Raw genomic sequence first — 132,788 nt, 5'->3', positions numbered from 1 at the left:
GCATCTCAGAGTCACAGAGTCTCTGCGTCTCAGCGTCTGTGCGTCTCTGCGTCTCAGTGTCTCTGCGTCACTGCGTCTCAGAGTCTCTGCGTCTCAGAGTCTCTGCGTCACTGCGTCTCAGAGTCTCTGCGTCACTGCGTCTCAGAGTCTCTGCGTCTCAGCGTCTGTGCGTCTCTGCGTCTCAGTGTCTCTGCGTCACTGCGTCTCAGAGTCTCTGTGTCTCAGAGTCTCTGCGTCACTGCGTCTCAGAGTCTCTGCGTCACTGCGTCTCAGAGTCTCTGCGTCACTGCGTCTCAGAGTCTCTGCGTCACTGCGTCTCAGAGTCTCTGCGTCACTGCGTCTCAGAGTCTCTGCGTCGCTGCGTCTCAGAGTCTCAGAGTCTCTGCGTCTCTGCGTCACTGCGTCTCAGATTCTCTGCGTCACTGCGTCTCAGAGTCTCTGCGTCACTGCGTCTCAGAGTTTCTGTGTCACTGCGTCTCAGAGTTTCTGTGTCACTGCGTCTCAGAGTCTCTGCGTCACTGCGTCTCAGAGTCTCTGCGTCACTGCGTCTCAGAGTCTCTGCGTCACTGCGTCTCAGAGTCTCAGAGTCTCTGCGTCGCTGCGTCTCAGAGTCTCTGCGTCACTGCGTCTCAGAGTCTCTGCTCACTGCGTCACTGCGTCTCAGAGTCTCTGCGTCTCTGCGTCTCAGAGTCTCTGCGTCACTGCGTCTCATAGTCTCAGAGTCTCTGCGTCTCAGAGTCTCTGCGTCGCTGCGTCTCAGAGTCTCTGCTCACTGCGTCACTGCGTCTCAGAGTGTCTGTGTCTCTGCGTCAATGCGTCTCATAGTCTCTGCGTCTCAAAGTCTCAGAATCTCAGTGTCTCAGCGCCTCAGAGTCACAGAGTCACAGAGTCTCAGCGTCTCTGCGTCTCTGCTTCTCTGCGTCTCAGAGTCTCTGCGTCACTGCGTCTCAGAGTCTCTGCGTCTCAGAGTCTCAGAATCTCAGTGTCTCAGCGCCTCAGAGTCACAGAGTCACAGATTCTCAGCGTCTCTGCGTCTCTGCGTCTCAGAGTCTCTGCGTCACTGCGTCTCAGAGTCTCTGCGTCTCTGCGTCTCATAGTCTCTGCGTCTCTGCGTCTCAGAGTCTCTGCGTCACTGCGTCTCAGAGTCTCTGCGTCACTGCGTCTCATAGTCTCTGCGTCTCAGAGTCTCTGCGTCACTGCGTCTCAGAGTCTCTGCGTCACTGCGTCTCAGAGTCTCTGCGTCACTGCGTCTCAGAGTCTCTGCGTCACTGGGTCTCTGCGTCACTGTGTCTCAGAGTCTCTGCGTCACTGCGTCTCAGAGTCACTGCGTCACTGCGTCTCAGAGTCTCTGCATCTCTGCGTCTCAGAGTCTCTACGTCACTGCATCTCAGAGTCTCTGTGTCTCTGCGTCTCAGAGTCTCTGCGTCTCAGAGTCTCTGCGTCACTGCGTCTCAGAGTCTCTGCGTCTCAGAGTCTCTGCGTCACTGCCTCTCAGAGTCTCTGTGTCACTGCGTCTCAGAGTCTCTGCGTCTCTGCGTCTCAGAGTTTCTGCGTCTCAGAGTCTCTGCGTCTCAGAGTCTCTGCGTCACTGCGTCTCAGAGTCTCTGTGTCACTGCGTCTCAGAGTCTCTGCGTCTCTGCGTCTCAGAGTCTCTGCGTCTCAGAGTCTCTGCGTCTCAGAGTCTCTGCGTCTCTGCGTCTCAGAGTCTCTGCGTCTCTGCGTCTCAGAGTCTCTGCGTCTCTGCGTCTCAGAGTCTCTGCGTCACTGCGTCTCAGAGTCTCTGCTTCTCTGCGTCTCAGAGTCTCTGCTTCTCTGCGTCTCAGAGTCTCTGCCTCTCTGCGTCTCAGAGTCTCTGCGTCACTGCGTCTCAGAGTCTCTGCGTCACTGCGTCTCAGAGTCTCTGCGTCAATGCATCTCAGAGTCTCTGCTTCTCTGCGTCTCAGAGTCTCTGCGTCACTGCGTCTCAGAGTCTCTGCGTCTCAGAGTCTCAGAGTCTCTGCGTCTCAGAGTCTCTGTGTCTCTGCATCTCAGAGTCACAGAGTCTCTGCGTCTCTGCCTCTCTGCGTCACTGCGTCTCAGAGTCTCTGCGTCTCAGACTCTCAGCGTCTCTGCATCTCAGAGTCTCAGATTCTCAGTGTCTCAGCGCCTCAGAGTCACAGAGTCACAGAGTCACAGAGTCTCAGCGTCTCTGCTTCTCTGCGTCTCAGAGTCTCTGCTTCTCTGCGTCTCAGAGTCTCTGCGTCACTGCGTCTCAGAGTCTCTGCGTCACTGCGTCTCAGAGTCTCTGCGTCTCACAGTCTCTGCGTCTCAGTGTCTCTGCGTCTCAGAGTCTCTGCGTCTCAGCGTCTGTGCGTCTCTGCGACTCAGAGTCTCTGCGTCACTGCGTCACTGCGTCTCTGCGTCACTGCGTCTCAGAGTCACTGTGTCACTGCGTCTCAGAGTCTCTGCGTCTCAAAGTTTCTGCGTCTCAGAGTCTCTGCGTCACTGCGTCTCAGAGTCTCTGCGTCTCTGCGTCTCAGAGTCTCTGCGTCTCTGCGTGTCAGAGTCTCTGCGTCACTGCGTCTCAGAGTCTCTGCTTCTCTGCGTCTCAGAGTCTCTGCTTCACTGCGTCTCAGAGTCTCTGGCTCTCTGCGTCACTGCGTCTCAGAGTCTCTGCGTCTCTGCGTCTCAGAGTCTCTGCGTCACTGCGTCTCAGAGTCTCTGCGTCGCTGCGTCTCAGAGTCTCTGCGTCGCTGCGTCTCAGAGTCTCTGCTTCGCGGCGTCTCAGAGTCTCTGCGTCTCTGCGTCTCAGAGTCTCTGCGTCGCTGCGTCTCAGAGTCTCTGCTCACTGCGTCGCTGCGTCTCAGAGTCTCAGAGTCTCAGAGTCTCTGCGTCTCAGTGTCTCTGCATCTCAGAGTCTCTGAGTCTCTGCGTCTCAGAGTCTCTGCGTCTCAGCGTCTGTGCGTCTCTGCGTCTCAGAGTTTCTGCGTCACTGCATCTCAGAGTCGCTGCGTCTCTGCGTCTCAGAGTCTCTGCGTCACTGCGTCTCAGAGTCTCTGCGTCTCTGCATCACTGCGTCTCATAGTCTCTGCGTCTCAGTGTCTCTGCATCTCAGAGTCTCTGCGTCTCTGCGTCTCTGCGTCTCTGCTTCTGTGCGTCACTGCGTCTCAGAGTCTCTGCGTCACTGCGTCTCAGAGTCTCTGCGTCGCTGCGTCTCAGAGTCTCTGCGTCACTGCGTCTCAGAGTCTCTGCGTCACTGCGTCTCAGAGTTTCTGTGTCACTGCGTCTCAGAGTTTCTGTGTCACTGCGTCTCAGAGTCTCTGCGTCACTGCGTCTCAGAGTCTCTGCGTCACTGCGTCTCAGAGTCTCTGCGTCACTGCGTCTCAGAGTCTCAGAGTCTCTGCGTCGCTGCGTCTCAGAGTCTCTGCGTCTCAGAGTCTCTGCTCACTGCGTCACTGCGTCTCAGAGTCTCTGCGTCTCTGCGTCTCAGAGTCTCTGCGTCACTGCGTCTCATAGTCTCAGAGTCTCTGCGTCTCAGAGTCTCTGCGTCGCTGCGTCTCAGAGTCTCTGCTCACTGCGTCACTGCGTCTCAGAGTGTCTGTGTCTCTGCGTCAATGCGTCTCATAGTCTCTGCGTCTCAGAGTCTCAGAATCTCAGTGTCTCAGCGCCTCAGAGTCACAGAGTCACAGAGTCTCAGCGTCTCTGCGTCTCTGCTTCTCTGCGTCTCAGAGTCTCTGCGTCACTGCGTCTCAGAGTCTCTGCGTCTCAGAGTCTCAGAATCTCAGTGTCTCAGCGCCTCAGAGTCACAGAGTCACAGATTCTCAGCGTCTCTGCGTCTCTGCGTCTCAGAGTCTCTGCGTCACTGCGTCTCAGAGTCTCTGCGTCTCATAGTCTCTGCGTCTCTGCGTCTCAGAGTCTCTGCGTCACTGCGTCTCAGAGTCTCTGCGTCTCAGAGTCTCTGCGTCACTGTGTCTCAGAGTCTCTGCGTCACTGCGTCTCAGAGTCTCTGCGTCACTGCGTCTCAGAGTCTCTGCGTCACTGGGTCTCTGCGTCACTGTGTCTCAGAGTCTCTGCGTCACTGCGTCTCAGAGTCACTGCGTCACTGCGTCTCAGAGTCTCTGCGTCTCTGCGTCTCAGAGTCTCTACGTCACTGCATCTCAGAGTCACTGTGTCTCTGCGTCTCAGAGTCTCTGCGTCTCAGAGTCTCTGCGTCACTGCGTCTCAGAGTCTCTGCGTCTCAGAGTCTCTGCGTCACTGCGTCTCAGAGTCTCTGTGTCACTGCGTCTCAGAGTCTCTGCGTCTCTGCGTCTCAGAGTTTCTGCGTCTCAGAGTCTCTGCGTCTTAGAGTCTCTGCGTCACTGCGTCTCAGAGTCTCTGTGTCACTGCGTCTCAGAGTCTCTGCGTCTCTGCGTCTCAGAGTCTCTGCGTCTCAGAGTCTCTGCGTCTCAGAGTCTCTGCGTCACTGCGTCTCAGAGTCTCTGCGTCTCAGAGTCTCTGCGTCACTGCGTCTCAGAGTCTCTGCTTCTCTGCGTCTCAGAGTCTCTGCTTCTCTGCGTCTCAGAGTCTCTGCCTCTCTGCGTCTCAAAGTCTCTGCGTCACTGCGTCTCAGAGTCTCTGCGTCACTGCGTCTCAGAGTCTCTGCGTCAATGCATCTCAGAGTCTCTGCTTCTCTGCGTCTCAGATTCTCTGCGTCACTGCGTCTCAGAGTCTCTGCGTCTCAGAGTCTCAGAGTCTCTGCGTCTCAGAGTCTCTGTGTCTCTGCATCTCAGAGTCACAGAGTCTCTGCGTCTCTGCCTCTCTGCGTCACTGCGTCTCAGAGTCTCTGCGTCTCAGACTCTCAGCGTCTCTGCATCTCAGAGTCTCAGATTCTCAGTGTCTCAGCGCCTCAGAGTCACAGAGTCACAGAGTCACAGAGTCTCAGCGTCTCTGCTTCTCTGCGTCTCAGAGTCTCTGCTTCTCTGCGTCTCAGAGTCTCTGCGTCACTGCGTCTCAGAGTCTCTGCGTCTCACAGTCTCCGCGTCTCAGTGTCTCTGCGTCTCAGAGTCTCTGCGTCTCAGCGTCTGTGCGTCTCTGCGACACAGAGTCTCTGCGTCACTGCGTCTCTGCGTCACTGCGTCTCAGAGTCTCTGCGTCACTGCGTCTCAGAGTCTCTGCGTCTCACAGTCTCCGCGTCTCAGTGTCTCTGCGTCTCAGAGTCTCTGCGTCTCAGCGTCTGTGCGTCTCTGCGACACAGAGTCTCTGCGTCACTGCGTCTCTGCGTCACTGCGTCTCAGAGTCTCTGTGTCACTGCGTCTCAGAGTCTCTGCGTCTCAGAGTTTCTGCGTCTCAGAGTCTCTGCGTCACTGCGTCTCAGAGTCTCTGCGTCTCTGCGTCTCAGAGTCTCTGCGTCTCTGCGTGTCAGAGTCTCTGCGTCACTGCGTCTCAGAGTCTCTGCTTCTCTGCGTCTCAGAGTCTCTGGCTCTCTGCGTCACTGCGTCTCAGAGTCTCTGCGTCTCTGCGTCTCAGAGTCTCTGCGTCACTGCGTCTCAGAGTCTCTGCGTCGCTGCGTCTCAGAGTCTCTGCGTCGCTGCGTCTCAGAGTCTCTGCTTCGCGGCGTCTCAGAGTCTCTGCGTCTCTGCGTCTCAGAGTCTCTGCGTCGCTGCGTCTCAGAGTCTCTGCTCACTGCGTCGCTGCGTCTCAGAGTCTCAGAGTCTCAGAGTCTCTGCGTCTCAGTGTCTCTGCATCTCAGAGTCTCTGCGTCTCTGCGTCTCAGAGTCTCTGCGTCTCTGCGTGTCAGAGTCTCTGCGTCACTGCGTCTCAGAGTCTCTGCTTCTCTGCGTCTCAGAGTCTCTGCTTCACTGCGTCTCAGAGTCTCTGGCTCTCTGCGTCACTGCGTCTCAGAGTCTCTGCGTCTCTGCGTCTCAGAGTCTCTGCGTCACTGCGTCTCAGAGTCTCTGCGTCGCTGCGTCTCAGAGTCTCTGCGTCTCTGCGTCTCTGCGTCTCTGCCTCTGTGCGTCTCTGCGTCTCAGAGTCTCTGCGTCTCAGTGTCTCTGCATCTCAGAGTCACAGAATCTCTGCGTCTCAGCGTCTGTGCGTCTCTGCGTCTCAGTGTCTCTGCGTCACTGCGTCTCAGAGTCTCTGCGTCTCAGAGTCTCTGCGTCACTGCGTCTCAGAGTCTCTGTGTCACTGCGTCTCAGAGTCTCTGCGTCTCTGCGTCTCAGAGTTTCTGCGTCTCAGAGTCTCTGCGTCTTAGAGTCTCTGCGTCACTGCGTCTCAGAGTCTCTGTGTCACTGCGTCTCAGAGTCTCTGCGTCTCTGCGTCTCAGAGTCTCTGCGTCTCAGAGTCTCTGCGTCTCAGAGTCTCTGCGTCACTGCGTCTCAGAGTCTCTGCGTCTCAGAGTCTCTGCGTCACTGCGTCTCAGAGTCTCTGCTTCTCTGCGTCTCAGAGTCTCTGCTTCTCTGCGTCTCAGAGTCTCTGCCTCTCTGCGTCTCAAAGTCTCTGCGTCACTGCGTCTCAGAGTCTCTGCGTCACTGCGTCTCAGAGTCTCTGCGTCAATGCATCTCAGAGTCTCTGCTTCTCTGCGTCTCAGATTCTCTGCGTCACTGCGTCTCAGAGTCTCTGCGTCTCAGAGTCTCAGAGTCTCTGCGTCTCAGAGTCTCTGTGTCTCTGCATCTCAGAGTCACAGAGTCTCTGCGTCTCTGCCTCTCTGCGTCACTGCGTCTCAGAGTCTCTGCGTCTCAGACTCTCAGCGTCTCTGCATCTCAGAGTCTCAGATTCTCAGTGTCTCAGCGCCTCAGAGTCACAGAGTCACAGAGTCACAGAGTCTCAGCGTCTCTGCTTCTCTGCGTCTCAGAGTCTCTGCTTCTCTGCGTCTCAGAGTCTCTGCGTCACTGCGTCTCAGAGTCTCTGCGTCTCACAGTCTCCGCGTCTCAGTGTCTCTGCGTCTCAGAGTCTCTGCGTCTCAGCGTCTGTGCGTCTCTGCGACACAGAGTCTCTGCGTCACTGCGTCTCTGCGTCACTGCGTCTCAGAGTCTCTGCGTCACTGCGTCTCAGAGTCTCTGCGTCTCACAGTCTCCGCGTCTCAGTGTCTCTGCGTCTCAGAGTCTCTGCGTCTCAGCGTCTGTGCGTCTCTGCGACACAGAGTCTCTGCGTCACTGCGTCTCTGTGTCACTGCGTCTCAGAGTCTCTGTGTCACTGCGTCTCAGAGTCTCTGCGTCTCAGAGTTTCTGCGTCTCAGAGTCTCTGCGTCACTGCGTCTCAGAGTCTCTGCGTCTCTGCGTCTCAGAGTCTCTGCGTCTCTGCGTGTCAGAGTCTCTGCGTCACTGCGTCTCAGAGTCTCTGCTTCTCTGCGTCTCAGAGTCTCTGGCTCTCTGCGTCACTGCGTCTCAGAGTCTCTGCGTCTCTGCGTCTCAGAGTCTCTGCGTCACTGCGTCTCAGAGTCTCTGCGTCGCTGCGTCTCAGAGTCTCTGCGTCGCTGCGTCTCAGAGTCTCTGCTTCGCGGCGTCTCAGAGTCTCTGCGTCTCTGCGTCTCAGAGTCTCTGCGTCGCTGCGTCTCAGAGTCTCTGCTCACTGCGTCGCTGCGTCTCAGAGTCTCAGAGTCTCAGAGTCTCTGCGTCTCAGTGTCTCTGCATCTCAGAGTCTCTGCGTCTCTGCGTCTCAGAGTCTCTGCGTCTCTGCGTGTCAGAGTCTCTGCGTCACTGCGTCTCAGAGTCTCTGCTTCTCTGCGTCTCAGAGTCTCTGCTTCACTGCGTCTCAGAGTCTCTGGCTCTCTGCGTCACTGCGTCTCAGAGTCTCTGCGTCTCTGCGTCTCAGAGTCTCTGCGTCACTGCGTCTCAGAGTCTCTGCGTCGCTGCGTCTCAGAGTCTCTGCGTCTCTGCGTCTCTGCGTCTCTGCCTCTGTGCGTCTCTGCGTCTCAGAGTCTCTGCGTCTCAGTGTCTCTGCATCTCAGAGTCACAGAATCTCTGCGTCTCAGCGTCTGTGCGTCTCTGCGTCTCAGTGTCTCTGCGTCACTGCGTCTCAGAGTCTCTGCGTCTCAGAGTCTCTGCGTCACTGCGTCTCAGAGTCTCTGCGTCACTGCGTCTCAGAGTCTCTGCGTCTCAGCGTCTGTGCGTCTCTGCGTCTCAGAGTCTCTGCGTCTCAGAGTCTCTGCGTCACTGCGTCTCAGAGTCTCTGCGTCACTGCGTCTCAGAGTCTCTGCGTCACTGCGTCTCAGAGTCTCTGCGTCACTGCGTCTCAGAGTCTCTGCGTCACTGCGTCTCAGAGTCTGTGCGTCTCAGAGTCTGTGCATCTCAGAGTCTGTGCGTCTCTGCGTCAATGCGTCTCATAGTCTCTGCGTCTCTGCGTCTCTGCGTCTCAGAGTCTCTGCGTCACTGCGACTCTGCGTCTCAGAGTCTCTGCGTCTCAGAGTCTCAGAGTCTCTGCGTCACTGCGTCTCTGAGTCTCAGAGTCTCTGCGTCGCTGCGTCTCAGAGTCTCTGCGTCACTGCGTCTCAGAGTCTCTGCTCACTGCGTCACTGCGTCTCAGAGTCTCAGAGTCTCTGCGTCTCTGCGTCTCAGAGTCTCTGCGTCACTGCGTCTCATAGTCTCAGAGTCTCTGCGTCTCAGAGTCTCTGCGTCGCTGCGTCTCAGAGTCTCTGCTCACTGCGTCACTGCGTCTCAGAGTGTCTGTGTCTCTGCGTCAATGCGTCTCATAGTCTCTGCGTCTCAGAGTCTCAGAATCTCAGTGTCTCAGCGCCTCAGAGTCACAGAGTCACAGAGTCTCAGCGTCTCTGCGTCTCTGCTTCTCTGCGTCTCAGAGTCTCTGCGTCACTGCGTCTCAGAGTCTCTGCGTCTCAGAGTCTCAGAATCTCAGTGTCTCAGCGCCTCAGAGTCACAGAGTCACAGATTCTCAGCGTCTCTGCGTCTCTGCGTCTCAGAGTCTCTGCGTCACTGCGTCTCAGAATCTCTGCGTCTCTGCGTCTCATAGTCTCTGCGTCTCTGCGTCTCAGAGTCTCTGCGTCACTGCGTCTCAGAGTCTCTGCGTCACTGCGTCTCATAGTCTCTGCGTCTCTGCGTCTCAGAGTCTCTGCGTCACTGCGTCTCAGAGTCTCTGCGTCACTGTGTCTCAGAGTCTCTGCGTCACTGCGTCTCAGAGTCTCTGCGTCACTGCGTCTCAGAGTCTCTGCGTGACTGGGTCTCTGCGTCACTGTGTCTCAGAGTCTCTGCGTCACTGCGTCTCAGAGTCTCTACGTCACTGCGTCTCAGAGTCTCTGCGTCACTGGGTCACTGCGTCACTGCGTCTCAGAGTCTCTGCGTCTCTGCGTCTCAGAGTCTCTACGTCACTGCATCTCAGAGTCTCTGTGTCTCTGCGTCTCAGAGTCTCTGCGTCTCAGAGTCTCTGCGTCACTGCGTCTCAGAGTCTCTGCGTCACTGCGTCTCAGAGTCTCTGTGTCACTGTGTCTCAGAGTCTCTGCGTCTCTGCGTCTCAGAGTTTCTGCGTCTCAGAGTCTCTGCGTCTCAGAGTCTCTGCGTCACTGCGTCTCAGAGTCTCTGTGTCACTGCGTCTCAGAGTCTCTGCGTCTCTGCGTCTCAGAGTCTCTGCGTCTCAGAGTCTCTGCGTCTCAGAGTCTCTGCGTCACTGCGTCTCAGAGTCTCTGCGTCTCTGCGTCTCAGGGTCTCTGCGTCTCTGCGTCTCAGAGTCTCTGCGTCACTGCGTCTCAGAGTCTCTGCTTCTCTGCGTCTCAGAGTCTCTGCTTCTCTGCGTCTCAGAGTCTCTGCCTCTCTGCGTCTCAGAGTCTCTGCGTCACTGCGTCTCAGAGTCTCTGCGTCACTGCGTCTCAGAGTCGCTGCGTCTCTGCGTCTCAGAGTCTCTACGTCACTGCATCTCAGAGTCTCTGTGTCTCTGCGTCTCAGAGTCTCTGCGTCTCAGAGTCTCTGCGTCACTGCGTCTCAGAGTCTCTGCGTCTCACAGTCTCTGCGTCTCAGTGTCTCTGCGTCTCAGAGTCTCTGCGTCTCAGCGTCTGTGCGTCTCTGCGACTCAGAGTCTCTGCGTCACTGCGTCTCTGCGTCACTGCGTCTCAGAGTCACTGTGTCACTGCGTCTCAGAGTCTCTGCGTCTCAGAGTTTCTGCGTCTCAGAGTCTCTGCGTCACTGCGTCTCAGAGTCTCTGCGTCTCTGCGTCTCAGAGTCTCTGCGTCTCTGCGTGTCAGAGTCTCTGCGTCACTGCGTCTCAGAGTCTCTGCTTCTCTGCGTCTCAGAGTCTCTGCTTCACTGCGTCTCAGAGTCTCTGGCTCTCTGCGTCACTGCGTCTCAGAGTCTCTGCGTCTCTGCGTCTCAGAGTCTCTGCGTCACTGCGTCTCAGAGTCTCTGCGTCGCTGCGTCTCAGAGTCTCTGCGTCGCTGCGTCTCAGAGTCTCTGCTTCGCGGCGTCTCAGAGTCTCTGCGTCTCTGCGTCTCAGAGTCTCTGCGTCGCTGCGTCTCAGAGTCTCTGCTCACTGCGTCGCTGCGTCTCAGAGTCTCAGAGTCTCAGAGTCTCTGCGTCTCAGTGTCTCTGCATCTCAGAGTCTCTGAGTCTCTGCGTCTCAGAGTCTCTGCGTCTCAGCGTCTGTGCGTCTCTGCGTCTCAGAGTTTCTGCGTCACTGCATCTCAGAGTCGCTGCGTCTCTGCGTCTCAGAGTCTCTGCGTCACTGCGTCTCAGAGTCTCTGCGTCTCTGCGTCACTGCGTCTCATAGTCTCTGCGTCTCAGTGTCTCTGCATCTCAGAGTCTCTGCGTCTCTGCGTCTCTGCGTCTCTGCTTCTGTGCGTCACTGCGTCTCAGAGTCTCTGCGTCACTGCGTCTCAGAGTCTCTGCGTCGCTGCGTCTCAGAGTCTCTGCGTCACTGCGTCTCAGAGTCTCTGCGTCACTGCGTCTCAGAGTTTCTGCGTCACTGCGTCTCAGAGTTTCTGTGTCACTGCGTCTCAGAGTCTCTGCGTCACTGCGTCTCAGAGTCTCTGCGTCACTGCGTCTCAGAGTCTCTGCGTCACTGCGTCTCAGAGTCTCAGAGTCTCTGCGTCGCTGCGTCTCAGAGTCTCTGCGTCACTGCGTCTCAGAGTCTCTGCTCACTGCGTCACTGCGTCTCAGAGTCTCTGCGTCTCTGCGTCTCAGAGTCTCTGCGTCACTGCGTCTCATAGTCTCAGAGTCTCTGCGTCTCAGAGTCTCTGCGTCGCTGCGTCTCAGAGTCTCTGCTCACTGCGTCACTGCGTCTCAGAGTGTCTGTGTCTCTGCGTCAATGCGTCTCATAGTCTCTGCGTCTCAGAGTCTCAGAATCTCAGTGTCTCAGCGCCTCAGAGTCACAGAGTCACAGAGTCTCAGCGTCTCTGCGTCTCTGCTTCTCTGCGTCTCAGAGTCTCTGCGTCACTGCGTCTCAGAGTCTCTGCGTCTCAGAGTCTCAGAATCTCAGTGTCTCAGCGCCTCAGAGTCACAGAGTCACAGATTCTCAGCGTCTCTGCGTCTCTGCGTCTCAGAGTCTCTGCGTCACTGCGTCTCAGAGTCTCTGCGTCTCATAGTCTCTGCGTCTCTGCGTCTCAGAGTCTCTGCGTCACTGCGTCTCAGAGTCTCTGCGTCTCAGAGTCTCTGCGTCACTGTGTCTCAGAGTCTCTGCGTCACTGCGTCTCAGAGTCTCTGCGTCACTGCGTCTCAGAGTCTCTGCGTCACTGGGTCTCTGCGTCACTGTGTCTCAGAGTCTCTGCGTCACTGCGTCTCAGAGTCACTGCGTCACTGCGTCTCAGAGTCTCTGCGTCTCTGCGTCTCAGAGTCTCTACGTCACTGCATCTCAGAGTCACTGTGTCTCTGCGTCTCAGAGTCTCTGCGTCTCAGAGTCTCTGCGTCACTGCGTCTCAGAGTCTCTGCGTCTCAGAGTCTCTGCGTCACTGCGTCTCAGAGTCTCTGCGTCTCTGCGTCTCAGAGTTTCTGCGTCTCAGAGTCTCTGCGTCTTAGAGTCTCTGCGTCACTGCGTCTCAGAGTCTCTGTGTCACTGCGTCTCAGAGTCTCTGCGTCTCTGCGTCTCAGAGTCTCTGCGTCTCAGAGTCTCTGCGTCACTGCGTCTCAGAGTCTCTGCGTCTCAGAGTCTCTGCGTCACTGCGTCTCAGAGTCTCTGCTTCTCTGCGTCTCAGAGTCTCTGCTTCTCTGCGTCTCAGAGTCTCTGCCTCTCTGCGTCTCAAAGTCTCTGCGTCACTGCGTCTCAGAGTCTCTGCGTCACTGCGTCTCAGAGTCTCTGCGTCAATGCATCTCAGAGTCTCTGCTTCTCTGCGTCTCAGATTCTCTGCGTCACTGCGTCTCAGAGTCTCTGCGTCTCAGAGTCTCTGCGTCACTGCGTCTCAGAGTCTCTGCGTCTCAGAGTCTCTGCGTCACTGCGTCTCAGAGTCTCTGCGTCTCTGCGTCTCAGAGTTTCTGCGTCTCAGAGTCTCTGCGTCTTAGAGTCTCTGCGTCACTGCGTCTCAGAGTCTCTGTGTCACTGCGTCTCAGAGTCTCTGCGTCTCTGCGTCTCAGAGTCTCTGCGTCTCAGAGTCTCTGCGTCTCAGAGTCTCTGCGTCACTGCGTCTCAGAGTCTCTGCGTCTCAGAGTCTCTGCGTCACTGCGTCTCAGAGTCTCTGCTTCTCTGCGTCTCAGAGTCTCTGCTTCTCTGCGTCTCAGAGTCTCTGCCTCTCTGCGTCTCAAAGTCTCTGCGTCACTGCGTCTCAGAGTCTCTGCGTCACTGCGTCTCAGAGTCTCTGCGTCAATGCATCTCAGAGTCTCTGCTTCTCTGCGTCTCAGATTCTCTGCGTCACTGCGTCTCAGAGTCTCTGCGTCTCAGAGTCTCAGAGTCTCTGCGTCTCAGAGTCTCTGTGTCTCTGCATCTCAGAGTCACAGAGTCTCTGCGTCTCTGCCTCTCTGCGTCACTGCGTCTCAGAGTCTCTGCGTCTCAGACTCTCAGCGTCTCTGCATCTCAGAGTCTCAGATTCTCAGTGTCTCAGCGCCTCAGAGTCACAGAGTCACAGAGTCACAGAGTCTCAGCGTCTCTGCTTCTCTGCGTCTCAGAGTCTCTGCTTCTCTGCGTCTCAGAGTCTCTGCGTCACTGCGTCTCAGAGTCTCTGCGTCTCACAGTCTCCGCGTCTCAGTGTCTCTGCGTCTCAGAGTCTCTGCGTCTCAGCGTCTGTGCGTCTCTGCGACACAGAGTCTCTGCGTCACTGCGTCTCTGCGTCACTGCGTCTCAGAGTCTCTGCGTCACTGCGTCTCAGAGTCTCTGCGTCTCACAGTCTCCGCGTCTCAGTGTCTCTGCGTCTCAGAGTCTCTGCGTCTCAGCGTCTGTGCGTCTCTGCGACACAGAGTCTCTGCGTCACTGCGTCTCTGCGTCACTGCGTCTCAGAGTCTCTGTGTCACTGCGTCTCAGAGTCTCTGCGTCTCAGAGTTTCTGCGTCTCAGAGTCTCTGCGTCACTGCGTCTCAGAGTCTCTGCGTCTCTGCGTCTCAGAGTCTCTGCGTCTCTGCGTGTCAGAGTCTCTGCGTCACTGCGTCTCAGAGTCTCTGCTTCTCTGCGTCTCAGAGTCTCTGGCTCTCTGCGTCACTGCGTCTCAGAGTCTCTGCGTCTCTGCGTCTCAGAGTCTCTGCGTCACTGCGTCTCAGAGTCTCTGCGTCGCTGCGTCTCAGAGTCTCTGCGTCGCTGCGTCTCAGAGTCTCTGCTTCGCGGCGTCTCAGAGTCTCTGCGTCTCTGCGTCTCAGAGTCTCTGCGTCGCTGCGTCTCAGAGTCTCTGCTCACTGCGTCGCTGCGTCTCAGAGTCTCAGAGTCTCAGAGTCTCTGCGTCTCAGTGTCTCTGCATCTCAGAGTCTCTGCGTCTCTGCGTCTCAGAGTCTCTGCGTCTCTGCGTGTCAGAGTCTCTGCGTCACTGCGTCTCAGAGTCTCTGCTTCTCTGCGTCTCAGAGTCTCTGCTTCACTGCGTCTCAGAGTCTCTGGCTCTCTGCGTCACTGCGTCTCAGAGTCTCTGCGTCTCTGCGTCTCAGAGTCTCTGCGTCACTGCGTCTCAGAGTCTCTGCGTCGCTGCGTCTCAGAGTCTCTGCGTCTCTGCGTCTCTGCGTCTCTGCCTCTGTGCGTCTCTGCGTCTCAGAGTCTCTGCGTCTCAGTGTCTCTGCATCTCAGAGTCACAGAGTCTCTGCGTCTCAGCGTCTGTGCGTCTCTGCGTCTCAGTGTCTCTGCGTCACTGCGCCTCAGAGTCTCTGCGTCTCAGAGTCTCTGCGTCACTGCGTCTCAGAGTCTCTGCGTCACTGCGTCTCAGAGTCTCTGCGTCTCTGCGTCTCAGAGTCTCTGCGTCTCAGAGTCTCTGCGTCACTGCGTCTCAGAGTCTCTGCGTCACTGCGTCTCAGAGTCTCTGCGTCACTGCGTCTCAGAGTCTCTGCGTCACTGCGTCTCAGAGTCTCTGCGTCACTGCTTCTCAGAGTCTCTGCGTCGCTGCGTCTCAGAGTCTCTGCGTCGCTGCGTCTCAGAGTCTCTGCGTCACTGCGTCTCAGAGTCTCTGCGTCTCTGCGTCTCAGAGTTTCTGTGTCACTGCGTCTCAGAGTTTCTGTGTCACTGCGTCTCAGAGTCTCTGCGTCACTGCGTCTCAGAGTCTCTGCGTCACTGCGTCTCAGAGTCTCTGCGTCACTGCGTCTCTGAGTCTCAGAGTCTCTGCGTCGCTGCGTCTCAGAGTCTCTGCGTCACTGCGTCTCAGAGTCTCTGCTCACTGCGTCACTGCGTCTCAGAGTCTCAGAGTCTCTGCGTCTCTGCGTCTCAGAGTCTCTGCGTCACTGCGTCTCATAGTCTCAGAGTCTCTGCGTCTCAGAGTCTCTGCGTCGCTGCGTCTCAGAGTCTCTGCTCACTGCGTCACTGCGTCTCAGAGTGTCTGTGTCTCTGCGTCAATGCGTCTCATAGTCTCTGCGTCTCAGAGTCTCAGAATCTCAGTGTCTCAGCGCCTCAGAGTCACAGAGTCACAGAGTCTCAGCGTCTCTGCGTCTCTGCTTCTCTGCGTCTCAGAGTCTCTGCGTCACTGCGTCTCAGAGTCTCTGCGTCTCAGAGTCTCAGAATCTCAGTGTCTCAGCGCCTCAGAGTCACAGAGTCACAGATTCTCAGCGTCTCTGCGTCTCTGCGTCTCAGAGTCTCTGCGTCACTGCGTCTCAGAATCTCTGCGTCTCTGCGTCTCATAGTCTCTGCGTCTCTGCGTCTCAGAGTCTCTGCGTCACTGCGTCTCAGAGTCTCTGCGTCACTGCGTCTCATAGTCTCTGCGTCTCTGCGTCTCAGAGTCTCTGCGTCACTGCGTCTCAGAGTCTCTGCGTCACTGTGTCTCAGAGTCTCTGCGTCACTGCGTCTCAGAGTCTCTGCGTCACTGCGTCTCAGAGTCTCTGCGTCACTGGGTCTCTGCGTCACTGTGTCTCAGAGTCTCTGCGTCACTGCGTCTCAGAGTCTCTACGTCACTGCGTCTCAGAGTCTCTGCGTCACTGGGTCACTGCGTCACTGCGTCTCAGAGTCTCTGCGTCTCTGCGTCTCAGAGTCTCTACGTCACTGCATCTCAGAGTCTCTGTGTCTCTGCGTCTCAGAGTCTCTGCGTCTCAGAGTCTCTGCGTCACTGCGTCTCAGAGTCTCTGCGTCACTGCGTCTCAGAGTCTCTGTGTCACTGTGTCTCAGAGTCTCTGCGTCTCTGCGTCTCAGAGTTTCTGCGTCTCAGAGTCTCTGCGTCTCAGAGTCTCTGCGTCACTGCGTCTCAGAGTCTCTGTGTCACTGCGTCTCAGAGTCTCTGCGTCTCTGCGTCTCAGAGTCTCTGCGTCTCAGAGTCTCTGCGTCACTGCGTCTCAGAGTCTCTGCGTCTCTGCGTCTCAGAGTCTCTGCGTCTCTGCGTCTCAGAGTCTCTGCGTCACTGCGTCTCAGAGTCTCTGCTTCTCTGCGTCTCAGAGTCTCTGCTTCTCTGCGTCTCAGAGTCTCTGCCTCTCTGCGTCTCAGAGTCTCTGCGTCACTGCGTCTCAGAGTCTCTGCGTCACTGCGTCTCAGAGTCGCTGCGTCTCTGCGTCTCAGAGTCTCTACGTCACTGCATCTCAGAGTCTCTGTGTCTCTGCGTCTCAGAGTCTCTGCGTCTCAGAGTCTCTGCGTCACTGCGTCTCAGAGTCTCTGCGTCTCAGAGTCTCTGCGTCACTGCGTCTCAGAGTCTCTGTGTCACTGCGTCTCAGAGTCTCTGCGTCTCTGCGTCTCAGAGTTTCTGCGTCTCAGAGTCTCTGCGTCTCAGAGTCTCTGCGTCACTGCGTCTCAGAGTCTCTGTGTCACTGCGTCTCAGAGTCTCTGCGTCTCTGCGTCTCAGAGTCTCTGCGTCTCAGAGTCTCTGCGTCTCAGAGTCTCTGCGTCACTGCGTCTCAGAGTCTCTGCGTCTCTGCGTCTCTGCGTCTCAGAGTCTCTGCCTCTCTGCGTCTCAGAGTCTCTGCGTCACTGCGTCTCAGAGTCTCTGCGTCACTGCGTCTCAGAGTCTCTGCGTCAATGCATCTCAGAGTCTCTGCTTCTCTGCGTCTCAGAGTCTCTGCGTCACTGCGTCTCAGAGTCTCTGCGTCTCAGAGTCTCAGAGTCTCTGCGTCTCAGAGTCTCTGTGTCTCTGCATCTCAGAGTCACAGTGTCTCTGCGTCTCTGCCTCTCTGCGTCACTGCGTCTCAGAGTCTCTGCGTCTCAGACTCTCAGCGTCTCTGCATCTCAGAGTCTCAGATTCTCAGTGTCTCAGCGCCTCAGAGTCACAGAGTCACAGAGTCACAGAGTCACAGAGTCTCAGCGTCTCTGCTTCTCTGCGTCTCAGAGTCTCTGCTTCTCTGCGTCTCAGAGTCTCTGCGTCACTGCGTCTCAGAGTCTCTGCGTCTCACAGTCTCTGCGTCTCAGTGTCCCTGCGTCTCAGAGTCTCTGCGTCTCAGCGTCTGTGCGTCTCTGCGACTCAGAGTCTCTGCGTCACTGCGTCTCTGCGTCACTGCGTCTCAGAGTCTCTGTGTCACTGCGTCGCAGAGTCTCTGCGTCTCAGAGTTTCTGCGTCTCAGAGTCTCTGCGTCACTGCGTCTCAGAGACTCTGCGTCTCTGCGTCTCAGAGTCTCTGCGTCTCTGCGTCTCAGAGTCTCTGCGTCACTGCGTCTCAGAGTCTCTGCTTCTCTGCGTGTCAGAGTCTCTGCTTCTCTGCGTCTCAGAGTCTCTGGCTCTCTGCGTCACTGCGTCTCAGAGTCTCTGCGTCACTGCGTCTCAGAGTCTCTGCGTCTCTGCGTCTCAGTGTCTCTGTGTCTCTGCATCTCAGAGTCACAGAGTCTCTGCGTCTCTGCCTCTCTGCGTCACTGCGTCTCAGAGTCTCTGCGTCTCAGACTCTCAGCGTCTCTGCGTCTCTGCATCTCAGAGTCTCAGATTCTCAGAGTCTCTGCTTCTCTGCGTCTCAGAGTCTCTGCGTCACTGCGTCTCAGAGTCTCTGCGTCTCAGAGTCTCTGCGTCTCAGAGTCTCTGCGTCTCAGAGTCTCTGTGTCACTGCGTCTCAGAGTCTCTGCGTCTCTGCGTCTCAGAGTCTCTGCGTCTCTGCGTCTCAGAGTCTCTGCGTCACTGCGTCTCAGAGTCTCTGCTTCTCTGCGTCTCAGAGTCTCTGCTTCTCTGCGTCTCAGAGTCTCTGCCTCTCTGCGTCACTGCGTCTCAGAGTCTCTGCGTCTCAGACTCTCAGCGTCTCTGCGTCTCTGCATCTCAGAGTCTCAGCGTCTCAGAGTCTCTGTGTCTCAGCGCCTCAGAGTCACAGAGTCACAGAGTCTCAGCGTCTCTGCATCTCTGCTTCTCTGCGTCTCAGAGTCTCTGCTTCTCTGCGTCTCAGAGTCTCTGCTTCTCTGCGTCTCAGAGTCTCTGCGTCACTGCGTCTCAGAGTCTCTGCGTCACTGCGTCTCAGAGTCTCTGCGTCACTGCGTCTCAGAGTCTCTGCGTCTCACAGTCTCTGCGTCTCACAGTCTCTGCGTCTCAGTGTCTCTGCGTCTCAGAGTCTCTGCGTCTCAGCGTCTGTGCGTCTCTGCGACTCAGAGTCTCTGCGTCACTGCGTCTCAGAGTCTCTGCGTCTCAGCGTCTGTGCGTCTCTGCGACTCAGAGTCTCTGCGTCACTGCGTCTCAGAGTCTCTGCGTCACAGAGTCTCTGCGACTCAGAGTCTCTGCGTCTCAGAGTCAAAGAGTCTCTGCGTCACTGCGTCTCAGAGTCTCTGCGTCACTGCGTCTCAGAGTCTCTGCGTCACTGCGTCTCAGAGTTTCTGCGTCACTGCGTCTCAGAGTCTCTGCGTCACTGCGTCTCAGAGTCTCTGCGTCACTGCGTCTCAGAGTCTCTGCGTCACTGCGTCTCAGAGTCTCTGCGTCACTGTGTCTCAGAGTCTCTGCGTCTCAGAGTCTCTGCGTCACTGCGTCTCAGAGTCTCTGCGTCACTGCGTCTCAGAGTCTCTGCGTCTCAGAGTCTCTGTGTCTCAGTGTCTCTGCATCTCAGAGTCTCAGCGTCTCTGCGTCTCAGAGTCTCTGCGTCTCAGCGTCTGTGCGTCTCTGCGACTCAGAGTCTCTGCGTCACTGTGTCTCAGAGTCTCTGCGTCACTGCGTCTCAGAGTCTCTGCGTCACTGCGTCTCAGAGTCTCTGCGTCTCAGAGTCTCTGTGTCTCAGTGTCTCTGCGTCTCAGAGTCTCAGCGTCTCTGCGTCTCAGAGTCTCTGCATCTCAGCGTCTGTGCGTCTCTGCGACTCAGAGTCTCTGCGTCACTGTGTCTCAGAGTCTCTGCGTCTTTGCGTCTCAGAGTGTCTGCGTCGCTGCGTCTCAGAGTCTCTGCGTCGCTGCGTCTCAGAGTCTCTGCGTCACTGCGTCTCAGAGTCTCTGCGTCACCGCGTCTCAGAGTCTCTGCGTCACTGCGTCTCAGAGTCTCAGAGTCTCTGCGTTGCTGCGTCACTGCGTCTCAGAGTCTCTGTGTCTCTGCGTCATTGCGTCTCATAGTCTCTGCGTCACTGCGTCTCAGAGTCTCTGTGTCTCTGCGTCAATGCGTCTCATAGTCTCTGCGTCACTGCGTCTCTGCGTCTCAGAGTCTCTGCGTCTCAGTGTCTCTGCATCTCAGAGTCACAGAGTCTCTGCGTCTCAGAGTCTCTGTGTCTCTGCGTCAATGCGTCTCATAGTCTCTGCTTCACTGCGTCTCTGCGTCTCAGAGTCTCTGCGACTCAGAGTCTCTGCGTCTCAGAGTCACAGAGTCTCTGCGTCACTGCGTCTCATAGTCTCTGCGTCTCTGCGTCTCAGAGTCTCTGCGTCACTGCGTCTCAGAGTCTCTGCGTCACTGCGTCTCAGAGTCTCTGCGTCACTGCGTCTCAGAGTCTCTGCGTCACTGCGTCTCTGCGTCTCAGAGTCTCTGCGTCTCATAGTCACAGAGTCTCTGCGTCTCATAGTCTCAGAGTCTCTGCGTCTCTGCGTCTCTGCGTCACTGCGTCTCTGCGTCTCAGAGTCTCTGCGTCTCTGCGTCTCTGCGTCTCAGAGTCTCTGCGTCACTGCGTCTCAGAGTCTCTGCGTCACTGCGTCTCAGAGTCTCTGCGTCACTGCGTCTCAGAGTCTCAGAGTCTCTGCGTCTCTGCGTCTCATAGTCTCTGCGTCTCTGCGTCTCAGAGTCTCTGCGTCACTGCGTCTCTGCGTCTCAGAGTCTCTGCGTCTCATAGTCACAGCGTCTCTGCGTCTCTGCGTCTCAGAGTCTCTGCGTCACTGCGTCTCAGAGTCTCTGCGTCACTGCGTCTCAGAGTCTCTGCGTCACTGCGTCTCAGAGTCTCATAGTCTCTGCGTCTCTGCGTCTCAGAGTCTCTGTGTCTCTGCGTCTCAGAGTCTCTGCGTCACTGCGTCTCAGAGTCTCTGCGTCACTGCGTCTCAGAGTCTCTGCGTCTCTGCGTCTCATAGTCTCTGCGTCTCAGAGTCTCTGCGTCTCTGCGTCTCAGAGTCTCTGCGTCACTGCATCTCAGAGTCTCTGCGTCGCTGCGTCTCAGAGTCTCTGCGTCTCAGATTCTCTGCGTCACTGCGTCTCAGAGTCTCAGAGTCTCAGAGTCTCTGCGTCTCTGCGTCTCAGAGTCTCTGCGTCTCTGCGTCTCAGAGTCTCTGCGTCTCTGCGTCTCAGAGTCTCTGCGTCTCTGCGTCTCAGAGTCTCTGCCTCTCTGCGTCACTGCGTCTCAGAGTCTCTGCGTCACTGCATCTCAGAGTCTCTGCGTCTCAGCGTCTCAGAGTCTCTGCGTCACTGGGTCTCAGAGTCTCTGCGTCACTGCATCTCAGAGTCTCTGCGTCACTGCATCTCAGAGTCTCTGCATCACTGCGTCTCAGAGTCTCTGCGTCACTGCGTCTCAGATTGTCTGCGTCACTGCATCTCAGAGTCTCAGCGTCACTGCGTCTCAGATTCTCTGCGTCACTGCATCTCAGAGTCTCTGCGTCACTGCATCTCAGAGTCTCTGCGTCTCAGAGTCTTTGCGTCACTGCATCTCAGAGTCTCTGCGTCACTGCGTCTCAGATTCTCTGCGTCTCAGAGTCTCTGCTTCTCTGCGTCTCAGAGTCTCTGCTTCTCTGCGTCTCAGATTCTCTGCGTCTCAGAGTCTCTGCTTCTCTGCGTCTCAGAGTCTCTGCGTCTCAGAGTCTCAGAGTCTCTGCTTCTCTGCTTCTCTGCGTCTCAGAGTCTCAGAGTCTCAGAGTCTCTGCTTCTCTGCGTCTCAGAGTCTCTGCGTCTCGAGTCTCTGCGTCACTGCGTCTCAGAGTCTCTGCGTCACTGCGTCTCAGAGTCTCTGCGTCACTGCGTCTCAGAGTCTCTGCGTCACTGCACTCTGCATCTCAGAGTCTCTGCGTCACTGCCACTCAGAGTCTCTGCGTCAGTGTCTCTGCGTCTCAGAGTCTCTGCGTCTCAGAGTCTCTGCTTCTCTGCGTCTCAGAGTCTCTGCGTCTCAGAGTCTCTGCGTCACTGTGTCTCAGAGTCTCAGTGTCTCTGCTTCTCTGCGTCTCAGATTCTCTGCGTCTCAGAGTCTCTGCTTCTCTGCGTCTCAGAGTCTCTGCGTCTCAGAGTCTCAGAGTCTCTGCGTCACTGCGTCTCAGAGTCTCTGTGTCTCAGAGTCTCAGAGTCTCAGAGTCTCTGCTTCTCTGCGTCTCAGAGTCTCTGCGTCTCAGAGTCTCTGCGTCACTGCGTCTCAGAGTCTCTGTGTCTCTGCATCTCAGAGTCACAGAGTCTCTGCGTCTCAGAGTTTCTGCTTCTCTGCGTCTCAGAGTCTCTGCGTCTCAGAGTCTCAGAGTCTCTGCGTCACTGCATCTCAGAGTCTCTGTGTCTCAGAGTCTCAGAGTCTCAGCTTCTCTGCGTCTCAGAGTCTCTGTGTCTCTGCATCCTAGAGTCACAGAGTCTCTGCGTCTCTGCCTCTCTGCGTCACTGCGTCTCAGAGTCTCTGCGTCACTGCACTCTGCGTCTCAGAGTCTCTGCGTCACTGCGTCTCAGAGTCTCTGCGTCACTGCGTCTCAGAGTCTCAGAGTCTCTGCGTCACTGCGTCTCTGCGTCTCAGAGTCTCAGAGTCTCTGCATCTCAGAGTCACAGAGTCTCTGCGTCTCAGAGTCTCTGCTTCTCTGCGTCTCAGAGTCTCTGCCTCTCTGCGTCACTGCGTCTCAGAGTCTCTGCGTCACTGCGTCTCAGAGTCTCTGCGTCACTGCGTCTCAGAGTCTCTGTGTCTCTGCATCTCAGAGTCTCTGCCTCTCTGCTTCTCTGCGTCTCAGAGTCTCTGCCTCTCTGCGTCTCAGAGTCTCTGCGTCACTGCGTCTCAGAGTCTCTGCTTCTCTGCGTCTCAGAGTCTCTGCCTCTCTGCGTCACTGCGTCTCAGAGTCTCTGCGTCACTGCGTCTCAGAGTCTCTGCGTCACTGCGTCTCAGAGTCTCTGTGTCTCTGCATCTCAGAGTCACAGAGTCTCTGCGTCACTGCGTCTCAGAGTCTCTGCGTCACTGCGTCTCAGAGTCTCTGCGTCACTGCGTCTCAGAGTCTCTGCGTCTCAGTGTCTCTGCATCTCAGAGTCTCTGCGTCTCTGCCTCTCTGCGTCACTGCGTCTCAGAGTCTCTGCGTCTCTGCTCTCAGAGTCTCTGCGTCTCGGCATCTCAGAGTCTCAGAATCTGTGTCTCAGCGCCTCAGAGTCACAGAGTCACAGAGTCTCTGCTTCTCTGCATCTCAGAGTCTCTGCGTCACTGCGTCTCAGAGTCTCTGCGTCTCTGCGTCTCAGAGTCTCTGCGTCACTGCGTCTCAGAGTCTCTGCGTCTCAGAGTCTGTGCGTCTCTGCGTCAATGCGTCTCATAGTCTCTGCGTCTCTGCGTCTCAGAGTCTCTGCGTCACTGCGTCTCTGCGTCACTGCGTCTCTGCGTCTCAGAGTCTCTGCGTCTCAGAGTCTCAGATTCTCAGTGTCTCAGCGCCTCAGAGTCACAGAGTCACAGAGTCTCAGCGTCTCTGCGTCTCAGAGTCACAGAGTCTCTGCGTCACTGCGTCTCAGAGTCTCTGCCTCACTTCGTCTCTGAGTCTCTGCGTCACTGTGTCTCAGAGTCTCTGCGTCACAGCGTCTCAGAGTCTCTGCGTCACTGCGTCTCAGAGTCTCTGCTTCTCTGCGTCTCAGAGTCTCTGCCTCTCTGCGTCACTGCGTCTCAGAGTCTCTGCGTCACTGCATCTCAGAGTCTCTGCGTCTCAGCGTCTCAGAGTCTCTGCGTCACTGGGTCTCAGAGTCTCTGCGTCACTGCATCTCAGAGTCTCTGCGTCACTGCGTCTCAGATTCTCTGCGTCACTGCATCTCAGAGTCTCTGCGTCTCAGAGTCTCTGCGTCACTGCATCTCAGAGTCTCTGCGTCACTGCGTCTCAGGTTCTCTGCGTCACTGCGTCCCAGAGTCTCTGCTTCTCTGCGTCTCAGAGTCTCTGCGTCTCAGAGTCTCTGCTTCTCTGCGTCTCAGATTCTCTGCGTCTCAGAGTCTCTGCTTCTCTGCGTCTCAGAGTCTCTGCGTCTCAGAGTCTCAGAGTCTCTGCTTCTCTGCGTCTCAGAGTCTCTGCGTCTCGAGTCTCTGCGTCACTGCGTCTCAGAGTCTCTGCGTCACTGCGTCTCAGAGTCTCTGCGTCACTGCGTCTCAGAGTCTCTGCGTCACTGCACTCTGCATCTCAGAGTCTCTGCGTCACTGCATCTCAGAGTCTCTGCGTCAGTGTCTCTGCGTCTCAGAGTCTCTGCGTCTCAGAGTCTCTGCTTCTCTGCGTCTCAGAGTCTCTGCGTCTCAGAGTCTCTGCGTCACTGTGTCTCAGAGTCTCAGAGTCTCTGCTTCTCTGCGTCTCAGAGTCTCTGCGTCTCAGAGTCTCTGCGTCACTGCGTCTCAGATTCTCTGCGTCTCAGAGTCTCTGCTTCTCTGCGTCTCAGAGTCTCTGCGTCTCAGAGTCTCAGAGTCTCTGCGTCACTGCGTCTCAGAGTCTCTGTGTCTCAGAGTCTCAGAGTCTCTGCTTCTCTGCGTCTCAGAGTCTCTGCGTCTCAGAGTCTCTGCGTCACTGCGTCTCAGAGTCTCTGTGTCTCTGCATCTCAGAGTCACAGAGTCTCTGCGTCTCAGAGTTTCTGCTTCTCTGCGTCTCAGAGTCTCTGCGTCTCAGAGTCTCAGAGTCTCTGCGTCACTGCATCTCAGAGTCTCTGTGTCTCAGAGTCTCAGAGTCTCAGCTTCTCTGCGTCTCAGAGTCTCTGTGTCTCTGCATCCTAGAGTCACAGAGTCTCTGCGTCTCTGCCTCTCTGCGTCACTGCGTCTCAGAGTCTCTGCGTCACTGCACTCTGCGTCTCAGAGTCTCTGCGTCACTGCGTCTCAGAGTCTCTGCGTCACTGCGTCTCAGAGTCTCTGCGTCACTGCGTCTCAGAGTCTCTGCGTCACTGCGTCTCTGCGTCTCAGAGTCTCAGAGTCTCTGCATCTCAGAGTCACAGAGTCTCTGCGTCTCAGAGTCTCTGCTTCTCTGCGTCTCAGAGTCTCTGCCTCTCTGCGTCACTGCGTCTCAGAGTCTCTGAGTCACTGCGTCTCAGAGTCTCTGCGTCACTGCGTCTCAGAGTCTCTGTGTCTCTGCATCTCAGAGTCACAGAGTCTCTGCGTCACTGCGTCTCAGAGTCTCTGCGTCACTGCGTCTCAGAGTCTCTGCGTCTCAGTGTCTCTGCATCTCAGAGTCTCTGCGTCTCTGCCTCTCTGCGTCACTGCGTCTCAGAGTCTCTGCGTCTCTGCTCTCAGAGTCTCTGCGTCTCGGCATCTCAGAGTCTCAGAATCTGTGTCTCAGCGCCTCAGAGTCACAGAGTCACAGAGTCTCTGCTTCTCTGCATCTCAGAGTCTCTGCGTCACTGCGTCTCAGAGTCTCTGCGTCTCTGCGTCTCAGAGTCTCTGCGTCACTGCGTCTCAGAGTCTCTGCGTCTCAGAGTCTGTGCGTCTCTGCGTCACTGCGTCTCATAGTCTCTGCGTCTCTGCGTCTCAGAGTCTCTGCGTCACTGCGTCTCTGCGTCACTGCGTCTCTGCGTCTCAGAGTCTCTGCGTCTCAGAGTCTCAGATTCTCAGTGTCTCAGCGCCTCAGAGTCACAGAGTCACAGAGTCTCAGCGTCTCTGCGTCTCTGCGTCTCAGAGTCACAGAGTCTCTGCGTCACTGCGTCTCAGAGTCTCTGCCTCACTTCGTCTCTGAGTCTCTGCGTCACTGTGTCTCAGAGTCTCTGCGTCACTGCGTCTCAGAGTCTCTGTGTCACTGCGTCTCAGAGTCTCTGCGTCACTGCGTCTCAGAGTCTCAGCCTCACTGCGTCTATGCGTCTCAGAGTCTCTGCGTCACTGCGTCTCAGAGTCTCTGTGTCACTGCGTCTCAGAGTCTCTGCGTCACTGCGTCTCAGTGTCTCTGCCTCACTGCGTCTCAGAGTCTCTGCGTCACTGCGTCTCAGTGTCTCTTCCTCACTGCGTCTCAGAGTCTCTGCGTCACTGTGTCTCAGAGTTTCTGCGTCACTGCGTCTCAGAGTCTCTGCGTCTCAGAGTCACTGCGTCTCTGCGTCTCAGAGTCTCTGCGTCTCAGCGTCTGTGCGTCTCTGCGTCTCAGAGTTTCTGTGTCACTGCGTCTCAGAGTCATTGCGTCTCAGTGTCTCTGCACCTCAGAGTCTCTGCGTCTCTGCGTCTCAGAGTCTCTGCGTCTCAGCGTCTGTGCGTCTCTGCGTCTCAGAGTTTCTGAGTCACTGCGTCTCAGAGTCTATGCGTCTCAGTGTCTCTGCATCTCAGAGTCTCTGCGTCTCTGCGTCTCAGAGTCTCTGCGTCTCAGCGTCTGTGCGTCTCTGCGTCTCAGAGTCTCTGTGTCTCTGCGTCTCAGAGTCTCTGTGTCTCTGCGTCTCAGAGTCTCTGCGTCACTGCGTCTCAGAGTCTCTGCGTCACTGCGTCTCAGAGTCTCTGCGTCACTGCGTCTCAGAGTCTCTGCGTCACTGCGTCACTGCGTCTCTGCGTCTCATAGTCTCTGCGTCTCAGAGTCTCTGCGTCACTGCGTCTCAGAGTCTCTGTGTCACTGCGTCTCTGCGTCACTGCGTCTCTGCGTCTCTGCGTCTCAGAGTCTCTGCGTCTCAGAGTCTCTGCGTCACTGCGTCTCAGAGCCTCTGCGTCACTGCGTCTCAGAGTCTCTGCGTCTCTGCGTCTCAGAGTCTCTGCGTCACTGCATCTCAGAGTCTCTGCGTCGCTGCGTCTCAGAGTCGCTGCGTCACTGCGTCTCAGAGTCTCAGAGTCTCTGCGTCTCTGCGTCTCAGAGTCTCTGCGTCTCTGCGTCTCAGAGTCACTGCGTCTCAGAGTCTCTGCTTCTCTGCGTCTCAGAGTCTCTGCCTCTCTGCGTCACTGCGTCTCAGAGTCTCTGCGTCACTGCATCTCAGAGTCTCTGCGTCACTGCATCTCAGAGTCTCTGCGTCTCAGCGTCTCAGAGTCTCTGCGTCACTGGGTCTCAGAGTCTCTGCGTCACTGCATCTCAGAGTCACTGCGTCACTGCATCTCAGAGTCTCTGCGTCACTGCATCTCAGAGTCTCTGCGTCTCAGCGTCTCAGAGTCTCTGCGTCACTGGGTCTCAGAGTCTCTGCGTCACTGCATCTCAGAGTCTCTGCGTCACTGCATCTCAGAGTCTCTGCGTCACTGCGTCTCAGATTCTCTGCGTCACTGCATCTCAGAGTCTCTGCGTCTCAGCGTCTCAGAGTCTCTGCGTCACTGGGTCTCAGAGTCTCTGCGTCTCAGCGTCTCAGAGTCTCTGCGTCACTGGGTCTCAGAGTCTCTGCGTCACTGCATCTCAGAGTCTCTGCGTCACTGCGTCTCAGAGTCTCTGCGTCTCAGAGTCTCTGCTTCTCTGCGTCTCAGAGTCTCTGCGTAACAGAGTCTCTGCTTCTCTGCGTCTCAGATTCTCTGCGTCTCAGAGTCTCTGCTTCTCCGCGTCTCAGAGTCTCTGCGTCTCAGAGTCTCTGCGTCTCAGAGTCTCAGAGTCTCTGCTTCTCTGCGTCTCAGAGTCTCTGCGTCTCGAGTCTCTGCGTCACTGCGTCTCAGAGTCTCTGCGTCACTGCGTCTCAGAGTCTCTGCGTCACTGCGTCTCAGAGTCTCTGCGTCACTGCGTCTCAGAGTCTCTGCGTCACTGCACTCTGCATCTCAGAGTCTCTGCGTCACTGCATCTCAGAGTCTCTGCGTCAGTGTCTCTGCGTCTCAGAGTCTCTGCGTCTCAGAGTCTCTGCTTCTCTGTGTCTCAGAGTCTCTGCGTCTCAGAGTCTCTGCGTCACTGTGTCTCAGAGTCTCAGAGTCTCTGCTTCTCTGCGTCTCAGAGTCTCTGCGTCTCAGAGTCTCAGAGTCTCTGCGTCACTGCGTCTCAGAGTCTCTGTGTCTCAGAGTCTCAGAGTCTCTGCTTCTCTGCGTCTCAGAGTCTCTGCGTCTCAGAGTCTCTGCGTCACTGCGTCTCAGAGTCTCTGTGTCTCTGCATCTCAGAGTCACAGAGTCTCTGCGTCTCAGAGTTTCTGCTTCTCTGCGTCTCAGAGTCTCTGCGTCTCAGAGTCTCAGAGTCCCTCCGTCACTGCGTCTCAGATTCTCTGTGTCACTGCGTCTCTGCGTCACTGCGTCTCTGCGTCTCTGCGTCTCAGAGTCTCTGCGTCTCAGAGTCTCTGCGTCTCAGAGTCTCTGCGTCACTGCGTCTCAGAGCCTCTGCGTCACTGCGTCTCAGAGTCTCTGCGTCTCTGCGTCTCAGAGTCTCTGCGTCTCAGAGTCTCTGCGTCGCTGCGTCTCAGAGTCTCTGCGTCTCAGAGTCTCTGCGTCACTGCGTCTCAGAGTCTCAGAGTCTCTGCTTCTCTGCGTCTCAGAGTCTCTGCGTCTCAGAGTCTCTGCGTCACTGCGTCTCAGATTCTCTGCGTCACTGCGTCTCAGAGTCTCTGCTTCTCTGCGTCTCATAGTCTCTGCGTCTCAGGGTCTCTGCGTCAGTGCGTCTCAGAGTCTCTGTGTCTCAGAGTCTCAGAGTCTCAGAGTCTCTGCTTCTCTGCGTCTCAGAGTCTCTGTGTCTCAGAGTCTCAGAGTCTCAGAGTCTCTGCTTCTCTGCGTCTCAGAGTCACTGCGTCTCAGAGTCTCTGTGTCTCTGCATCTCAGAGTCACAGAGTCTCTGCGTCTCAGAGTTTCTGCTTCTCTGCGTCTCAGAGTCTCTGCGTCACTGCATCTCAGAGTCTCTGTGTCTAAGAGTCTCAGAGTCTCTGCTTCTCTGCGTCTCAGAGTCTCAGAGTCTCTGCATCTCAGAGTCACAGAGTCTCTGCGTCTCAGAGTCTCTGCTTCTCTGCGTCTCAGAGTCTCTGCCTCTCTGCGTCACTGCGTCTCAGAGTCTCTGCGTCACTGCGTCTCAGAGTCTCTGCGTCACTGCGTCTCAGAGTCTCTGTGTCTCTGCATCTCAGAGTCACAGAGTCTCTGCGTCACTGCGTCTCAGAGTCTCTGCGTCACTGCGTCTCAGAGTCTCTGCGTCTCAGTGTCTCTGCATCTCAGAGTCTCTGCGTCTCTGCCTCTCTGCGTCACTGCGTCTCAGAGTCTCTGCGTCTCTGCTCTCAGAGTCTCTGCGTCTCGGCATCTCAGAGTCTCAGAATCTGTGTCTCAGCGCCTCAGAGTCACAGAGTCACAGAGTCTCTGCTTCTCTGCATCTCAGAGTCTCTGCGTCACTGCGTCTCAGAGTCTCTGCGTCTCTGCGTCTCAGAGTCTCTGCGTCACTGCGTCTCAGAGTCTCTGCGTCTCAGAGTCTGTGCGTCTCTGCGTCAATGCGTCTCATAGTCTCTGCGTCTCTGCGTCTCAGAGTCTCTGCGTCACTGCGTCTCTGCGTCACTGCGTCTCTGCGTCTCAGAGTCTCTGCGTCTCAGAGTCTCAGATTCTCAGTGTCTCAGCGCCTCAGAGTCACAGAGTCACAGAGTCTCAGCGTCTCTGCGTCTCAGAGTCACAGAGTCTCTGCGTCACTGCGTCTCAGAGTCTCTGCCTCACTTCGTCTCTGAGTCTCTGCGTCACTGTGTCTCAGAGTCTCTGCGTCACTGCGTCTCAGAGTCTCTGCGTCACTGCGTCTCAGAGTCTCTGCTTCTCTGCGTCTCAGAGTCTCTGCCTCTCTGCGTCACTGCGTCTCAGAGTCTCTGCGTCACTGCATCTCAGAGTCTCTGCGTCTCAGCGTCTCAGAGTCTCTGCGTCACTGGGTCTCAGAGTCTCTGCGTCACTGCATCTCAGAGTCTCTGCGTCACTGCGTCTCAGATTCTCTGCGTCACTGCATCTCAGAGTCTCTGCGTCTCAGAGTCTCTGCGTCACTGCATCTCAGAGTCTCTGCGTCACTGCGTCTCAGGTTCTCTGCGTCACTGCGTCCCAGAGTCTCTGCTTCTCTGCGTCTCAGAGTCTCTGCGTCTCAGAGTCTCTGCTTCTCTGCGTCTCAGATTCTCTGCGTCTCAGAGTCTCTGCTTCTCTGCGTCTCAGAGTCTCTGCGTCTCAGAGTCTCAGAGTCTCAGAGTCTCTGCTTCTCTGCGTCTCAGAGTCTCTGCGTCTCGAGTCTCTGCGTCACTGCGTCTCAGAGTCTCTGCGTCACTGCGTCTCAGAGTCTCTGCGTCACTGCGTCTCAGAGTCTCTGCGTCACTGCACTCTGCATCTCAGAGTCTCTGCGTCACTGCATCTCAGAGTCTCTGCGTCAGTGTCTCTGCGTCTCAGAGTCTCTGCGTCTCAGAGTCTCTGCTTCTCTGCGTCTCAGAGTCTCTGCGTCTCAGAGTCTCTGCGTCACTGTGTCTCAGAGTCTCAGAGTCTCTGCTTCTCTGCGTCTCAGAGTCTCTGCGTCTCAGAGTCTCTGCATCACTGCGTCTCAGATTCTCTGCGTCTCAGAGTCTCTGCTTCTCTGCGTCTCAGAGTCTCAGAGTCTCTGCGTCACTGCGTCTCAGAGTCTCTGTGTCTCAGAGTCTCAGAGTCTCAGAGTCTCTGCTTCTCTGCGTCTCAGAGTCTCTGCATCTCAGAGTCTCTGCGTCACTGCGTCTCAGAGTCTCTGTGTCTCTGCATCTCAGAGTCACAGAGTCTCTGCGTCTCAGAGTTTCTGCTTCTCTGCGTCTCAGAGTCTCTGCGTCTCAGAGTCTCAGAGTCTCTGCGTCACTGCATCTCAGAGTCTCTGTGTCTCAGAGTGTCAGAGTCTCAGCTTCTCTGCGTCTCAGAGTCTCTGTGTCTCTGCATCCTAGAGTCACAGAGTCTCTGCGTCTCTGCCTCTCTGCGTCACTGCGTCTCAGAGTCTCTGCGTCACTGCACTCTGCGTCTCAGAGTCTCTGCGTCACTGCGTCTCAGAGTCTCTGCGTCACTGCGTCTCAGAGTCTCAGAGTCTCTGCGTCACTGCGTCTCTGCGTCTCAGAGTCTCAGAGTCTCTGCATCTCAGAGTCACAGAGTCTCTGCGTCTCAGAGTCTCTGCTTCTCTGCGTCTCAGAGTCTCTGCTTCTCTGCGTCTCAGAGTCTCTGCCTCTCTGCGTCACTGCGTCTCAGAGTCTCTGCGTCACTGCGTCTCAGAGTCTCTGCGTCACTGCGTCTCAGAGTCTCTGTGTCTCTGCATCTCAGAGTCACAGAGTCTCTGCGTCACTGCGTCTCAGAGTCTCTGCGTCACTGCGTCTCAGAGTCTCTGCGTCTCAGTGTCTCTGCATCTCAGAGTCTCTGCGTCTCTGCCTCTCTGCGTCACTGCGTCTCAGAGTCTCTGCGTCTCTGCTCTCAGAGTCTCTGCGTCTCGGCATCTCAGAGTCTCAGAATCTGTGTCTCAGCGCCTCAGAGTCACAGAGTCACAGAGTCTCTGCTTCTCTGCATCTCAGAGTCTCTGCGTCACTGCGTCTCAGAGTCTCTGCGTCTCTGCGTCTCAGAGTCTCTGCGTCACTGCGTCTCAGAGTCTCTGCGTCTCAGAGTCTGTGCGTCTCTGCGTCAATGCGTCTCACAGTCTCTGCGTCTCTGCGTCTCAGAGTCTCTGCGTCACTGCGTCTCTGCGTCTCAGAGTCTCTGCGTCTCAGAGTCTCAGATTCTCAGTGTCTCAGCGCCTCAGAGTCACAGAGTCTCAGCGTCTCTGCGTCTCTGCGTCTCAGAGTCACAGAGTCTCTGCGTCACTGCGTCTCAGAGTCTCTGCCTCACTTCGTCTCTGAGTCTCTGCGTCACTGTGTCTCAGAGTCTCTGCGTCACTGCGTCTCAGAGTCTCTGTGTCACTGCGTCTCAGAGTCTCTGCGTCACTGCGTCTCAGAGTCTCAGCCTCACTGCGTCTATGCGTCTCAGAGTCTCTGCGTCACTGCGTCTCAGAGTCTCTGTGTCACTGCGTCTCAGAGTCTCTGCGTCACTGCGTCTCAGTGTCTCTGCCTCACTGCGTCTCAGAGTCTCTGCGTCACTGCGTCTCAGTGTCTCTGCCTCACTGCGTCTCAGAGTCTCTGCGTCACTGTGTCTCAGAGTTTCTGCGTCACTGCGTCTCAGAGTCTCTGCGTCTCAGAGTCACTGCGTCTCTGCGTCTCAGAGTCTCTGCGTCTCAGCGTCTGTGCGTCTCTGCGTCTCAGAGTTTCTGTGTCACTGCGTCTCAGAGTCATTGCGTCTCAGTGTCTCTGCACCTCAGAGTCTCTGCGTCTCTGCGTCTCAGAGTCTCTGCGTCTCAGCGTCTGTGCGTCTCTGCGTCTCAGAGTTTCTGAGTCACTGCGTCTCAGAGTCTATGCGTCTCAGTGTCTCTGCATCTCAGAGTCTCTGCGTCTCTGCGTCTCAGAGTCTCTGCGTCTCAGCGTCTGTGCGTCTCTGCGTCTCAGAGTCTCTGTGTCTCTGCGTCTCAGAGTCTCTGTGTCTCTGCGTCTCAGAGTCTCTGCGTCACTGCGTCTCAGAGTCTCTGCGTCACTGCGTCTCAGAGTCTCTGCGTCACTGCGTCACTGCGTCTCTGCGTCTCATAGTCTCTGCGTCTCAGAGTCTCTGCGTCACTGCGTCTCAGAGTCTCTGTGTCACTGCGTCTCTGCGTCACTGCGTCTCAGAGTCTCTGCGTCACTGCGTCTCAGAGTCTCTGCGTCACTGCGTCTCAGAGTCTCTGCGTCTCTGCGTCACTGCGTCTCTGCGTCTCATAGTCTCTGCGTCTCAGAGTCTCTGCGTCACTGCGTCTCAGAGTCTCTGTGTCACTGCGTCTCTGCGTCACTGCGTCTCAGAGTCTCTGCGTCACTGCGTCACTGCGTCTCTGCGTCTCTGCGTCTCATAGTCTCTGCGTCTCAGAGTCTCTGCGTCACTGCGTCTCAGAGCCTCTGCGTCACTGCGTCTCAGAGTCTCTGCGTCTCTGCGTCTCAGAGTCTCTGCGTCACTGCATCTCAGAGTCTCTGCGTCGCTGCGTCTCAGAGTCGCTGCGTCACTGCGTCTCAGAGTCTCAGAGTCTCTGCGTCTCTGCGTCTCAGAGTCTCTGCGTCTCTGCGTCTCAGAGTCACTGCGTCTCAGAGTCTCTGCTTCTCTGCGTCTCAGAGTCTCTGCCTCTCTGCGTCACTGCGTCTCAGAGTCGCTGCGTCACTGCATCTCAGAGTCTCTGCGTCACTGCATCTCAGAGTCTCTGCGTCTCAGCGTCTCAGAGTCTCTGCGTCACTGGGTCTCAGAGTCTCTGCGTCACTGCATCTCAGAGTCTCTGCGTCACTGCATCTCAGAGTCTCTGCGTCACTGCATCTCAGAGTCTCTGCGTCTCAGCGTCTCAGAGTCTCTGCGTCACTGGGTCTCAGAGTCTCTGCGTCACTGCATCTCAGAGTCTCTGCGTCACTGCATCTCAGAGTCTCTGCGTCACTGCGTCTCAGATTCTCTGCGTCACTGCATCTCAGAGTCTCTGCGTCTCAGCGTCTCAGAGTCTCTGCGTCACTGGGTCTCAGAGTCTCTGCGTCTCAGCGTCTCAGAGTCTCTGCGTCACTGGGTCTCAGAGTCTCTGCGTCACTGCATCTCAGAGTCTCTGCGTCACTGCGTCTCAGAGTCTCTGCGTCTCAGAGTCTCTGCTTCTCTGCGTCTCAGAGTCTCTGCGTAACAGAGTCTCTGCTTCTCTGCGTCTCAGATTCTCTGCGTCTCAGAGTCTCTGCTTCTCTGCGTCTCAGAGTCTCTGCGTCTCAGAGTCTCAGAGTCTCTGCTTCTCTGCGTCTCAGAGTCTCTGCGTCTCGAGTCTCTGCATCACTGCGTCTCAGAGTCTCTGCGTCACTGCGTCTCAGAGTCTCTGCGTCACTGCGTCTCAGAGTCTCTGCGTCACTGCGTCTCAGAGTCTCTGCGTCACTGCACTCTGCATCTCAGAGTCTCTGCGTCACTGCATCTCAGAGTCTCTGCGTCAGTGTCTCTGCGTCTCAGAGTCTCTGCGTCTCAGAGTCTCTGCTTCTCTGTGCCTCAGAGTCTCTGCGTCTCAGAGTCTCTGCGTCACGGTGTCTCAGAGTCTCAGAGTCTCTGCTTCTCTGCGTCTCAGAGTCTCTGCGTCTCAGAGTCTCAGAGTCTCTGCGTCACTGCGTCTCAGAGTCTCTGCGTCTCAGAGTCTCTGCGTCTCAGAGTCTCTGCGTCACTGCGTCTCAGAGTCTCTGCGTCTCAGAGTCTCTGCGTCTCAGAGTCTCTGCGTCACTGCGTCTCAGAGTCTCTGTGTCTCTGCATCTCAGAGTCACAGAGTCTCTGCGTCTCAGAGTTTCTGCTTCTCTGCGTCTCAGAGTCTCTGCGTCTCAGAGTCTCAGAGTCCCTGCGTCACTGCGTCTCAGAGTCTCTGTGTCACTGCGTCTCTGCGTCACTGCGTCTCTGCGTCTCTGCGTCTCAGAGTCTCTGCGTCTCAGAGTCTCTGCGTCTCAGAGTCTCTGCGTCACTGCGTCTCAGAGTCTCTGTGTCACTGCGTCTCTGCGTCACTGCGTCTCTGCGTCTCTGCGTCTCAGAGTCTCTGCGTCTCAGAGTCTCTGCGTCACTGCGTCTCAGAGCCTCTGCGTCACTGCGTCTCAGAGTCTCTGCGTCTCTGCGTCTCAGAGTCTCTGCGTCACTGCATCTCAGAGTCTCTGCGTCGCTGCGTCTCAGAGTCTCTGCGTCTCAGAGTCTCTGCTTCTCTGCGTCTCAGAGTCTCTGCGTCTCAGAGTCTCTGCGTCACTGCGTCTCAGATTCTCTGCGTCACTGCGTCTCAGAGTCTCTGCTTCTCTGCGTCTCAGAGTCTCTGCGTCTCAGAGTCTCTGCGTCACTGCGTCTCAGAGTCTCAGAGTCTCAGAGTCTCTGCTTCTCTGCGTCTCAGAGTCTCTGTGTCTCAGAGTCTCAGAGTCTCTGCTTCTCTGCGTCTCAGAGTCACTGCATCTCAGAGTCTCTGTGTCTCTGCATCTCAGAGTCACAGAGTCTCTGCGTCTCAGAGTTTCTGCTTCTCTGCATCTCAGAGTCTCTGCGTCACTGCATCTCAGAGTCTCTGCGTCGCTGCGTCTCAGAGTCGCTGCGTCACTGCGTCTCAGAGTCTCTGCGTCTCTGCGTCTCAGAGTCTCTGCGTCTCTGCGTCTCAGAGTCACTGCGTCTCAGAGTCTCTGCTTCTCTGCGTCTCAGAGTCTCTGCCTCTCTGCGTCACTGCGTCTCAGAGTCTCTGCGTCACTGCATCTCAGAGTCTCTGCGTCACTGCATCTCAGAGTCTCTGCGTCTCAGCGTCTCAGAGTCTCTGCGTCACTGGGTCTCAGAGTCTCTGCGTCACTGCATCTCAGAGTCACTGCGTCACTGCATCTCAGAGTCTCTGCGTCACTGCATCTCAGAGTCTCTGCGTCTCAGCGTCTCAGAGTCTCTGCGTCACTGGGTCTCAGAGTCTCTGCGTCACTGCATCTCAGAGTCTCTGCGTCACTGCATCTCAGAGTCTCTGCGTCACTGCGTCTCAGATTCTCTGCGTCACTGCATCTCAGAGTCTCTGCGTCTCAGCGTCTCAGAGTCTCTGCGTCACTGGGTCTCAGAGTCTCTGCGTCTCAGCGTCTCAGAGTCTCTGCGTCACTGGGTCTCAGAGTCTCTGCGTCACTGCATCTCAGAGTCTCTGCGTCACTGCGTCTCAGAGTCTCTGCGTCTCAGAGTCTCTGCTTCTCTGCGTCTCAGAGTCTCTGCGTAACAGAGTCTCTGCTTCTCTGCGTCTCAGATTCTCTGCGTCTCAGAGTCTCTGCTTCTCCGCGTCTCAGAGTCTCTGCGTCTCAGAGTCTCTGCGTCTCAGAGTCTCAGAGTCTCTGCTTCTCTGCGTCTCAGAGTCTCTGCGTCTCGAGTCTCTGCGTCACTGCGTCTCAGAGTCTCTGCGTCACTGCGTCTCAGAGTCTCTGCGTCACTGCGTCTCAGAGTCTCTGCGTCACTGCGTCTCAGAGTCTCTGCGTCACTGCACTCTGCATCTCAGAGTCTCTGCGTCACTGCATCTCAGAGTCTCTGCGTCAGTGTCTCTGCGTCTCAGAGTCTCTGCGTCTCAGAGTCTCAGAGTCTCTGCGTCTCAGAGTCTCTGCGTCTCAGAGTCTCTGCGTCACTGTGTCTCAGAGTCTCAGAGTCTCTGCTTCTCTGCGTCTCAGAGTCTCTGCGTCTCAGAGTCTCAGAGTCTCTGCGTCACTGCGTCTCAGAGTCTCTGTGTCTCAGAGTCTCAGAGTCTCTGCTTCTCTGCGTCTCAGAGTCTCTGCGTCTCAGAGTCTCTGCGTCACTGCGTCTCAGAGTCTCTGTGTCTCTGCATCTCAGAGTCACAGAGTCTCTGCGTCTCAGAGTTTCTGCTTCTCTGCGTCTCAGAGTCTCTGCGTCTCAGAGTCTCAGAGTCCCTCCGTCACTGCGTCTCAGATTCTCTGTGTCACTGCGTCTCTGCGTCACTGCGTCTCTGCGTCTCTGCGTCTCAGAGTCTCTGCGTCTCAGAGTCTCTGCGTCTCAGAGTCTCTGCGTCACTGCGTCTCAGAGCCTCTGCGTCACTGCGTCTCAGAGCCTCTGCGTCACTGCGTCTCAGAGTCTCTGCGTCTCTGCGTCTCAGAGTCTCTGCGTCACTGCATCTCAGAGTCTCTGCGTCGCTGCGTCTCAGAGTCTCTGCGTCTCAGAGTCTCTGCGTCACTGCGTCTCAGAGTCTCAGAGTCTCTGCTTCTCTGCGTCTCAGAGTCTCTGCGTCTCAGAGTCTCTGCGTCACTGCGTCTCAGATTCTCTGCGTCACTGCGTCTCAGAGTCTCTGCTTCTCTGCGTCTCATAGTCTCTGCGTCTCAGGGTCTCTGCGTCAGTGCGTCTCAGAGTCTCTGTGTCTCAGAGTCTCAGAGTCTCAGAGTCTCTGCTTCTCTGCGTCTCAGAGTCTCTGTGTCTCAGAGTCTCAGAGTCTCAGAGTCTCTGCTTCTCTGCGTCTCAGAGTCACTGCGTCTCAGAGTCTCTGTGTCTCTGCATCTCAGAGTCTCTGTGTCTAAGAGTCTCAGAGTCTCTGCTTCTCTGCGTCTCAGAGTCTCAGAGTCTCTGCATCTCAGAGTCACAGAGTCTCTGCGTCTCAGAGTCTCTGCTTCTCTGCGTCTCAGAGTCTCTGCCTCTCTGCGTCACTGCGTCTCAGAGTCTCTGTGTCTCTGCATCTCAGAGTCACAGAGTCTCTGCGTCTCAGAGTTTCTGCTTCTCTGCGTCTCAGAGTCTCTGCGTCACTGCATCTCAGAGTCTCTGTGTCTAAGAGTCTCAGAGTCTCTGCTTCTCTGCGTCTCAGAGTCTCAGAGTCTCTGCATCTCAGAGTCACAGAGTCTCTGCGTCTCAGAGTCTCTGCTTCTCTGCGTCTCAGAGTCTCTGCCTCTCTGCGTCACTGCGTCTCAGAGTCTCTGCGTCACTGCGTCTCAGAGTCTCTGCGTCACTGCGTCTCAGAGTCTCTGTGTCTCTGCATCTCAGAGTCACAGAGTCTCTGCGTCACTGCGTCTCAGAGTCTCTGCGTCACTGCGTCTCAGAGTCTCTGCGTCTCAGTGTCTCTGCATCTCAGAGTCTCTGCGTCTCTGCCTCTCTGCGTCACTGCGTCTCAGAGTCTCTGCGTCTCTGCTCTCAGAGTCTCTGCGTCTCGGCATCTCAGAGTCTCAGAATCTGTGTCTCAGCGCCTCAGAGTCACAGAGTCACAGAGTCTCTGCTTCTCTGCATCTCAGAGTCTCTGCGTCACTGCGTCTCAGAGTCTCTGCGTCTCTGCGTCTCAGAGTCTCTGCGTCACTGCGTCTCAGAGTCTCTGCGTCTCAGAGTCTGTGCGTCTCTGCGTCAATGCGTCTCATAGTCTCTGCGTCTCTGCGTCTCAGAGTCTCTGCGTCACTGCGTCTCTGCGTCACTGCGTCTCTGCGTCTCAGAGTCTCTGCGTCTCAGAGTCTCAGATTCTCAGTGTCTCAGCGCCTCAGAGTCACAGAGTCACAGAGTCTCAGCGTCTCTGCGTCTCAGAGTCACAGAGTCTCTGCGTCACTGCGTCTCAGAGTCTCTGCCTCACTTCGTCTCTGAGTCTCTGCGTCACTGTGTCTCAGAGTCTCTGCGTCACTGCGTCTCAGAGTCTCTGCGTCACTGCGTCTCAGAGTCTCTGCTTCTCTGCGTCTCAGAGTCTCTGCCTCTCTGCGTCACTGCGTCTCAGAGTCTCTGCGTCACTGCATCTCAGAGTCTCTGCGTCTCAGCGTCTCAGAGTCTCTGCGTCACTGGGTCTCAGAGTCTCTGCGTCACTGCATCTCAGAGTCTCTGCGTCACTGCGTCTCAGATTCTCTGCGTCACTGCATCTCAGAGTCTCTGCGTCTCAGAGTCTCTGCGTCACTGCATCTCAGAGTCTCTGCGTCACTGCGTCTCAGGTTCTCTGCGTCACTGCGTCCCAGAGTCTCTGCTTCTCTGCGTCTCAGAGTCTCTGCGTCTCAGAGTCTCTGCTTCTCTGCGTCTCAGATTCTCTGCGTCTCAGAGTCTCTGCTTCTCTGCGTCTCAGAGTCTCTGCGTCTCAGAGTCTCAGAGTCTCAGAGTCTCTGCTTCTCTGCGTCTCAGAGTCTCTGCGTCTCGAGTCTCTGCGTCACTGCGTCTCAGAGTCTCTGCGTCACTGCGTCTCAGAGTCTCTGCGTCACTGCGTCTCAGAGTCTCTGCGTCACTGCACTCTGCATCTCAGAGTCTCTGCGTCACTGCATCTCAGAGTCTCTGCGTCAGTGTCTCTGCGTCTCAGAGTCTCTGCGTCTCAGAGTCTCTGCTTCTCTGCGTCTCAGAGTCTCTGCGTCTCAGAGTCTCTGCGTCACTGTGTCTCAGAGTCTCAGAGTCTCTGCTTCTCTGCGTCTCAGAGTCTCTGCGTCTCAGAGTCTCTGCATCACTGCGTCTCAGATTCTCTGCGTCTCAGAGTCTCTGCTTCTCTGCGTCTCAGAGTCTCAGAGTCTCTGCGTCACTGCGTCTCAGAGTCTCTGTGTCTCAGAGTCTCAGAGTCTCAGAGTCTCTGCTTCTCTGCGTCTCAGAGTCTCTGCATCTCAGAGTCTCTGCGTCACTGCGTCTCAGAGTCTCTGTGTCTCTGCATCTCAGAGTCACAGAGTCTCTGCGTCTCAGAGTTTCTGCTTCTCTGCGTCTCAGAGTCTCTGCGTCTCAGAGTCTCAGAGTCTCTGCGTCACTGCATCTCAGAGTCTCTGTGTCTCAGAGTGTCAGAGTCTCAGCTTCTCTGCGTCTCAGAGTCTCTGTGTCTCTGCATCCTAGAGTCACAGAGTCTCTGCGTCTCTGCCTCTCTGCGTCACTGCGTCTCAGAGTCTCTGCGTCACTGCACTCTGCGTCTCAGAGTCTCTGCGTCACTGCGTCTCAGAGTCTCTGCGTCACTGCGTCTCAGAGTCTCTGCGTCACTGCGTCTCAGTGTCTCTGCGTCACTGCGTCTCTGCGTCTCAGAGTCTCAGAGTCTCTGCATCTCAGAGTCACAGAGTCTCTGCGTCTCAGAGTCTCTGCTTCTCTGCGTCTCAGAGTCTCTGCCTCTCTGCGTCACTGCGTCTCAGAGTCTCTGCGTCACTGCGTCTCAGAGTCTCTGCGTCACTGCGTCTCAGAGTCTCTGTGTCTCTGCATCTCAGAGTCACAGAGTCTCTGCGTCACTGCGTCTCAGAGTCTCTGCGTCACTGCGTCTCAGAGTCTCTGCGTCTCAGTGTCTCTGCATCTCAGAGTCTCTGCGTCTCTGCCTCTCTGCGTCACTGCGTCTCAGAGTCTCTGCGTCTCTGCTCTCAGAGTCTCTGCGTCTCGGCATCTCAGAGTCTCAGAATCTGTGTCTCAGCGCCTCAGAGTCACAGAGTCACAGAGTCTCTGCTTCTCTGCATCTCAGAGTCTCTGCGTCACTGCGTCTCAGAGTCTCTGCGTCTCTGCGTCTCAGAGTCTCTGCGTCACTGCGTCTCAGAGTCTCTGCGTCTCAGAGTCTGTGCGTCTCTGCGTCAATGCGTCTCACAGTCTCTGCGTCTCTGCGTCTCAGAGTCTCTGCGTCACTGCGTCTCTGCGTCTCAGAGTCTCTGCGTCTCAGAGTCTCAGATTCTCAGTGTCTCAGCGCCTCAGAGTCACAGAGTCTCAGCGTCTCTGCGTCTCTGCGTCTCAGAGTCACAGAGTCTCTGCGTCACTGCGTCTCAGAGTCTCTGCCTCACTTCGTCTCTGAGTCTCTGCGTCACTGTGTCTCAGAGTCTCTGCGTCACTGCGTCTCAGAGTCTCTGTGTCACTGCGTCTCAGAGTCTCTGCGTCACTGCGTCTCAGAGTCTCAGCCTCACTGCGTCTATGCGTCTCAGAGTCTCTGCGTCACTGCGTCTCAGAGTCTCTGTGTCACTGCGTCTCAGAGTCTCTGCGTCACTGCGTCTCAGTGTCTCTGCCTCACTGCGTCTCAGAGTCTCTGCGTCACTGCGTCTCAGTGTCTCTGCCTCACTGCGTCTCAGAGTCTCTGCGTCACTGTGTCTCAGAGTTTCTGCGTCACTGCGTCTCAGAGTCTCTGCGTCTCAGAGTCACTGCGTCTCTGCGTCTCAGAGTCTCTGCGTCTCAGCGTCTGTGCGTCTCTGCGTCTCAGAGTTTCTGTGTCACTGCGTCTCAGAGTCATTGCGTCTCAGTGTCTCTGCACCTCAGAGTCTCTGCGTCTCTGCGTCTCAGAGTCTCTGCGTCTCAGCGTCTGTGCGTCTCTGCGTCTCAGAGTTTCTGAGTCACTGCGTCTCAGAGTCTATGCGTCTCAGTGTCTCTGCATCTCAGAGTCTCTGCGTCTCTGCGTCTCAGAGTCTCTGCGTCTCAGCGTCTGTGCGTCTCTGCGTCTCAGAGTCTCTGTGTCTCTGCGTCTCAGAGTCTCTGTGTCTCTGCGTCTCAGAGTCTCTGCGTCACTGCGTCTCAGAGTCTCTGCGTCACTGCGTCTCAGAGTCTCTGCGTCACTGCGTCTCAGAGTCTCTGCGTCACTGCGTCACTGCGTCTCTGCGTCTCATAGTCTCTGCGTCTCAGAGTCTCTGCGTCACTGCGTCTCAGAGTCTCTGTGTCACTGCGTCTCTGCGTCACTGCGTCTCAGAGTCTCTGCGTCACTGCGTCTCAGAGTCTCTGCGTCACTGCGTCTCAGAGTCTCTGCGTCTCTGCGTCACTGCGTCTCTGCGTCTCATAGTCTCTGCGTCTCAGAGTCTCTGCGTCACTGCGTCTCAGAGTCTCTGTGTCACTGCGTCTCTGCGTCACTGCGTCTCAGAGTCTCTGCGTCACTGCGTCACTGCGTCTCTGCGTCTCATAGTCTCTGCGTCTCAGAGTCTCTGCGTCACTGCGTCTCAGAGCCTCTGCGTCACTGCGTCTCAGAGTCTCTGCGTCTCTGCGTCTCAGAGTCTCTGCGTCACTGCATCTCAGAGTCTCTGCGTCGCTGCGTCTCAGAGTCGCTGCGTCACTGCGTCTCAGAGTCTCAGAGTCTCTGCGTCTCTGCGTCTCAGAGTCTCTGCGTCTCTGCGTCTCAGAGTCACTGCGTCTCAGAGTCTCTGCTTCTCTGCGTCTCAGAGTCTCTGCCTCTCTGCGTCACTGCGTCTCAGAGTCGCTGCGTCACTGCATCTCAGAGTCTCTGCGTCACTGCATCTCAGAGTCTCTGCGTCTCAGCGTCTCAGAGTCTCTGCGTCACTGGGTCTCAGAGTCTCTGCGTCACTGCATCTCAGAGTCTCTGCGTCACTGCATCTCAGAGTCTCTGCGTCACTGCATCTCAGAGTCTCTGCGTCTCAGCGTCTCAGAGTCTCTGCGTCACTGGGTCTCAGAGTCTCTGCGTCACTGCATCTCAGAGTCTCTGCGTCACTGCATCTCAGAGTCTCTGCGTCACTGCGTCTCAGATTCTCTGCGTCACTGCATCTCAGAGTCTCTGCGTCTCAGCGTCTCAGAGTCTCTGCGTCACTGGGTCTCAGAGTCTCTGCGTCTCAGCGTCTCAGAGTCTCTGCGTCACTGGGTCTCAGAGTCTCTGCGTCACTGCATCTCAGAGTCTCTGCGTCACTGCGTCTCAGAGTCTCTGCGTCTCAGAGTCTCTGCTTCTCTGCGTCTCAGAGTCTCTGCGTAACAGAGTCTCTGCTTCTCTGCGTCTCAGATTCTCTGCGTCTCAGAGTCTCTGCTTCTCTGCGTCTCAGAGTCTCTGCGTCTCAGAGTCTCAGAGTCTCTGCTTCTCTGCGTCTCAGAGTCTCTGCGTCTCGAGTCTCTGCATCACTGCGTCTCAGAGTCTCTGCGTCACTGCGTCTCAGAGTCTCTGCGTCACTGCGTCTCAGAGTCTCTGCGTCACTGCGTCTCAGAGTCTCTGCGTCACTGCACTCTGCATCTCAGAGTCTCTGCGTCACTGCATCTCAGAGTCTCTGCGTCAGTGTCTCTGCGTCTCAGAGTCTCTGCGTCTCAGAGTCTCTGCTTCTCTGTGCCTCAGAGTCTCTGCGTCTCAGAGTCTCTGCGTCACGGTGTCTCAGAGTCTCAGAGTCTCTGCTTCTCTGCGTCTCAGAGTCTCTGCGTCTCAGAGTCTCAGAGTCTCTGCGTCACTGCGTCTCAGAGTCTCTGCGTCTCAGAGTCTCTGCGTCTCAGAGTCTCTGCGTCACTGCGTCTCAGAGTCTCTGCGTCTCAGAGTCTCTGCGTCTCAGAGTCTCTGCGTCACTGCGTCTCAGAGTCTCTGTGTCTCTGCATCTCAGAGTCACAGAGTCTCTGCGTCTCAGAGTTTCTGCTTCTCTGCGTCTCAGAGTCTCTGCGTCTCAGAGTCTCAGAGTCCCTGCGTCACTGCGTCTCAGAGTCTCTGTGTCACTGCGTCTCTGCGTCACTGCGTCTCTGCGTCTCTGCGTCTCAGAGTCTCTGCGTCTCAGAGTCTCTGCGTCTCAGAGTCTCTGCGTCACTGCGTCTCAGAGTCTCTGTGTCACTGCGTCTCTGCGTCACTGCGTCTCTGCGTCTCTGCGTCTCAGAGTCTCTGCGTCTCAGAGTCTCTGCGTCACTGCGTCTCAGAGCCTCTGCGTCACTGCGTCTCAGAGTCTCTGCGTCTCTGCGTCTCAGAGTCTCTGCGTCACTGCATCTCAGAGTCTCTGCGTCGCTGCGTCTCAGAGTCTCTGCGTCTCAGAGTCTCTGCTTCTCTGCGTCTCAGAGTCTCTGCGTCTCAGAGTCTCTGCGTCACTGCGTCTCAGATTCTCTGCGTCACTGCGTCTCAGAGTCTCTGCTTCTCTGCGTCTCAGAGTCTCTGCGTCTCAGAGTCTCTGCGTCACTGCGTCTCAGAGTCTCAGAGTCTCAGAGTCTCTGCTTCTCTGCGTCTCAGAGTCTCTGTGTCTCAGAGTCTCAGAGTCTCTGCTTCTCTGCGTCTCAGAGTCACTGCATCTCAGAGTCTCTGTGTCTCTGCATCTCAGAGTCACAGAGTCTCTGCGTCTCAGAGTTTCTGCTTCTCTGCATCTCAGAGTCTCTGCGTCACTGCATCTCAGAGTCTCTGTGTCTAAGAGTCTCAGAGTCTCTGCTTCTCTGCGTCTCAGAGTCTCTGTGTCTCTGCATCCCAGAGTCACAGAGTCTCTGCGTCTCTGCCTCTCTGCATCACTGCGTCTCAGAGTCTCTGCGTCACTGCACTCTGCGTCTCAGGTTCTCTGCGTCACTGCGTCCCAGAGTCTCTGCTTCTCTGCGTCTCAGAGTCTCTGCGTCTCAGAGTCTCTGCTTCTCTGCGTCTCAGATTCTCTGCGTCTCAGAGTCTCTGCTTCTCTGCGTCTCAGAGTCTCTGCGTCTCAGAGTCTCAGAGTCTCAGAGTCTCTGCTTCTCTGCGTCTCAGAGTCTCTGCGTCTCGAGTCTCTGCGTCACTGCGTCTCAGAGTCTCTGCGTCACTGCATCTCAGAGTCTCTGCGTCACTGCGTCTCAGAGTCTCTGCGTCACTGCACTCTGCATCTCAGAGTCTCTGCGTCACTGCATCTCAGAGTCTCTGCGTCAGTGTCTCTGCGTCTCAGAGTCTCTGCGTCTCAGAGTCTCTGCTTCTCTGCGTCTCAGAGTCTCTGCGTCTCAGAGTCTCTGCGTCACTGTGTCTCAGAGTCTCAGAGTCTCTGCTTCTCTGCGTCTCAGAGTCTCTGCGTCTCAGAGTCTCTGCATCACTGCGTCTCAGATTCTCTGCGTCTCAGAGTCTCTGCTTCTCTGCGTCTCAGAGTCTCTGCGTCTCAGAGTCTCAGAGTCTCTGCGTCACTGCGTCTCAGAGTCTCTGTGTCTCAGAGTCTCAGAGTCTCAGAGTCTCTGCTTCTCTGCGTCTCAGAGTCTCTGCGTCTCAGAGTCTCTGCGTCACTGCGTCTCAGAGTCTCTGTGTCTCTGCATCTCAGAGTCACAGAGTCTCTGCGTCTCAGAGTTTCTGCTTCTCTGCGTCTCAGAGTCTCTGCGTCTCAGAGTCTCAGAGTCTCTGCGTCACTGCATCTCAGAGTCTCTGTGTCTCAGAGTGTCAGAGTCTCAGCTTCTCTGCGTCTCAGAGTCTCTGTGTCTCTGCATCCTAGAGTCACAGAGTCTCTGCGTCTCTGCCTCTCTGCGTCACTGCGTCTCAGAGTCTCTGCGTCACTGCACTCTGCGTCTCAGAGTCTCTGCGTCACTGCGTCTCAGAGTCTCTGCGTCACTGCGTCTCAGAGTCTCTGCGTCACTGCGTCTCAGAGTCTCTGCGTCACTGCGTCTCTGCGTCTCAGAGTCTCAGAGTCTCTGCATCTCAGAGTCACAGAGTCTCTGCGTCTCAGAGTCTCTGCTTCTCTGCGTCTCAGAGTCTCTGCCTCTCTGCATCACTGCGTCTCAGAGTCTCTGCGTCACTGCGTCTCAGAGTCTCTGCGTCACTGCGTCTCAGAGTCTCTGTGTCTCTGCATCTCAGAGTCACAGAGTCTCTGCGTCACTGCGTCTCAGAGTCTCTGCGTCACTGCGTCTCAGAGTCTCTGCGTCTCAGTGTCTCTGCATCTCAGAGTCTCTGCGTCTCTGCCTCTCTGCGTCACTGCGTCTCAGAGTCTCTGCGTCTCTGCTCTCAGAGTCTCTGCGTCTCGGCATCTCAGAGTCTCAGAATCTGTGTCTCAGCGCCTCAGAGTCACAGAGTCACAGAGTCTCTGCTTCTCTGCATCTCAGAGTCTCTGCGTCACTGCGTCTCAGAGTCTCTGCGTCTCTGCGTCTCAGAGTCTCTGCGTCACTGCGTCTCAGAGTCTCTGCGTCTCAGAGTCTGTGCGTCTCTGCGTCAATGCGTCTCATAGTCTCTGCGTCTCTGCGTCTCAGAGTCTCTGCGTCACTGCGTCTCTGCGTCACTGCGTCTCTGCGTCTCAGAGTCTCTGCGTCTCAGAGTCTCAGATTCTCAGTGTCTCAGCGCCTCAGAGTCACAGAGTCTCAGCGTCTCTGCGTCTCTGCGTCTCAGAGTCACAGAGTCTCTGCGTCACTGCGTCTCAGAGTCTCTGCCTCACTTCGTCTCTGAGTCTCTGCGTCACTGTGTCTCAGAGTCTCTGCGTCACTGCGTCTCAGAGTCTCTGTGTCACTGCGTCTCAGAGTCTCTGCGTCACTGCGTCTCAGAGTCTCAGCCTCACTGCGTCTATGCGTCTCAGAGTCTCTGCGTCACTGCGTCTCAGAGTCTCTGTGTCACTGCGTCTCAGAGTCTCTGCGTCACTGCGTCTCAGTGTCTCTGCCTCACTGCGTCTCAGAGTCTCTGCGTCACTGCGTCTCAGTGTCTCTGCCTCACTGCGTCTCAGAGTCTCTGCGTCACTGTGTCTCAGAGTTTCTGCGTCACTGCGTCTCAGAGTCTCTGCGTCTCAGAGTCACTGCGTCTCTGCGTCTCAGAGTCTCTGCGTCTCAGCGTCTGTGCGTCTCTGCGTCTCAGAGTTTCTGTGTCACTGCGTCTCAGAGTCATTGCGTCTCAGTGTCTCTGCACCTCAGAGTCTCTGCGTCTCAGAGTCTCTGCGTCTCAGCGTCTGTGCGTCTCTGCGTCTCAGAGTTTCTGAGTCACTGCGTCTCAGAGTCTATGCGTCTCAGTGTTTCTGCATCTCAGAGTCTCTGCGTCTCTGCGTCTCAGAGTCTCTGCGTCTCAGCGTCTGTGCGTCTCTGCGTCTCAGAGTCTCTGTGTCTCTGCGTCTCAGAGTCTCTGTGTCTCTGCGTCTCAGAGTCTCTGCGTCACTGCGTCTCAGAGTCTCTGCGTCACTGCGTCGCAGAGTCTCTGCGTCACTGCGTCTCAGAGTCTCTGCGTCACTGCGTCACTGCGTCTCTGCGTCTCATAGTCTCTGCGTCTCAGAGTCTCTGCGTCACTGCGTCTCAGAGTCTCTGTGTCACTGCGTCTCTGCGTCACTGCGTCTCTGCGTCATTGCGTCTCAGAGTCTCTGCGTCTCAGAGTCTCTGCGTCACTGCGTCTCAGAGCCTCTGCGTCACTGCGTCTCAGAGTCTCTGCGTCTCTGCGTCTCAGAGTCTCTGCGTCACTGCATCTCAGAGTCTCTGCGTCGCTGCGTCTCAGAGTCGCTGCGTCACTGCGTCTCAGAGTCTCAGAGTCTCTGCGTCTCTGCGTCTCAGAGTCTCTGCGTCTCTGCGTCTCAGAGTCACTGCGTCTCAGAGTCTCTGCTTCTCTGCGTCTCAGAGTCTCTGCCTCTCTGCGTCACTGCGTCTCAGAGTCGCTGCGTCACTGCATCTCAGAGTCTCTGCGTCACTGCATCTCAGAGTCTCTGCGTCTCAGCGTCTCAGAGTCTCTGCGTCACTGGGTCTCAGAGTCTCTGCGTCACTGCATCTCAGAGTCTCTGCGTCACTGCATCTCAGAGTCTCTGCGTCACTGCATCTCAGAGTCTCTGCGTCTCAGCGTCTCAGAGTCTCTGCGTCACTGGGTCTCAGAGTCTCTGCGTCACTGCATCTCAGAGTCTCTGCGTCACTGCATCTCAGAGTCTCTGCGTCACTGCGTCTCAGATTCTCTGCGTCACTGCATCTCAGAGTCTCTGCGTCTCAGCGTCTCAGAGTCTCTGCGTCACTGGGTCTCAGAGTCTCTGCGTCTCAGCGTCTCAGAGTTTCTGTGTCACTGCGTCTCAGAGTCATTGCGTCTCAGTGTCTCTGCACCTCAGAGTCTCTGCGTCTCTGCGTCTCAGAGTCTCTGCGTCTCAGCGTCTGTGCGTCTCTGCGTCTCAGAGTTTCTGAGTCACTGCGTCTCAGAGTCTATGCGTCTCAGTGTCTCTGTATCTCAGAGTCTCTGCGTCTCTGCGTCTCAGAGTCTCTGCGTCTCAGCGTCTGTGCGTCTCTGCGTCTCAGAGTCTCTGTGTCTCTGCGTCTCAGAGTCTCTGTGTCTCAGAGTCTCTGCGTCACTGCGTCTCAGAGTCTCTGCGTCACTGCATCTCAGAGTCTCTGCGTCACTGCGTCTCAGAGTCTCTGCGTCACTGCGTCTCTGCGTCTCATAGTCTCTGCGTCTCAGAGTCTCTGCGTCACTGCGTCTCAGAGTCTCTGTGTCACTGCGTCTCTGCGTCACTGCGTCTCTGCGTCTCTGCGTCTCAGAGTCTCTGCGTCTCAGAGTCTCTGCGTCACTGCGTCTCAGAGCCTCTGCGTCACTGCGTCTCAGAGTCTCTGCGTCTCTGCGTCTCAGAGTCTCTGCGTCACTGCATCTCAGAGTCTCTGCGTCGCTGCGTCTCAGAGTCGCTGCGTCACTGCGTCTCAGAGTCTCAGAGTCTCTGCGTCTCTGCGTCTCAGAGTCTCTGCGTCTCTGCGTCTCAGAGTCACTGCGTCTCAGAGTCTCTGCTTCTCTGCTTCTCTGCGTCTCAGAGTCTCTGCCTCTCTGCGTCACTGCGTCTCAGAGTCTCTGCGTCACTGCATCTCAGAGTCTCTGCGTCACTGCATCTCAGAGTCTCTGCGTCTCAGCGTCTCAGAGTCTCTGCGTCACTGGGTCTCAGAGTCTCTGCGTCACTGCATCTCAGAGTCTCTGCGTCACTGCATCTCAGAGTCTCTGCGTCACTGCATCTCAGAGTCTCTGCGTCTCAGCGTCTCAGAGTCTCTGCGTCACTGGGTCACAGAGTCTCTGCGTCACTGCATCTCAGAGTCTCTGCGTCACTGCGTCTCAGATTCTCTGCGTCACTGCATCTCAGAGTCTCTGCGTCTCAGCGTCTCAGAGTCTCTGCGTCACTGGGTCTCAGAGTCTCTGCGTCTCAGCGTCTCAGAGTCTCTGCGTCACTGCATCTCAGAGTCTCTGCGTCAGTGTCTCTGCGTCTCAGAGTCTCTGCGTCTCAGAGTCTCTGCTTCTCTGTGCCTCAGAGTCTCTGCGTCTCAGAGTCTCTGCGTCACGGTGTCTCAGAGTCTCAGAGTCTCTGCTTCTCTGCGTCTCAGAGTCTCTGCGTCTCAGAGTCTCAGAGTCTCTGCGTCACTGCGTCTCAGAGTCTCTGCGTCTCAGAGTCTCTGCGTCTCAGAGTCTCTGCGTCACTGCGTCTCAGAGTCTCTGCGTCTCAGAGTCTCTGCGTCTCAGAGTCTCTGCGTCACTGCGTCTCAGAGTCTCTGTGTCTCTGCATCTCAGAGTCACAGAGTCTCTGCGTCTCAGAGTTTCTGCTTCTCTGCGTCTCAGAGTCTCTGCGTCTCAGAGTCTCAGAGTCCCTGCGTCACTGCGTCTCAGAGTCTCTGCGTCACTGCGTCTCAGAGTCTCTGTGTCACTGCGTCTCTGCGTCACTGCGTCTCTGCGTCTCTGCGTCTCAGAGTCTCTGCGTCTCAGAGTCTCTGCGTCACTGCGTCTCAGAGCCTCTGCGTCACTGCGTCTCAGAGTCTCTGCGTCTCTGCGTCTCAGAGTCTCTGCGTCACTGCATCTCAGAGTCTCTGCGTCGCTGCGTCTCAGAGTCTCTGCGTCTCAGAGTCTCTGCTTCTCTGCGTCTCAGAGTCTCTGCGTCTCAGAGTCTCTGCGTCACTGCGTCTCAGATTCTCTGCGTCACTGCGTCTCAGAGTCTCTGCTTCTCTGCGTCTCAGAGTCTCTGCGTCTCAGAGTCTCAGAGTCTCAGAGTCTCAGAGTCTCTGCTTCTCTGCGTCTCAGAGTCTCTGTGTCTCAGAGTCTCAGAGTCTCTGCTTCTCTGCGTCTCAGAGTCACTGCATCTCAGAGTCTCTGTGTCTCTGCATCTCAGAGTCACAGAGTCTCTGCGTCTCAGAGTTTCTGCTTCTCTGCATCTCAGAGTCTCTGCGTCACTGCATCTCAGAGTCTCTGTGTCTAAGAGTCTCAGAGTCTCTGCTTCTCTGCGTCTCAGAGTCTCTGTGTCTCTGCATCCCAGAGTCACAGAGTCTCTGCGTCTCTGCCTCTCTGCATCACTGCGTCTCAGAGTCTCTGCGTCACTGCACTCTGCGTCTCAGGTTCTCTGCGTCACTGCGTCCCAGAGTCTCTGCTTCTCTGCGTCTCAGAGTCTCTGCGTCTCAGAGTCTCTGCTTCTCTGCGTCTCAGATTCTCTGCGTCTCAGAGTCTCTGCTTCTCTGCGTCTCAGAGTCTCTGCGTCTCAGAGTCTCAGAGTCTCAGAGTCTCTGCTTCTCTGCGTCTCAGAGTCTCTGCGTCTCGAGTCTCTGCGTCACTGCGTCTCAGAGTCTCTGCGTCACTGCATCTCAGAGTCTCTGCGTCACTGCGTCTCAGAGTCTCTGCGTCACTGCATCTCAGAGTCTCTGCGTCACTGCGTCTCAGAGTCTCTGCGTCACTGCACTCTGCATCTCAGAGTCTCTGCGTCACTGCATCTCAGAGTCTCTGCGTCAGTGTCTCTGCGTCTCAGAGTCTCTGCGTCTCAGAGTCTCTGCTTCTCTGCGTCTCAGAGTCTCTGCGTCTCAGAGTCTCTGCGTCACTGTGTCTCAGAGTCTCAGAGTCTCTGCTTCTCTGCGTCTCAGAGTCTCTGCGTCTCAGAGTCTCTGCATCACTGCGTCTCAGATTCTCTGCGTCTCAGAGTCTCTGCTTCTCTGCGTCTCAGAGTCTCTGCGTCTCAGAGTCTCAGAGTCTCTGCGTCACTGCGTCTCAGAGTCTCTGTGTCTCAGAGTCTCAGAGTCTCTGCTTCTCTGCGTCTCAGAGTCTCTGCGTCTCAGAGTCTCTGCGTCACTGCGTCTCAGAGTCTCTGTGTCTCTGCATCTCAGAGTCACAGAGTCTCTGCGTCTCAGAGTTTCTGCTTCTCTGCGTCTCAGAGTCTCTGCGTCTCAGAGTCTCAGAGTCTCTGCGTCACTGCATCTCAGAGTCTCTGTGTCTCAGAGTGTCAGAGTCTCAGCTTCTCTGCGTCTCAGAGTCTCTGTGTCTCTGCATCCTAGAGTCACAGAGTCTCTGCGTCTCTGCCTCTCTGCGTCACTGCGTCTCAGAGTCTCTGCGTCACTGCACTCTGCGTCTCAGAGTCTCTGCGTCACTGCGTCTCAGAGTCTCTGCGTCACTGCGTCTCAGAGTCTCTGCGTCACTGCGTCTCAGAGTCTCTGCGTCACTGCGTCTCTGCGTCTCAGAGTCTCAGAGTCTCTGCATCTCAGAGTCACAGAGTCTCTGCGTCTCAGAGTCTCTGCTTCTCTGCGTCTCAGAGTCTCTGCCTCTCTGCATCACTGCGTCTCAGAGTCTCTGCGTCACTGCGTCTCAGAGTCTCTGCGTCACTGCGTCTCAGAGTCTCTGTGTCTCTGCATCTCAGAGTCACAGAGTCTCTGCGTCACTGCGTCTCAGAGTCTCTGCGTCACTGCGTCTCAGAGTCTCTGCGTCTCAGTGTCTCTGCATCTCAGAGTCTCTGCGTCTCTGCCTCTCTGCGTCACTGCGTCTCAGAGTCTCTGCGTCTCTGCTCTCAGAGTCTCTGCGTCTCGGCATCTCAGAGTCTCAGAATCTGTGTCTCAGCGCCTCAGAGTCACAGAGTCACAGAGTCTCTGCTTCTCTGCATCTCAGAGTCTCTGCGTCACTGCGTCTCAGAGTCTCTGCGTCTCTGCGTCTCTGCGTCTCAGAGTCTCTGCGTCACTGCGTCTCAGAGTCTCTGCGTCTCAGAGTCTGTGCGTCTCTGCGTCAATGCGTCTCATAGTCTCTGCGTCTCTGCGTCTCAGAGTCTCTGCGTCACTGCGTCTCTGCGTCACTGCGTCTCTGCGTCTCAGAGTCTCTGCGTCTCAGAGTCTCAGATTCTCAGTGTCTCAGCGCCTCAGAGTCACAGAGTCTCAGCGTCTCTGCGTCTCTGCGTCTCAGAGTCACAGAGTCTCTGCGTCACTGCGTCTCAGAGTCTCTGCCTCACTTCGTCTCTGAGTCTCTGCGTCACTGTGTCTCAGAGTCTCTGCGTCACTGCGTCTCAGAGTCTCTGTGTCACTGCGTCACAGAGTCTCTGCGTCACTGCGTCTCAGAGTCTCAGCCTCACTGCGTCTATGCGTCTCAGAGTCTCTGCGTCACTGCGTCTCAGAGTCTCTGTGTCACTGCGTCTCAGAGTCTCTGCGTCACTGCGTCTCAGTGTCTCTGCCTCACTGCGTCTCAGAGTCTCTGCGTCACTGCGTCTCAGTGTCTCTGCCTCACTGCGTCTCAGAGTCTCTGCGTCACTGTGTCTCAGAGTTTCTGCGTCACTGCGTCTCAGAGTCTCTGCGTCTCAGAGTCACTGCGTCTCTGCGTCTCAGAGTCTCTGCGTCTCAGCGTCTGTGCGTCTCTGCGTCTCAGAGTTTCTGTGTCACTGCGTCTCAGAGTCATTGCGTCTCAGTGTCTCTGCACCTCAGAGTCTCTGCGTCTCAGAGTCTCTGCGTCTCAGCGTCTGTGCGTCTCTGCGTCTCAGAGTTTCTGAGTCACTGCGTCTCAGAGTCTATGCGTCTCAGTGTCTCTGCATCTCAGAGTCTCTGCGTCTCTGCGTCTCAGAGTCTCTGCGTCTCAGCGTCTGTGCGTCTCTGCGTCTCAGAGTCTCTGTGTCTCTGCGTCTCAGAGTCTCTGTGTCTCTGCGTCTCAGAGTCTCTGCGTCACTGCGTCTCAGAGTCTCTGCGTCACTGCGTCTCAGAGTCTCTGCGTCACTGCGTCTCAGAGTCTCTGCGTCACTGCGTCACTGCGTCTCTGCGTCTCATAGTCTCTGCGTCTCAGAGTCTCTGCGTCACTGCGTCTCAGAGTCTCTGTGTCACTGCGTCTCTGCGTCACTGCGTCTCTGCGTCATTGCGTCTCAGAGTCTCTGCGTCTCAGAGTCTCTGCGTCACTGCGTCTCAGAGCCTCTGCGTCACTGCGTCTCAGAGTCTCTGCGTCTCTGCGTCTCAGAGTCTCTGCGTCACTGCATCTCAGAGTCTCTGCGTCGCTGCGTCTCAGAGTCGCTGCGTCACTGCGTCTCAGAGTCTCAGAGTCTCTGCGTCTCTGCGTCTCAGAGTCTCTGCGTCTCTGCGTCTCAGAGTCACTGCGTCTCAGAGTCTCTGCTTCTCTGCGTCTCAGAGTCTCTGCCTCTCTGCGTCACTGCGTCTCAGAGTCGCTGCGTCACTGCATCTCAGAGTCTCTGCGTCACTGCATCTCAGAGTCTCTGCGTCTCAGCGTCTCAGAGTCTCTGCGTCACTGGGTCTCAGAGTCTCTGCGTCACTGCATCTCAGAGTCTCTGCGTCACTGCATCTCAGAGTCTCTGCGTCACTGCATCTCAGAGTCTCTGCGTCTCAGCGTCTCAGAGTCTCTGCGTCACTGGGTCTCAGAGTCTCTGCGTCACTGCATCTCAGAGTCTCTGCGTCACTGCATCTCAGAGTCTCTGCGTCACTGCGTCTCAGATTCTCTGCGTCACTGCATCTCAGAGTCTCTGCGTCTCAGCGTCTCAGAGTCTCTGCGTCACTGGGTCTCAGAGTCTCTGCGTCTCAGCGTCTCAGAGTTTCTGTGTCACTGCGTCTCAGAGTCATTGCGTCTCAGTGTCTCTGCACCTCAGAGTCTCTGCGTCTCTGCGTCTCAGAGTCTCTGCGTCTCAGCGTCTGTGCGTCTCAGAGTTTCTGAGTCACTGCGTCTCAGAGTCTTTGCGTCTCAGTGTCTCTGCATCTCAGAGTCTCTGCGTCTCTGCGTCTCAGAGTCTCTGCGTCTCAGCGTCTGTGCGTCTCTGCGTCTCAGAGTCTCTGTGTCTCTGCGTCTCAGAGTCTCTGTGTCTCAGAGTCTCTGCGTCACTGCGTCTCAGAGTCTCTGCGCCACTGCGTCTCAGAGTCTCTGCGTCACTGCGTCTCAGAGTCTCTGCGTCACTGCGTCTCTGCGTCTCATAGTCTCTGCGTCTCAGAGTCTCTGCGTCACTGCGTCTCAGAGTCTCTGTGTCACTGCGTCTCTGCGTCACTGCGTCTCTGCGTCTCTGCGTCTCAGAGTCTCTGCGTCTCAGAGTCTCTGCGTCACTGCGTCTCAGAGCCTCTGCGTCACTGCGTCTCAGAGTCTCTGCGTCTCTGCGTCTCAGAGTCTCTGCGTCACTGCATCTCAGAGTCTCTGCGTCGCTGCGTCTCAGAGTCGCTGCGTCACTGCGTCTCAGAGTCTCAGAGTCTCTGCGTCTCTGCTTCTCAGAGTCTCTGCGTCTCTGCGTCTCAGAGTCACTGCGTCTCAGAGTCTCTGCTTCTCTGCTTCTCTGCGTCTCAGAGTCTCTGCCTCTCTGCGTCACTGCGTCTCAGAGTCTCTGCGTCACTGCATCTCAGAGTCTCTGCGTCACTGCATCTCAGAGTCTCTGTGTCTCAGCGTCTCAGAGTCTCTGCGTCACTGGGTCTCAGAGTCTCTGCGTCACTGCATCTCAGAGTCTCTGCGTCACTGCATCTCAGAGTCTCTGCGTCACTGCATCTCAGAGTCTCTGCGTCTCAGCGTCTCAGAGTCTCTGCGTCACTGGGTCACAGAGTCTCTGCGTCACTGCATCTCAGAGTCTCTGCGTCACTGCGTCTCAGATTCTCTGCGTCACTGCATCTCAGAGTCTCTGCGTCTCAGCGTCTCAGAGTCTCTGCGTCACTGGGTCTCAGAGTCTCTGCGTCTCAGCGTCTCAGAGTCTCTGCGTCACTGGGTCTCAGAGTCTCTGCGTCACTGCATCTCAGAGTCTCTGCGTCACTGCGTCTCAGAGTCTCTGCGTCTCAGAGTCTCTGCTTCTCTGCGTCTCAGAGTCTCTGCGTAACAGAGTCTCTGCTTCTCTGCGTCTCAGATTCTCTGCGTCTCAGAGTCTCTGCTTCTCTGCGTCTCAGAGTCTCTGCGTCTCGAGTCTCTGCGTCACTGCGTCTCAGAGTCTCTGCGTCACTGCGTCTCAGAGTCTCTGCGTCACTGCGTCTCAGAGTCTCTGCGTCACTGCGTCTCAGAGTCTCTGCGTCACTGCACTCTGCATCTCAGAGTCTCTGCGTCACTGCATCTCAGAGTCTCTGCGTCAGTGTCTCTGCGTCTCAGAGTCTCTGCGTCTCAGAGTCTCTGCTTCTCTGTGTCTCAGAGTCTCTGCGTCTCAGAGTCTCTGCGTCTCAGAGTCTCTGCGTCACTGTGTCTCAGAGTCTCAGAGTCTCTGCTTCTCTGCGTCTCAGAGTCTCTGCGTCTCAGAGTCTCAGAGTCTCTGCGTCACTGCGTCTCAGAGTCTCTGCGTCACTGCGTCTCAGAGTCTCTGCGTCACTGCGTCTCAGAGTCTCTGCGTCACTGCACTCTGCATCTCAGAGTCTCTTCATCACTGCATCTCAGAGTCTCTGCGTCAGTGTCTCTGCGTCTCAGAGTCTCTGCGTCTCAGAGTCTCTGCTTCTCTGTGTCTCAGAGTCTCTGCGTCTCAGAGTCTCTGCGTCTCAGAGTCTCTGCGTCACTGTGTCTCAGAGTCTCAGAGTCTCTGCTTCTCTGCGTCTCAGAGTCTCTGCGTCTCAGAGTCTCAGAGTCTCTGCGTCACTGTGTCTCAGAGTCTCTGTGTCTCAGAGTCTCAGAGTCTCAGAGTCTCTGCTTCTCTGCGTCTCAGAGTCTCTGCGTCTCAGAGTCTCTGCGTCTCAGAGTCTCAGAGTCCCTGCGTCACTGCGTCTCAGAGTCTCTGTGTCACTGCGTCACTGCGTCTCTGCGTCTCTGCGTCTCAGAGTCTCTGCGTCTCAGAGTCTCTGCGTCTCAGAGTCTCTGCGTCACTGCGTCTCAGAGCCTCTGCGTCACTGCGTCTCAGAGTCTCTACGTCTCTGCGTCTCAGAGTCTCTGCGTCACTGCATCTCAGAGTCTCTGCGTCGCTGCGTCTCAGAGTCTCTGCGTCTCAGAGTCTCTGCGTCACTGCGTCTCAGAGTCTCAGAGTCTCTGCTTCTCTGCGTCTCAGAGTCTCTGCGTCTCAGAGTCTCTGCGTCACTGCGTCTCAGATTCTCTGCGTCACTGCGTCTCAGAGTCTCTGCTTCTCTGCGTCTCAGAGTCTCTGCGTCTCAGAGTCTCTGCGTCACTGCGTCTCAGAGTCTCTGTGTCTCAGAGTCTCAGAGTCTCAGAGTCTCTGCTTCTCTGCGTCTCAGAGTCTCTGCGTCACTGCGTCTCAGAGTCTCTGTGTCTCAGAGTCTCAGAGTCTCAGAGTCTCTGCTTCTCTGCGTCTCAGAGTCTCTGTGTCTCAGAGTCTCAGAGTCTCTGCTTCTCTGCGTCTCAGAGTCACTGCGTCTCAGAGTCTCTGTGTCTCTGCATCTCAGAGTCACAGAGTCTCTGCGTCTCAGAGTTTCTGCTTCTCTGCATCTCAGAGTCTCTGCGTCACTGCATCTCAGAGTCTCTGTGTCTAAGAGTCTCAGAGTCTCTGCTTCTCTGCGTCTCAGAGTCTCTGTGTCTCTGCATCCCAGAGTCACAGAGTCTCTGCGTCTCTGCCTCTCTGCATCACTGCGTCTCAGAGTCTCTGCGTCACTGCACTCTGCGTCTCAGAGTCTCTGCGTCACTGCGTCTCAGAGTCTCTGCGTCACTGCGTCTCAGAGTCTCTGCGTCACTGCGTCTCAGAGTCTCTGCGTCACTACGTCACTGCGTCTCTGCGTCTCAGAGTCTCAGAGTCTCTGCATCTCAGAGTCACAGAGTCTCTGCGTCTCAGAGTCTCTGCTTCTCTGCGTCTCAGAGTCTCTGCCTCTCTGCGTCACTGCGTCTCAGAGTCTCTGCGTCACTGCGTCTCAGAGTCTCTGCGTCACTGCGTCTCAGAGTCTCTGTGTCTCTGCATCTCAGAGTCTCTGCCTCTCTGCTTCTCTGCGTCTCAGAGTCTCTGCCTCTCTGCGTCTCTGCGTCTCTACGTCTCTGCGACTCAGAGTCTCTGCGTCTCTGCGTCTCAGAGTCACAGAGTCTCTGCGTCACTGCGTCTCAGAGTCTCTGCGTCTCAGTGTCTCTGCATCTCAGAGTCTCTGCGTCTCTGCCTCTCTGCGTCACTGCGTCTCAGAGTCTCTGCGTCTCTGCTCTCAGAGTCTCTGCGTCTCGGCATCTCAGAGTCTCAGAATCTGTGTCTCAGCGCCTCAGAGTCACAGAGTCACAGAGTCTCTGCTTCTCTGCATCTCAGAGTCTCTGCGTCACTGCGTCTCAGAGTCTCTGCGTCACTGCGTCTCAGAGTCTCTGCGTCACTGCGTCTCAGAGTCTCTGCGTCACTGCGTCTCAGAGTCTCTGCGTCACTGCGTCTCAGAGTCTGTCCGTCTCAGAGTCTGTGCGTCTCTGCGTCAATGCGTCTCATAGTCTCTGCGTCACTGCGTCTCAGAGTCTCTGCGTCACTGCGTCTCAGAGTCTGTGCGTCTCAGAGTCTGTGCGTCTCTGCGTCAATGCGTCTCATAGTCTCTGCGTCACTGCGTCTCAGAGTCTCTGCGTCTCAGAGTCTCTGCATCTCAGAGTCTCAGATTCTCAGTGTCTCAGCGCCTCAGAGTCACAGAGTCACAGAGTCTCAGCGTCTCTGCGTCTCTGCGTCTCAGAGTCTCTGCGTCACTGCGTCTCAGAGTCTCTGTGTCACTGCGTCTCAGAGTCTCTGCGTCACTGTGTCTCAGAGTTTCTGCGTCACTGCGTCTCAGAGTCTCTGCGTCTCAGAGTCTCTGCGTCGCTGCGTCTCAGAGTCTCAGAGTCTCAGAGTCTCTGCGTCACTGCGTCTCAGAGTCTCTGCGTCTCAGTGTCTCTGCATCTCAGAGTCACTGCGTCTCTGCGTCTCAGAGTCTCTGCGTCTCAGCGTCTGTGCGTCTCTGCGTCTCAGAGTTTCTGAGTCACTGCGTCTCAGAGTCTTTGCGTCTCAGTGTCTCTGCATCTCAGAGTCTCTGCGTCTCTGCGTCTCAGAGTCTCTGCGTCTCAGCGTCTGTGCGTCTCTGCGTCTCAGTGTCTCTGCGTCACTGCGTCTCAGAGTCTCTGCGTCTCAGAGTATCTGCGTCACTGCGTCTCAGAGTCTCTGCGTCACTGCGTCTCAGAGTCTCAGAGTCTCTGCGTCGCTGCGTCTCAGAGTCTCTGCGTCTCTGCGTCTCAGTGTCTCTGTGTCTCTGCGTCTCAGAGTCTCTGCGTCACTGCGTCTCAGAGTCTCTGCGTCTCAGAGTATCTGCGTCACTGCGTCTCAGAGTCTCTGCGTCTCAGAGTCTCTGCGTCACTGCGTCTCAGAGTCTCAGAGTCTCTGCGTCTCTGCGTCTCAGAGTCTCTGCGTCTCTGCGTCTCAGAGTCTCTGCGTCACTGCGTCTCAGAGTCTCTGCTTCTCTGCGTCTCAGAGTCTCTGCCTCTCTGCGTCACTGCGTCTCAGAGTCTCTGCGTCACTGCATCTCAGAGTCTCTGCGTCTCAGCGTCTCAGAGTCTCTGCGTCACTGGGTCTCAGAGTCTCTGCGTCACTGCATCTCAGAGTCTCTGCGTCACTGCATCTCAGAGTCTCTGCGTCTCTGCGTCTCAGAGTCTCTGCGTCACTGGGTCTCAGAGTCTCTGCGTCACTGCATCTCAGAGTCTCTGCGTCACTGCATCTCAGAGTCTCTGCGTCACTGCGTCTCAGAGTCTCTGCGTCTCAGAGTCTCTGCTTCTCTGCGTCTCAGAGTCTCTGCGTCTCAGAGTCTCTGCTTCTCTGCGTCTCAGATTCTCTGCGTCTCAGAGTCTCTGCTTCTCTGCGTCTCAGAGTCTCTGCGTCACTGCGTCTCAGAGTCTCTGCGTCACTGCACTCTGCATCTCAGAGTCTCTGCGTCACTGCATCTCAGAGTCTCTGCGTCAGTGTCTCTGCGTCTCAGAGTCTCTGCGTCTCAGAGTCTCTGCTTCTCTGCGTCTCAGAGTCTCTGCGTCTCAGAGTCTATGCGTCACTGTGTCTCAGAGTCTCAGAGTCTCAGAGTCTCTGCTTCTCTGCGTCTCAGAGTCTCTGCGTCACTGCGTCTCAGATTCTCTGCGTCTCAGAGTCTCTGCGTCTCAGAGTCTCAGAGTCTCTGCGTCACTGCGTCTCAGAGTCTCTGTGTCTCAGAGTCTCAGAGTCTCAGAGTCTCTGCTTCTCTGCGTCTCAGAGTCTCTGCGTCTCAGAGTCTCTGCGTCACTGCGTCTCAGAGTCTCTGTGTCACTGCGTCTCAGAGTCTCTGCGTCTCAGTGTCTCTGCATCTCAGAGTCACAGAGTCTCTGCGTCTCAGAGTCTCTGTGTCTCTGCATCTCAGAGTCACAGAGTCTCTGCGTCACTGCGTCTCAGAGTCTCTGCGTCACTGCGTCTCAGAGTCTCTGCGTCTCAGTGTCTCTGCATCTCAGAGTCTCTGCGTCTCTGCCTCTCTGCGTCACTGTGTCTCAGAGTCTCTGCGTCTCTGCTCTCAGAGTCTCTGCGTCTCGGCATCTCAGAGTCTCAGAATCTGTGTCTCAGCGCCTCAGAGTCACAGAGTCACAGAGTCTCTGCTTCTCTGCATCTCAGAGTCTCTGCGTCACTGCGTCTCAGAGTCTCTGCGTCTCTGCGTCTCAGAGTCTCTGCGTCACTGCGTCTCAGAGTCTCTGCGTCTCAGAGTCTGTGCGTCTCTGCGTCAATGCGTCTCATAGTCTCTGCGTCTCTGCGTCTCAGAGTCTCTGCGTCACTGCGTCTCTGCGTCTCTGCGTTTCAGAGTCTCTGCGTCACTGCGTCACTGCGTCTCTGCGTCTCAGAGTCTCTGCGTCTCAGAGTCTCTGCGTCTCTGCGTCTCAGAGTCTCTGCGTCACTGCGTCTCAGAGTCTCTGCGTCACTGCGTCTCAGAGTCTCTGCGTCACTGCGTCTCAGAGTCTCTGCGTCACTGCGTCTCAGAGTCTCTGCGTCACTGCGTCTCAGAGTCTCTGCGTCACTGCGTCTCAGAGTCTCTGCGTCACTGCGTCTCAGAGTCTCTGCGTCACTGCGTCTCAGAGTCTCTGCGTCACTGCGTCTCAGAGTCTCTGCGTCACTGCGTCTCAGAGTCTCTGCGTCTCTGCGTCTCAGAGTCTCTGCGTCACTGCGTCTCAGAGTCTCTGCGTCACTGCATCTCAGAGTCTCTGCGTCACTGCATCTCAGAGTCTCTGCGTCACTGCATCTCAGAGTCTCTGCATCACTGCATCTCAGAGTCTCTGCGTCACTGCGTCTCAGAGTCTCTGCGTCTCAGAGTCTCTGCGTCACTGCGTCTCAGATTCTCTGCGTCACTGCATCTCAGAGTCTCTGCGTCACTGCGTCTCAGGTTCTCTGCGTCACTGCGTCTCAGAGTCTCTGCGTCTCAGAGTCTCTGCTTCTCTGCGTCTCAGAGTCTCTGCGTCTCAGAGTCTCTGCTTCTCTGCGTCTCAGAGTCTCTGCTTCTCTGCGTCTCAGAGTCTCTGCGTCTCAGAGTCTCTGCTTCTCTGCGTCTCAGAGTCTCTGCGTCTCAGAGTCTCTGCTTCTCTGCGTCTCAGAGTCTCTGCGTCTCAGAGTCTCTGCGTCACTGCGTCTCAGAGTCTCTGTGTCTCAGAGTCTCAGAGTCTCAGAGTCTCTGCTTCTCTGCGTCTCAGAGTCTCTGCGTCTCAGAGTCTCTGCGTCACTGCGTCTCAGAGTCTCTGTGTCTCTGCATCTCAGAATCACAGAGTCTCTGCGTCTCAGAGTTTCTGCTTCTCTGCGTCTCAGAGTCTCTGCGTCTCAGAGTCTCAGAGTCTCTGCGTCACTGCATCTCAGAGTCTCTGTGTCTCAGAGTCTCTGTGTCTCTGCATCCTAGAGTCACAGAGTCTCTGCGTCTCTGCCTCTCTGCGTCACTGCGTCTCAGAGTCTCTGCGTCACTGCACTCTGCGTCTCAGAGTCTCTGCGTCACTGCGTCTCAGAGTCTCTGCGTCACTGCGTCTCAGAGTCTCTGCGTCACTGCGTCTCAGAGTCTCTGCGTCACTGCGTCTCAGAGTCTCTGCGTCACTGCGTCTCTGCGTCTCAGAGTCTCTGCGTCACTGCGTCTCAGAGTCTCTGCGTCACTGCGTCTCAGAGTCTCTGCGTCACTGCGTCTCAGAGTCTCTGCGTCACTGCGTCTCTGCGTCTCAGAGTCTCTGCGTCACTGCGTCTCAGAGTCTCTGCGTCACTGCGTCTCTGCGTCTCAGAGTCTCTGCGTCTCTGCGTCTCAGAGTCTCTGCGTCACTGCGTCACTGCGTCTCATAGTCTCAGAGTCTCTGCGTCACTGCGTCTCAGAGTCTCTGCGTCACTGCGTCTCAGAGTCTCTGCGTCACTGCGTCTCAGAGTCTCTGCGTCTCTGCGTCTCAGAGTCTCTGCGTCTCTGCGTCTCAGAGTCTCTGCGTCACTGCGTCACTGCGTCTCTGAGTCTCAGAGTCTCTGCGTCTCTGCGTCTCAGAGTGTCTGCGTCACTGCGTCTCAGAGTCTCTGCGTCACTGCGTCTCAGAGTCTCTGCGTCACTGCGTCTCAGAGTCTCTGCGTCACTGCGTCTCAGAGTCTCTGCGTCTCATAGTCTCATAGTCTCTGCGTCTCTGCGTCTCAGAGTCTCTGTGTCTCTGCGTCTCAGAGTCTCTGCGTCTCAGAGTCTCAGAGTCTCTGTGTCTCTGCGTCTCAGAGTCTCTGCGTCTCAGAGTCTCTGCGTCACTGCGTCTCAGAGTCTCTGCGTCTCTGCGTCTCATAGTCTCTGCGTCTCAGAGTCTCTGCGTCTCTGCGTGTCAGAGTCTCTGCGTCACTGCATCTCAGAGTCTCTGCGTCGCTGCGTCTCAGAGTCTCTGCGTCTCAGAGTCTCTGCGTCACTGCGTCTCAGAGTCTCAGAGTCTCTGCGTCTCTGCGTCTCGGAGTCTCTGCGTCTCTGCGTCTCAGAGTCTCTGCGTCTCTGCGTCTCTGCGTCTCAGAGTCTCTGCTTCTCTGCGTCTCAGAGTCTCTGCCTCTCTGCGTCACTGCGTCTCAGAGTCTCTGCGTCACTGCATCTCAGAGTCTCTGCGTCTCAGCGTCTCAGAGTCTCTGCGTCACTGCGTCTCAGAGTCTCTGCGTCACTGCATCTCAGAGTCTCTGCGTCTCAGCGTCTCAGAGTCTCTGCTTCTCTGCGTCTCAGAGTCTCTGCGTCTCAGAGTCTCAGAGTCTCTGCGTCACTGCGTCTCAGAGTCTCTGTGTCTCAGAGTCTCAGAGTCTCAGAGTCTCTGCTTCTCTGCGTCTCAGAGTCTCTGCGTCTCAGAGTCTCTGCGTCACTGCGTCTCAGAGTCTCTGTGTCTCTGCATCTCAGAGTCACAGAGTCTCTGCGTCTCAGAGTTTCTGCTTCTCTGCATCTCAGAGTCTCTGCGTCTCAGAGTCTCAGAGTCTCTGCGTCACTGCATCTCAGAGTCTCTGTGTCTCAGAGTCTCAGAGTCTCAGCTTCTCTGCGTCTCAGAGTCTCTGTGTCTCTGCATCCTAGAGTCACAGAGTCTCTGCGTCTCTGCCTCTCTGCGTCACTGCGTCTCAGAGTCTCTGCGTCACTGCACTCTGCGTCTCAGAGTCTCTGCGTCACTGCGTCTCAGAGTCTCTGCGTCACTGCGTCTCAGAGTCTCTGCGTCACTGCGTCTCAGAGTCTCTGCGTCACTGCGTCTCAGAGTCTCTGCGTCACTGCGTCTCAGAGTCTCTGCGTCACTGCGTCTCAGAGTCTCTGCGTCACTGCGTCTCAGAGTCTCTGCGTCACTGCGTCTCAGAGTCTCTGCGTCACTGCGTCTCAGAGTCTCTGCGTCACTGCGTCTCAGAGTCTCTGCGTCACTGCGTCTCAGAGTCTCTGCGTCACTGCGTCTCAGAGTCTCTGCGTCACTGCGTCTCAGAGTCTCTGCGTCACTGCGTCTCAGAGTCTCTGCGTCACTGCGTCTCAGAGTCTCTGCGTCTCTGCGTCTCTGCGTCTCAGAGTCTCAGAGTCTCAGAGTCTCTGCATCTCAGAGTCACAGAGTCTCTGCCTCTCAGAGTCTCTGCTTCTCTGCATCTCAGAGTCTCTGCCTCTCTGCGTCACTGCGTCTCAGAGTCTCTGCGTCACTGCGTCTCAGAGTCTCTGCGTCACTGCGTCTCAGAGTCTCTGTGTCTCTGCATCTCAGAGTCACAGAGTCTCTGCGTCACTGCGTCTCGGAGTCTCTGCGTCACTGCGTCTCAGAGTCTCTGCGTCTCAGTGTCTCTGCATCTCAGAGTCTCTGCGTCTCTGCCTCTCTGCGTCACTGCGTCTCAGAGTCTCTGCGTCTCTGCTCTCAGAGTCTCTGCGTCTCGGCATCTCAGAGTCTCAGAATCTGTGTCTCAGCGCCTCAGAGTCACAGAGTCACAGAGTCTCTGCTTCTCTGCATCTCAGAGTCTCTGCTTCTCTGCATCTCAGAGTCTCTGCGTCACTGCGTCTCAGAGTCTCTGCGTCTCTGCGTCTCAGAGTCTCTGCGTCACTGCGTCTCAGAGTCTCGGCGTCACTGCGTCACTGCGTCTCTGCGTCTCATAGTCTCTGCGTCTCAGAGTCTCTGCGTCACTGCATCTCAGAGTCTCTGCGTCACTGCGTCTCAGAGTCTCTGCGTCACTGCGTCTCAGAGTCTCTGCGTCACTGCGTCTCTGCGTCTCATAGTCTCAGAGTCTCTGCGTCTCTGCGTTTCAGAGTCTCAGCGTCACTGCGTCACTGCGTCTCTGCGTCTCAGCGTCTCAGAGTCTCTGCGTCTCAGAGTCTCTGCGTCTCTGCGTCTCAGAGTCTCTGCGTCACTGCGTCTCAGAGTCTATGCGTCACTGCGTCTCAGAGTCTCTGCGTCACTGCGTCTCAGAGTCTCTGCGTCACTGCGTCTCAGAGTCTCTGCGACACTGCGTCTCAGAGTCTCTGCGTCACTGCGTCTCAGAGTCTCTGCGTCACTGCGTCTCAGAGTCTCTGCGTCACTGCGTCTCAGAGTCTCTGCGTCACTGCGTCTCAGAGTCTCTGCGTCACTGCGTCTCAGAGTCTCTGCGTCACTGCGTCTCAGAGTCTCTGCGTCACTGGGTCTCAGAGTCTCTGCGTCACTGCATCTCAGAGTCTCTGCATCACTGCATCTCAGAGTCTCTGCGTCACTGCGTCTCAGAGTCTCTGCGTCTCAGAGTCTCTGCGTCACTGCGTCTCAGAGTCTCTGCGTCACTGCATCTCAGAGTCTCTGCGTCACTGCGTCTCAGATTCTCTGCGTCACTGCATCTCAGAGTCTCTGCGTCTCAGAGTCTCTGCGTCACTGCATCTCAGAGTCTCTGCGTCACTGCGTCTCAGGTTCTCTGCGTCACTGCGTCTCAGAGTCTCTGCATCTCAGAGTCTCTGCTTCTCTGCGTCTCAGAGTCTCTGCGTCTCAGAGTCTCTGCTTCTCTGCGTCTCAGAGTCTCTGCGTCTCAGAGTCTCTGCTTCTCTGCGTCTCAGAGTCTCTGCTTCTCTGCGTCTCAGAGTCTCTGCGTCTCAGAGTCTCTGCGTCTCAGAGTCTCTGCTTCTCTGTGTCTCAGAGTCTCTGCGTCTCAGAGTCTCTGCTTCTCTGCGTCTCAGAGTCTCTCCGTCTCAGAGTCTCTGCGTCACTGCGTCTCAGAGTCTCTGTGTCTCAGAGTCTCAGAGTCTCAGAGTCTCTGCTTCTCTGCGTCTCAGAGTCTCTGCGTCTCAGAGTCTCTGCGTCACTGCGTCTCAGAGTCTCTGTGTCTCTGCATCCTAGAGTCACAGAGTCTCTGCGTCTCTGCCTCTCTGCGTCACTGCGTCTCAGAGTCTCTGCGTCACTGCACTCTGCGTCTCAGAGTCTCTGCGTCACTGCGTCTCAGAGTCTCTGCGTCACTGCGTCTCAGAGTCTCTGCGTCACTGCGTCTCAGAGTCTCTGCGTCACTGCGTCTCAGAGTCTCAGAGTCTCTGCGTCACTGCGTCTCTGCGTCTCAGAGTCTCTGCGTCACTGCGTCTCAGAGTCTCTGCGTCACTGCGTCTCAGAGTCTCTGCGTCACTGCGTCTCAGAGTCTCAGAGTCTCTGCGTCACTGCGTCTCAGAGTCTCTGCGTCACTGCGTCTCAGAGTCTCTGCGTCACTGCGTCTCAGAGTCTCTGCGTCACTGCGTCTCTGCTTCTCAGAGTCTCTGCGTCACTGCGTCTCAGAGTCTCTGCGTCACTGCGTCTCAGAGTTTCTGCGTCACTGCGTCTCTGCGTCTCAGAGTCTCTGCGTCTCTGCGTCTCAGAGTCTCTGCGTCACTGCGTCACTGCGTCTCATAGTCTCAGAGTCTCTGCGTCACTGCGTCTCAGAGTCTCTGCGTCACTGCGTCTCAGAGTCTCTGCGTCACTGCGTCTCAGAGTCTCTGCGTCTCTGCGTCTCAGAGACTCTGCGTCTCTGCGTCTCAGAGTCTCTGTGTCACTGCGTCACTGCGTCTCTGCGTCTCAGAGTCTCTGTGTCTCTGCGTCTCAGAGTCTCTGCGTCACTGCGTCTCAGAGTCTCTGCGTCACTGCGTCTCAGAGTCTCTGCGTCACTGCATCTCAGAGTCTCTGCGTCACTGCGTCTCAGAGTCTCTGCGTCACTGCGTCTCAGAGTCTCTGCGTCTCTGCGTCTCATAGTCTCTGCGTCTCTGCGTCTCAGAGTCTCTGTGTCTCTGCGTCTCAGAGTCTCTGCGTCTCAGAGTCTCTGCGTCTCTGCGTCTCATAGTCTCTGCGTCTCAGAGTCTCTGCGTCTCTGCGTCTCAGAGTCTCTGCGTCACTGCATCTCAGAGTCTCTGCGTCGCTGCGTGTCAGAGTCTCTGCGTCTCAGAGTCTCTGCGTCACTGCGTCTCAGAGTCTCAGAATCTCTGCGTCTCTGCGTCTCAGAGTCTCTGCGTCTCTGCGTCTGTGCGTCTCAGAGTCTCTGCGTCTCTGCGTCTCAGAGTCTCTGCTTCTCTGCGTCTCAGAGTCTCTGCCTCTCTGCGTCACTGCGTCTCAGAGTCTCTGCGTCACTGCATCTCAGAGTCTCTGCGTCTCAGCGTCTCAGAGTCTCTGCGTCACTGGGTCTCAGAGTCTCTGCGTCACTGCATCTCAGAGTCTCTGCGTCACTGCATCTCAGAGTCTCTGCGTCACTGCGTCTCAGAGTCTCTGCGTCACTGCATCTCAGAGTCTCTGCGTCACTGCGTCTCAGATTCTCTGCGTCACTGCATCTCAGAGTCTCTGCGTCACTGCGTCTCAGATTCTCTGCGTCACTGCGTCTCAGAGTCTCTGCGTCTCAGAGTCTCTGCTTCTCTGCGTCTCAGAGTCTCTGCTTCTCTGCGTCTCAGATTCTCTGCGTCTCAGAGTCTCTGCTTCTCTGCGTCTCAGAGTCTCTGCGTCTCAGAGTCTCAGAGTCTCAGAGTCTCTGCTTCTCTGCGTCTCAGAGTCTCTGCGTCTCGAGTCTCTGCGTCACTGCGTCTCAGAGTCTCTGCGTCACTGCGTCTCAGAGTCTCTGCGTTACTGCGTCTCAGAGTCTCTGCGTCACTGCACTCTGCATCTCAGAGTCTCTGCGTCACTGCATCTCAGAGTCTCTGCGTCAGTGTCTCTGCGTCTCAGAGTCTCTGCGTCTCAGAGTCTCTGCTTCTCTGCGTCTCAGAGTCTCTGCGTCTCAGAGTCTCTGCGTCTCAGAGTCTCTGCGTCACTGTGTCTCAGAGTCTCAGAGTCTCTGCTTCTCTGCGTCTCAGATTCTCTGCGTCTCAGAGTCTCTGCTTCCCTGCGTCTCAGAGTCTCTGCGTCTCAGAGTCTCAGAGTCTCTGCGTCACTGCGTCTCAGAGTCTCAGAGTCTCTGCGTCACTGCGTCTCAGAGTCTCTGTGTCTCAGAGTCTCAGAGTCTCAGAGTCTCTACTTCTCTGCGTCTCAGAGTCTCTGCGTCTCTGCGTCTCAGAGTCTCTGCGTCACTGCGTCTCAGAGTCTCTGCGTCACTGCGTCTCTGCGTCTCATAGTCTCAGAGTCTCTGCGTCTCTGCGTTTCAGAGTCTCTGCGTCACTGCGTCACTGCGTCTCTGCGTCTCAGAGTCTCTGCGTCTCTGCGTCTCAGAGTCTCTGCGTCACTGCGTCTCAGAGTCTCTGCGTCACTGCGTCTCAGAGTCTCTGTGTCACTGGTTCTCAGAGTCTCTGCGTCACTGCGTCTCAGAGTCTCTGCGTCACTGCGTCTCAGAGTCTCTGCGTCACTGTGTCTCAGAGTCTCTGCGTCACTGCGTCTCAGAGCCTCTGCGTCTCTGCGTCTCATAGTCTCTGCGTCTCTGCGTCTCAGAGTCTCTGTGTCTCTGCGTCTCAGAGTCTCTGCGTCACTGCGTCTCAGAGTCTCTGCGTCACTGCGTCTCAGAGTCTCTGCGTCTCTGCGTCTCATAGTCTCTGCGTCTCAGAGTCTCTGCGTCTCTGCGTCTCAGAGTCTCTGCGTCACTGCATCTCAGAGTATCTGCGTCGCTGCGTCTCAGAGTCTCTGCGTCTCAGAGTCTCTGCGTCACTGCGTCTCAGAGTCTCAGAGTCTCTGCGTCTCTGCGTCTCAGAGTCTCTGCGTCTCTGCGTCTCTGCGTCTCAGAGTCTCTGCGTCTCTGCGTCTCAGAGTCTCTGCGTCACTGCGTCTCAGAGTCTCTGCTTCTCTGCGTCTCAGAGTCTCTGCCTCTCTGCGTCACTGCGTCTCAGAGTCTCTGCGTCACTGCATCTCAGAGTCTCTGCGTCTCAGCGTCTCAGAGTCTCTGCGTCACTGGGTCTCAGAGTCTCTGCGTCACTGCGTCTCAGAGTCTCTGCTTCTCTGCGTCTCAGAGTCTCTGCCTCTCTGCGTCACTGCGTCTCAGAGTCTCTGCGTCACTGCATCTCAGAGTCTCTGCGTCTCAGCGTCTCAGAGTCTCTGCGTCACTGGGTCTCAGAGTCTCTGCGTCACTGCATCTCAGATTCTCTGCGTCACTGCATCTCAGAGTCTCTGCGTCTCAGAGTCTCTGCGTCACTGCATCTCAGAGTCTCTGCGTCACTGCGTCTCAGGTTCTCTGCGTCACTGCGTCTCAGAGTCTCTGCGTCTCAGAGTCTCTGCTTCTCTGCGTCTCAGAGTCTCTGCGTCTCAGAGTCTCTGCTTCTCTGCGTCTCAGATTCTCTGCGTCTCAGAGTCTCTGCTTCTCTGCGTCTCAGAGTCTCAGAGTCTCAGAGTCTCTGCTTCTCTGCGTCTCAGAGTCTCTGCGTCTCGAGTCTCAGCGTCACTGCGTCTCAGATTCTCTGCGTCACTGCGTCTCAGAGTCTCTGCGTCACTGCGTCTCAGAGTCTCTGCGTCACTGCACTCTGCATCTCAGAGTCTCTGCGTCACTGCATCTCAGAGTCTCTGCGTCAGTGTCTCTGCGTCTCAGAGTCTCTGCGTCTCAGAGTCTCTGCTTCTCTGCGTCTCAGAGTCTCTGCGTCTCAGAGTCTCTGCGTCACTGTGTCTCAGAGTCTCAGAGTCTCTGCTTCTCTGCGTCTCAGAGTCTCAGAGTCTCAGAGTCTCTGCTTCTCTGCGTCTCAGAGTCTCTGCGTCTCGAGTCTCTGCGTCACTGCGTCTCAGAGTCTCGGCGTCACTGCGTCTCAGAGTCTCTGCGTTACTGCGTCTCAGAGTCTCTGCGTCACTGCACTCTGCATCTCAGAGTCTCTGCGTCACTGCATCTCAGAGTCTCTGCGTCAGTGTCTCTGCGTCTCAGAGTCTCTGCGTCACTGTGTCTCAGAGTCTCAGAGTCTCTGCTTCTCTGCGTCTCAGAGTCTCAGAGTCTCAGAGTCTCTGCTTCTCTGCGTCTCAGAGTCTCTGCGTCTCGAGTCTCTGCGTCACTGCGTCTCAGAGTCTCGGCGTCACTGCGTCTCAGAGTCTCTGCGTTACTGCGTCTCAGAGTCTCTGCGTCACTGCACTCTGCATCTCAGAGTCTCTGCGTCACTGCATCTCAGAGTCTCTGCGTCAGTGTCTCTGCGTCTCAGAGTCTCTGCGTCTCAGAGTCTCTGCTTCTCTGCGTCTCAGAGTCTCTGCGTCTCAGAGTCTCTGCGTCACTGTGTCTCAGAGTCTCAGAGTCTCTGCTTCTCTGCGTCTCAGATTCTCTGCGTCTCAGAGTCTCTGCTTCTCTGCGTCTCAGAGTCTCTGCGTCTCAGAGTCTCAGAGTCTCTGCGTCACTGCGTCTCAGAGTCTCTGTGTCTCAGAGTCTCAGAGTCTCTGCTTCTCTGCGTCTCAGAGTCTCTGCGTCTCTGCGTCTCAGAGTCTCTGCGTCACTGCGTCTCAGAGTCTCTGCGTCACTGCGTCTCTGCGTCTCATAGTCTCAGAGTCTCTGCGTCTCTGCGTTTCAGAGTCTCTGCGTCACTGCGTCACTGCGTCTCTGCGTCTCAGAGTCTCTGCGTCTCTGCGTCTCAGAGTCTCTGCGTCACTGCGTCTCAGAGTCTCTGCGTCACTGCGTCTCAGAGTCTCTGCGTCACTGCGTCTCAGAGTCTCTGCGTCACTGCGTCTCAGAGTCTCTGCGTCACTGCGTCTCAGAGTCTCTGCGTCACTGCGTCTCAGAGTCTCTGCGTCACTGTGTCTCAGAGTCTCTGCGTCACTGCGTCTCAGAGCCTCTGCGTCTCTGCGTCTCATAGTCTCTGCGTCTCTGCGTCTCAGAGTCTCTGTGTCTCTGCGTCTCAGAGTCTCTGCGTCACTGCGTCTCAGAGTCTCTGCGTCACTGCGTCTCATAGTCTCTGCGTCTCAGAGTCTCTGCGTCTCTGCGTCTCAGAGTCTCTGCGTCACTGCATCTCAGAGTATCTGCGTCGCTGCGTCTCAGAGTCTCTGCGTCTCAGAGTCTCTGCGTCACTGCGTCTCAGAGTCTCAGAGTCTCAGAGTCTCTGCGTCTCTGCGTCTCAGAGTCTCTGCGTCTCTGCGTCTCAGAGTCTCTGCGTCTCTGCGTCTCAGAGTCTCTGCGTCACTGCGTCTCAGAGTCTCTGCTTCTCTGCGTCTCAGAGTCTCTGCCTCTCTGCGTCACTGCGTCTCAGAGTCTCTGCGTCACTGCATCTCAGAGTCTCTGCGTCTCAGCGTCTCAGAGTCTCTGCGTCACTGGGTCTCAGAGTCTCTGCGTCACTGCGTCTCAGAGTCTCTGCTTCTCTGCGTCTCAGAGTCTCTGCCTCTCTGCGTCACTGCGTCTCAGAGTCTCTGCGTCACTGCATCTCAGAGTCTCTGCGTCTCAGCGTCTCAGAGTCTCTGCGTCACTGGGTCTCAGAGTCTCTGCGTCACTGCATCTCAGAGTCTCTGCATCACTGCGTCTCAGAGTCTCTGCGTCACTGCATCTCAGAGTCTCTGCGTCACTGCATCTCAGATTCTCTGCGTCACTGCATCTCAGAGTCTCTGCGTCTCAGAGTCTCTGCGTCACTGCATCTCAGAGTCTCTGCGTCACTGCGTCTCAGGTTCTCTGCGTCACTGCGTCTCAGAGTCTCTGCGTCTCAGAGTCTCTGCTTCTCTGCGTCTCAGAGTCTCTGCGTCTCAGAGTCTCTGCTTCTCTGCGTCTCAGATTCTCTGCGTCTCAGAGTCTCTGCTTCTCTGCGTCTCAGAGTCTCAGAGTCTCAGAGTCTCTGCTTCTCTGCGTCTCAGAGTCTCTGCGTCTCGAGTCTCAGCGTCACTGCGTCTCAGATTCTCTGCGTCACTGCGTCTCAGAGTCTCTGCGTCACTGCGTCTCAGAGTCTCTGCGTCACTGCACTCTGCATCTCAGAGTCTCTGCGTCACTGCATCTCAGAGTCTCTGCGTCAGTGTCTCTGCGTCTCAGAGTCTCTGCGTCTCAGAGTCTCTGCTTCTCTGCGTCTCAGAGTCTCTGCGTCTCAGAGTCTCTGCGTCACTGTGTCTCAGAGTCTCAGAGTCTCTGCTTCTCTGCGTCTCAGAGTCTCAGAGTCTCAGAGTCTCTGCTTCTCTGCGTCTCAGAGTCTCTGCGTCTCGAGTCTCTGCGTCACTGCGTCTCAGAGTCTCGGCGTCACTGCATCTCAGAGTCTCTGCGTTACTGCGTCTCAGAGTCTCTGCGTCACTGCACTCTGCATCTCAGAGTCTCTGCGTCACTGCATCTCAGAGTCTCTGCGTCAGTGTCTCTGCGTCTCAGAGTCTCTGCGTCTCAGAGTCTCTGCTTCTCTGCGTCTCAGAGTCTCTGCGTCTCAGAGTCTCTGCGTCACTGTGTCTCAGAGTCTCAGAGTCTCTGCTTCTCTGCGTCTCAGATTCTCTGCGTCTCAGAGTCTCTGCTTCTCTGCGTCTCAGAGTCTCTGCGTCTCAGAGTCTCAGAGTCTCTGCGTCACTGCGTCTCAGAGTCTCTGTGTCTCAGAGTCTCAGAGTCTCTGCTTCTCTGCGTCTCAGAGTCTCTGCGTCTCTGCGTCTCAGAGTCTCTGCGTCACTGCGTCTCAGAGTCTCTGCGTCACTGCGTCACTGCGTCTCTGCGTCTCATAGTCTCAGAGTCTCTGCGTCTCTGCGTTTCAGAGTCTCTGCGTCACTGCGTCACTGCGTCTCTGCGTCTCAGAGTCTCTGCGTCTCTGCGTCTCAGAGTCTCTGCGTCACTGCGTCTCAGAGTCTCTGCGTCACTGCGTCTCAGAGTCTCTGCGTCACTGCGTCTCAGAGTCTCTGCGTCACTGCGTCTCAGAGTCTCTGCGTCACTGCGTCTCAGAGTCTCTGCGTCACTGCGTCTCAGAGTCTCTGCGTCACTGTGTCTCAGAGTCTCTGCGTCACTGCGTCTCAGAGCCTCTGCGTCTCTGCGTCTCATAGTCTCTGCGTCTCTGCGTCTCAGAGTCTCTGTGTCTCTGCGTCTCAGAGTCTCTGCGTCACTGCGTCTCAGAGTCTCTGCGTCACTGCGTCTCAGAGTCTCTGCGTCTCTGCGTCTCATAGTCTCTGCGTCTCAGAGTCTCTGCGTCTCTGCGTCTCAGAGTCTCTGCGTCACTGCATCTCAGAGTATCTGCGTCGCTGCGTCTCAGAGTCTCTGCGTCTCAGAGTCTCTGCGTCACTGCGTCTCAGAGTCTCAGAGTCTCTGCGTCTCTGCGTCTCAGAGTCTCTGCGTCTCTGCGTCTCAGAGTCTCTGCGTCACTGCGTCTCAGAGTCTCTGCTTCTCTGCGTCTCAGAGTCTCTGCCTCTCTGCGTCACTGCGTCTCAGAGTCTCTGCGTCACTGCATCTCAGAGTCTCTGCGTCTCAGCGTCTCAGAGTCTCTGCGTCACTGGGTCTCAGAGTCTCTGCGTCACTGCGTCTCAGAGTCTCTGCTTCTCTGCGTCTCAGAGTCTCTGCCTCTCTGCGTCACTGCGTCTCAGAGTCTCTGCGTCACTGCATCTCAGAGTCTCTGCGTCTCAGCGTCTCAGAGTCTCTGCGTCACTGGGTCTCAGAGTCTCTGCGTCACTGCATCTCAGAGTCTCTGCATCACTGCGTCTCAGAGTCTCTGCGTCACTGCATCTCAGAGTCTCTGCGTCACTGCATCTCAGATTCTCTGCGTCACTGCATCTCAGAGTCTCTACGTCTCAGAGTCTCTGCGTCACTGCATCTCAGAGTCTCTGCGTCACTGCGTCTCAGGTTCTCTGCGTCACTGCGTCTCAGAGTCTCTGCGTCTCAGAGTCTCTGCTTCTCTGCGTCTCAGAGTCTCTGCGTCTCAGAGTCTCTGCTTCTCTGCGTCTCAGATTCTCTGCGTCTCAGAGTCTCTGCTTCTCTGCGTCTCAAAGTCTCAGAGTCTCAGAGTCTCTGCTTCTCTGCGTCTCAGACTCTCTGCGTCTCGAGTCTCAGCGTCACTGCGTCTCAGATTCTCTGCGTCACTGCGTCTCAGAGTCTCTGCGTCACTGCGTCTCAGAGTCTCTGCGTCACTGCACTCTGCATCTCAGAGTCTCTGCGTCACTGCATCTCAGAGTCTCTGCGTCAGTGTCTCTGCGTCTCAGAGTCTCTGCGTCTCAGAGTCTCTGCTTCTCTGCGTCTCAGAGTCTCTGCGTCTCAGAGTCTCTGCGTCTCAGAGTCTCTGCGTCACTGTGTCTCAGAGTCTCAGAGTCTCTGCTTCTCTGCGTCTCAGAGTCTCTGCGTCTCAGAGTCTCAGAGTCTCTGCGTCACTGCGTATCAGAGTCTCTGTGTCTCAGAGTCTCAGAGTCTCAGAGTCTCTGCTTCTCTGCGTCTCAGAGTCTCTGCGTCTCAGAGTCTCTGCGTCACTGCGTCTCAGAGTCTCTGTGTCTCTGCATCTCAGAGTCACAGAGTCTCTGCGTCTCAGAGTTTCTGCTTCTCTGCGTCTCAGAGTCTCTGCGTCTCAGAGTCTCAGAGTCTCTGCGTCACTGCATCTCAGAGTCTCTGTGTCTCAGAGTCTCAGTGTCTCAGCTTCTCTGCGTCTCAGAGTCTCTGTGTCTCTGCATCCTAGAGGCACAGAGTCTCTGCGTCTCTGCCTCTCTGCGTCACTGCGTCTCAGAGTCTCTGCGTCACTGCACTCTGCGTCTCAGAGTCTCTGCGTCACTGCGTCTCAGAGTCTCTGCGTCACTGCGTCTCAGAGTCTCTGCGTCACTGCGTCTCAGAGTCTCTGCGTCACTGCGTCTCAGAGTCTCAGAGTCTCTGCGTCACTGCGTCTCTGCGTCTCAGAGTCTCAGAGTCTCTGCATCTCAGAGTCACAGAGTCTCTGCGTCTCAGAGTCTCTGCTTCTCTGCGTCTCAGAGTCTCTGCCTCTCTGCGTCACTGCGTCTCAGAGTCTCTGCGTCACTGCGTCTCAGAGTCTCTGCGTCACTGCGTCTCAGAGTCTCTGTGTCTCTGCATCTCAGAGTCACAGAGTCTCTGCGTCACTGCGTCTCAGAGTCTCTGCGTCACTGCGTCTCAGAGTCTCTGCGTCTCAGTGTCTCTGCATCTCAGAGTCTCTGCGTCTCTGCCTCTCTGCGTCACTGCGTCTCAGAGTCTCTGCGTCTCTGCTCTCAGAGTCTCTGCGTCTCGGCATCTCAGAGTCTCAGAATCTGTGTCTCAGCGCCTCAGAGTCACAGAGTCACAGAGTCTCTGCTTCTCTGCATCTCAGAGTCTCTGCGTCACTGCGTCTCAGAGTCTCTGCGTCTCTGCGTCTCAGAGTCTCTGCGTCACTGCATCTCAGAGTCTCTGCGTCACTGCGTCTCAGAGTCTCTGCGTCACTGCGTCTCAGAGTCTCTGCGTCTCAGAGTCTGTGCGTCTCTGCGTCAAAGCGTCTCATAGTCTCTGCGTCTCTGCGTCTCAGAGTCTCTGCGTATCACAGTCTCTGCGTCTCAGTGTCTCTGCGTATCAGAGTCTCTGCGTCTCAGCGTCTGTGCGTCTCTGCGACTCAGAGTCTCTGCGTCCCTGCGTCTCTGCGTCACTGCGTCTCAGAGTCTCTGCGTCTCAGAGTCTCTGCGTCTCAGCGTCTGTGCGTCTCTGCGACTCAGAGTTTCTGAGTCACTGCGTCTCAGAGTCTTTGCGTCTCAGTGTCTCTTCGTCTCAGCGTCTGTGCGTCTCTGCGTCTCAGTGTCTCTGCGTCACTGCGTCTCAGAGTCTCTGCGTCTCAGAGTCTCTGCGTCACTGCGTCTCAGAGTCTCAGAGTCTCTGCGTCGCTGCGTCTCAGAGTCTCTGCGTCACTGCGTCTCAGAGTCTCAGAGTCTCTGCGTCTCACAGTCTCTGCATCTCAGAGTCTCAGATTCTCAGTGTCTCAGCGCCTCAGAGTCACAGAGTCTCAGCGTCTCTGCGTCTCTGCTTCTCTGCGTCTCAGAGTCTCTGCGTCTCAGAGTCTCTGCGTCTCTGCATCTCTGCATCTCAGAGTCTCAGATTCTCAGTGTCTCAGCGCCTCAGGGTCACAGAGTCTCAGAGTCTCTGCGTCTCTGCGGCACTGCGTCTCAGAGTCTCAGATTCTCAGTGTCTCAGCGCCTCAGAGTCACAGAGTCACAGAGTCTCAGCGTCACTGCATCTCTGCTTCTCTGCGTCTCAGAGTCTCTGAGCCACTGCGTCTCAGAATCTCTGCGTCACTGCGTCTCTGCGCCTCTGCGTCACTGCGTCTCTGCGTCTCAGAGTCTCTGCGTCACTGCATCTCAGAGTCTCTGTGTCTCAGAGTCTCAGAGTCTCTGCTTCTCTGCGTCTCAGAGTCTCTGCGTCTCTGCATCCCAGAGTCACAGAGTCTCTGCGTCACTGCCTCTCTGCGTCACTGCGTCTCAGATTCTCTGCGTCACTGCACTCTGCGTCTCAGAGTCTCTGCGTCACTGCGTCTCAGAGTCTCTGCGTCACTGCGTCTCAGAGTCTCTGCGCCACTGCGTCTCAGAGTCTCTGCGTCACTGCGTCTCAGAGTCTCAGAGTCTCTGCGTCTCAGAGTCTCAGAGTCTCTGCATCTCAGAGTCACAGAGTCTCTGCTTCTCTGCGTCTCAGAGTCTCTGCCTCTCTGCGTCTCAGAGTCACAGAGTCTCTGCCTCTCTGCGTCTCAGAGTCACTGCGTCTCTGCTCTCAGAGTCTCTGCGTCTCGGCATCTCAGAGTCTCAGAATCTGTGTCTCAGCGCCTCAGAGTCACAGAGTCACAGAGTCTCTGCTTCTCTGCATCTCAGAGTCTCTGCGTCACTGCGTCTCAGAGTCTCTGCGTCACTGCGTCTCAGAGTCTCTGCGTCACTGCGTCTCAGAGTCTCTGCGTCACTGCGTCTCAGAGTCTGTGCGTCTCAGAGTCTGTGCATCTCAGAGTCTGTGCGTCTCTGCGTCAATGCGTCTCATAGTCTCTGCGTCTCTGCGTCTCAGAGTCTCTGCGTCACTGCGACTCTGCGTCTCAGAGTCTCTGCGTCTCAGAGTCTCAGATTCACAGTGTCTCAGCGCCTCAGAGTCACAGAGTCACAGAGTCTCAGCGTCTCTGCGTCTCTGCGTCTCAGAGTCACAGAGTCTCTGCGTCACTGCGTCTCAGAGTCTCTGCCTCACTTCGTCTCTGAGTCTCTGCGTCACTGCGTCTCAGAGTCTCTGCATCTCAGAGTCTCAGATTCTCAGTGTCTCAGCGCCTCAGAGTCACAGAGTCACAGAGTCTCAGCGTCTCTGCGTCTCTGCGTCTCAGAGTCACAGAGTCTCTGCGTCACTGCGTCTCAGAGTCTCTGCGTCACTGCGTCTCAGAGTCTCTGCGTCACTGCGTCTCAGCGTCTGTGCGTTTCTGCGTCTCAGTGTCTCTGCGTCACTGCGTCTCAGAGTCTCTGCGTCACTGCGTCTCAGCGTCTGTGCGTCTCTGCGTCTCAGTGTCTCTGCGTCTCTGCGTCTCAGAGTCTCTGCGTCACTGCGTCTCAGAGTCTCTGCGTCGCTGCGTCTCAGAGTCTCTGCGTCACTGCGTCTCAGAGTCTCAGAGTCTCTGCGTCTCTGCGTCTCAGAGTCTCTGCATCACTGCGTCTCAGAGTCTCTGCGTCACTGCGTCTCAGAGTCTCTGCGTCACTGCGTCTCAGAGGCTCTGCGTCACTGCGTCTCAGAGTCTCAGATTCTCTGCGTCTCAGAGTCTCAGAGTCTCTGCGTCACTGCGTCTCAGAGTCTCTGCGTCTCTGCGTCTCAGAGTCTCTGCGTCACTGCGTCTCAGAGTCTCTGCGTCACTGCGTCTCAGAGTCTCTGCGTCACTGCGTCTCAGAGTCTCTGCGTCACTGCGTCTCAGAGTCTCTGCGTCACTGCGTCTCAGAGGCTCTGCGTCTCAGAGTCTCAGAGTCTGTGCGTCACTGCGTCTCAGAGTCTCTGCGTCTCTGCGTCTCAGAGTCTCTGCGTCACTGCGTCTCAGAGTCTCTGCGTCACTGCGTCTCAGAGTCTCTGCGTCACTGCGTCTCAGAGGCTCTGCGTCACTGCGTCTCAGAGTCTCAGATTCTCTGCGTCACTGCGTCTCAGAGTCTCAGAGTCTCTGCGTCTCTGCGTCTCAGAGTCTCTGCGTCTCTGCGTCTCTGAGTCTCTGCGTCACTGCGTCTCAGACTCTCTGCGTCACTGCGTCTCAGAGTCTCAGATTCTCTGCGTCACTGCGTCTCAGAGTCTCAGAGTCTCTGCGTCACTGCGTCTCAGAGTCTCTGCGTCTCAGAGTCTCAGAGTGTCTGCGTCACTGCGTCTCAGAGTCTCTGCGTCACTGCGTCTCAGAGTCTCTGCGTCTCAGAGTCTCTGCGTCTCTGCGTCAATGCGTCTCATAGTCTCTGCGTCTCTGCCTCTCTGCGTCTCAGAGTCTCTGCGTCTCAGAGTCTCTGCATCTCAGAGTCACAGAGTCTCTGCGTCACTGCGTCTCTGCTCTCAGAGTCTCTGCGTCTCAGAGTCTCTGCGTCTCTGCGTCTGAGTCTCAGAATCTCAGTGTCTCAGCGCCTCAGAGTCACAGAGTCACAGAGTCTCAGCGTCTCTGCATCTCTGCTTCTCTGCATCTCAAAGTCTCTGCGTCACTGCGTCTCTGCGTCTCAGAGTCTCTGCGTCACTGCGTCTCAGAGTCTCTGCGTCTCTGCGTCTCAGACTCTCTGCGTCACTGCGTCTCAGAGTCTCAGATTCTCTGCGTCACTGCGTCTCAGAGTCTCAGAGTCTCTGCGTCACTGCGTCTCAGAGTCTCTGCGTCTCAGAGTCTCAGAGTCTCTGCGTCACTGCGTCTCAGAGTCTCTGCGTCACTGCGTCTCAGAGTCTCTGTGTCTCAGTTTCTCTGCGTCTCTGCGTCAATGCGTCTCATAGTCTCTGCGTCTCTGCCTCTCTGCGTCTCAAAGTCTCTGCGTCTCAGAGTCTCTGCATCTCAGAGTCACAGAGTCTCTGCGTCACTGCGTCTCTGCTCTCAGAGTCTCTGCGTCTCAGAGTCTCTGCGTCTCTGCGTCTCTGCGTCTGAGTCTCAGAATCTCAGTGTCTCAGCGCCTCAGAGTCACAGAGTCACAGAGTCTCAGCGTCTCTGCATCTCTGCTTCTCTGCATCTCAAAGTCTCTGCGTCACTGCGTCTCTGCGTCTCTGCGTCTCAGAGTCTCTGCGTCACTGCGTCTCAGAGTCTCTGTGTCACTGCGTCTCTGCGTCACTGCGTCTCAGAGTCTCTGCGTCACTGCATCTCAGAGTCTCTGTGCCTCTGCGTCTCAGAGTCTCTGCGTCTCAGAGTCTCTGCGTCACTGCGTCTCAGAGTCTCTGCGTCTCTGCGTCTCAGAGTCTCTGTGTCACTGCGTCTCTGCGTCTCAGAGTCTCTGCGTCACTGCATCTCAGAGTCTCTGTGTCTCTGCGTCTCTGTGTCTCTGCGTCTCAGAGTCTCTGCGTCTCAGAGTCTCTGCGTCTCAGAGTCTCTGCGTCTCAGAGTCTCTGTGTCACTGCGTCTCTGCGTCTCTGCGTCTCAGAGTCTCTGTGTCACTGCGTCTCTGCGTCTCTGCGTCTCAGAGTCTCTGCGTCACTGCGTCTCAGAGTCTCTGCGTCACTGCATCTCAGAGTCTCTGTGTCTCTGCGTCTCAGAGTCTCTGCGTCTCAGAGTCTCTGCGTCTCAGAGTCTCTGCGTCTCAGAGTCTCTGTGTCACTGCGTCTCAGAGTCTCTGCGTCTCAGAGTCTCTGTGTCACTGCGTCTCTGCGTCTCTGCGTCTCAGAGTCTCTGCGTCACTGCGTCTCAGAGTCTCTGCGTCGCTGCGTCTCATAGTCTCTGCGTCTCTGCGTCTCAGAGTCTCTGCGTCTCTGCGTCTCAGACTCTCAGCGTCTCTGCGTCTCTGCATCTCAGAGTCTCTGATTCTCTGTGTCTCAGCGCCTCAGAGTCACAGAGTCTCTGCGTCTCTGCATCTCTGCGTCTCTGCGTCTCAGAGTCTCTGCGTCACTGCGTCTCAGAGTCTCTGCGTCTCAGAGTCTCTGCGTCTCTGCGTCAATGCGTCTCATAGTCTCTGCGTCACTGCGTCTCAGAGTCTCTGCGTCACTGCGTCTCAGAGTCTCTGCGTCACTGCGTCTCAGAGTCTCTGCGTCACTGCGTCTCAGAGTCTCTGAGTCACTGCGTCTCAGAGTCTCTGCGTCTCAGTGTCTCTGCATCTCAGAGTCACTGCGTCTCTGCGTCTCAGAGTCTCTGCGTCTCAGCATCTGTGCGTCTCTGCGTCTCAGAGTTTCTGAGTCACTGCGTCTCAGAGTCTTTGCGTCTCAGTGTCTCTGCGTCACTGCGTCTCAGAGTCTCTGCGTCACTGCGTCTCAGAGTCTCTGCGTCACTGCGTCTCAGAGTCTCAGAGTCTCAGAGTCTCTGCGTCTCAGAGTCTCTGCGTCACTGCGTCTCAGAGTCTCTGCGTCACTGCGTCTCAGAGTCTCAGAGTCTCTGCGTCGCTGCGTCTCAGAGTCTCTGCGTCACTGCGTCTCAGAGTCTCAGAGTCTCTGCGTCGCTGCGTCTCAGAGTCTCTGCGTCACTGCGTCACTGCGTCTCAGAGTCTCAGAGTCTCTGCGTCTCTGCGTCTCAGTGTCTCTGTGTCTCTGCGTCTCAGAGTCTCTGCGTCACTGCGTCTCAGAGTCTCTGCGTCACTGCGTCTCAGAGTCTCTGCGTCACTGCGTCTCAGAGTCTCTGCGTCACTGCGTCTCAGAGGCTCTGCGTCACTGCGTCTCAGAGTCTCAGAGTCTCTGCGTCACTGCGTCTCAGAGTCTCAGAGTCTCTGCGTCGCTGCGTCTCAGAATCTCTGCGTCGCTGCGTCTCAGAGTCTCTGCGTCACTGCGTCTCAGAGTCTCAGAGTCTCTGCGTCACTGCGTCTCAGAGTCTCAGAGTCTCTGCGTCACTGCGTCTCAGAGTCTCAGAGTCTCTGCGTCACTGCGTCTCAGAGTCTCAGAGTCTCTGCGTCGCTGCGTCTCAGAGACTCTGCTCACTGCGTCACTGCGTCTCAGAGTCTCTGTGTCTCTGCGTCAATGCGTCTCATAGTCTCTGCGTCTCTGCCTCTCTGCGTCTCAGAGTCTCTGTGTCTCTGCGTCAATGCGTCTCATAGTCTCTGCGTCTCTGCCTCTCTGCGTCTCAGAGTCTCTGCGTCTCAGTGTCTCTGCATCTCAGAGTCACAGAGTCTCTGCGTCTCAGAGTCTCAGAGTCTCAGAGTCTCTGCGTCACTGCGTCTCAGAGTCTCAGAGTCTCTGCGTCGCTGCGTCTCAGAGACTCTGCTCACTGCGTCACTGCGTCTCAGAGTCTCTGTGTCTCTGCGTCAATGCGTCTCATAGTCTCTGCGTCTCTGCCTCTCTGCGTCTCAGAGTCTCTGTGTCTCTGCGTCAATGCGTCTCATAGTCTCTGCGTCTCTGCCTCTCTGCGTCTCAGAGTCTCTGCGTCTCAGTGTCTCTGCATCTCAGAGTCACAGAGTCTCTGCGTCTCAGAGTCTCTGTGTCTCTGCGTCACTGCGTCTCAGAGTCTCTGCGTCACTGCATCTCAGAGTCTCTGCGTCTCAGCGTCTCAGAGTCTCTGCGTCACTGGGTCTCAGAGTCTCTGCGTCACTGCGTCTCAGAGTCTCTGCTTCTCTGCGTCTCAGAGTCTCTGCCTCTCTGCGTCACTGCGTCTCAGAGTCTCTGCGTCACTGCATCTCAGAGTCTCTGCGTCTCAGCGTCTCAGAGTCTCTGCGTCACTGGGTCTCAGAGTCTCTGCGTCACTGCATCTCAGAGTCTCTGCATCACTGCGTCTCAGAGTCTCTGCGTCACTGCATCTCAGAGTCTCTGCGTCACTGCATCTCAGATTCTCTGCGTCACTGCATCTCAGAGTCTCTGCGTCTCAGAGTCTCTGCGTCACTGCATCTCAGAGTCTCTGCGTCACTGCGTCTCAGGTTCTCTGCGTCACTGCGTCTCAGAGTCTCTGCGTCTCAGAGTCTCTGCTTCTCTGCGTCTCAGAGTCTCTGCGTCTCAGAGTCTCTGCTTCTCTGCGTCTCAGATTCTCTGCGTCTCAGAGTCTCTGCTTCTCTGCGTCTCAGAGTCTCAGAGTCTCAGAGTCTCTGCTTCTCTGCGTCTCAGAGTCTCTGCGTCTCGAGTCTCAGCGTCACTGCGTCTCAGATTCTCTGCGTCACTGCGTCTCAGAGTCTCTGCGTCACTGCGTCTCAGAGTCTCTGCGTCACTGCACTCTGCATCTCAGAGTCTCTGCGTCACTGCATCTCAGAGTCTCTGCGTCAGTGTCTCTGCGTCTCAGAGTCTCTGCGTCTCAGAGTCTCTGCTTCTCTGCGTCTCAGAGTCTCTGCGTCTCAGAGTCTCTGCGTCACTGTGTCTCAGAGTCTCAGAGTCTCTGCTTCTCTGCGTCTCAGAGTCTCAGAGTCTCAGAGTCTCTGCTTCTCTGCGTCTCAGAGTCTCTGCGTCTCGAGTCTCTGCGTCACTGCGTCTCAGAGTCTCGGCGTCACTGCGTCTCAGAGTCTCTGCGTTACTGCGTCTCAGAGTCTCTGCGTCACTGCACTCTGCATCTCAGAGTCTCTGCGTCACTGCATCTCAGAGTCTCTGCGTCAGTGTCTCTGCGTCTCAGAGTCTCTGCGTCTCAGAGTCTCAGAGTCTCTGCGTCTCAGAGTCTCTGCGTCACTGTGTCTCAGAGTCTCAGAGTCTCTGCTTCTCTGCGTCTCAGATTCTCTGCGTCTCAGAGTCTCTGCTTCTCTGCGTCTCAGAGTCTCTGCGTCTCAGAGTCTCAGAGTCTCTGCGTCACTGCGTCTCAGAGTCTCTGTGTCTCAGAGTCTCAGAGTCTCTGCTTCTCTGCGTCTCAGAGTCTCTGCGTCTCTGCGTCTCAGAGTCTCTGCGTCACTGCGTCTCAGAGTCTCTGCGTCACTGCGTCACTGCGTCTCTGCGTCTCATAGTCTCAGAGTCTCTGCGTCTCTGCGTTTCAGAGTCTCTGCGTCACTGCGTCTCTGCGTCTCAGAGTCTCTGCGTCTCTGCGTCTCAGAGTCTCTGCGTCACTGCCTCTCAGAGTCTCTGCGTCACTGCGTCTCAGAGTCTCTGCGTCACTGCGTCTCAGAGTCTCTGCGTCACTGCGTCTCAGAGTCTCTGCGTCACTGCGTCTCAGAGTCTCTGCGTCACTGCGTCTCAGAGTCTCTGCGTCACTGTGTCTCAGAGTCTCTGCGTCACTGCGTCTCAGAGCCTCTGCGTCTCTGCGTCTCATAGTCTCTGCGTCTCTGCGTCTCAGAGTCTCTGCGTCTCTGCGTCAATGCGTCTCATAGTCTCTGCGTCACTGCGTCTCAGAGTCTCTGCGTCACTGCGTCTCAGAGTCTCTGCGTCACTGCGTCTCAGAGTCTCTGCGTCACTGCGTCTCAGAGTCTCTGAGTCACTGCGTCTCAGAGTCTCTGCGTCTCAGTGTCTCTGCATCTCAGAGTCACTGCGTCTCTGCGTCTCAGAGTCTCTGCGTCTCAGCATCTGTGCGTCTCTGCGTCTCAGAGTTTCTGAGTCACTGCGTCTCAGAGTCTTTGCGTCTCAGTGTCTCTGCGTCTCTGCGTCTCAGAGTCTCTGCGTCTCAGCGTCTCTGCGTCTCAGTGTCTCTGCGTCACTGCGTCTCAGAGTCTCTGCGTCACTGCGTCTCAGAGTCTCTGCGTCACTGCGTCTCAGAGTCTCAGAGTCTCAGAGTCTCTGCGTCTCAGAGTCTCTGCGTCACTGCGTCTCAGAGTCTCTGCGTCACTGCGTCTCAGAGTCTCAGAGTCTCTGCGTCGCTGCGTCTCAGAGTCTCTGCGTCACTGCGTCTCAGAGTCTCAGAGTCTCTGCGTCGCTGCGTCTCAGAGTCTCTGCGTCACTGCGTCACTGCGTCTCAGAGTCTCAGAGTCTCTGCGTCTCTGCGTCTCAGTGTCTCTGTGTCTCTGCGTCTCAGAGTCTCTGCGTCACTGCGTCTCAGAGTCTCTGCGTCACTGCGTCTCAGAGTCTCTGCGTCACTGCGTCTCAGAGTCTCTGCGTCACTGCGTCTCAGAGGCTCTGCGTCACTGCGTCTCAGAGTCTCAGAGTCTCTGCGTCACTGCGTCTCAGAGTCTCAGAGTCTCTGCGTCGCTGCGTCTCAGAATCTCTGCGTCGCTGCGTCTCAGAGTCTCTGCGTCACTGCGTCTCAGAGTCTCAGAGTCTCTGCGTCACTGCGTCTCAGAGTCTCAGAGTCTCTGCGTCACTGCGTCTCAGAGTCTCAGAGTCTCTGCGTCACTGCGTCTCAGAGTCTCAGAGTCTCTGCGTCGCTGCGTCTCAGAGACTCTGCTCACTGCGTCACTGCGTCTCAGAGTCTCTGTGTCTCTGCGTCAATGCGTCTCATAGTCTCTGCGTCTCTGCCTCTCTGCGTCTCAGAGTCTCTGTGTCTCTGCGTCAATGCGTCTCATAGTCTCTGCGTCTCTGCCTCTCTGCGTCTCAGAGTCTCTGCGTCTCAGTGTCTCTGCATCTCAGAGTCACAGAGTCTCTGCGTCTCAGAGTCTCTGTGTCTCTGCGTCACTGCGTCTCAGAGTCTCTGCGTCACTGCATCTCAGAGTCTCTGCGTCTCAGCGTCTCAGAGTCTCTGCGTCACTGGGTCTCAGAGTCTCTGCGTCACTGCGTCTCAGAGTCTCTGCTTCTCTGCGTCTCAGAGTCTCTGCCTCTCTGCGTCACTGCGTCTCAGAGTCTCTGCGTCACTGCATCTCAGAGTCTCTGCGTCTCAGCGTCTCAGAGTCTCTGCGTCACTGGGTCTCAGAGTCTCTGCGTCACTGCATCTCAGAGTCTCTGCATCACTGCGTCTCAGAGTCTCTGCGTCACTGCATCTCAGAGTCTCTGCGTCACTGCATCTCAGATTCTCTGCGTCACTGCATCTCAGAGTCTCTGCGTCTCAGAGTCTCTGCGTCACTGCATCTCAGAGTCTCTGCGTCACTGCGTCTCAGGTTCTCTGCGTCACTGCGTCTCAGAGTCTCTGCGTCTCAGAGTCTCTGCTTCTCTGCGTCTCAGAGTCTCTGCGTCTCAGAGTCTCTGCTTCTCTGCGTCTCAGATTCTCTGCGTCTCAGAGTCTCTGCTTCTCTGCGTCTCAGAGTCTCAGAGTCTCAGAGTCTCTGCTTCTCTGCGTCTCAGAGTCTCTGCGTCTCGAGTCTCAGCGTCACTGCGTCTCAGATTCTCTGCGTCACTGCGTCTCAGAGTCTCTGCGTCACTGCGTCTCAGAGTCTCTGCGTCACTGCACTCTGCATCTCAGAGTCTCTGCGTCACTGCATCTCAGAGTCTCTGCGTCAGTGTCTCTGCGTCTCAGAGTCTCTGCGTCTCAGAGTCTCTGCTTCTCTGCGTCTCAGAGTCTCTGCGTCTCAGAGTCTCTGCGTCACTGTGTCTCAGAGTCTCAGAGTCTCTGCTTCTCTGCGTCTCAGAGTCTCAGAGTCTCAGAGTCTCTGCTTCTCTGCGTCTCAGAGTCTCTGCGTCTCGAGTCTCTGCGTCACTGCGTCTCAGAGTCTCGGCGTCACTGCGTCTCAGAGTCTCTGCGTTACTGCGTCTCAGAGTCTCTGCGTCACTGCACTCTGCATCTCAGAGTCTCTGCGTCACTGCATCTCAGAGTCTCTGCGTCAGTGTCTCTGCGTCTCAGAGTCTCTGCGTCTCAGAGTCTCTGCTTCTCTGCGTCTCAGAGTCTCTGCGTCTCAGAGTCTCTGCGTCACTGTGTCTCAGAGTCTCAGAGTCTCTGCTTCTCTGCGTCTCAGATTCTCTGCGTCTCAGAGTCTCTGCTTCTCTGCGTCTCAGAGTCTCTGCGTCTCAGAGTCTCAGAGTCTCTGCGTCACTGCGTCTCAGAGTCTCTGTGTCTCAGAGTCTCAGAGTCTCTGCTTCTCTGCGTCTCAGAGTCTCTGCGTCTCTGCGTCTCAGAGTCTCTGCGTCACTGCGTCTCAGAGTCTCTGCGTCACTGCGTCACTGCGTCTCTGCGTCTCATAGTCTCAGAGTCTCTGCGTCTCTGCGTTTCAGAGTCTCTGCGTCACTGCGTCTCTGCGTCTCAGAGTCTCTGCGTCTCTGCGTCTCAGAGTCTCTGCGTCACTGCGTCTCAGAGTCTCTGCGTCACTGCGTCTCAGAGTCTCTGCGTCACTGCGTCTCAGAGTCTCTGCGTCACTGCGTCTCAGAGTCTCTGCGTCACTGCGTCTCAGAGTCTCTGCGTCACTGCGTCTCAGAGTCTCTGCGTCACTGTGTCTCAGAGTCTCTGCGTCACTGCGTCTCAGAGCCTCTGCGTCTCTGCGTCTCATAGTCTCTGCGTCTCTGCGTCTCAGAGTCTCTGCGTCACTGCGTCTCAGAGTCTCTGCGTCACTGCGTCTCAGAGTCTCTGCGTCTCTGCGTCTCATAGTCTCTGCGTCTCTGCGTCTCAGAGTCTCTGCGTCTCTGCGTCTCTGCGTCTCAGAGTCTCTGCGTCTCTGCGTCTCAGAGTCTCAGAGTCTCTGCGTCTCTGCGTCTCAGAGTCACTGCGTCTCTGCGTCTCAGAGTCTCTGCGTCTCAGAGTCTCTGCGTCACTGCGTCTCAGAGTCTCTGCTTCTCTGCGTCTCAGAGTCTCTGCCTCTCTGCGTCACTGCGTCTCAGAGTCTCTGCGTCACTGCATCTCAGAGTCTCTGCGTCTCAGCGTCTCAGAGTCTCTGCGTCACTGGGTCTCAGAGTCTCTGCGTCACTGCGTCTCAGAGTCTCTGCTTCTCTGCGTCTCAGAGTCTCTGCCTCTCTGCGTCACTGCGTCTCAGAGTCTCTGCGTCACTGCATCTCAGAGTCTCTGCGTCTCAGCGTCTCAGAGTCTCTGCGTCACTGGGTCTCAGAGTCTCTGCGTCACTGCATCTCAGAGTCTCTGCATCACTGCGTCTCAGAGTCTCTGCGTCACTGCATCTCAGAGTCTCTGCGTCACTGCATCTCAGATTCTCTGCGTCACTGCATCTCAGAGTCTCTGCGTCTCAGAGTCTCTGCGTCACTGCATCTCAGAGTCTCTGCGTCACTGCGTCTCAGGTTCTCTGCGTCACTGCGTCTCAGAGTCTCTGCGTCTCAGAGTCTCTGCTTCTCTGCGTCTCAGAGTCTCTGCGTCTCAGAGTCTCTGCTTCTCTGCGTCTCAGATTCTCTGCGTCTCAGAGTCTCTGCTTCTCTGCGTCTCAGAGTCTCAGAGTCTCAGAGTCTCTGCTTCTCTGCGTCTCAGAGTCTCTGCGTCTCGAGTCTCAGCGTCACTGCGTCTCAGATTCTCTGCGTCACTGCGTCTCAGAGTCTCTGCGTCACTGCGTCTCAGAGTCTCTGCGTCACTGCACTCTGCATCTCAGAGTCTCTGCGTCACTGCATCTCAGAGTCTCTGCGTCAGTGTCTCTGCGTCTCAGAGTCTCTGCGTCTCAGAGTCTCTGCTTCTCTGCGTCTCAGAGTCTCTGCTTCTCTGCGTCTCAGAGTCTCTGCGTCTCAGAGTCTCTGCGTCACTGTGTCTCAGAGTCTCAGAGTCTCTGCTTCTCTGCGTCTCAGAGTCTCAGAGTCTCAGAGTCTCTGCTTCTCTGCGTCTCAGAGTCTCTGCGTCTCGAGTCTCTGCGTCACTGCGTCTCAGAGTCTCGGCGTCACTGCGTCTCAGAGTCTCTGCGTTACTGCGTCTCAGAGTCTCTGCGTCACTGCACTCTGCATCTCAGAGTCTCTGCGTCACTGCATCTCAGAGTCTCTGCGTCAGTGTCTCTGCGTCTCAGAGTCTCTGCATCTCAGAGTCTCTGCTTCTCTGCGTCTCAGAGTCTCTGCGTCTCAGAGTCTCTGCGTCACTGTGTCTCAGAGTCTCAGAGTCTCTGCTTCTCTGCGTCTCAGATTCTCTGCGTCTCAGAGTCTCTGCTTCTCTGCGTCTCAGAGTCTCTGCGTCTCAGAGTCTCAGAGTCTCTGCGTCACTGCGTCTCAGAGTCTCTGTGTCTCAGAGTCTCAGAGTCTCTGCTTCTCTGCGTCTCAGAGTCTCTGCGTCTCTGCGTCTCAGAGTCTCTGCGTCACTGCGTCTCAGAGTCTCTGCGTCACTGCGTCACTGCGTCTCTGCGTCTCATAGTCTCAGAGTCTCTGCGTCTCTGCGTTTCAGAGTCTCTGCGTCACTGCGTCACTGCGTCTCTGCGTCTCAGAGTCTCTGCGTCTCAGAGTCTCTGCGTCACTGCGTCTCAGAGTCTCTGCGTCACTGCGTCTCAGAGTCTCTGCGTCACTGCGTCTCAGAGTCTCTGCGTCACTGCGTCTCAGAGTCTCTGCGTCACTGCGTCTCAGAGTCTCTGCGTCACTGCGTCTCAGAGTCTCTGCGTCACTGTGTCTCAGAGTCTCTGCGTCACTGCGTCTCAGAGCCTCTGCGTCTCTGCGTCTCATAGTCTCTGCGTCTCTGCGTCTCAGAGTCTCTGTGTCTCTGCGTCTCAGAGTCTCTGCGTCACTGCGTCTCAGAGTCTCTGCGTCACTGCGTCTCAGAGTCTCTGCGTCTCTGCGTCTCATAGTCTCTGCGTCTCAGAGTCTCTGCGTCTCTGCGTCTCAGAGTCTCTGCGTCACTGCATCTCAGAGTCTCTGCATCTCAGAGTCACAGAGTCTCTGCGTCTCAGAGACTCTGCTTCTCTGCGTCTCAGAGTCTCTGCCTCTCTGCGTCACTGCGTCTCAGAGTCTCTGCGTCACTGCGTCTCAGAGTCTCTGCGTCACTGCGTCTCAGAGTCTCTGCGTCTCTGCGTCTCATAGTCTCTGCGTCTCAGAGTCTCTGCGTCTCTGCGTCTCAGAGTCTCTGCGTCACTGCGTCTCAGAGTCTCAGAGTCTCTGCGTCTCTGCGTCTCAGAGTCTCTGCGTCTCTGCGTCTCAGAGTCTCTGCGTCTCTGCGTCTCAGAGTCTCTGCGTCACTGCGTCTCAGAGTCTCTGCTTCTCTGCGTCTCAGAGTCTCTGCCTCTCTGCGTCACTGCGTCTCAGAGTCTCTGCGTCACTGCATCTCAGAGTCTCTGCGTCTCAGCGTCTCAGAGTCTCTGCGTCACTGGGTCTCAGAGTCTCTGCGTCACTGCGTCTCAGAGTCTCTGCTTCTCTGCGTCTCAGAGTCTCTGCCTCTCTGCGTCACTGCGTCTCAGAGTCTCTGCGTCACTGCATCTCAGAGTCTCTGCGTCTCAGCGTCTCAGAGTCTCTGCGTCACTGGGTCTCAGAGTCTCTGCGTCACTGCATCTCAGAGTCTCTGCGTCACTGCATCTCAGATTCTCTGCGTCACTGCATCTCAGAGTCTCTACGTCTCAGAGTCTCTGCGTCACTGCATCTCAGAGTCTCTGCGTCACTGCGTCTCAGGTTCTCTGCGTCACTGCGTCTCAGAGTCTCTGCGTCTCAGAGTCTCTGCTTCTCTGCGTCTCAGAGTCTCTGCGTCTCAGAGTCTCTGCTTCTCTGCGTCTCAGATTCTCTGCGTCTCAGAGTCTCTGCTTCTCTGCGTCTCAAAGCCTCAGAGTCTCAGAGTCTCTGCTTCTCTGCGTCTCAGACTCTCTGCGTCTCGAGTCTCAGCGTCACTGCGTCTCAGATTCTCTGCGTCACTGCGTCTCAGAGTCTCTGCGTCACTGCGTCTCAGAGTCTCTGCGTCACTGCACTCTGCATCTCAGAGTCTCTGCGTCACTGCATCTCAGAGTCTCTGCGTCAGTGTCTCTGCGTCTCAGAGTCTCTGCGTCTCAGAGTCTCTGCTTCTCTGCGTCTCAGAGTCTCTGCGTCTCAGAGTCTCTGCTTCTCTGCGTCTCAGAGTCTCTGCGTCTCAGAGTCTCTGCGTCTCAGAGTCTCTGCGTCACTGTGTCTCAGAGTCTCAGAGTCTCTGCTTCTCTGCGTCTCAGAGTCTCTGCGTCTCAGAGTCTCAGAGTCTCTGCGTCACTGCGTATCAGAGTCTCTGTGTCTCAGAGTCTCAGAGTCTCAGAGTCTCTGCTTCTCTGCGTCTCAGAGTCTCTGCGTCTCAGAGTCTCTGCGTCACTGCGTCTCAGAGTCTCTGTGTCTCTGCATCTCAGAGTCACAGAGTCTCTGCGTCTCAGAGTTTCTGCTTCTCTGCGTCTCAGAGTCTCTGCGTCTCAGAGTCTCAGAGTCTCTGCGTCACTGCATCTCAGAGTCTCTGTGTCTCAGAGTCTCAGAGTCTCAGCTTCTCTGCGTCTCAGAGTCTCTGTGTCTCTGCATCCTAGAGGCACAGAGTCTCTGCGTCTCTGCCTCTCTGCGTCACTGCGTCTCAGAGTCTCTGCGTCACTGCACTCTGCGTCTCAGAGTCTCTGCGTCACTGCGTCTCAGAGTCTCTGCGTCACTGCGTCTCAGAGTCTCTGCGTCACTGCGTCTCAGAGTCTCTGCGTCACTGCGTCTCAGAGTCTCTGCGTCACTGCGTCTCAGAGTCTCAGAGTCTCTGCGTCACTGCGTCTCTGCGTCTCAGAGTCTCAGAGTCTCTGCATCTCAGAGTCACAGAGTCTCTGCGTCTCAGAGTCTCTGCTTCTCTGCGTCTCAGAGTCTCTGCCTCTCTGCGTCACTGCGTCTCAGAGTCTCTGCGTCACTGCGTCTCAGAGTCTCTGCGTCACTGCGTCTCAGAGTCTCTGTGTCTCTGCATCTCAGAGTCACAGAGTCTCTGCGTCACTGCGTCTCAGAGTCTCTGCGTCACTGCGTCTCAGAGTCTCTGCGTCTCAGTGTCTCTGCATCTCAGAGTCTCTGCGTCTCTGCCTCCCTGCGTCACTGCGTCTCAGAGTCTCTGCGTCTCTGCTCTCAGAGTCTCTGCGTCTCGGCATCTCAGAGTCTCAGAATCTGTGTCTCAGCGCCTCAGAGTCACAGAGTCACAGAGTCTCTGCTTCTCTGCATCTCAGAGTCTCTGCGTCACTGCGTCTCAGAGTCTCTGCGTCTCTGCGTCTCAGAGTCTCTGCGTCACTGCATCTCAGAGTCTCTGCGTCACTGCGTCTCAGAGTCTCTGCGTCACTGCGTCTCAGAGTCTCTGCGTCTCAGAGTCTGTGCGTCTCTGCGTCAAAGCGTCTCATAGTCTCTGCGTCTCTGCGTCTCAGAGTCTCTGCGTATCACAGTCTCTGCGTCTCAGTGTCTCTGCGTATCAGAGTCTCTGCGTCTCAGCGTCTGTGCGTCTCTGCGACTCAGAGTCTCTGCGTCCCTGCGTCTCTGCGTCACTGCGTCTCAGAGTCTCTGCGTCTCAGAGTCTCTGCGTCTCAGCGTCTGTGCGTCTCTGCGACTCAGAGTTTCTGAGTCACTGCGTCTCAGAGTCTTTGCGTCTCAGTGTCTCTTCGTCTCAGCGTCTGTGCGTCTCTGCGTCTCAGTGTCTCTGCGTCACTGCGTCTCAGAGTCTCTGCGTCTCAGAGTCTCTGCGTCACTGCGTCTCAGAGTCTCAGAGTCTCTGCGTCGCTGCGTCTCAGAGTCTCTGCGTCACTGCGTCTCAGAGTCTCAGAGTCTCTGCGTCTCACAGTCTCTGCATCTCAGAGTCTCAGATTCTCAGTGTCTCAGCGCCTCAGAGTCACAGAGTCTCAGCGTCTCTGCGTCTCTGCTTCTCTGCGTCTCAGAGTCTCTGCGTCTCTGCGTCTCTGCATCTCTGCATCTCAGAGTCTCAGATTCTCAGTGTCTCAGCGCCTCAGGGTCACAGAGTCTCAGAGTCTCTGCGTCTCTGCGGCACTGCGTCTCAGAGTCTCAGATTCTCAGTGTCTCAGCGCCTCAGAGTCACAGAGTCACAGAGTCTCAGCGTCACTGCATCTCTGCTTCTCTGCGTCTCAGAGTCTCTGAGCCACTGCGTCTCAGAATCTCTGCGTCACTGCGTCTCTGCGCCTCTGCGTCACTGCGTCTCTGCGTCTCAGAGTCTCTGCGTCACTGCATCTCAGAGTCGCTGTGTCTCAGAGTCTCAGAGTCTCTGCTTCTCTGCGTCTCAGAGTCTCTGCGTCTCTGCATCCCAGAGTCACAGAGTCTCTGCGTCTCTGCCTCTCTGCGTCACTGCGTCTCAGAGTCTCTGCGTCACTGCACTCTGCGTCTCAGAGTCTCTGCGTCACTGCGTCTCAGAGTCTCTGCGTCACTGCGTCTCAGAGTCTCTGCGTCACTGCGTCTCAGAGTCTCTGCGTCACTGCGTCTCTGCGCCTCTGCGTCACTGCGTCTCTGCGTCTCAGAGTCTCTGCGTCACTGCATCTCAGAGTCGCTGTGTCTCAGAGTCTCAGAGTCTCTGCTTCTCTGCGTCTCAGAGTCTCTGCGTCTCTGCATCCCAGAGTCACAGAGTCTCTGCTTCTCTGCGTCTCAGAGTCTCTGCCTCTCTGCGTCACTGCGTCTCAGAGTCTCTGCGTCACTGCGCCTCAGAGTCTCTGCGTCACTGCGTCTCAGAGTCTCTGTGTCTCTGCATCTCAGAGTCTCTGCGTCTCTGCGTCACTGCGTCTCTACGTCTCTGCGACTCAGAGTCTCTGCGTCTCAGAGTCACAGAGTCTCTGCGTCACTGCGTCTCAGAGTCTCTGCGTCACTGCGTCTCAGAGTCTCTGCGTCTCAGTGTCTCTGCATCTCAGAGTCTCTGCGTCTCTGCGTCACTGCGTCTCAGAGTCTCTGCGTCTCTGCTCTCAGAGTCTCTGCGTCTCGGCATCTCAGAGTCTCAGAATCTGTGTCTCAGCGCCTCAGAGTCACAGAGTCACAGAGTCTCTGCTTCTCTGCATCTCAGAGTCTCTGCGTCACTGCGTCTCAGAGTCTCTGCGTCACTGCGTCTCAGAGTCTCTGCGTCACTGCGTCTCAGAGTCTCTGCGTCACTGCGTCTCAGAGTCTGTGCGTCTCAGAGTCTGTGCATCTCAGAGTCTGTGCGTCTCTGCGTCAATGCGTCTCATAGTCTCTGCGTCTCAGAGTCTCTGCGTCACTGCGACTCTGCGTCTCAGAGTCTCTGCTTCTCAGAGTCTCAGATTCTCAGTGTCTCAGCGCCTCAGAGTCACAGAGTCACAGAGTCTCAGCGTCTCTGCGTCTCTGCGTTTCAGAGTCTCTGCGTCACTGCGTCACTGCGTCTCTGCGTCTCAGAGTCTCTGCGTCTCTGCGTCTCAGAGTCTCTGCGTCACTGCGTCTCAGAGTCTCTGCGTCACTGCGTCTCAGAGTCTCTGCGTCACTGCGTCTCAGAGTCTCTGCGTCACTGCGTCTCAGAGTCTCTGCGTCACTGCGTCTCAGAGTCTCTGCGTCACTGCGTCTCAGAGTCTCTGCGTCACTGCGTCTCAGAGTCTCTGCGTCACTGCGTCTCAGAGTCTGTGCGTCTCAGAGTCTGTGCATCTCAGAGTCTGTGCGTCTCTGCGTCAATGCGTCTCATAGTCTCTGCGTCTCAGAGTCTCTGCGTCACTGCGACTCTGCGTCTCAGAGTCTCTGCTTCTCAGAGTCTCAGATTCTCAGTGTCTCAGCGCCTCAGAGTCACAGAGTCACAGAGTCTCAGCGTCTCTGCGTCTCTGCGTCTCAGAGTCACAGAGTCTCTGCGTCACTGCGTCTCAGAGTCTCTGCCTCACTTCGTCTCTGAGTCTCTGCGTCACTGCGTCTCAGAGTCTCTGCATCTCAGAGTCTCAGATTCTCAGTGTCTCAGCGCCTCAGAGTCACAGAGTCACAGAGTCTCAGCGTCTCTGCGTCTCTGCGTCTCAGAGTCACAGAGTCTCTGCGTCACTGCGTCTCAGAGTCTCTGCGTCACTGCGTCTCAGAGTCTCTGCGTCACTGCGTCTCAGCGTCTGTGCGTTTCTGCGTCTCAGTGTCTCTGCGTCACTGCGTCTCAGCATCTGTGCGTCTCTGCGTCTCAGTGTCTCTGCGTCACTGCGTCTCAGAGTCTCTGCGTCACTGCGTCTCAGCGTCTCTGCGTCTCTGCGTCTCAGTGTCTCTGCGTCACTGCGTCTCAGAGTCTTTGCGTCACTGCGTCTCAGCGTCTGTGCGTCTCTGCGTCTCAGTGTCTCTGCGTCTCTGCGTCTCAGAGTCTCTGCGTCACTGCGTCTCAGAGTCTCTGCGTCGCTGCGTCTCAGAGTCTCTGCGTCACTGCGTCTCAGAGTCTCAGAGTCTCTGCGTCTCTGCGTCTCAGAGTCTCTGCGTCACTGCGTCTCAGAGTCTCTGCGTCACTGCGTCTCAGAGTCTCTGCGTCACTGCGTCTCAGAGTCTCTGCGTCACTGCGTCTCAGAGGCTCTGCGTCACTGCGTCTCAGAGTCTCAGATTCTCTGCGTCTCAGAGTCTCAGAGTCTCTGCGTCACTGCGTCTCAGAGTCTCTGCGTCTCTGCGTCTCAGCGTCTCTGCGTCACTGCGTCTCAGAGTCTCTGCGTCACTGCGTCTCAGAGTCTCTGCGTCACTGCGTCTCAGAGTCTCTGCGTCACTGCGTCTCAGAGTCTCTGCGTCACTGCGTCTCAGAGGCTCTGCGTCTCAGAGTCTCAGAGTCTGTGCATCACTGCGTCTCAGAGTCTCTGCGTCTCTGCGTCTCAGAGTCTCTGCGTCACTGCGTCTCAGAGTCTCTGCGTCACTGCGTCTCAGAGTCTCTGCGTCGCTGCGTCTCAGAGGCTCTGCGTCACTGCGTCTCAGAGTCTCAGATTCTCTGCGTCACTGCGTCTCAGAGTCTCAGAGTCTCTGCGTCTCTGCGTCTCAGAGTCTCTGCGTCTCTGCGTCTCTGAGTCTCTGCGTCACTGCGTCTCAGACTCTCTGCGTCACTGCGTCTCAGAGTCTCAGATTCTCTGCGTCACTGCGTCTCAGAGTCTCAGAGTCTCTGCGTCACTGCGTCTCAGAGTCTCTGCGTCTCAGAGTCTCAGAGTCTCTGCGTCACTGCGTCTCAGAGTCTCTGCGTCACTGCGTCTCAGAGTCTCTGCGTCTCAGAGTCTCTGCGTCTCTGCGTCAATGCGTCTCATAGTCTCTGCGTCTCTGCCTCTCTGCGTCTCAGAGTCTCTGCGTCTCAGAGTCTCTGCATCTCAGAGTCACAGAGTCTCTGCGTCACTGCGTCTCTGCTCTCAGAGTCTCTGCGTCTCAGAGTCTCTGCGTCTCTGCGTCTCTGCGTCTCTGCGTCTGAGTCTCAGAATCTCAGTGTCTCAGCGCCTCAGAGTCACAGAGTCACAGAGTCTCAGCGTCTCTGCATCTCTGCTTCGCTGCATCTCAAAGTCTCTGCGTCACTGCGTCTCTGCGTCTCAGAGTCTCTGCGTCACTGCGTCTCAGAGTCTCTGCGTCTCTGCGTCTCAGACTCTCTGCGTCACTGCGTCTCAGAGTCTCAGATTCTCTGCGTCACTGCGTCTCAGAGTCTCAGAGTCTCTGCGTCACTGCGTCTCAGAGTCTCTGCGTCTCAGAGTCTCAGAGTCTCTGCGTCACTGCGTCTCAGAGTCTCTGCGTCACTGCGTCTCAGAGTCTCTGTGTCTCAGTTTCTCTGCGTCTCTGCGTCAATGCGTCTCATAGTCTCTGCGTCTCTGCCTCTCTGCGTCTCAAAGTCTCTGCGTCTCAGAGTCTCTGCATCTCAGAGTCACAGAGTCTCTGCGTCACTGCGTCTCTGCTCTCAGAGTCTCTGCGTCTCAGAGTCTCTGCGTCTCTGCGTCTCTGCGTCTGAGTCTCAGAATCTCAGTGTCTCAGCGCCTCAGAGTCACAGAGTCACAGAGTCTCAGCGTCTCTGCATCTCTGCTTCTCTGCATCTCAAAGTCTCTGCGTCACTGCGTCTCTGCGTCTCAGAGTCTCTGCGTCACTGCGTCTCAGAGTCTCTGCGTCTCTGCGTCTCAGAGTCTCTGCGTCACTGCGTCTCAGAGTCTCTGTGTCACTGCGTCTCTGCGTCACTGCGTCTCAGAGTCTCTGCGTCACTGCATCTCAGAGTCTCTGTGCCTCTGCGTCTCAGAGTCTCTGTGTCTCTGCGTCTCAGAGTCTCTGTGTCACTGCGTCTCTGCGTCTCAGAGTCTCTGCGTCACTGCGTCTCAGAGTCTCTGCGTCTCTGCGTCTCAGAGTCTCTGCGTCACTGCGTCTCAGAGTCTCTGTGTCACTGCGTCTCTGCGTCACTGCGTCTCAGAGTCTCTGCGTCACTGCGTCTCAGAGTCTCTGCATCACTGCGTCTCAGAGTCTCTGCGTCTCTGCGTCTCAGAGTCTCTGTGTCACTGCGTCTCTGCGTCTCAGAGTCTCTGCGTCACTGCATCTCAGAGTCTCTGTGTCTCTGCGTCTCAGAGTCTCTGCGTCTCAGAGTCTCTGTGTCACTGCGTCTCTGCGTCTCTGCGTCTCAGAGTCTCTGCGTCACTGCGTCTCAGAGTCTCTGCGTCGCTGCGTCTCAGAGTCTCTGCGTCGCTGCGTCTCATAGTCTCTGCGTCTCTGCGTCTCAGAGTCTCTGCGTCTCTGCGTCTCAGACTCTCAGCGTCTCTGCGTCTCTGCATCTCAGAGTCTCTGATTCTCTGTGTCTCAGCGCCTCAGAGTCACAGAGTCTCTGCGTCTCTGCATCTCTGCGTCTCTGCGTCTCAGAGTCTCTGCGTCACTGCGTCTCAGAGTCTCTGCGTCTCAGAGTCTCTGCGTCTCTGCGTCAATGCGTCTCATAGTCTCTGCGTCACTGCGTCTCAGAGTCTCTGCGTCACTGCGTCTCAGAGTCTCTGCGTCACTGCGTCTCAGAGTCTCTGCGTCACTGCGTCTCAGAGTCTCTGCGTCACTGCGTCTCAGAGTCTCTGAGTCACTGCGTCTCAGAGTCTCTGCGTCTCAGTGTCTCTGCATCTCAGAGTCACTGCGTCTCTGCGTCTCAGAGTCTCTGCGTCTCAGCATCTGTGCGTCTCTGCGTCTCAGAGTTTCTGAGTCACTGCGTCTCAGAGTCTTTGCGTCTCAGTGTCTCTGCGTCTCTGCGTCTCAGAGTCTCTGCGTCTCAGCGTCTCTGCGTCTCAGTGTCTCTGCGTCACTGCGTCTCAGAGTCTCTGCGTCACTGCGTCTCAGAGTCTCTGCGTCACTGCGTCTCAGAGTCTCAGAGTCTCAGAGTCTCTGCGTCTCAGAGTCTCTGCGTCACTGCGTCTCAGAGTCTCTGCGTCACTGCGTCTCAGAGTCTCAGAGTCTCTGCGTCGCTGCGTCTCAGAGTCTCTGCGTCACTGCGTCTCAGAGTCTCAGAGTCTCTGCGTCGCTGCGTCTCAGAGTCTCTGCGTCACTGCGTCACTGCGTCTCAGAGTCTCAGAGTCTCTGCGTCACTGCGTCTCAGAGTCTCAGAGTCTCTGCGTCACTGCGTCTCAGAGTCTCAGAGTCTCTGCGTCACTGCGTCTCAGAGTCTCTGCGTCGCTGCGTCTCAGAGTCTCTGCGTCACTGCGTCTCAGAGTCTCAGAGTCTCTGCGTCACTGCGTCTCAGAGTCTCAGAGTCTCTGCGTCACTGCGTCTCAGAGTCTCAGAGTCTCTGCGTCACTGTGTCTCAGAGTCTCAGAGTCTCTGCGTCGCTGCGTCTCAGAGACTCTGCTCACTGCGTCACTGCGTCTCAGAGTCTCTGTGTCTCTGCGTCAATGCGTCTCATAGTCTCTGCGTCTCTGCCTCTCTGCGTCTCAGAGTCTCTGTGTCTCTGCGTCAATGCGTCTCATAGTCTCTGCGTCTCTGCCTCTCTGCGTCTCAGAGTCTCTGCGTCTCAGTGTCTCTGCATCTCAGAGTCACAGAGTCTCTGCGTCTCAGAGTCTCTGTGTCTCTGCGTCAATGCGTCTCATAGTCTCTGCGTCTCTGCCTCTCTGCGTCTCAGAGTCTCTGCGTCTCAGTGTCTCTGCATCTCAGAGTCACAGAGTCTCTGCGTCACTGCATCTCTGCTCTCAGAGTCTCTGCGTCTCAGCGTCTCTGCGTCTGAGTCTCAGAATCTCAGTGTCTCAGCGCCTCAGAGTCACAGAGTCACAGAGTCTCAGCGTCTCTGCATCTCTGCATCTCAAAGTCTCTGCGTCACTGCGTCTCTGCGTCTCAGAGTCTCTGCGTCACTGCGTCTCAGAGTCTCTGCGTCTCAGCGTCTCTGCGTCTGAGTCTCAGAATCTCAGTGTCTCAGCTCCTCAGAGTCACAGAGTCACAGAGTCTCAGCGTCTCTGCATCTCTGCATCTCAAAGTCTCTGCGTCTCTGCGTCTCAGCGTCTCTGCATCTCTGCATCTCAAAGTCTCTGCGTCACTGCGTCTCTGCGTCTCAGAGTCTCTGCGTCACTGCGTCTCATAGTCTCTGCGTCTCTGCGTCTCTGCGTCTCAGAGTCTCTGCGTCACTGCGTCTCAGAGTCTCTGTGTCACTGCGTCTCTGCGTCACTGCGTCTCAGAGTCTCTGCGTCACTGCATCTCAGAGTCTCTGTGTCTCTGCGTCTCAGAGTCTCTGCGTCTCAGAGTCTCTGCGTCACTGCGTCTTAGAGTCTCTGCGTCACTGCGTCTCAGAGTCTCTGCGTCGCTGCGTCTCAGAGTCTCTGCGTCTCTGCGTCTCAGAGTCTCTGTGTCACTGCGTCTCTGCGTCTCTGCGTCTCAGAGTCTCTGCGTCACTGCATCTCAGAGTCTCTGTGTCTCTGCGTCTCAGAGTCTCTGCGTCTCAGAGTCTCTGCGTCACTGCGTCTCAGAGTCTCTGCGTCGCTGCGTCTCATAGTCTCTGCGTCTCAGAGTCTCTGCGTCGCTGCGTCTCAGAGTCTCTGCGTCTCTGCGTCTCAGAGTCTCTGCGTCACTGCGTCTCAGAGTCTCTGCGTCACTGCGTCTCAGAGTCTCTGCGTCACTGCGTCTCAGAGGCTCTGCGTCACTGCGTCTCAGAGTCTCAGATTCTCTGCGTCACCGCGTCTCAGAGTCTCAGAGTCTGTGCGTCACTGCGTCTCAGAGTCTCTGCGTCACTGCGTCTCAGAGTCTCTGCGTCTCTGCCTCTCTGCGTCTCAGAGTCTCTGCGTCTCTGCGTCTCAGAGTCTCTGCGTCACTGCGTCTCAGAGTCTCTGCGTCACTGCGTCTCAGAGTCTCTGCGTCACTGCGTCTCAGAGTCTCTGCGTCACTGCGTCTCAGACTCTCTGCGTCACTGCGTCTCAGAGTCTCAGATTCTTTGCGTCACTGCGTCTCAGAGTCTCAGAGTCTCTGCGTCACTGCGTCTCAGAGTCTCTGCGTCACTGCGTCTCAGAGTCTCTGCGTCACTGCGTCTCAGAGTCTCTGCGTCACTGCGTCTCAGAGTCTCTGCGTCACTGCGTCTCAGAGTCTCTGCGTCACTGCGTCTCAGAGTCTCTGCGTCACTGCGTCTCAGAGTCTCTGCGTCACTGCGTCTCAGAGTCTCTGCGTCACTGCGTCTCAGACTCTCTGCGTCACTGCGTCTCAGAGTCTCAGATTCTTTGCGTCACTGCGTCTCAGAGTCTCAGAGTCTCTGCGTCACTGCGTCTCATAGTCTCTGCGTCACTGCGTCTCAGAGTCTCTGCGTCACTGCGTCTCAGAGTCTCTGCCTCGCTGCGTCTCAGAGTCTCTGCGTCTCAGTGTCTCTGCATCTCAGAGTCACTGCGTCTCTGCGTCTCAGAGTCTCTGCGTCTCAGTGTCTGTGCGTCTCTGCGTCTCAGAGTTTCTGAGTCACTGCGTCTCAGAGTCTTTGCGTCTCAGTGTCTCTGCATCTCAGAGTCTCTGCGTCTCTGCCTCTCTGCGTCTCAGAGTCTCTGCGTCTCAGCGTCTCTGCGTCTCTGCGTCTCAGTGTCTGTGCGTCTCTGCGTCTCAGAGTTTCTGAGTCAATGCGTCTCAGAGTCTTTGCGTCTCAGTGTCTCTGCATCTCAGAGTCTCTGCGTCTCTGCGTCTCAGAGTCTCTGCGTCTCAGCGTCTCTGCGTCTCAGAGTCTCTGCGTCTCAGAGTCTCTGCGTCACTGCGTCTCAGAGTCTCTGCGTCACTGCGCCTCAGAGTCTCAGAGTCTCTGCGTCGCTGCGTCTCAGAGTCTCTGCGTCTCTGCGTCTCAGAGTCTCTGCGTCACTGCGTCTCAGAGTCTCTGCGTCACTGCGTCTCAGAGTCTCTGCGTCACTGCGTCTCAGAGTCTCTGCGTCACTGCGTCTCAGAGGCTCTGCGTCACTGCGTCTCAGAGTCTCAGAGTCTCTGCGTCACTGCGTCTCAGAGTCTCAGAGTCTCTGCGTCGCTGCGTCTCAGAGTCTCTGCGTCGCTGCGTCTCAGAGTCTCTGCGTCACTGCGTCTCAGAGTCTCAGAGTCTCTGCGTCACTGCGTCTCAGAGTCTGAGTCTCTGCGTCACTGCGTCTCAGAGTCTCTGCGTCGCTGCGTCTCAGAGACTCTGCTCACTGCGTCACTGCGTCTCAGAGTCTCTGTGTCTCTGCGTCAATGCGTCTCATAGTCTCTGCGTCTCTGCCTCTCTGCGTCTCAGAGTCTGTGCGTCTCAGTGTCTCTGCATCTCAGAGTCACAGAGTCTCTGCGTCTCAGAGTCTCTGCGTCTCAGAGTCTCAGAGTCTCTGCGTCACTGCGTCTCAGAGTCTCTGCGTCACTGCGTCTCAGAGTCTCTGTGTCTCTGCGTCTCTGCATCTCAGAGTCACAGAGTCTCTGCGTCTCAGAGTCTCTGCGTCTCAGAGTCTCTGCGTCTCTGCGTCAATGCGTCTCATAGTCTCTGCGTCTCTGCCTCTCTGCGTCTCAGAGTCTCTGCGTCTCAGAGTCTCTGCATCTCAGAGTCACAGAGTCTCTGCGTCACTGCGTCTCTGCTCTCAGAGTCTCTGCGTCTCAGAGTCTCTGCGTCTCTGCGTCTCTGCGTCTGAGGCTCAGAATCTCAGTGTCTCAGCGCCTCAGAGTCACAGAGTCACAGAGTCTCAGCGTCTCTGCATCTCTGCATCTCAAAGTCTCTGCGTCACTGCGTCTCTGCGTCTCAGAGTCTCTGCGTCACTGCGTCTCAGAGTCTCTGCGTCTCAGCGTCTCTGCGTCTGAGTCTCAGAATCTCAGTGTCTCAGCGCCTCAGAGTCACAGAGTCACAGAGTCTCAGCGTCTCTGCATCTCTGCATCTCAAAGTCTCTGCGTCACTGCGTCTCTGCGTCTCAGCGTCTCTGCATCTCTGCATCTCAAAGTCTCTGCGTCACTGCGTCTCTGCGTCTCAGAGTCTCTGCGTCGCTGCGTCTCAGAGTCTCTGCGTCTCTGCGTCTCAGAGTCTCTGCGTCACTGCGTCTCAGAGTCTCTGCGTCACTGCGTCTCAGAGTCTCTGCGTCACTGCGTCTCAGAGTCTCTGCGTCACTGCGTCTCAGAGGCTCTGCGTCACTGCGTCTCAGAGGCTCTGCGTCACTGCGTCTCAGAGTCTCAGATTCTCTGCGTCACCGCGTCTCAGAGTCTCAGAGTCTCTGCGTCACTGCGTCTCAGAGTCTCTGCGTCTCTGCCTCTCTGCGTCTCAGAGTCTCTGCGTCTCTGCGTCTCAGAGTCTCTGCGTCACTGCGTCTCAGAGTCTCTGCGTCACTGCGTCTCAGAGTCTCTGCGTCACTGCGTCTCAGAGTCTCTGCGTCACTGCGTCTCAGAGTCTCTGCGTCACTGCGTCTCAGACTCTCTGCGTCACTGCGTCTCAGAGTCTCAGATTCTTTGCGTCACTGCGTCTCAGAGTCTCAGAGTCTCTGCGTCGCTGCGTCTCAGAGTCTCTGCGTCTCAGAGTCTCAGAGTCTCTGCGTCACTGCGTCTCAGAGTCTCTGCGTCACTGCGTCTCAGAGTCTCTGTGTCTCTGCGTCTCTGCATCTCAGAGTCACAGAGTCTCTGCGTCTCAGAGTCTCTGCGTCTCTGCGTCAATGCGTCTCATAGTCTCTGCGTCTCTGCCTCTCTGCGTCTCAGAGTCTCTGCGTCTCAGAGTCTCTGCATCTCAGAGTCACAGAGTCTCTGCGTCACTGCGTCTCTGCTCTCAGAGTCTCTGCGTCTCAGAGTCTCTGCGTCTCTGCGTCTCTGCGTCTCTGCGTCTGAGTCTCAGAATCTCAGTGTCTCAGCGCCTCAGAGTCACAGAGTCACAGAGTCTCAGCGTCTCTGCATCTCTGCTTCTCTGCATCTCAAAGTCTCTGCGTCACTGCGTCTCTGCGTCTCAGAGTCTCTGCGTCTCTGCGTCTCAGAGTCTCTGCGTCACTGCGTCTCAGAGTCTCTGTGTCACTGTGTCACTGCGTCTCTGCGTCACTGCGTCTCAGAGTCTCTGCGTCACTGCATCTCAGAGTCTCTGTGCCTCTGCGTCTCAGAGTCTCTGCGTCTCAGAGTCTCTGCGTCACTGCGTCTCAGAGTCTCTGCGTCTCAGAGTCTCTGTGTCACTGCGTCTCTGCGTCTCAGAGTCTCTGCGTCACTGCATCTCAGAGTCTCTGTGTCTCTGCGTCTCAGAGTCTCTGCGTCTCAGAGTCTCTGCGTCTCAGAGTCTCTGCGTCTCAGAGTCTCAGTGTCACTGCGTCTCTGCGTCTCTGCGTCTCTGCGTCTCAGAGTCTCTGCGTCACTGCGTCTCAGAGTCTCTGTGTCGCTGCGTCTCATAGTCTCTGCGTCTCTGCGTCTCAGAGTCTCTGCGTCTCTGCGTCTCAGACTCTCAGCGTCTCTGCGTCTCTGCATCTCAGAGTCTCTGATTCTCTGTGTCTCAGCGCCTCAGAGTCACAGAGTCTCTGCGTCTCTGCATCTCTGCTTCTCTGCGTCTCAGAGTCTCTGCGTCATTGCGTCTCAGATTCTCTGCGTCTCTGCGTCTCAGAGTCTCTGCGTCACTGCGTCTCAGAGTCTCTGCGTCACTGCGACTCAGAGTCTCTGCGTCTCAGAGCCTCTGCGTCTCTGCGTCAATGCGTCTCATAGTCTCTGCGTCACTGCGTCTCAGAGTCTCTGCGTCACTGCGTCTCAGAGTCTCTGCGTCACTGCGTCTCAGAGTCTCTGAGTCACTGCGTCTCAGAGTCTCTGCGTCTCAGTGTCTGTGCATCTCAGAGTCACTGCGTCTCTGCGTCTCAGAGTCTTTGCGTCTCAGTGTCTCTGCATCTCAGAGTCTCTGCGTCTCTGCGTCTCAGAGTCTCTGCGTCTCAGCGTGTCTGCGTCTCTGCGTCTCAGTGTCTCTGCGTCACTGCGTCTCAGAGTCTCTGTGTCTCAGAGTCTCTGCGTCGCTGCGTCTCAGAGTCTCTGCGTCTCTGCGTCTCAGAGTCTCTGCGTCACTGCGTCTCAGAGTCTCTGCGTCACTGCGTCTCAGAGTCTCTGCGTCACTGCGTCTCAGAGTCTCTGCGTCACTGCGTCTCAGAGTCTCTGCGTCACTGCGTCTCAGAGTCTCTGCGTCACTGCGTCTCAGAGTCTCTGCGTCACTGCGTCTCAGAGTCTCTGCGTCACTGCGTCTCAGAGTCTCTGCGTCACTGCGTCTCAGAGTCTCTGCGTCACTGCGTCTCAGAGTCTCTGCGTCACTGCGTCTCAGAGGCTCTGCGTCACTGCGTCTCAGAGTCTCAGAGTCTCTGCGTCACTGCGTCTCAGAGTCTCAGAGTCTCTGCGTCGCTGCGTCTCAGAGTCTCAGAGTCTCTGCGTCGCTGCGTCTCAGAGTCTCTGCGTCGCTGCGTCTCAGAGTCTCTGCGTCACTGCGTCTCAGAGTCTCAGAGTCTCTGCGTCACTGCGTCTCAGAGTCTCTGTGTCTCTGCGTCAATGCGTCTCATAGTCTCTGCGTCTCTGCCTCTCTGCGTCTCAGAGTCTCTGCGTCTCAGTGTCTCTGCATCTCAGAGTCACAGAGTCTCTGCGTCACTGCGTCTCTGCTCTCAGAGTCTCTGCGTCTCAGCGTCTCTGCGTCTGAGTCTCAGAATCTCAGTGTCTCAGCGCCTCAGAGTCACAGAGTCACAGAGTCTCAGCGTCTCTGCATCTCTGCATCTCAAAGTCTCTGCGTCACTGCGTCTCTGCGTCTCAGAGTCTCTGCGTCACTGCGTCTCAGAGTCTCTGCGTCACTGCGTCACTGCGTCTCATAGTCTCTGCGTCTCTGCGTCTCTGCGTCTCAGAGTCTCTGCGTCACTGCGTCTCAGAGTCTCTGTGTCACTGCGTCTCTGCGTCACTGCGTCTCAGAGTCTCTGCGTCACTGCATCTCAGAGTCTCTGTGTCTCTGCGTCTCAGAGTCTCTGCGTCTCAGAGTCTCTGCGTCACTGCGTCTTAGAGTTTCTGCGTCACTGCGTCTCAGAGTCTCTGCGTTGCTGCGTCTCAGAGTCTCTGCGTCTCTGCGTCTCAGAGTCTCTGTGTCACTGCGTCTCTGCGTCTCTGCGTCTCAGAGTCTCTGCGTCACTGCATCTCAGAGTCTCTGTGTCTCTGCGTCTCAGAGTCTCTGCGTCTCAGAGTCTCTGCGTCACTGCGTCTCAGAGTCTCTGCGTCTCTGCGTCTCATAGTCTCTGCGTCTCAGACTCTCAGCGTCTCTGCGTCTCTGCATCTCAGAGTCTCTGATTCTCTGTGTCTCAGCGCCTCAGAGTCACAGAGTCTCTGCGTCTCTGCATCTCTGCTTCTCTGCGTCTCAGAGTCTCTGCGTCATTGCGTCTCAGCGTCTCTGCGTCTCTGCGTCTCAGAGTCTCAGAGTCTCTGCGTCACTGCATCTCAGAGTCTCTGCGTCTCTGCATCTCTGCTTCTCTGCGTCTCAGAGTCTCTGCGTCATTGCGTCTCAGAGTCTCTGCGTCACTGCGTCTCAGAGTCTCTGCGTCACTGCGTCTCAGAGTCTCTGCGTCTCAGAGTCTCTGCGTCTCTGCGTCAATGCGTCTCATAGTCTCTGCGTCACTGCGTCTCAGAGTCTCTGCGTCACTGCGTCTCAGAGTCTCTGCGTCACTGTGTCTCAGAGTCTCTGCGTCACTGCGTCTCAGAGTCTCTGCGTCACTGCGTCTCAGAGTCTCTGCGTCACTGCGTCTCAGAGTCTCAGCGTCACTGCGTCTCAGAGTCTCTGCGTCTCAGAGTCTCTGCGTCACTGCGTCTCAGAGTCTCAGAGTCTCTGCGTCTCAGAGTCTCTGCGTCACTGCGTCTCAGAGTCTCTGCGTCACTGCGTCTCAGATTCTCTGCGTCGCTGCGTCTCAGGGTCTCTGCATCACTGCGTCTCAGAGTCTCAGAGTCTCTGCGTCGCTGCGTCTCAGAGTCTCTGCGTCTCTGCGTCTCAGAGTCTCTGCGTCACTGCGTCTCAGAGTCTCTGCGTCGCTGCATCTCAGAGTCTCTGCGTCGCTGCGTCTCAGAGTCTCTGCGTCACTGCGTCTCAGAGTCTCAGAGTCTCAGCGTCACTGCGTCTCAGAGTCTCTGCGTCTCAGAGTCTCTGCGTCACTGCGTCTCAGAGTCTCAGAGTCTCTGCGTCTCAGAGTCTCTGCGTCACTGCGTCTCAGAGTCTCTGCGTCACTGCGTCTCAGATTCTCTGCGTCACTGCGTCTCAGAGTCTCTGCATCACTGCGTCTCAGAGTCTCAGAGTCTCTGCGTCGCTGCGTCTCAGAGTCTCTGCGTCTCTGCGTCTCAGAGTCTCTGCGTCACTGCGTCTCAGAGTCTCTGCGTCGCTGCATCTCAGAGTCTCTGCGTCGCTGCGTCTCAGAGTCTCTGCGTCGCGGCGTCTCAGAGTCTCTGCGTCTCTGCGTCTCTGCGTCTCAGAGTCTCTGCGTCGCTGCGTCTCAGAGTCTCTGCTCACTGCCTCGCTGCGTCTCAGAGTCTCAGAGTCTCAGAGTCTCTGCGTCTCAGTGTCTCTGCATCTCAGAGTCTCTGCGTCTCTGCGTCTCAGAGTCTCTGCGTCTCAGCGTCTGTGCGTCTCTGCGTCTCAGAGTTTCTGCGTCACTGCGTCTCAGAGTCTCTGCGTCACTGCATGTCAGAGTCTCAGAGTCTCTGCGTCACTGCGTCTCAGAGTCTCTGCGTCTCTGCGTCTCAGAGTCTCTGCGTCACTGCGTCTCTGCGTCTCAGAGTCTCTGCGTCCCTGCCTCTCTGCGTCTCATAGTCTCTGCGTCTCAGTGTCTCTGCATCTCAGAGTCACAGAGTCTCTGCGTCTCTGCGTCTCTGCCTCTCTGCGTCTCTGCGTCTCAGAGTCTCTGCGTATCAGTGTCTCTGCATCTCAGAGTCACAGAGTCTCTGCGTCTCAGCGTCTGTGCGTCTCTGCGTCTCAGTGTCTCTGCGTCACTGCGTCTCAGAGTCTCTGCGTCTCAGAGTCTCTGCGTCACTGCGTCTCAGAGTCTCTGCGTCACTGCGTCTCAGAGTCTCTGCGTCACTGCGTCTCAGAGTCTCTGTGTCACTGCGTCTCAGAGTCTCTGCGTCACTGCGTCTCAGAGTCTCTGTGTCGCTGCGTCTCAGAGTCTCTGCGTCGCTGCGTCTCAGAGTCTCAGAGTCTCAGAGTCTCTGAGTCTCTGCGTCTCTGCGTCTCAGAGTCTCTGCGTCTCTGCGTCTCAGAGTCTCTGCGTCACTGCGTCTCAGAGTCTCTGCGTCACTGCGTCTCAGAGTCTCTGCGTCTCACAGTCTCTGCGTCTCAGTGTCTCTGCGTCTCAGAGTCACTGCGTCTCAGTGTCTGTGCGTCTCTGCGACTCAGAGTCTCTGCGTCCCTGCGTCTCTGCGTCTCTGCGTCACTGCGTCTCAGAGTCTCTGCGTCACTGCATCTCAGAGTCTCTGTGTCTCTGCGTCTCAGAGTCTCTGCGTCTCAGAGTCTCTGCGTCACTGCGTCTTAGAGTCTCTGCGTCACTGCGTCTCAGAGTCTCTGCGTCGCTGCGTCTCAGAGTCTCTGCGTCTCTGCGTCTCAGAGTCTCTGTGTCACTGCGTCTCAGAGTCTCTGCGTCGCTGCGTCTCAGAGTCTCTGCGTCTCTGCGTCTCAGAGTCTCTGCGTCACTGCATCTCAGAGTCTCTGCGTCTCTGCGTCTCAGAGTCTCTGCGTCTCAGAGTCTCTGCGTCTCAGAGTCTCTGCGTCACTGCGTCTCAGAGTCTCTGCGTCGCTGCGTCTCATAGTCTCTGCGTCTCAGACTCTCAGCGTCTCTGCGTCTCTGCATCTCAGAGTCTCTGATTCTCTGTGTCTCAGCGCCTCAGAGTCACAGAGTCTCTGCGTCTCTGCATCTCTGCTTCTCTGCGTCTCAGAGTCTCTGCGTCATTGCGTCTCAGAGTCTCTGCGTCTCTGCATCTCAGAGTCTCAGAGTCTCTGCGTCACTGCATCTCAGAGTCTCTGCGTCTCTGCATCTCTGCTTCTCTGCGTCTCAGAGTCTCTGCGTCATTGCGTCTCAGAGTCTCTGCGTCACTGCGTCTCAGAGTCTCTGCGTCACTGCGTCTCAGAGTCTCTGCGTCTCAGAGTCTCTGCGTCTCTGCGTCAATGCGTCTCATAGTCTCTGCGTCACTGCGTCTCAGAGTCTCTGCGTCACTGCGTCTCAGAGTCTCTGCGTCACTGTGTCTCAGAGTCTCTGCGTCACTGCGTCTCAGAGTCTCTGAGTCACTGCGTCTCAGAGTCTCTGCGTCACTGCGTCTCAGAGTCTCAGAGTCTCAGCGTCACTGCGTCTCAGAGTCTCTGCGTCTCAGAGTCTCTGCGTCACTGCGTCTCAGAGTCTCAGAGTCTCTGCGTCTCAGAGTCTCTGGGTCACTGCGTCTGAGAGTCTCTGCGTCACTGCGTCTCAGATTCTCTGCGTCGCTGCGTCTCAGAGTCTCTGCATCACTGCGTCTCAGAGTCTCAGAGTCTCTGCGTCGCTGCGTCTCAGAGTCTCTGCGTCTCTGCGTCTCAGAGTCTCTGCGTCACTGCGTCTCAGAGTCTCTGCGTCGCTGCGTCTCAGAGTCTCTGCGTCGCGGCGTCTCAGAGTCTCTGCGTCTCTGCGTCTCAGAGTCTCTGCGTCGCTGCGTCTCAGAGTCTCTGCTCACTGCGTCGCTGCGTCTCAGAGTCTCAGAGTCTCAGAGTCTCTGCGTCTCAGTGTCTCTGCATCTCAGAGTCTCTGCGTCTCTGCGTCTCAGAGTCTCTGCGTCTCAGCGTCTGTGCGTCTCTGCGTCTCAGAGTTTCTGCGTCACTGCGTCTCAGAGTCTCTGCGTCACTGCATCTCAGAGTCTCAGAGTCACTGCGTCACTGCGTCTCAGAGTCTCTGCGTCTCTGCGTCTCAGAGTCTCTGCGTCACTGCGTCTCTGCGTCTCAGAGTCTCTGCGTCTCAGAGTCTCTGCGTCTCTGCCTCTCTGCGTCTCATAGTCTCTGCGTCTCAGTGTCTCTGCATCTCAGAGTCACAGAGTCTCTGCGTCTCTGCGTCTCTGCCTCTCTGCGTCTCTGCGTCTCAGAGTCTCTGCGTCTCAGTGTCTCTGCATCTCAGAGTCACAGAGTCTCTGCGTCTCAGCGTCTGTGCGTCTCTGCGTCTCAGTGTCTCTGCGTCACTGCGTCTCAGAGTCTCTGCGTCTCAGAGTCTCTGCGTCACTGCGTCTCAGAGTCTCTGCGTCACTGCGTCTCAGAGTCTCAGAGTCACTGCGTCACTGCGTCTCAGAGTCTCTGCGTCGCTGCGTCTCAGAGTCTCTGCGTCGCTGCGTCTCAGAGTCTCTGCGTCGCTGCGTCTCAGAGACTCTGCGTCTCTGCGTCTCAGAGGCTCTGCGTCACTGCGTCTCAGAGTCTCTGCGTCACTGCGTCTCAGAGGCTCTGCGTCACTGCGTCTCAGAGTCTCAGAGTCTCTGCGTCTCTGCGTCTCAGAGTCTCTGCGTCTCTGCGTCTCAGAGTCTCTGCGTCACTGCGTCTCAGAGTCTCTGCGTCACTGCGTCTCAGAGACTCTGCGTCACTGCGTCTCAGAGTCTCTGCGTCACTGCGTCTCATAGTCTCTGCGTCACTGCCTCTCTGCGTCTCAGAGTCTCTGCGTCAATGCGTCTCATAGTCTCTGCGTCTCTGCATCTCAGAGTCACAGAGTCTCTGCGTCTCAGAGTCTCTGTGTCTCTGCGTCAATGCGTCTCATAGTCTCTGCGTCTCTGCCTCTCTGCGTCTCAGAGTCTCTGCGTCTCAGAGTCTCTGCATCTCAGAGTCACAGAGTCTCTGCGTCACTGCGTCTCTGCTCTCAGAGTCTCTGCGTCTCAGAGTCTCTGCGTCTCTGCGTCTCAGAGTCTCTGCGTCTCTGCGTCTCAGAGTCTCTGCGTCACTGCGTCTCAGAGTCTCTGCGTCACTGCGTCTTAGAGTCTCTGCGTCACTGCGTCTCAGAGTCTCTGCGTCGCTGCGTCTCAGAGTCTCTGCGTCACTGCGTCTCTGCGTCTCAGAGTCTCTGCGTCTCAGAGTCTCTGCATCTCTGCCTCTCTGCGTCTCATAGTCTCTGCGTCTCAGTGTCTCTGCATCTCAGAGTCACAGAGTCTCTGCGTCTCTGCGTCTCTGCCTCTCTGCGTCTCTGCGTCTCAGAGTCTCTGCGTCTCAGTGTCTCTGCATCTCAGAGTCACAGAGTCTCTGCGTCTCAGCGTCTGTGCGTCTCTGCGTCTCAGTGTCTCTGCGTCACTGCGTCTCAGAGTCTCTGCGTCTCAGAGTCTCTGCGTCACTGCGTCTCAGAGTCTCTGCGTCACTGCATCTCAGAGTCTCAGAGTCTCTGCGTCACTGCGTCTCAGAGTCTCTGCGTCTCTGCGTCTCAGAGTCTCTGCGTCACTGCGTCTCTGCGTCTCAGAGTCTCTGCGTCTCAGAGTCTCTGCGTCTCTGCCTCTCTGCGTCTCATAGTCTCTGCGTCTCAGTGTCTCTGCATCTCAGAGTCACAGAGTCTCTGCGTCTCTGCGTCTCTGCCTCTCTGCGTCTCTGCGTCTCAGAGTCTCTGCGTCTCAGTGTCTCTGCATCTCAGAGTCACAGAGTCTCTGCGTCTCAGCGTCTGTGCGTCTCTGCGTCTCAGTGTCTCTGCGTCACTGCGTCTCAGAGTCTCTGGCGTCTCAGAGTCTCTGCGTCACTGCGTCTCAGAGTCTCTGCGTCACTGCGTCTCAGAGTCTCTGCGTCACTGCGTCTCAGAGTCTCTGCGTCACTGCGTCTCAGAGTCTCTGTGTCGCTGCGTCTCAGAGTCTCTGCGTCGCTGCGTCTCAGAGTCTCAGAGTTTCAGAGTCTCTGCGTCTCTGCGTCTCATGAGTCTCTGCGTCTCTGCGTCTCAGAGTCTCTGCGTCACTGCGTCTCAGAGTCTCTGCATCACTGCGTCTCAGAGTCTCTGCGTCTCACAGTCTCTGCATCTCAGTGTCTCTGCGTCTCAGAGTCTCTGCGTCTCAGTGTCTGTGCGTCTCTGCGACTCAGAGTTCTCTGCGTCCCTGCGTCTCTGCGTCACTGCGTCTCAGAGTCTCTGCGTCTCAGGTCTGCTTCTCAGCGTCTCTGCGTCTCTTAGTGTATCTGCATCACTGCGTCTCAGAGTCTCTGCGTCTCAGATTCTCTGCGTCTCAGAGTCTCAGAGTCTCTGCGTCGCTGCGTCTCAGAGTCTCTGCGTCACTGCGTCTCAGAGTCTCAGAGTCTCTGCGTCTCTGCGTCTCAGAGGCTCTGCGTCACTGCGTCTCAGAGTCTCAGAGTCTCTGCGTCTCTGCGTCTCAGAGTCTCTGCGTCACTGCGTCTCAGAGTCTCTGCGTCACTGCGTCTCAGAGTCTCTGCGTCAATGCGTCTCAGAGTCTCTGCGTCACTGCGTCTCAGAGTCTCTGCGTCACTGCGTCTCAGAGTCTCAGATTCTCTGCGTCACTGCGTCTCAGAGTCTCTGCGTCGCTGCGTCTCAGAGTCTCTGCGTCACTGCGTCTCAGAGTCTCTGCATCACTGCGTCTCAGAGTCTCAGAGTCTCTGCGTCACTGCGTCTCAGAGTCTCTGCGTCACTGCGTCTCAGAGTCTCAGAGTCACTGCGTCACTGCGTCTCAGAGTCTCTGCGTCGCTGCGTCTCAGAGGCTCTGCGTCACTGCGTCTCAGAGTCTCTGCGTCACTGCGTCTCAGAGGCTCTGCGTCACTGCGTCTCAGAGTCTCAGAGTCTCTGCGTCTCTGCGTCTCAGAGTCTCTGCGTCTCTGCGTCTCAGAGTCTCTGCGTCACTGCGTCTCAGAGTCTCTGCGTCACTGCGTCTCAGAGACTCTGCGTCACTGCGTCTCAGAGTCTCTGCGTCACTGCGTCTCATAGTCTCTGCGTCACTGCCTCTCTGCGTCTCAGAGTCTCTGCGTCAATGCGTCTCATAGTCTCTGCGTCTCTGCATCTCAGAGTCACAGAGTCTCTGCGTCTCAGAGTCTCTGTGTCTCTGCGTCAATGCGTCTCATAGTCTCTGCGTCTCTGCCTCTCTGCGTCTCAGAGTCTCTGCGTCTCAGAGTCTCTGCATCTCAGAGTCACAGAGTCTCTGCGTCACTGCGTCTCTGCTCTCAGAGTCTCTGCGGCTCAGAGTCTCTGCGTCTCTGCGTCTCTGCGTCTCAGAGTCTCTGCGTCTCTGCGTCTCAGAGTCTCTGCGTCACTGCGTCTCAGAGTCTCTGCGTCACTGCGTCTTAGAGTCTCTGCGTCACTGCGTCTCAGAGTCTCTGCGTCGCTGCGTCTCAGAGTCTCTGCGTCTCTGCGTCTCAGAGTCTCTGTGTCACTGCGTCTCTGCGTCTCTGCGTCTCAGAGTCTCTGCGTCACTGCATCTCAGAGTCTCTGTGTCTCTGCGTCTCAGAGTCTCTGCGTCTCAGAGTCTCTGCGTCTCAGAGTCTCTGCATCACTGCGTCTCAGAGTCTCAGAGTCTCTGCGTCGCAGAGTCTCTGCGTCTCTGCGTCTCAGAGTCTCTGCGTCACTGCGTCTCAGAGTCTCTGCGTCGCTGCATCTCAGAGTCTCTGCGTCGCTGCGTCTCAGAGTCTCTGCGTCGCGGCGTCTCAGAGTCTCTGCGTCTCTGCGTCTCAGAGTCTCTGCGTCGCTGCGTCTCAGAGTCTCTGCTCACTGCGTCGCTGCGTCTCAGAGTCTCAGAGTCTCAGAGTCTCTGCGTCTCAGTGTCTCTGCATCTCAGAGTCTCTGCGTCTCTGCGTCTCAGAGTCTCTGCGTCTCAGCGTCTGTGCGTCTCTGCGTCTCAGAGTTTCTGCGTCACTGCGTCTCAGAGTCTCTGCGTCACTGCATCTCAGAGTCTCAGAGTCTCTGCGTCACTGCGTCTCAGAGTCTCTGCGTCTCTGCGTCTCAGAGTCTCTGCGTCACTGCGTCTCTGCGTCTCAGAGTCTCTGCGTCTCTGCCTCTCTGCGTCTCATAGTCTCTGCGTCTCATAGTCTCTGCGTCTCAGTGTCTCTGCATCTCAGAGTCACAGAGTCTCTGCGTCTCTGCGTCTCTGCCTCTCTGCGTCTCTGCGTCTCAGAGTCTCTGCGTCTCAGTGTCTCTGCATCTCAGAGTCACAGAGTCTCTGCGTCTCAGCGTCTGTGCGTCTCTGCGTCTCAGTGTCTCTGCGTCACTGCGTCTCAGAGTCTCTGCGTCTCAGAGTCTCTGCGTCACTGCGTCTCAGAGTCTCTGCGTCACTGCGTCTCAGAGTCTCTGCGTCACTGCGTCTCAGAGTCTCTGCGTCACTGCGTCTCAGAGTCTCTGCGTCACTGCGTCTCAGAGTCTCTGTGTCGCTGCGTCTCAGAGTCTCTGCGTCGCTGCGTCTCAGAGTCTCAGAGTCTCTGCGTCTCTGCGTCTCTGCGTCTCAGAGTCTCTGTGTCTCTGCGACTCAGAGTCTCTGCGTCACTGCGTCTCAGAGTCTCAGAGTCTCTGCGTCGCTGCGTCTCAGAGTCTCTGCGTCACTGCGTCTCAGAGTCTCAGAGTCTCTGCGTCGCTGCGTCTCAGAGTCTCTGCGTCACTGCGTCTCAGAGTCTCAGAGTCTGTGCGTCTCTGCGTCTCAGAGTCTCTGTGTCTCTGCGTCTCAGAGTCTCTGCGTCACTGCGTCTCAGAGTCTCTGCGTCACTGCGTCTCAGAGTCTCTGCGTCACTGCGTCTCAGAGTCTCAGAGTCTCAGAGTCTCTGCGTCTCTGCGTCTCAGAGTCTCTGCGTCTCTGCGTCTCAGAGTCTCTGCGTCACTGCGTCTCAGAGTCTCTGCGTCTCAGTATCTGTGCGTCTCTGCGACTCAGAGTCTCTGCGTCCCTGCGTCTCTGCGTCACTGCGTGTCAGAGTCTCTGCGTCTCAGAGTCTCTGCGTCTCAGCGTCTGTGCGTCTCTGCGTCTCAGTGTCTCTGCGTCACTGCGTCTCAGAGTCTCTGCGTCTCAGATTCTCTGCGTCTCAGAGTCTCAGAGTCTCTGCGTCGCTGCGTCTCAGAGTCTCTGCGTCACTGCGTCTCAGAGTCTCAGAGTCTCTGCGTCGCTGCGTCTCAGAGTCTCTGCGTCTCAGAGTCTCAGAGTCTCTGCGTCTCTGCGTCTCTGCGTCTCTGAGTCTCAGAGTCTCTGCGTCTCTGCGTCTCAGAGTCTCTGTGTCTCTGCGTCTCAGAGGCTCGGCGTCACTGCGTCTCAGAGTCTCTGCGTCACTGCGTCTCAGAGGCTCTGCGTCACTGCGTCTCAGAGTCTCAGAGTCTCTGCGTCTCTGCGTCTCAGAGTCTCTGCGTCTCTGCGTCTCAGAGTCTCTGCGTCACTGCGTCTCAGAGTCTCTGCGTCACTGCGTCTCAGAGTCTCTGCGTCACTGCGTCTCAGAGTCTCTGAGTCACTGCGTCTCAGAGTCTCAGAGTCTCTGCGTCACTGCGTCTCAGAGTCTCTGCGTCGCTGCGTCTCAGAGTCTCTGCGTCACTGCGTCTCAGAGTCTCTGCATCACTGCGTCTCAGAGTCTCAGAGTCTCTGCGTCACTGCGTCTCAGAGTCTCAGAGTCTCTGCGTCGCTGCGTCTCAGAGTCTCTGCGTCACTGCGTCTCAGAGTCTCAGAGTCACTGCGTCACTGCGTCTCAGAGTCTCTGCGTCGCTGCGTCTCAGAGTCTCTGCGTCACTGCGTCTCAGAGTCTCTGCGTCGCTGCGTCTCAGAGACTCTGCGTCTCATAGTCTCTGCGTCACTGCCTCTCTGCGTCTCAGAGTCTCTGCGTCAATGCGTCTCATAGTCTCTGCGTCTCTGAATCTCAGAGTCACAGAGTCTCTGCGTCTCAGAGTCTCTGTGTCTCTGCGTCAATGCGTCTCATAGTCTCTGCGTCTCTGCCTCTCTGCGTCTCAGAGTCTCTGCGTCTCAGAGTCTCTGCATCTCAGAGTCACAGAGTCTCTGCGTCACTGCGTCTCTGCTCTCAGAGTCTCTGCGTCTCAGAGTCTCTGCGTCTCTGCGTCTCTGCGTCTCAGAGTCTCTGCGTCTCTGCGTCTCAGAGTCTCTGCGTCACTGCGTCTCAGAGTCTCTGCGTCACTGCGTCTTAGAGTCTCTGCGTCACTGCGTCTCAGAGTCTCTGCGTCGCTGCGTCTCAGAGTCTCTGCGTCTCTGCGTCTCAGAGTCTCTGTGTCACTGCGTCTCTGCGTCTCTGCGTCTCAGAGTCTCTGCGTCACTGCATCTCAGAGTCTCTGTGTCTCTGCGTCTCAGAGTCTCTGCGTCTCAGAGTCTCTGCGTCACTGCGTCTCAGAGTCTCTGCGTCGCTGCGTCTCATAGTCTCTGCGTCTCTGCGTCTCAGAGTCTCTGCGTCACTGCGTCTCAGAGTCTCTGCGTCGCTGCGTCTCATAGTCTCTGCGTCTCTGCGTCTCAGAGTCTCTGCGTCTCTGCGTCTCAGACTCTCAGCGTCTCTGCGTCTCTGCATCTCAGAGTCTCTGATTCTCTGTGTCTCAGCGCCTCAGAGTCACAGAGTCTCTGCGTCTCTGCATCTCTGCTTCTCTGCGTCTCAGAGTCTCTGCGTCATTGCGTCTCAGAGTCTCTGCGTCTCTGCGTCTCAGAGTCTCTGCGTCACAGAGTCTCTGCGTCTCAGAGTCTCTGCGTCTCTGCGTCAATGCGTCTCATAGTCTCTGCGTCACTGCGTCTCAGAGTCTCTGCGTCACTGCGTCTCAGAGTCTCAGAGTCTCTGCGTCACTGCGTCTCAGAGTCTCTGCGTCACTGCGTCTCAGAGTCTCAGAGTCTCAGCGTCACTGCGTCTCAGAGTCTATGCGTCTCAGTGTCTCTGCGTCTCAGCGTCTGTGCGTCTCTGCGTCTCAGAGTTTCTGCGTCACTGCGTCTCAGAGTCTCTGCGTCACTGCATCTCAGAGTCTCAGAGTCTCTGCGTCACTGCGTCTCAGAGTCTCTGCGTCTCTGCGTCTCAGAGTCTCTGCGTCACTGCGTCTCTGCGTCTCAGAGTCTCTGCGTCTCAGAGTCTCTGCGTCTCAGAGTCTCTGCGTCTCTGCGTCAATGCGTCTCATAGTCTCTGCGTCTCAGTGTCTCTGCATCTCAGAGTCTCTGCGTCTCTGCGTCTCTGCCTCTCTGCGTCTCTGCGTCTCAGAGTCTCTGCGTCTCAGTGTCTCTGCATCTCAGAGTCACAGAGTCTCTGCGTCTCAGCGACTGTGCGTCACTGCGTCTCAGAGTCTCTGCGTCACTGCGTCTCAGAGTCTCTGCGTCGCTGTGTCTCAGAGTCTGTGCGTCACTGCGTCTCAGAGTCTCTGCGTCGCTGCGTCTCAGAGTCTCAGAGTCTCTGCGTCTCTGCGTCACTGCGTCTCAGAGTCTCTGCGTCGCTGCGTCTCAGAGTCTCAGAGTCTCTGTGTCTCTGCGTCTCTGCGTCTCAGAGTCTCTGCGTCACTGCGTCTCAGAGTCTCTGCGTCACTGCGTCTCAGAGTCTCTGCGTCACTGCGTCTCAGAGTCTCTGCGTCACTGCGTCTCAGAGTCTCTGCGTCACTGCGTCTCAGAGTCTCTGCTCACTGCGTCACTGCGTCTCAGAGTGTCTGTGTCTCTGCGTCGCTGCGTCTCAGAGTCTCTGCTCACTGCGTCACTGCGTCTCCGAGTGTCTGTGTCTCTGCATCTCTGCGTCAATGCGTCTCATAGTCTCTGCGTCACTGCGTCTCTGCGTCTCAGAGTCTCTGCGTCTCAGTGTCTCTGCATCTCAGAGTCACAGAGTCTCTGCGTCTCAGAGTCTCTGTGTCTCTGCGTCAATGCGTCTCATAGTCTCTGCGTCTCTGCCTCTCTGCGTCTCAGAGTCTCTGCGTCTCAGTGTCTCTGCATCTCAGAGTCACAGAGTCTCTGCGTCTCTGCTCTCAGAGTCTCTGCGTCTCAGAGTCTCAGAATCTCAGTGTCTCAGCGCCTCAGAGTCACAGAGTCACAGAGTCTCAGCGTCTCTGCGTCTCTGCGTCTCAGAGTCTCTGCGTCTCTGCGTCTCAGAGTCTCTGCGTCACTGCGTCTCAGAGTCTCTGCGTCTCTGCGTCTCATAGTCTCTGCATCTCTGCGTCTCAGAGTCTCTGCGTCACTGCGTCTCAGAGTCTCTGCGTCACTGCGTCTCATAGTCTCTGCGTCTCTACGTCTCAGAGTCTCTGCGTCACTGCGTCTCAGAGTCTCTGCGTCACTGCGTCTCAGAGTCTCTGCGTCTCAGAGTCTCTGTGTCACTGCGTCTCAGAGTCTCTGCGTCTCTGCGTCTCAGAGCTCCTGCGTCTCAGAGTCTCTGCGTCTCAGAGTCTCTGCGTCACTGCGTCTCAGAGTCTCTGCTTCACTGCGTCTCAGACTCTCTGCGTCTCAGAGTCTCTGCGTCACTGCGTCTCAGAGTCTCTGTGTCACTGCGTCTCAGAGTCTCTGCGTCTCAGAGTCTCTGCGTCTCAGAGTCTCTGCGTCTCAGAGTCTCTGCGTCACTGCGTCTCAGAGTCTCTGCGTCTCAGAGTCTCTGCGTCTCTGCGTCTCAGAGTCTCTGCGTCACTGCGTCTCAGAGTCTCTGTGTCGCTGCGTCTCATAGTCTCTGCGTCTCTGCGTCTCAGAGTCTCTGCGTCTCTGCGTCTCAGACTCTCAGCGTCTCTGCGTCTCTGCATCTCAGAGTCTCTGATTCTCTGTGTCTCAGCGCCTCAGAGTCACAGAGTCTCTGCGTCTCTGCATCTCTGCTTCTCTGCGTCTCAGAGTCTCTGCGTCATTGCGTCTCAGATTCTCTGCGTCTCTGCGTCTCAGAGTCTCTGCGTCACTGCGTCTCAGAGTCTCTGCGTCACTGCGACTCAGAGTCTCTGCGTCTCAGAGCCTCTGCGTCTCTGCGTCAATGCGTCTCATAGTCTCTGCGTCACTGCGTCTCAGAGTCTCTGCGTCACTGCGTCTCAGAGTCTCTGCGTCACTGCGTCTCAGAGTCTCTGAGTCACTGCGTCTCAGAGTCTCTGCGTCTCAGTGTCTGTGCATCTCAGAGTCACTGCGTCTCTGCGTCTCAGAGTCTTTGCGTCTCAGTGTCTCTGCATCTCAGAGTCTCTGCGTCTCTGCGTCTCAGAGTCTCTGCGTCTCAGCGTGTCTGCGTCTCTGCGTCTCAGTGTCTCTGCGTCACTGCGTCTCAGAGTCTCTGTGTCTCAGAGTCTCTGCGTCGCTGCGTCTCAGAGTCTCTGCGTCTCTGCGTCTCAGAGTCTCTGCGTCACTGCGTCTCAGAGTCTCTGCGTCACTGCGTCTCAGAGTCTCTGCGTCACTGCGTCTCAGAGTCTCTGCGTCACTGCGTCTCAGAGTCTCTGCGTCACTGCGTCTCAGAGTCTCTGCGTCACTGCGTCTCAGAGTCTCTGCGTCACTGCGTCTCAGAGTCTCTGCGTCACTGCGTCTCAGAGTCTCTGCGTCACTGCGTCTCAGAGTCTCTGCGTCACTGCGTCTCAGAGTCTCTGCGTCACTGCGTCTCAGAGGCTCTGCGTCACTGCGTCTCAGAGTCTCAGAGTCTCTGCGTCACTGCGTCTCAGAGTCTCAGAGTCTCTGCGTCGCTGCGTCTCAGAGTCTCAGAGTCTCTGCGTCGCTGCGTCTCAGAGTCTCTGCGTCGCTGCGTCTCAGAGTCTCTGCGTCACTGCGTCTCAGAGTCTCAGAGTCTCTGCGTCACTGCGTCTCAGAGTCTCAGAGTCTCTGCGTCACTGCGTCTCAGAGTCTCTGCGTCGCTGCGTCTCAGAGACTCTGCTCACTGCGTCACTGCGTCTCAGAGTCTCTGTGTCTCTGCGTCAATGCGTCTCATAGTCTCTGCGTCTCTGCCTCTCTGCGTCTCAGAGTCTCTGCGTCTCAGTGTCTCTGCATCTCAGAGTCACAGAGTCTCTGCGTCACTGCGTCTCTGCTCTCAGAGTCTCTGCGTCTCAGCGTCTCTGCGTCTGAGTCTCAGAATCTCAGTGTCTCAGCGCCTCAGAGTCACAGAGTCACAGAGTCTCAGCGTCTCTGCATCTCTGCATCTCAAAGTCTCTGCGTCACTGCGTCTCTGCGTCTCAGAGTCTCTGCGTCACTGCGTCTCAGAGTCTCTGCGTCACTGCGTCTCATAGTCTCTGCGTCTCTGCGTCTCTGCGTCTCTGCGTCTCAGAGTCTCTGCGTCACTGCGTCTCAGAGTCTCTGTGTCACTGCGTCTCTGCGTCACTGCGTCTCAGAGTCTCTGCGTCACTGCATCTCAGAGTCTCTGTGTCTCTGCGTCTCAGAGTCTCTGCGTCTCAGAGTCTCTGCGTCACTGCGTCTTAGAGTTTCTGCGTCACTGCGTCTCAGAGTCTCTGCGTTGCTGCGTCTCAGAGTCTCTGCGTCTCTGCGTCTCAGAGTCTCTGTGTCACTGCGTCTCTGCGTCTCTGCGTCTCAGAGTCTCTGCGTCACTGCATCTCAGAGTCTCTGTGTCTCTGCGTCTCAGAGTCTCTGCGTCTCAGAGTCTCTGCGTCACTGCGTCTCAGAGTCTCTGCGTCTCTGCGTCTCATAGTCTCTGCGTCTCAGACTCTCAGCGTCTCTGCGTCTCTGCATCTCAGAGTCTCTGATTCTCTGTGTCTCAGCGCCTCAGAGTCACAGAGTCTCTGCGTCTCTGCATCTCTGCTTCTCTGCGTCTCAGAGTCTCTGCGTCATTGCGTCTCAGCGTCTCTGCGTCTCTGCGTCTCAGAGTCTCAGAGTCTCTGCGTCACTGCATCTCAGAGTCTCTGCGTCTCTGCATCTCTGCTTCTCTGCGTCTCAGAGTCTCTGCGTCATTGCGTCTCAGAGTCTCTGCGTCACTGCGTCTCAGAGTCTCTGCGTCACTGCGTCTCAGAGTCTCTGCGTCTCAGAGTCTCTGCGTCTCTGCGTCAATGCGTCTCATAGTCTCTGCGTCACTGCGTCTCAGAGTCTCTGCGTCACTGCGTCTCAGAGTCTCTGCGTCACTGTGTCTCAGAGTCTCTGCGTCACTGCGTCTCAGAGTCTCTGCGTCACTGCGTCTCAGAGTCTCTGCGTCACTGCGTCTCAGAGTCTCAGCGTCACTGCGTCTCAGAGTCTCTGCGTCTCAGAGTCTCTGCGTCACTGCGTCTCAGAGTCTCAGAGTCTCTGCGTCTCAGAGTCTCTGCGTCACTGCGTCTCAGAGTCTCTGCGTCACTGCGTCTCAGATTCTCTGCGTCGCTGCGTCTCAGGGTCTCTGCATCACTGCGTCTCAGAGTCTCAGAGTCTCTGCGTCGCTGCGTCTCAGAGTCTCTGCGTCTCTGCGTCTCAGAGTCTCTGCGTCACTGCGTCTCAGAGTCTCTGCGTCGCTGCATCTCAGAGTCTCTGCGTCGCTGCGTCTCAGAGTCTCTGCGTCACTGCGTCTCAGAGTCTCAGAGTCTCAGCGTCACTGCGTCTCAGAGTCTCTGCGTCTCAGAGTCTCTGCGTCACTGCGTCTCAGAGTCTCAGAGTCTCTGCGTCTCAGAGTCTCTGCGTCACTGCGTCTCAGAGTCTCTGCGTCACTGCGTCTCAGATTCTCTGCGTCACTGCGTCTCAGAGTCTCTGCATCACTGCGTCTCAGAGTCTCAGAGTCTCTGCGTCGCTGCGTCTCAGAGTCTCTGCGTCTCTGCGTCTCAGAGTCTCTGCGTCACTGCGTCTCAGAGTCTCTGCGTCGCTGCATCTCAGAGTCTCTGCGTCGCTGCGTCTCAGAGTCTCTGCGTCGCGGCGTCTCAGAGTCTCTGCGTCTCTGCGTCTCTGCGTCTCAGAGTCTCTGCGTCGCTGCGTCTCAGAGTCTCTGCTCACTGCCTCGCTGCGTCTCAGAGTCTCAGAGTCTCAGAGTCTCTGCGTCTCAGTGTCTCTGCGTCTCAGAGTCTCTGCGTCTCAGCGTCTGTGCGTCTCTGCGTCTCAGAGTTTCTGCGTCACTGCGTCTCAGAGTCTCTGCGTCACTGCATCTCAGAGTCTCAGAGTCTCTGCGTCACTGTGTCTCAGAGTCTCTGCGTCTCTGCGTCTCAGAGTCTCTGCGTCACTGCGTCTCTGCGTCTCAGAGTCTCTGCGTCCCTGCCTCTCTGCGTCTCATAGTCTCTGCGTCTCCGTGTCTCTGCATCTCAGAGTCACAGAGTCTCTGCGTCTCTGCGTCTCTGCCTCTCTGCGTCTCTGCGTCTCAGAGTCTCTGCGTATCAGTGTCTCTGCATCTCAGAGTCACAGAGTCTCTGCGTCTCAGCGTCTGTGCGTCTCTGCGTCTCAGTGTCTCTGCGTCACTGCGTCTCAGAGTCTCTGCGTCTCAGAGTCTCTGCGTCACTGCGTCTCAGAGTCTCTGCGTCACTGCGTCTCAGAGTCTCTGCGTCACTGCGTCTCAGAGTCTCTGTGTCACTGCGTCTCAGAGTCTCTGCGTCACTGCGTCTCAGAGTCTCTGTGTCGCTGCGTCTCAGAGTCTCTGCGTCGCTGCGTCTCAGAGTCTCAGAGTCTCAGAGTCTCTGAGTCTCTGCGTCTCTGCGTCTCAGAGTCTCTGCGTCTCTGCGTCTCAGAGTCTCTGCGTCACTGCGTCTCAGAGTCTCTGCGTCACTGCGTCTCAGAGTCTCTGCGTCTCACAGTCTCTGCGTCTCAGTGTCTCTGCGTCTCAGAGTCACTGCGTCTCAGTGTCTGTGCGTCTCTGCGACTCAGAGTCTCTGCGTCCCTGCGTCTCTGCGTCTCTGCGTCACTGCGTCTCAGAGTCTCTGCGTCACTGCATCTCAGAGTCTCTGTGTCTCTGCGTCTCAGAGTCTCTGCGTCTCAGAGTCTCTGCGTCACTGCGTCTTAGAGTCTCTGCGTCACTGCGTCTCAGAGTCTCTGCGTCGCTGCGTCTCAGAGTCTCTGCGTCTCTGCGTCTCAGAGTCTCTGTGTCACTGCGTCTCAGAGTCTCTGCGTCGCTGCGTCTCAGAGTCTCTGCGTCACTGCATCTCAGAGTCTCTGCGTCTCTGCGTCTCAGAGTCTCTGCGTCTCAGAGTCTCTGCGTCTCAGAGTCTCTGCGTCACTGCGTCTCAGAGTCTCTGCGTCGCTGCGTCTCATAGTCTCTGCGTCTCAGACTCTCAGCGTCTCTGCGTCTCTGCATCTCAGAGTCTCTGATTCTCTGTGTCTCAGCGCCTCAGAGTCACAGAGTCTCTGCGTCTCTGCATCTCTGCTTCTCTGCGTCTCAGAGTCTCTGCGTCATTGCGTCTCAGAGTCTCTGCGTCTCTGCATCTCAGAGTCTCAGAGTCTCTGCGTCACTGCATCTCAGAGTCTCTGCGTCTCTGCATCTCTGCTTCTCTGCGTCTCAGAGTCTCTGCGTCATTGCGTCTCAGAGTCTCTGCGTCACTGCGTCTCAGAGTCTCTGCGTCACTGCGTCTCAGAGTCTCTGCGTCTCAGAGTCTCTGCGTCTCTGCGTCAATGCGTCTCATAGTCTCTGCGTCACTGCGTCTCAGAGTCTCTGCGTCACTGCGTCTCAGAGTCTCTGCGTCACTGTGTCTCAGAGTCTCTGCGTCACTGCGTCTCAGAGTCTCTGAGTCACTGCGTCTCAGAGTCTCTGCGTCACTGCGTCTCAGAGTCTCAGAGTCTCAGCGTCACTGCGTCTCAGAGTCTCTGCGTCTCAGAGTCTCTGCGTCACTGCGTCTCAGAGTCTCAGAGTCTCTGCGTCTCAGAGTCTCTGGGTCACTGCGTCTGAGAGTCTCTGCGTCACTGCGTCTCAGATTCTCTGCGTCGCTGCGTCTCAGAGTCTCTGCATCACTGCGTCTCAGAGTCTCAGAGTCTCTGCGTCGCTGCGTCTCAGAGTCTCTGCGTCTCTGCGTCTCAGAGTCTCTGCGTCACTGCGTCTCAGAGTCTCTGCGTCGCTGCGTCTCAGAGTCTCTGCGTCGCGGCGTCTCAGAGTCTCTGCGTCTCTGCGTCTCAGAGTCTCTGCGTCGCTGCGTCTCAGAGTCTCTGCGTCTCAGTGTCTCTGCATCTCAGAGTCACAGAGTCTCTGCGTCTCAGCGTCTGTGCGTCTCTGCGTCTCAGTGTCTCTGCGTCACTGCGTCTCAGAGTCTCTGCGTCTCAGAGTCTCTGCGTCACTGCGTCTCAGAGTCTCTGCGTCACTGCGTCTCAGAGTCTCAGAGTCACTGCGTCACTGCGTCTCAGAGTCTCTGCGTCGCTGCGTCTCAGAGTCTCTGCGTCGCTGCGTCTCAGAGTCTCTGCGTCGCTGCGTCTCAGAGACTCTGCGTCTCTGCGTCTCAGAGGCTCTGCGTCACTGCGTCTCAGAGTCTCTGCGTCACTGCGTCTCAGAGGCTCTGCGTCACTGCGTCTCAGAGTCTCAGAGTCTCTGCGTCTCTGCGTCTCAGAGTCTCTGCGTCTCTGCGTCTCAGAGTCTCTGCGTCACTGCGTCTCAGAGTCTCTGCGTCACTGCGTCTCAGAGACTCTGCGTCACTGCGTCTCAGAGTCTCTGCGTCACTGCGTCTCATAGTCTCTGCGTCACTGCCTCTCTGCGTCTCAGAGTCTCTGCGTCAATGCGTCTCATAGTCTCTGCGTCTCTGCATCTCAGAGTCACAGAGTCTCTGCGTCTCAGAGTCTCTGTGTCTCTGCGTCAATGCGTCTCATAGTCTCTGCGTCTCTGCCTCTCTGCGTCTCAGAGTCTCTGCGTCTCAGAGTCTCTGCATCTCAGAGTCACAGAGTCTCTGCGTCACTGCGTCTCTGCTCTCAGAGTCTCTGCGTCTCAGAGTCTCTGCGTCTCTGCGTCTCAGAGTCTCTGCGTCTCTGCGTCTCAGAGTCTCTGCGTCACTGCGTCTCAGAGTCTCTGCGTCACTGCGTCTTAGAGTCTCTGCGTCACTGCGTCTCAGAGTCTCTGCGTCGCTGCGTCTCAGAGTCTCTGCGTCACTGCGTCTCTGCGTCTCAGAGTCTCTGCGTCTCAGAGTCTCTGCATCTCTGCCTCTCTGCGTCTCATAGTCTCTGCGTCTCAGTGTCTCTGCATCTCAGAGTCACAGAGTCTCTGCGTCTCTGCGTCTCTGCCTCTCTGCGTCTCTGCGTCTCAGAGTCTCTGCGTCTCAGTGTCTCTGCATCTCAGAGTCACAGAGTCTCTGCGTCTCAGCGTCTGTGCGTCTCTGCGTCTCAGTGTCTCTGCGTCACTGCGTCTCAGAGTCTCTGCGTCTCAGAGTCTCTGCGTCACTGCGTCTCAGAGTCTCTGCGTCACTGCATCTCAGAGTCTCAGAGTCTCTGCGTCACTGCGTCTCAGAGTCTCTGCGTCTCTGCGTCTCAGAGTCTCTGCGTCACTGCGTCTCTGCGTCTCAGAGTCTCTGCGTCTCAGAGTCTCTGCGTCTCTGCCTCTCTGCGTCTCATAGTCTCTGCGTCTCAGTGTCTCTGCATCTCAGAGTCACAGAGTCTCTGCGTCTCTGCGTCTCTGCCTCTCTGCGTCTCTGCGTCTCAGAGTCTCTGCGTCTCAGTGTCTCTGCATCTCAGAGTCACAGAGTCTCTGCGTCTCAGCGTCTGTGCGTCTCTGCGTCTCAGTGTCTCTGCGTCACTGCGTCTCAGAGTCTCTGCGTCTCAGAGTCTCTGCGTCACTGCGTCTCAGAGTCTCTGCGTCACTGCGTCTCAGAGTCTCTGCGTCACTGCGTCTCAGAGTCTCTGCGTCACTGCGTCTCAGAGTCTCTGTGTCGCTGCGTCTCAGAGTCTCTGCGTCGCTGCGTCTCAGAGTCTCAGAGTTTCAGAGTCTCTGCGTCTCTGCGTCTCAGAGTCTCTGCGTCTCTGCGTCTCAGAGTCTCTGCGTCACTGCGTCTCAGAGTCTCTGCATCACTGCGTCTCAGAGTCTCTGCGTCTCACAGTCTCTGCATCTCAGTGTCTCTGCGTCTCAGAGTCTCTGCGTCTCAGTGTCTGTGCGTCTCTGCGACTCAGAGTCTCTGCGTCCCTGCGTCTCTGCGTCACTGCGTCTCAGAGTCTCTGCGTCTCAGAGTCTCTGCATCTCAGCGTCTGTGCGTCTCTGCGTCTCAGTGTATCTGCATCACTGCGTCTCAGAGTCTCTGCGTCTCAGATTCTCTGCGTCTCAGAGTCTCAGAGTCTCTGCGTCGCTGCGTCTCAGAGTCTCTGCGTCACTGCGTCTCAGAGTCTCAGAGTCTCTGCGTCTCTGCGTCTCAGAGGCTCTGCGTCACTGCGTCTCAGAGTCTCAGAGTCTCTGCGTCTCTGCGTCTCAGAGTCTCTGCGTCACTGCGTCTCAGAGTCTCTGCGTCACTGCGTCTCAGAGTCTCTGCGTCAATGCGTCTCAGAGTCTCTGCGTCACTGCGTCTCAGAGTCTCTGCGTCACTGCGTCTCAGAGTCTCAGATTCTCTGCGTCACTGCGTCTCAGAGTCTCTGCGTCGCTGCGTCTCAGAGTCTCTGCGTCACTGCGTCTCAGAGTCTCTGCATCACTGCGTCTCAGAGTCTCAGAGTCTCTGCGTCACTGCGTCTCAGAGTCTCTGCGTCACTGCGTCTCAGAGTCTCAGAGTCACTGCGTCACTGCGTCTCAGAGTCTCTGCGTCGCTGCGTCTCAGAGGCTCTGCGTCACTGCGTCTCAGAGTCTCTGCGTCACTGCGTCTCAGAGGCTCTGCGTCACTGCGTCTCAGAGTCTCAGAGTCTCTGCGTCTCTGCGTCTCAGAGTCTCTGCGTCTCTGCGTCTCAGAGTCTCTGCGTCACTGCGTCTCAGAGTCTCTGCGTCACTGCGTCTCAGAGACTCTGCGTCACTGCGTCTCAGAGTCTCTGCGTCACTGCGTCTCATAGTCTCTGCGTCACTGCCTCTCTGCGTCTCAGAGTCTCTGCGTCAATGCGTCTCATAGTCTCTGCGTCTCTGCATCTCAGAGTCACAGAGTCTCTGCGTCTCAGAGTCTCTGTGTCTCTGCGTCAATGCGTCTCATAGTCTCTGCGTCTCTGCCTCTCTGCGTCTCAGAGTCTCTGCGTCTCAGAGTCTCTGCATCTCAGAGTCACAGAGTCTCTGCGTCACTGCGTCTCTGCTCTCAGAGTCTCTGCGTCTCAGAGTCTCTGCGTCTCTGCGTCTCAGAGTCTCTGCGTCTCTGCGTCTCAGAGTCTCTGCGTCACTGCGTCTCAGAGTCTCTGCGTCACTGCGTCTTAGAGTCTCTGCGTCACTGCGTCTCAGAGTCTCTGCGTCGCTGCGTCTCAGAGTCTCTGCGTCTCTGCGTCTCAGAGTCTCTGTGTCACTGCGTCTCTGCGTCTCTGCGTCTCAGAGTCTCTGCGTCACTGCATCTCAGAGTCTCTGTGTCTCTGCGTCTCAGAGTCTCTGCGTCTCAGAGTCTCTGCGTCTCAGAGTCTCTGCATCACTGCGTCTCAGAGTCTCAGAGTCTCTGCGTCGCAGAGTCTCTGCGTCTCTGCGTCTCAGAGTCTCTGCGTCACTGCGTCTCAGAGTCTCTGCGTCGCTGCATCTCAGAGTCTCTGCGTCGCTGCGTCTCAGAGTCTCTGCGTCGCGGCGTCTCAGAGTCTCTGCGTCTCTGCGTCTCAGAGTCTCTGCGTCGCTGCGTCTCAGAGTCTCTGCTCACTGCGTCGCTGCGTCTCAGAGTCTCAGAGTCTCAGAGTCTCTGCGTCTCAGTGTCTCTGCATCTCAGAGTCTCTGCGTCTCTGCGTCTCAGAGTCTCTGCGTCTCAGCGTCTGTGCGTCTCTGCGTCTCAGAGTTTCTGCGTCACTGCGTCTCAGAGTCTCTGCGTCACTGCATCTCAGAGTCTCAGAGTCTCTGCGTCACTGCGTCTCAGAGTCTCTGCGTCTCTGCGTCTCAGAGTCTCTGCGTCACTGCGTCTCTGCGTCTCAGAGTCTCTGCGTCTCTGCCTCTCTGCGTCTCATAGTCTCTGCGTCTCATAGTCTCTGCGTCTCAGTGTCTCTGCATCTCAGAGTCACAGAGTCTCTGCGTCTCTGCGTCTCTGCCTCTCTGCGTCTCTGCGTCTCAGAGTCTCTGCGTCTCAGTGTCTCTGCATCTCAGAGTCACAGAGTCTCTGCGTCTCAGCGTCTGTGCGTCTCTGCGTCTCAGTGTCTCTGCGTCACTGCGTCTCAGAGTCTCTGCGTCTCAGAGTCTCTGCGTCACTGCGTCTCAGAGTCTCTGCGTCACTGCGTCTCAGAGTCTCTGCGTCACTGCGTCTCAGAGTCTCTGCGTCACTGCGTCTCAGAGTCTCTGCGTCACTGCGTCTCAGAGTCTCTGTGTCGCTGCGTCTCAGAGTCTCTGCGTCGCTGCGTCTCAGAGTCTCAGAGTCTCTGCGTCTCTGCGTCTCTGCGTCTCAGAGTCTCTGTGTCTCTGCGACTCAGAGTCTCTGCGTCACTGCGTCTCAGAGTCTCAGAGTCTCTGCGTCGCTGCGTCTCAGAGTCTCTGCGTCACTGCGTCTCAGAGTCTCAGAGTCTCTGCGTCGCTGCGTCTCAGAGTCTCTGCGTCACTGCGTCTCAGAGTCTCAGAGTCTGTGCGTCTCTGCGTCTCAGAGTCTCTGTGTCTCTGCGTCTCAGAGTCTCTGCGTCACTGCGTCTCAGAGTCTCTGCGTCACTGCGTCTCAGAGTCTCTGCGTCACTGCGTCTCAGAGTCTCAGAGTCTCAGAGTCTCTGCGTCTCTGCGTCTCAGAGTCTCTGCGTCTCTGCGTCTCAGAGTCTCTGCGTCACTGCGTCTCAGAGTCTCTGCGTCTCAGTATCTGTGCGTCTCTGCGACTCAGAGTCTCTGCGTCCCTGCGTCTCTGCGTCACTGCGTGTCAGAGTCTCTGCGTCTCAGAGTCTCTGCGTCTCAGCGTCTGTGCGTCTCTGCGTCTCAGTGTCTCTGCGTCACTGCGTCTCAGAGTCTCTGCGTCTCAGATTCTCTGCGTCTCAGAGTCTCAGAGTCTCTGCGTCGCTGCGTCTCAGAGTCTCTGCGTCACTGCGTCTCAGAGTCTCAGAGTCTCTGCGTCGCTGCGTCTCAGAGTCTCTGCGTCTCAGAGTCTCAGAGTCTCTGCGTCTCTGCGTCTCTGCGTCTCTGAGTCTCAGAGTCTCTGCGTCTCTGCGTCTCAGAGTCTCTGTGTCTCTGCGTCTCAGAGGCTCGGCGTCACTGCGTCTCAGAGTCTCTGCGTCACTGCGTCTCAGAGGCTCTGCGTCACTGCGTCTCAGAGTCTCAGAGTCTCTGCGTCTCTGCGTCTCAGAGTCTCTGCGTCTCTGCGTCTCAGAGTCTCTGCGTCACTGCGTCTCAGAGTCTCTGCGTCACTGCGTCTCAGAGTCTCTGCGTCACTGCGTCTCAGAGTCTCTGAGTCACTGCGTCTCAGAGTCTCAGAGTCTCTGCGTCACTGCGTCTCAGAGTCTCTGCGTCGCTGCGTCTCAGAGTCTCTGCGTCACTGCGTCTCAGAGTCTCTGCATCACTGCGTCTCAGAGTCTCAGAGTCTCTGCGTCACTGCGTCTCAGAGTCTCAGAGTCTCTGCGTCGCTGCGTCTCAGAGTCTCTGCGTCACTGCGTCTCAGAGTCTCAGAGTCACTGCGTCACTGCGTCTCAGAGTCTCTGCGTCGCTGCGTCTCAGAGTCTCTGCGTCACTGCGTCTCAGAGTCTCTGCGTCGCTGCGTCTCAGAGACTCTGCGTCTCATAGTCTCTGCGTCACTGCCTCTCTGCGTCTCAGAGTCTCTGCGTCAATGCGTCTCATAGTCTCTGCGTCTCTGAATCTCAGAGTCACAGAGTCTCTGCGTCTCAGAGTCTCTGTGTCTCTGCGTCAATGCGTCTCATAGTCTCTGCGTCTCTGCCTCTCTGCGTCTCAGAGTCTCTGCGTCTCAGAGTCTCTGCATCTCAGAGTCACAGAGTCTCTGCGTCACTGCGTCTCTGCTCTCAGAGTCTCTGCGTCTCTGCGTCTCTGCGTCTCAGAGTCTCTGCGTCTCTGCGTCTCAGAGTCTCTGCGTCACTGCGTCTCAGAGTCTCTGCGTCACTGCGTCTTAGAGTCTCTGCGTCACTGCGTCTCAGAGTCTCTGCGTCGCTGCGTCTCAGAGTCTCTGCGTCTCTGCGTCTCAGAGTCTCTGTGTCACTGCGTCTCTGCGTCTCTGCGTCTCAGAGTCTCTGCGTCACTGCATCTCAGAGTCTCTGTGTCTCTGCGTCTCAGAGTCTCTGCGTCTCAGAGTCTCTGCGTCACTGCGTCTCAGAGTCTCTGCGTCGCTGCGTCTCATAGTCTCTGCGTCTCTGCGTCTCAGAGTCTCTGCGTCACTGCGTCTCAGAGTCTCTGCGTCGCTGCGTCTCATAGTCTCTGCGTCTCTGCGTCTCAGAGTCTCTGCGTCTCTGCGTCTCAGACTCTCAGCGTCTCTGCGTCTCTGCATCTCAGAGTCTCTGATTCTCTGTGTCTCAGCGCCTCAGAGTCACAGAGTCTCTGCGTCTCTGCATCTCTGCTTCTCTGCGTCTCAGAGTCTCTGCGTCATTGCGTCTCAGAGTCTCTGCGTCTCTGCGTCTCAGAGTCTCTGCGTCACAGAGTCTCTGCGTCTCAGAGTCTCTGCGTCTCTGCGTCAATGCGTCTCATAGTCTCTGCGTCACTGCGTCTCAGAGTCTCTGCGTCACTGCGTCTCAGAGTCTCAGAGTCTCTGCGTCACTGCGTCTCAGAGTCTCTGCGTCACTGCGTCTCAGAGTCTCAGAGTCTCAGCGTCACTGCGTCTCAGAGTCTATGCGTCTCAGTGTCTCTGCGTCTCAGCGTCTGTGCGTCTCTGCGTCTCAGAGTTTCTGCGTCACTGCGTCTCAGAGTCTCTGCGTCACTGCATCTCAGAGTCTCAGAGTCTCTGCGTCACTGCGTCTCAGAGTCTCTGCGTCTCTGCGTCTCAGAGTCTCTGCGTCACTGCGTCTCTGCGTCTCAGAGTCTCTGCGTCTCAGAGTCTCTGCGTCTCAGAGTCTCTGCGTCTCTGCGTCAATGCGTCTCATAGTCTCTGCGTCTCAGTGTCTCTGCATCTCAGAGTCTCTGCGTCTCTGCGTCTCTGCCTCTCTGCGTCTCTGCGTCTCAGAGTCTCTGCGTCTCAGTGTCTCTGCATCTCAGAGTCACAGAGTCTCTGCGTCTCAGCGACTGTGCGTCACTGCGTCTCAGAGTCTCTGCGTCACTGCGTCTCAGAGTCTCTGCGTCGCTGTGTCTCAGAGTCTGTGCGTCACTGCGTCTCAGAGTCTCTGCGTCGCTGCGTCTCAGAGTCTCAGAGTCTCTGCGTCTCTGCGTCACTGCGTCTCAGAGTCTCTGCGTCGCTGCGTCTCAGAGTCTCAGAGTCTCTGTGTCTCTGCGTCTCTGCGTCTCAGAGTCTCTGCGTCACTGCGTCTCAGAGTCTCTGCGTCACTGCGTCTCAGAGTCTCTGCGTCACTGCGTCTCAGAGTCTCTGCGTCACTGCGTCTCAGAGTCTCTGCGTCACTGCGTCTCAGAGTCTCTGCTCACTGCGTCACTGCGTCTCAGAGTGTCTGTGTCTCTGCGTCGCTGCGTCTCAGAGTCTCTGCTCACTGCGTCACTGCGTCTCCGAGTGTCTGTGTCTCTGCATCTCTGCGTCAATGCGTCTCATAGTCTCTGCGTCACTGCGTCTCTGCGTCTCAGAGTCTCTGCGTCTCAGTGTCTCTGCATCTCAGAGTCACAGAGTCTCTGCGTCTCAGAGTCTCTGTGTCTCTGCGTCAATGCGTCTCATAGTCTCTGCGTCTCTGCCTCTCTGCGTCTCAGAGTCTCTGCGTCTCAGTGTCTCTGCATCTCAGAGTCACAGAGTCTCTGCGTCTCTGCTCTCAGAGTCTCTGCGTCTCAGAGTCTCAGAATCTCAGTGTCTCAGCGCCTCAGAGTCACAGAGTCACAGAGTCTCAGCGTCTCTGCGTCTCTGCGTCTCAGAGTCTCTGCGTCTCTGCGTCTCAGAGTCTCTGCGTCACTGCGTCTCAGAGTCTCTGCGTCTCTGCGTCTCAGAGTCTCTGTGTCTCTGCGTCTCAGAGTCTCTGCGTCACTGCGTCTCAGAGTCTCTGCGTCACTGCGTCTCAGAGTCTCTGCGTCACTGCGTCTCAGAGTCTCTGCGTCACTGCGTCTCAGAGGCTCTGCGTCACTGCGTCTCAGAGTCTCAGCGTCACTGCGTCTCAGAGTCTCAGAGTCTCTGCGTCGCTGCGTCTCAGAGTCTCTGCGTCGCTGCGTCTCAGAGTCTCTGCGTCACTGCGTCTCAGAGTCTCAGAGTCTCTGCGTCACTGCGTCTCAGAGTCTCAGAGTCTCTGCGTCACTGCGTCTCAGAGTCTCTGCGTCGCTGCGTCTCAGAGACTCTGCTCACTGCGTCACTGCGTCTCAGAGTCTCTGTGTCTCTGCGTCAATGCGTCTCATAGTCTCTGCGTCTCTGCCTCTCTGCGTCTCAGAGTCTCTGTGTCTCTGCGTCTCAGAGTCTCTGCGTCACTGCGTCTCAGAGTCTCTGCGTCACTGCGTCTCAGAGTCTCTGCGTCACTGCGTCTCAGAGTCTCTGCGTCACTGCGTCTCAGAGTCTCTGCGTCACTGCGTCTCAGAGTCTCTGCGTCACTGCGTCTCAGAGTCTCTGCTCACTGCGTCACTGCGTCTCAGAGTGTCTGTGTCTCTGCGTCGCTGCGTCTCAGAGTCTCTGCTCACTGCGTCACTGCGTCTCCGAGTGTCTGTGTCTCTGCATCTCTGCGTCAATGCGTCTCATAGTCTCTGCGTCACTGCGTCTCTGCGTCTCAGAGTCTCTGCGTCTCAGTGTCTCTGCATCTCAGAGTCACAGAGTCTCTGCGTCTCAGAGTCTCTGTGTCTCTGCGTCAATGCGTCTCATAGTCTCTGCGTCTCTGCCTCTCTGCGTCTCAGAGTCTCTGCGTCTCAGTGTCTCTGCATCTCAGAGTCACAGAGTCTCTGCGTCTCTGCTCTCAGAGTCTCTGCGTCTCAGAGTCTCAGAATCTCAGTGTCTCAGCGCCTCAGAGTCACAGAGTCACAGAGTCTCAGCGTCTCTGCGTCTCTGCGTCTCAGAGTCTCTGCGTCTCTGCGTCTCAGAGTCTCTGCGTCACTGCGTCTCAGAGTCTCTGCGTCTCTGCGTCTCATAGTCTCTGCATCTCTGCGTCTCAGAGTCTCTGCGTCACTGCGTCTCAGAGTCTCTGCGTCACTGCGTCTCATAGTCTCTGCGTCTCTACGTCTCAGAGTCTCTGCGTCACTGCGTCTCAGAGTCTCTGCGTCACTGCGTCTCAGAGTCTCTGCGTCTCAGAGTCTCTGTGTCACTGCGTCTCAGAGTCTCTGCGTCTCTGCGTCTCAGAGCTCCTGCGTCTCAGAGTCTCTGCGTCTCAGAGTCTCTGCGTCACTGCGTCTCAGAGTCTCTGCTTCACTGCGTCTCAGACTCTCTGCGTCTCAGAGTCTCTGCGTCACTGCGTCTCAGAGTCTCTGCGTCTCAGAGTCTCTGCGTCTCAGAGTCTCTGCGTCACTGCGTCTCAGAGTCTCTGCGTCTCAGAGTCTCTGCGTCACTGCGTCTCAGAGTCTCTGCGTCACTGCGTCTCAGAGTCTCTGCGTCTCAGAGTCTCTGCGTCACTGCGTCTCAGAGTCTCTGTGTCACTGCGTCTCTGCGTCTCTGCGTCTCAGAGTCTCTGCGTCTCAGAGTCTCTGCGTCACTGCGTCTCAGAGTCTCTGCGTCTCTGCGTCTCAGAGTCTCTGCGTCTCTGCGTCTCAGAGTCTCTGCGTCTCTGCGTCTCAGAGTCTCTGCGTCTCTGCGTCTCAGAGTCTCTGCTTCTCTGCGTCTCAGAGTCTCTGCGTCTCTGCGTCTCAGAGTCTCTGCGTCTCAGAGTCTCTGCGTCTCAGAGTCTCTGCGTCTCAGAGTCTCAGCGTCACTGCGTCTCAGAGTCTATGCGTCTCAGTGTCTCTGCGTCTCAGCGTCTGTGCGTCTCTGCGTCTCAGAGTTTCTGCGTCACTGCGTCTCAGAGTCTCTGCGTCACTGCATCTCAGAGTCTCAGAGTCTCTGCGTCACTGCGTCTCAGAGTCTCTGCGTCTCTGCGTCTCAGAGTCTCTGCGTCACTGCGTCTCTGCGTCTCAGAGTCTCTGCGTCTCAGAGTCTCTGCGTCTCAGAGTCTCTGCGTCTCTGCGTCAATGCGTCTCATAGTCTCTGCCTCTCTGCGTCTCTGCGTCTCAGAGTCTCTGCGTCTCAGTGTCTCTGCATCTCAGAGTCACAGAGTCTCTGCGTCTCAGCGACTGTGCGTCACTGCGTCTCAGAGTCTCTGCGTCACTGCGTCTCAGAGTCTCTGCGTCGCTGTGTCTCAGAGTCTGTGCGTCACTGCGTCTCAGAGTCTCTGCGTCGCTGCGTCTCAGAGTCTCAGAGTCTCTGCGTCTCTGCGTCACTGCGTCTCAGAGTCTCTGCGTCGCTGCGTCTCAGAGTCTCAGAGTCTCTGTGTCTCTGCGTCTCTGCGTCTCAGAGTCTCTGCGTCACTGCGTCTCAGAGTCTCTGCGTCACTGCGTCTCAGAGTCTCTGCGTCACTGCGTCTCAGAGTCTCTGCGTCACTGCGTCTCAGAGTCTCTGCGTCACTGCGTCTCAGAGTCTCTGCTCACTGCGTCACTGCGTCTCAGAGTGTCTGTGTCTCTGCGTCGCTGCGTCTCAGAGTCTCTGCTCACTGCGTCACTGCGTCTCCGAGTGTCTGTGTCTCTGCATCTCTGCGTCAATGCGTCTCATAGTCTCTGCGTCACTGCGTCTCTGCGTCTCAGAGTCTCTGCGTCTCAGTGTCTCTGCATCTCAGAGTCACAGAGTCTCTGCGTCTCAGAGTCTCTGTGTCTCTGCGTCAATGCGTCTCATAGTCTCTGCGTCTCTGCCTCTCTGCGTCTCAGAGTCTCTGCGTCTCAGTGTCTCTGCATCTCAGAGTCACAGAGTCTCTGCGTCTCTGCTCTCAGAGTCTCTGCGTCTCAGAGTCTCAGAATCTCAGTGTCTCAGCGCCTCAGAGTCACAGAGTCACAGAGTCTCAGCGTCTCTGCGTCTCTGCGTCTCAGAGTCTCTGCGTCTCTGCGTCTCAGAGTCTCTGCGTCACTGCGTCTCAGAGTCTCTGCGTCTCTGCGTCTCAGAGTCTCTGTGTCTCTGCGTCTCAGAGTCTCTGCGTCACTGCGTCTCAGAGTCTCTGCGTCACTGCGTCTCAGAGTCTCTGCGTCACTGCGTCTCAGAGTCTCTGCGTCACTGCGTCTCAGAGGCTCTGCGTCACTGCGTCTCAGAGTCTCAGCGTCACTGCGTCTCAGAGTCTCAGAGTCTCTGCGTCGCTGCGTCTCAGAGTCTCTGCGTCGCTGCGTCTCAGAGTCTCTGCGTCACTGCGTCTCAGAGTCTCAGAGTCTCTGCGTCACTGCGTCTCAGAGTCTCAGAGTCTCTGCGTCACTGCGTCTCAGAGTCTCTGCGTCGCTGCGTCTCAGAGACTCTGCTCACTGCGTCACTGCGTCTCAGAGTCTCTGTGTCTCTGCGTCAATGCGTCTCATAGTCTCTGCGTCTCTGCCTCTCTGCGTCTCAGAGTCTCTGTGTCTCTGCGTCTCAGAGTCTCTGCGTCACTGCGTCTCAGAGTCTCTGCGTCACTGCGTCTCAGAGTCTCTGCGTCACTGCGTCTCAGAGTCTCTGCGTCACTGCGTCTCAGAGTCTCTGCGTCACTGCGTCTCAGAGTCTCTGCGTCACTGCGTCTCAGAGTCTCTGCTCACTGCGTCACTGCGTCTCAGAGTGTCTGTGTCTCTGCATCTCTGCGTCTCAGAGTCTCTGCGTCACTGCGTCTCAGAGTCTCTGCGTCACTGCGTCTCATAGTCTCTGCGTCTCTACGTCTCAGAGTCTCTGCGTCACTGCGTCTCAGAGTCTCTGCGTCACTGCGTCTCAGAGTCTCTGCGTCTCAGAGTCTCTGTGTCACTGCGTCTCAGAGTCTCTGCGTCTCTGCGTCTCAGAGCTCCTGCGTCTCAGAGTCTCTGCGTCTCAGAGTCTCTGCGTCACTGCGTCTCAGAGTCTCTGCTTCACTGCGTCTCAGACTCTCTGCGTCTCAGAGTCTCTGCGTCACTGCGTCTCAGAGTCTCTGTGTCACTGCGTCTCAGAGTCTCTGCGTCTCAGAGTCTCTGCGTCTCAGAGTCTCTGCGTCACTGCGTCTCAGAGTCTCTGCGTCTCAGAGTCTCTGCGTCACTGCGTCTCAGAGTCTCTGCGTCACTGCGTCTCAGAGTCTCTGCGTCTCAGAGTCTCTGCGTCACTGCGTCTCAGAGTCTCTGTGTCACTGCGTCTCTGCGTCTCTGCGTCTCAGAGTCTCTGCGTCTCAGAGTCTCTGCGTCACTGCGTCTCAGAGTCTCTGCGTCTCTGCGTCTCAGAGTCTCTGCGTCTCTGCGTCTCAGAGTCTCTGCGTCTCTGCGTCTCAGAGTCTCTGCGTCTCTGCGTCTCAGAGTCTCTGCTTCTCTGCGTCTCAGAGTCTCTGCGTCTCTGCGTCTCAGAGTCTCTGCGTCTCAGAGTCTCTGCGTCTCAGAGTCTCTGCGTCACTGCGTCTCAGAGTCTCTGCGTCTCTGCGTCTCAGAGTCTCTGCGTCTCTGCGTCTCAGAGTCTCTGCGTCACTGCGTCTCAGAGTCTCTGCTTCTCTGCGTCTCAGAGTCTCTGCTTCTCTGCGTCTCAGAGTCTCTGCGTCACTGCGTCTCAGAGTCTCTGCGTCTCAGAGTCTCTGCGTCTCTGCGTCTCAGAGTCTCTGTGTCTCTGCATCTCAGAGTCACAGAGTCTCTGCGTCTCTGCCTCTCTGCGTCACTGCGTCTCAGAGTCTCTGCGTCTCAGACTCTCAGCGTCTCTGCGTCTCTGCATCTCAGAGTCTCAGATTCTCAGTGTCTCAGCGCCTCAGAGTCACAGAGTCACAGAGTCTCAGCGTCTCTGCATCTCTGCTTCTCTGCGTCTCAGAGTCTCTGCTTCTCTGCGTCTCAGAGTCTCAGAGTCTCTGCGTCACTGCGTCTCAGAGTCTCTGCGTCACTGCGTCTCAGAGTCTCTGCGTCTCACAGTCTCTGCGTCTCAGTGTCTCTGCGTCTCAGAGTCTCTGCGTCTCAGCGTCTGTGCGTCTCTGCGACTCAGAGTCTCTGCGTCCCTGCGTCTCTGCGTCCCTGCGTCTCAGAGTCTCTGCGTCTCAGAGTCTCTGCGTCTCAGAGTCTCTGCATCTCAGAGTCTCAGCGTCTCTGCATCTCTGCTTCTCTGCGTCTCAGAGTCTCTGCGTCACTGCGTCTCAGAGTCTCTGCGTCACTGCGTCTCAGAGTCTCTGCGTCTCACAGTCTCTGCGTCTCAGTGTCTCTGCGTCTCAGAGTCTCTGCGTCTCAGCGTCTGTGCGTCTCTGCGACTCAGAGTCTCTGCGTCCCTGCGTCTCTGCGTCACTGCGTCTCAGAGTCTCTGCATCTCAGAGTCTCAGCGTCTCTGCATCTCTGCTTCTCTGCGTCTCAGAGTCTCTGCGTCACTGCGTCTCAGAGTCTCTGCGTCACTGCGTCTCAGAGTCTCTGCGTCTCACAGTCTCTGCGTCTCAGTGTCTCTGCGTCTCAGAGTCTCTGCGTCTCAGCGTCTGTGCGTCTCTGCGACTCAGAGTCTCTGCGTCCCTGCGTCTCTGCGTCACTGCGTCTCAGAGTCTCTGCGTCTCAGAGTCTCTGCATCTCAGAGTCTCAGCTTCTCTGCATCTCTGCTTCTCTGCGACTCAGAGTCTCTGCGTCCCTGCGTCTCTGCGTCACTGTGTCTCAGAGTCTCTGCGTCTCAGAGTCTCTGCATCTCAGAGTCTCAGCGTCTCTGCGTCTCAGAGTCTCTGCGTCCCTGCGTCTCTGCGTCACTGTGTCTCAGAGTCTCTGCGTCTCAGAGTCTCTGCATCTCAGAGTCTCAGCGTCTCTGCGACTCAGAGTCTCTGCGTCCCTGCGTCTCTGCGTCACTGCGTCTCAGAGTCTCTGCGACTCAGAGTCTCTGCGTCTCAGAGTCACAGAGTCTCTGCGTCACTGCGTCTCAGAGTCTCTGCGTCACTGCGTCTCAGAGTCTCTGCGTCTCAGAGTATCTGCTTCTCTGCGTCTCAGAGTCTCTGCGTCACTGCGTCTCAGAGTCTCTGCGTCACTGCGTCTCAGAGTCTCTGCGTCTCACAGTCTCTGCATCTCAGTGTCTCTGCGTCTCACAGTCTCTGCGTCTCAGTGTCTCTGCGTCTCAGAGTCTCTGCGTCTCTGCGACTCAGAGTCTCTGCTTCCCTGCGTCTCTGCGTCACTGCGTCTCAGAGTCTCTGCGTCTCAGAGTCTCTGCATCTCAGAGTCTCAGCGTCTCAGCGTCTCTGCGTCTCAGAGTCTCTGCGTCTCAGCGTCTGTGCGTCTCTGCGACTCAGAGTCTCTGCGTCTCAGCGTCTGTGCGTCTCTGCGACTCAGCGTCTCTGCGTCTCAGCGTCTGTGCGTCTCTGCGACTCAGAGTCTCTGCGTCTCAGCGTCTGTGCGTCTCTGCGACTCAGAGTCTCTGCGTCACTGCGTCTCAGAGTCTCTGCGTCACTGCGTCTCAGAGTCTCTGCGTCACTGCGTCTCAGAGTCTCTGCGTCTCAGAGTCTCTGTGTCTCAGTGTCTCTGCATCTCAGAGTCTCAGCGTCTCTGCGTCTCAGAGTCTCTGCGTCTCAGAGTCTCTTTGTCTCAGTGTCTCTGCATCTCAGAGTCTCTGCGTCACTGCG

The sequence above is a fragment of the Carcharhinus amblyrhynchos genome, unplaced genomic scaffold, assembly GCF_965287045.1.
Source record: "Carcharhinus amblyrhynchos unplaced genomic scaffold, sCarAmb.v2.hapA chromosome_197, whole genome shotgun sequence".
Taxonomy (NCBI): Eukaryota; Metazoa; Chordata; class Chondrichthyes; order Carcharhiniformes; family Carcharhinidae; genus Carcharhinus; species Carcharhinus amblyrhynchos.
This window is presented reverse-complemented; position numbering follows the sequence as displayed.